This window comes from Octopus sinensis, linkage group LG21, assembly GCF_006345805.1.
Source record: "Octopus sinensis linkage group LG21, ASM634580v1, whole genome shotgun sequence".
NCBI lineage: Eukaryota > Metazoa > Mollusca > Cephalopoda > Octopoda > Octopodidae > Octopus > Octopus sinensis.
The window spans coordinates 18023757-18162282 of NC_043017.1; the positions used below are offsets into that span (position 1 = coordinate 18023757).

Here is a 138526-nt window from a genome sequence, read left to right on the forward strand (position 1 = left end):
AAACAAGATGAGGACAAATATCCATCAAATGTAAATAATCTAAATAAAGCACAATCATTGTTGCAAACTATTCCTGGACTTTCACGTAACATATGTAACTGGAGGCAGCACGCTTTAGGAATCCCAGCACTTCCAAACGACAAGTTGGAAATTCCTGATGCAATTAAGTACTTAGAAAATGGGTCCTTGTTTTTGGTCTTTGACAGTGGCATTGATGACCCAAACAGAATTTTAGTTTTTTCCTCAGAAAAAGGCTTGGATGATCAAGAAAGCTCTAAAACTGGGCCTGTGGTGGGACTTTTAAGGTGTCTCCTAGTTTGTGGTGATAGCTTTTCACGCTACATATCATCATTGGAGGGTCATGTGTGCACAGGTTATTTGCCTTCCTGACGAAAAAAGAAGCCTCATATCATCGTGTTCTGTTTGCTGTGCAGGATTAAAGGGCAAATTGTTGACTTGTGACCTGTTTTATGGACTTTGAAAAAACTCTCCATAATTCATAACATGCACCAAGTATGGAGTCGGGACATCTGTATACTGCAAGTCAACCATCACTAGACGATACCGCAACTTTAATTCCCACCATCCATACTGTGTAAAGAGAGGGATTGCTCTGTGAAATGGATTTGAAGATTTGTCTGATGATGAAATTATCTCTTCTCAGTTTATTCATACATTGGGACTGTAAGGGGACAGTCTTCGTCAGCGAAGAGAAACCCCCACAGTTTCCTGTACAACTCTGGAATATATGCGACTGCGTTTTAAATGACTTGCTAAGATCAAATAATTCAGCAGAAGAGTTCCACAATGCTTTGCGGTCATTGATAACATCCACACATCCAAATTTGTGGAAACTTTGAAATGCGCTTAAGACTGAAGAAGGCTTAAGCCAGATGAAAATTGCACACATTTGACATGGGGACTCGACAATAAAAAAAATGTCCTGTCAAATGAATGATGCTCAACTAAAGAAACTAGCTGAGAATTATCAATCTGAAAACACTCTGCAATTTTTAAGAAATATTGCATGCAATTTGTCATAAAAGAATTTTCTTCAAATATATTAAACTTTTTTCCTAACTTTATTTTTATGTACTTGCCATCATTTTTATCTTAATGTGTGAATAAAATGTGATCTAAAATGTATTCATATTACCAATAGTGAAATTTACTATTTCCTCTTTCTAGTAAAACAACTGCAGAAGTATTGAGCTAAAAGTAAGCCAATATACTTGGCATTTGTCAGTCTGAAGAAAGCCTTCAACAGGGTTGTTCATTCTGTGATTTGGGGAGGACAAATGGCTTGTGAGAGCCATCAAGTCATATACAAAATGCTGTTAGTAAGTGTCAGCAACTAATTTAGTGCACTAGTGCTTTTCCAGATTTTTAATCTTAAGAATATTATTTCTCTTGCTTGCATTTTTCCATGTAATATATATACCTTTTACTTGTTTCAGCCATTAGACTGTGGCTATGCTGGAGCACTGCCTTTGAGAATTTTTTTATCTTTAGTCAAATAATCAATACCAGAACTTTATCTTAAGCCTTGTACCTATTCCTTTGGTCTCTTTTGCTGAACCACTAAGTTATGGGGATGTAAACATACCAACACTATTTGTCAAGCAGTGTTTGGAAGAAACATAGACACACACGACAGGCTTTCTTCAGTTTCCACCTACCAAATCCACTCACAAGGCTCTCGTTGGCCAGAGGCTATAATAAAAAACACTTGCCCAAGGTGTCATGCAATGAAACTGAACCCAGAACCATGTGGTTAGGAAGGAAGTTTCTTACCACACAATCACATCTGCACTTATGTATATATATATATATATATATATATATATATATCTGGTTTTTTCACATGAAATGTTGTATTTGAACAGTAACAATAAAATATTTCAGAAGTGTTAGAGAACTGATTTATTTAATCAAAGTATGATCCATGTTCATTTATGATGTTTACCCAATGTTTTATCTACATCATATATTCCATCTTTAAAAAAAAATTAATCTAGGTTGCTTCTTTTTCAAATTCTCATGCATACAATCAATTTCCTGGAAATACAGTGTTGTGTTACCGTTTGTTTGTTGTTGCAAAAATGAATAATGAATATGTATATATGTATGTGTAAATGTGCATATATATATTTGCATAAGTGTGCATATATTCCTATATGTGTTTATTGTCTGATGTAAATGCTTTCTTGATGCATGATCTCCATAAATGCTATTCTCTCTGCTGGTGTGGTGATGTATTTTACTTCCTGCAGTAATTTGCATTTATGTTTTTCTTGTTGGCTTAAGTCTCTATAGATTTTATTTCTTTGTGTTTATCAATAGCATTCTTTTCAGTCTTTCAGCCTGTCCTCTTGTGAGTTGCAGCCTTCCCATGCTGGCAGTGACTGTGTTAGTGTAAATTCTAGAGGAGACATATAGATCTATTAAGTGAAGTTGTGTCATGATGAGAATTTCTTAGATAACAAAGTAGTGTTTTTCAACACCTAGCTAGCCTGGCTGAGGCTCACATTGTTATGTTTATGTATTTGTTTTGCAAGATTCCTGATGTGAAATTGTATGCTGAAACAGATATCGTCATATTTGGGGATGATCACTTATTTTTTTTTTTTTAGCCACACACACTATATACTCATTCAGTTCAGCTTTGTTATTATTCTTACCTTATTGTCCTTTGTCTGAAATCTTTTGTCACACATGCTGTGACCCCTTCGACATGTCTCCAATTCCACAGGAGTTTTTGTCTGTATCTGTGTCTGCGCACACGAGTGTCTAGTGTTTAGTATGTTGCATCTATGTGTATATGGGTTTGCTTACTATGCTGTGTATACCCATCTAGCATTTTTTATTCATTTATTTACTTATATATCTCTTTTTTTCTTATTCCACCTTAAGTGTGTGTGTATGAGTTTATATATTATACTGTTTGTATCTGTCTCTTTTTTTTCTTTCTTTCTCTCATTCTGTCTTTAATTGTCATGTTGCATAGTGTGGTGGAGGGTATAACTGTTTCATTCATGTTTTCCGTTGAGGCTCGGTCTGTTGATAATATCTTAACATCTTTGTATTTAACCAAGCCTCTATGTTCTAGTTGAGCAAGTTAGTAGAGCACTGATGAGTTTTTCACCTCTTTGAGCTCCCAGTGTCCCCCTATCCACTCCTTAATGCTACATGCTGTCTCCCCGATGTATGTTGTCATGTTTCTGTACTATCCCTCAGTACACCATATGGAGGAATTACAACCGTGTTTCGTGATCTGCTACCACAACAGCTCCTTTATAGGATCCAGTTAGCTCAAGACATCATCAGGAGGAACCACGTCCGGTTTCGGCCCCTACTCTTCTACCGTTTTGACATGGCAAGGCCCCACCTTTCAGAGGTGTCTTCAGCTCTGGTGTTGGGTGCATGTCTTCTTTCTTCTGTTCCCTAGCCTCTTCAATGTATCGTCAGCGAGTGTCAGCCGGTGACTGATTGACTTGTAAAATTTTTCCCTTTAAATACCTGCCATTAGGCTCCAGCAGGCAGCCCCAGCAAGTTGTCACATGACAGTCTCACCTTAACTGGCTAGACTACATTTCCAGGCTAACTGTAGGATTAGAAATGTAGTCTGTAGCATTCGGTGTACTGAGGGACAGTGCACAAACAAGACAACATATATTGGGGAGACAGCATGTAGTATGGGGGGGGGATAAGGGACACTGGAAGGAGCTCAAGGGGGAGAAAATCTCATCAGTGTCTACAAACATGCTCAATTAGAACATAGAAGCTCAGTTAAAAACATAGATGTTAAGATATTATCAACAGACATGATAGTTAGATTACAGGTGCCACACACACAGTTGTAGACAGACCAAGCCTCAACAGAAAACATGAATGGAAGAATAACATCCTGAAATATAACAATATCTGTTTCAACACATGAGTTCACATCAGAAATCTTGCAAAACAAATACATAAATGTATTTATGTATAAAATATAAAAAAATATAACAAATAATATATATAAAATATAAAAATAATTTATTAAAACACTCAACACCTTTACACTTTTCTCTTCATTTTCATTAACTCCAGTATAAAATTGATCCCTTTCTTTTCATTAAATCTTTTTTAGCAAGAGAATAAACTGCTAGCTAATCTCTTTCAACTGATATTTGCTTTTTAGGATAGAGGTTGTATTCTCGTAGGCACTGAAATAATAAGAAACAAATATTTTATGTGTGTGTATATATTTATTTGTAAGGCAGGAAGCTCCACTAATTATTTCACATTTCCAATTTTTGGACCTAGTGAAGGTTGATGTGAGTCAAAGCTGCATATATACCTTGAACCAACATTCACTGCCATCAGAAACCTGACATTCAGAGTAACAATTATTACAGTTTCCAACACAATAAATAGGATAAAACTACCCAATATATATTTTCTCTTTCCTTCTTCATGCAATTCTTCTTACTATGTGTTATGAATTATAATATCCTATCATTAATTCCCTTCTTCAATAGTAAATAATAGATAAAAATATCATCATCATCATCGTTTAACGTCCGCTTTCCATGCTAGCATGGTTCGACTGGGGTCTGGGAAGCCAGGAGGCTGCACCAGGCCCAGTCTGATCTGGCAGTGTTTCTACAGCTGGATGCCCTTCCTAACGCCAACTACTCCGTGAGTGTAGTGGGTGCTTTTTACGTGCTACCGGCACAGTGCCAGGCAAGGCTGGCAATGGCCACAATCGGTTGGTGCTTTTTACATGCCACCAGCACGGAGGCCAATCGGGGCGGCACTGGCAACAGCCACCGGCACTGGTATCACAACTTATAGATATCTTATTTTATATTGGGTACAAAAATGCAGCATAGTGTCAAATGATGTTGATATATGAATACTGTCTTTACTTAAAATAAAACAAGTCTTAATTGTTGAACAGCAGTGATTAATGGATTAGATGGCGAGCAGAAATAAAGTTTGAATAAAAGCCTTCTTTGAACTGGTTTATGACGAATTTTATTCAAACTTCATTCTAAATGGATACCAAAGTGTTCGAGAAGACAACCCAACTGAGGAAGATTATATTTACTGGATGCTACACATCTACATATCAAAAGCAAAAGTTCCAGATGAATTTAAACTAGAGGTACTCTTAGTCCTCTGTGGGGCAAGGACCTCATCGTTAAAGAATCCAAAACCTTTGAGGCAGCAACAGAACACCTGGACTCAAAGTTCATAAAGAAAGGTTCAAACATAATGATGTGCCATAAGCTACGAACTCAAAAGTAAAAGAAAATTAGTGTATAGAAGGAATTATGTCAAACCCCTTTTTATCAGTAGCAATATACATAACAGAATGTAAAATCTCTCCTCTCATGGCTCATATGACAGCAGTTCAACAAATAGCCTCCCAGCATCTCACAAAATCTCTCTTCCATACTCATAATGCTTGTTTCATTAACATGCCTTTTTACTCAGAGAATGAGTACTAAGATCTTTCTCAAAAATTCAGTTCCAGGTAATAGATAAAGTCTACCACATAAGAACAGGAACAGTCTTTCAGACAGGCTTCCACATAGTTTTCTCTTCTAAATTTTTCTGATAATTCTTTGGTCAATCTTAGATTGTATCTTAAAAGACATTTGTCTAAGATGTTGTGCAGTGGAACTGAACCCAAAGCTACAATTTAGCAAAGAAAAAAATACACCAAAGTAAAGTATTTAGCTAAGAAAGAAAAACATAAAGCTAAGAAATACTTCATATAATGGTATTACTTCTTACCTTCCATCACGTAATACCTTGAAACAATTTTTGACACTGAGGTCAACTACTGTTGAACCTTGTCGTGACTCAACAGTACTCCCCAATGTACCACCATCACAGACAATGTCCAATTCAGGCCATAAGTTTTCAAATTCCTAGAAAACAATGAAAACTGTAGTTAGCAGAAAGAAATGTATGATATATATATATATATATATATATACAAATATACATACACACACACACAAATAAATATACATACATACATATATATATATATATACACACACACACAAATAAATATACATATATACACATTTATGACAATCTCTATATATAAAGATGAGAATGTATATGTGTGTGTGTGTCTGTCTGTCTGTCTGAATCCCTAAAACTTGAGAACTACACAACCAATTTCATTCAAATTTTATATATGCCTTACTTAGGGTCCATGTAGTGTCATGGTCAAAAAAATTTTAACTTCTTGCCTAGTGCGAGCCCACAGCAATATCATATCTTCACTATTTCTGTATTACATGTCAAAAATGAAACAATAACATCTCTCTATTGTAATGTCAGATGCTTTCACTTTAATACTGAAACTATTAAAGTGAAACTATTATATAAGAGGGATGAAATGTAAGTAGACATCCATTATGCTAGAAGATCTGCTATGGTCTTACCACTAACAAAGGAATGATAAGACCATAGCGGATCTTCTTCTAGCATACATATATATATTTATATCTATGTGTTTATGTATTTGTAGATATATGCATATATTTATGAATATGGGCATGCACGAGTTTTCTTGCACAAGATAATTACGAAAATAATCTATGGGGAACACAATTTCTTGCAAAAATCCAAGGCTAATGCAAGGGAAATAACAATCAAAATATTCTTATAAGCTGCCTCTTGTAACCTGTGTATTTATTTTCAAACCCCATTCAGTCCAGTGAATCTCGTGTTTTCCTATCTGAAAGGGAGACAAGTACCTACACTTCCATGTGGCATACTTGAACAATTGCAAAGACCTCTTCACATGAAAGCATTGGTAGCTTTAAGACCCCAAAAAAGGAAGAAAGAAAATTAAGATTCATGTATATATAATTAATAGAAAATTTATAAATAAATGGGCAAGGGGCTTCTACTATAGCTTCAGGCCAACCAAAGCCTTGTGAGTGGATTTGGTTGACAGAAATTGAAAGAAGTTCATCATATTTGTATGACTGTGTGTGTGTGACTTTGCATCTGTGTCTGTTCCCCACACCACTTTACAACCAGTGTTGGTGTGTTTAAGACCCTGTAACTTAGCAGCCTGGCAAAAGAGATCAATAGAATAAGTACCAGACTTTTAAAAAAGAGTATTGGGGTCGATTCATTTGATTAAAAAGAAGAAAATTGAAGGTGGTGCCCTAGTATGGTCACAGTCTAATGACTGAAACAATTAAAAAAATAAAAGATAACTATATGTATATATATGAATAAAAAAATGGAGTTAACGCAGGTGTAATCAAATATTTTTACTTTCGACACATGTTTCGAAAATTCCACTGATACTATTCAAAAGAATAAATGGTATAAACAATGCAATCTTCTCCTCAGGAAAGTGAAAAAAACGAAACTCGTCAATAAGACATTTTAGCAAAAAATGATGGATTTGTATAGCGATAGACAGAACGCTATTAATATTGTTTAAAAAAACGTTATATGATATAACGTCATAAGTAGCTAACAGAAACAGTAGGGATATTAATAGTGAATGTTAAATATAAAGGAAATTAAAGTTTAAATTATATATAATGATAGAGACTACTTATATGCACTAAATATATGTTTCTGCCAATGCTTACATCTGTATGCTCGCTGTATAACCGTGTTTACTAGAGTATTTTTCGAAAAAATAATGAAAAATAGCTCAGAATTGCATATATGCACACACACACACACACTGAAAACAGTGTAGAGTTTAATATTTATAATTTCATTGGCAATGGGGGTGACTCCTTCAAATAGTTTGAATAAGCCACTAATCAGTTAAACTTTGAAGTTAATGTCAATGAAATTATAACATATGTATACACACACACACACACACACAAAATAGGTGCTGTATGGGTTAATTAATTATGCGACTTTTCAAAGAATGATTTACAAATATTTTTTCTCTTCATTACAGCTTTTCACCACCCAAAGAGTTTTCTGATTATATTAGAGTGGAATACTTCTCTGAGAATGCACACACATGTACAATATGAAAAATATGTCAAAGAATGTTTGAAACTTTACTTTTATGGACAATGGACTTTGTTGGTCACTTATGTTAGCACTTGTGAGGGCAATGGGTCCATCAACGGTCCGAGCCAAACCTCGTATGAATGAATGATCTGGAATACGTATACCAACATAATCTGTATCAGGATTCAAATACTCGTTCAGTTGTTGGGATCGCTGAAACACTAAGGTGACAGGTCCAGGAAGTAAATCATGTAAAAGTGAAATGGGGACAGTCACATTGCACCATCTGAAACAAAACAAAAAATAATGATAATAATTGTTTCTAATTTAGGCACAAAGCCCAAGCAAATGAACAAGCATGGCCATAGCTCGTGAGCTTAAACTAGATGAAATGAAATGAAATGAAAAAAGCTTTTATGTGGCTGACTGATCTGCTAGAAACACCAGTAAAATATTCCTCAAATAACAACCATTTCCAAAGTAGAAGGATGCATTCAATAATGTAATCCAAGATAGAGTTTGACTAAATAAAAGGCAAGATGCTCAGGGACGGGATGCTTCTCTTCATCATCATCATGATGGGTTGGACGGTTCAACTGGGGTCTGGGAAGCCAGAAGGCTGCACCAGGCCCAGTCTGATCTGGCAGTGTTTCTATAGCTGGATGCCCTTCCTAACGCCAACCACTCCGTGAGTGTAGTGGGTGCTTTTTACGTGCCACTGGCACGGAGGCCAATCGGACAGCGCTGGCTACGGCCACGTTCGGATGGTTCTCTTACGTGCCACCGGCACTGGTATCAGATTACAATTTTGATTTTCACTTGCCTCAACAGGTCTTCACAAGTGGAGTTTTGTGTCCCAAGAAGGAAAGGAATGCATAAGTGGGCTGGCTACATCCAGGTGTAGGCCACAGGATTATGGCCTCACTTGTCCTGCTGGGTCTTCTCACGCACAGCATACTTCCATAGGTCTCGGTCTCTCGTCATTTCCTCGGTGAGACCTAAAGTTTGAAGGTCGTGCTTCACCACCTCGTCCCAGGTTTTCCTGGGTCTACCTCTTCCACAGGTTCCCTCAACCGCTAGGGTGTGGCACTTTTTCATACAACTATCTTCATCCATTCTCGCCACATGACCATACCAGCGCAAACGTCTCTCTTGCACACCACAACTGAGACAAACCAAATGACTGATAAAAAGAATTCTTACTTGGAAATATCTTTGACATCAGCAATGCTAATGGCAATAGGTTTCAATGGATTCCGCTTCTTTATCTTGTATATACTGTCAACAGCATCCTTATTTTGGGCAAGACAAGCAATGCCATAGATAGTGTCAGTGGGAACAGCAATCACACCTCCAGACAGCAATTTCTTGGCAGTAATAGTTATTTGAGGTTTCAGGTCTAGAAATATAAGAAAAAAACTTTGCAACTAAAGGGTTCGAAACTTCTTGAACAAGAATTATAAGCCAGTGAGGAAGCCTCTACACAGATGATAATAATAATAATAATAATAATAATAATAATAATAATAATAATAATTGTGTACAGTGCTCAGGTGTAGTTTCGGCGGATTTCGGAAAGCATGAGGGCCTTAAAGGATGTAGTGTCATGGCAGTCAACAACTGACGCAGGCAGTTTATTCCACGCTTCAGCAACCCTGAGCGTGGACCAAATCAAGTCATTAATTGAGATTAACCCACAATGCACAACCCAAAAATCAGCAGAAAGCCTCGACCTATCAAAATACGTCGTTTGTGGGCACCTGGTAAAGTTTGAGTGCACAAATCGCTATTATCTTTGGGTACCTCATGAGTTGAATGAGAAGAACCTTTTGGATCGCATTTCCATCTGTGATTCGCTTTATAAACGGAATGAAAACGTGCCTTTTTTAAAGCAAATTGTGACAGGTGATGAGAAATGTTCAGAGAAAGTGATCCTGGAGTAAGTGACATGAGCCACCCTTAACCACCCCAAAAGCGGGTCTTCACTCTAAAAAAAATCTTGCTCTGTGTCTGGTGGGATTGGAAAGTAATTCTGTACTATGAGCTTCTCCCAAGTAACCAGACAATTAATTCTGAGAAATACTGCACACAACTGGACGAGTTAAAAGCAGCAATTCAAGAGAAACGTCCAGAATTGGCCAACAGGAAGGGTGTTGTTTTCCAACATGATAATGCAAGACCACACATTTCTTTGGGCACCAGGCAAAAATTGCTGCAGCTCGGCTGGGATGTGTTACCCGACCCTCCATATTCAACAGATATTGCTCCTTCAGATTTCCACTTATTCAGATCTTTGCAGAATAGTCTTAAAGGTAAAAATTTCAATTCCTTGGATGACGTAAAAAATACTTTGATGAATTCTTTGCCATGAAACCCACCTCAATTCTGGGAAGAGGGTATTTTCAAGTTAAAGGAAAGATGGAGACGCATTGCGCAACAAAATGTTTCATATTTGGTTGATTAAAAATGTAATGGCAAGTATTTATTGACCTTTTTCTTTCCTTTAAAAATCGGCACAAACTTCCCGGACAACCCAATATATTTCCAATTACAAAGAAATTTGAACAATAGATATAAGACCCAAGTTTAAAAGAACCAGAGAAAAAGAGGATCTTTTCGGTTTGAACGGCAGTTTTTAACATAATTTCTAGGTAACTAAAAAATTTTAAACTTCGTATACTGGTAGAATGTTTTTATAAAACATCTTTTTCTCTTGGCTTTATTGAGAAAATTCTATAGTTTGTAAGATATTTGGTGACAATTTCATGACACCGCTACAAAAAATTGCCGTTCAAACCGAAAAAGATGTTTTATAAACACATTCTACCAGTATAGGAAGTTTAAAAGTGTTTACTTATGCGGAAATTCTTTTTAAAAAATGCCGTTCAAATCGAAAAGATCCGAATTCTCGCGTGTAAAACACAAATTCGCAAAAATTTTCTTAAAGTTCCAAAAAATAAAGAAGTTACGAGGCGATATGTGAAGTGCTTAAACCAGAATGCCGCCGGTTTTTTTGTTTTTTTTTACACGCTCAAGAAATATAAAAGTTAAACTTACCTTCTATAGTATCCAGCTGTATGATTTTTGCCATCTTGTTCACTGGTTTCAGGACTCTACTAATTTTAAATCCGCTACTAAATAATAAACTACAGATTTTCATGAAGTTGACAACTGCGAAATGTCAAATAGCGAGATGGTTTTGATATTACCCTTGTGGCTTACGCAATAGTTTCATTTTGAAGTAAGCAGGTGCACGTGTTACAGAGCCAGATATAATTTTAATAATTACTTCAGACACACACACAACAGAACTGTGGCAGGTTATATATAACCTCTATAATTAGTTTTGCCGATGTTGATAAAACGGTGAAAATTATTACCGTTCGCTCCCTTAAAATTGGCAGACAAGGCTCCAAAAAAAGAAAACAAGAGATAATAATGTTTACCGCGATGAAAGGGTATTTCCGGAAGATCTTTTCATTGGAGAGAAATATGACGAAATGTCTATCCTCAAAAGTTAATACTTTTTTCTTCTCTTCATCGCATTTTGTAAGTGTAAGAAATGTTTTAAAGTAAGCTGTTAAATAAATCTGCTTTCACTTTGAAAGCATGACTATAGAGAGGGGGAGATTTTGATGCCGGTTTTTGAAATTTATTTTACATAGAATATTTTTTCTTTTTTATAACGTTGATATCTTGAAGTTACTGTAGACCAGTGGTTTTCAACCAGGGTTCCGCCAGTACAGTCCAGGGGTTCTGCAAGAAGTTACAAAACTGCTAAAATCGACAGTAATTTTTAATTCTCCTGTGCAGATATGTGTGCAGAAGACTATTAAATTATTGCACAGGGGTTCCTCGAGCCAGTGGAATGTTTCCTTGGGGTTCCGCTCCAGCCAAAAGGTTGAAAAGCACTGCTGTAGACGATACTCTACAGCAAAGCTGATTATCAGGGATCAAGTTATGGGTGTATAAATGTATGAAAAAATTCGGACTCTGGGTTAAAATTCGAATGAGTGGAAATTTTAGGAGCTATGGGGGGGGAGTTAAAAATTAAAAAAAGAAACTGATATTCTATTATATAGTAACAGTGAAACTGTAACCAAGTCGTAGACATATATGACTAAAGACTTTGATATTTAATAATATAGTATAAAACAATCATCCTTTCTACAATAGGCCAGCATTTTTGAGGGGTAGAGAAAGTTGATTATATTGACTATGTTCAACTGGTACTTATTTTATCGAACTGAAAGAATGAAAGGCGAAGTTCACCTCGGCGAAATTTGAACCCAGAACGGTAAAGACGGACGAAATGCCAGTAAACGTTATTGTTCGGTGTGCCAGCATGCTATCTTCAGAATAATAATAATGAAGTGAAAATGAATATAACTTTATTTTAAAGATTACAATAATTTCATCAAGCTTTTATAAACTTTATCCCAGAGATGACACCAATGTTATCATAAGCCTCGAAAAATCATAACTGGTCACATGTTAGAATGCTAGCTGAAGTATTTTGAATGGAAAGTGTTTTATTTACTTTTTTCGGCGATGTTACGGTATAAGTACCGGTATACTCCCGGAAGTACCAGATACATTTAAAAAAAGTGGGGTTTTTATATATATATATATATATATATATATATATGGGGGGTTAGGGTTTCTGCTAGGGTTAGGGTTTGTGGCGATGCTTCGGTATATGTACACACGTGACTTTGTTTACATTTCTGAAGATAACAGAAACCCTTTTATCCCACCCCTAACACAAACCCTAACCCGAACAGAAACACTAACCCTAATCCTAACCCCCCATATATAAAAAAAAAACACTTTTTTGAAATGTATCCGGTACTTATACTGTAACACCGCCCGCTTTCCTTTATTTTCGGTCGGACAAAATGTGGCTTTACACCGTGTCAGACTGGCATGGCTGTCTCCTCTAGTCTTGTCCTTCGTTATCTCTACTTAAATGATGTTATCTTTCAACCGTTTGTTGTCAACAAATTATACCTTCACCACTTGTCTTCGACGAAAATCCCAACCACATATAAGCTCCCATTATAGAAATGTACCGCCCTACAAACGATGTGTGTCTTCAGTTAAACATAACGAAAGCTCATCACCTCGCAAAAGTAACTTTGAAACTTTCAGAGAAAAACTCGTGCACGGACCCAACTTTGATGACTTCTTATGCAATAATTCAAATGAAACAATTATTAAACAGAACAATATCCCTGCAGAAATAACCAATGACATACCTTATTTACATAAATCTCTATTTAAGGGCCAACGACGTAGAGGTTAGTGTGTTTATATAATTAATTGGGTAAAATTTTGTTGGGCATCCCCACCTGACTTTGTCTCTAACTTCCAGAAAAATGGTTACTTTTTAGAGAAATTTTCGGTAAATATTCATAGTAATTCCCGCACGATTTTCACTAAGAAAAAAAAAAAAACTAGGATTTTTTGCGTAGTATCAACCCCGCTTCAGATGGTGTAGATTCCGATTGTATCGGAATTTGTTGTGAAAAATATTTTTCTTTGGGTGAAAAGAGGAGTTTCGGAAGATTCACACAAGGTGGCCTTGTTTCCTCGTAACTTTAAGAAAAATGGGGATTTTTTCATGAAATTACAAAGTGTGTAAATTACAAATTATATCGGAAATTAGTGCAGAAAGAAAAATAATTGAGTACACACACATACTGATGCATAATTTACCTTCGTGGTATTTTCTAGGTGTATATGATGTGCGCAGGACCACTTTTCATTTTTTTTTTTTCATATTAAATTCCGATATAATCGTGACCTACACGCTGTGAAAGTTATTAATAGAAAATTTCATTAAAAAGTACCCATTTTTCGGAAAGTTACGAGTAAACAAAGCCTGCTCGTGGGAATTGCCGAAAATACATACTTCACTCTCTGAAAAAGAATTTCAGCACATATTTTAATATATCAGAATCTACGCCATTTGAAGCATATTTGTAGAAAAATTCGTTAAAATGTATCCATTTTTCTAGAAGTTAGGAGGCAACAAAGTTGGGGGTGGGGCGCACATGTGTAGGAATGTCTGGTTTGTTCTGATTGAGCTGATGTATCATGCAAAACATTCTGGTCGTGACCGTCCCATGCTTCTATTTCTCTCCAAATATATGTAGGATTACATCTATTTGTTTTTAAAGATGGTAAGATGTAATTTGAAGGATATTTGGCTGCTATTGCTAGCAAGTCAAGCAACTGCATAGGTATCCAGGCAATCTTTCGATAAAAGTAGCAAATTCATAGATAAATCAGTTGACTTATTTTGACATTTGTGCTACTTTTATCGAAAGTTTGCCAAAATGGGGCAGAAATTCATTGATTGGTCAATTACTTTGTTGATGAAAATCTAGTGAGAATTTACAAAAAAAAAGACAAAGACAGGTGTGTAAACAACAAACAAATGTATTAGTTTAACGCTCAGGAACAACTGACAACTCCATGCAAATAGGACTTGTAAATGCACTGGCAGACCCTCTACTCCCCCCAATTACACTCTTTCTGCAGGTACACGGTCAACACTGCTCCTGGTCCACTGCTTGGCACAGTCTCTCAATTTGTCCATTGTGAATCTTCTGTGTCTCCTGTGAGAAATTGGCTGCCATAATCAACACTTCATCACCACCTGTCTCCACCAAGGTTCATCCCACCATCATTCCAGCCTTCATCTTACACTGTCTGTCATCCCCAGATAGCCATCAAATGAGCCATTCACACTACATTAGAGGAGTAATTCCGATCTCGGTGGAATCACTGTTATCCGTAATGCTCTCACCTTCTGTCAACACAAGTTTCTATCAACTTGTGGTGATAGAAACTCCATACATTGTACCCAGTGCAAGCTTTGGACACATAAGAGGTGCAGTAGTATCCCAGGAAGGTTAACAGAGAAAATAGTCTTTGTGTGTGGCAAATGTGCAGGTACCATAAGCACTAAAAATGCACAGACAACAGACTCCCTCAAATGCTTGGGGATATCAGAAGTAGTAGAAAGCTTCTGTTACCTAGGCGATCAACTTAGCAGTGGAGGAGGAAGTTCTGAAAGTGTAGTTGCTAGAATAAGAATGGACTGGGCAAAATTCAGAGTGAAAGACAGATTGTGTGATGCCTGTGTACATACAGCTATGCTACATGGCAGTGAAAGATGGGCTTTGACTGTAGAGGATAATTTAAATGTGTGTACATCTATAGTATATTCCTATGATGTGTTAACTCTGTTAGTTTTGATTTTCTCCTTGTAGTTTATCTTGAAACCTATGGTTGTCAGATGAATGTTAATGATACAGATATTGTCTGGTCAATATTGGAGAAGGAGGATTTTGAAAGAAGTTTTGATATCAAAAATGTAAGTTTAATCTGTTTTTTTTATATTTCTTCTCTTTTTTTAATGGCATCTAAAAATGCTTCCATACATAAATTATTGTCTGCTTAAGCTTCATTCAGACAAATTTCATTAAAAACTCTTGATAGTTATTGAAGATTAAACTGATTGAAATTTTATGTTGATATGAATATTGTAAATATCTATATAATAAAAGCGAAATTGTGTCTGTCTATCTGGGACCCTTGTATCTCAGTCTACATTTGCTCTACATAGACATATTATCCCAGGATTGAAAATCTGCTTTTCATTTGGTTCATTTGGTCACTGTGCATGCAGCTATGTGCTGCCATCTGTTGGCATGCTGCAAAACTAGCCTGGGAATTTTTTGATACCACTTCGTTTGTATTTATATTTATTTCCTGTATCCATTTTTGCCATCAGTGTGATGTAGCATTCCTGATGACCTGTTCTATTCGAGAGGGAGCTGAAACTAAGATATGGAAACGTCTAGAATACTTGAACTTCTTAAAGAAGAAAAGAAAAAGAAACTCTATGAAAATTGGAATTTTGGGTATGTTGCAAAAAAAAAATTTTATCCAGTGTAAGTGAATTTTGAAATTTTGTTGAAAATATTTGATATAATGTGACTATATAAGGTGGAAAGTTTGAATTGTTGCTCAAGCTATTGAACTGTGAGAATAAATTATGAGGGTAATTTGAAAATTATATGCACTCTTGTTTCTGTAATTCATTAAAGCAAAAGCTGGGATTGAACAAATACATACTTTTTCAACCTAGTTTCCTTGCTTTTCTAAAGTTGACTTCTTCCAGTGGTCCAACAAGCTTGCTTATTCCATCAGAGAAAGTTTATGGTTGGTCACGCAGCCATTTATGCACCACTTCCTGTGTTTCTTTGTCCATAGCAAATCAACAACCTTGTAAAGGATGCCTGAGCAGTCCAAAGAGGTGATAGTCAGATGGGGTGAGATCTGGACTGGATGAAGGATGTTTCAGAAACTCAGTTTTCCAATGGTTTCAACAATGTCAGTGGTTGTATGTGGACATGTGTTGTTGTGCAGCCACAACACTTGCTTTGACAATAAACCTCATTGTTTGGTGTGAATTTCTGGTTTGAGTTTGTTGGCCAGCATTTCATTGTAGCCTATACTGGTGACTGTAGACTCCCTTTCCAGATAATGTTCCAGTATAGGCTCTTTTGCACCCCACAAAACGGCTAGCATCACTTTTTCTGCAGAAGTTTAGTCTTGAATTTCTTTTCTGCTGGCTATTCCAGGTGTTTCCACTTCATACTCTCCCTTTTGGAATCTGGCTCAGTGATGGACCCAGGTCTCAACTCCTATAACAATTCTCTCCAAAAAAAAGCTTTGTTTTCATCATTGTAATGGTCAAATTGGTATTGACATATTTCCATGCAATTGTATTCATGCACTTCAGTGATGCTCTTTTGGCACCTGTCTCACACAGACTTATCTGATCGTGGCCGTTGCCAGCCTCGTCTGGTCTCCGTGCCGGTGGCACGTGAAAATCACCATCCAATCGTGGCCAGGTAAAAACAGATCATGAGGGTATAGCTATGTGCATAGTAGCTAGAATAGAAGTAGGTTATGGTGGTATGAATAAGTGATGTAGTCAACAGTAGCTAGAATAGGGTTGTCATGACTTGTGATGACAGCCTGAGTGGTATGGATATGTGATGATAGTGAGTGGTAGCTAAAGTTGGTGTAGGTTATGATGCTAATAGCTAGTAACTACAACAAAAATAGGTCATGGTGGCATACTCTTTTTACTCTTTTACTTGTTTCAGTCATTTGACTGCGGCCATGCTGGAGCACCGCCTTTAGTCGAGCAAATCGACCCCAGGACTTATTCTTTGTAAGCCTAGTACTTATTCTATCGGTCTCTTTTGCCAAACCGCTAAGTTAAACACACTACCATCGGTTGCCAAGCGATGTTAGGGATACAAACACAGACACACACACACACATATATATATATATATATATATATATATATATATATACATATATACAAAGGGCTTCTTTCAGTTTCCGTCTACCAAATTCACTCACAAGGCTTTGGTCGGCCCAAGGCTATAGTAGAAGACACTTGCCCAAGGTGCCAGGCAGTGGGACTGAACCCGGAACCATGTGGTTGGTAAGCAAGCTACTTACCACACAGCCACTCCTGCACCTTGTAAGCATGGTCATGTCATGCTTACAAGTAATAGCTAAATCAGTGTTGTAGACTCTAGAGAAGTAGAGTTTGATATGAGCTTGAATGGTAAGTAAAGTAAAGGCAGTTCTTAACGGTGTGACCTTGTAATAGCAGATGATGGTAGATAAAATAGAAATATGTTGTGATGACATCAGTAAGACGTAAATGGTAAAAACTGTTTACTGGGGAAGGGATTGGTCATAGTGGTTTTGATACAGAAATTTAGTGGATGGTATCATTAATATTAATGTTTGATGATGACATATTGATAATGGTAAGATAATGAGATTTAACTCAGTATTTCAATGCAAGGTTCTATGTCATAGGATGTATGGCAGAGCGGCTGAAAACCAAGATTCTGGAACAAAGCAAGGCTGTTGATATTGTTTGTGGTCCTGATGCATATCGAGATCTCCCTCACCTTTTGGCAGTTTCCTATGAAGGGCAGACTGCAGGTAAGTAAGATTGCTATCAATTATTCTTTGATGGGCTTCTTTCACTTTCCATCTACTAAATCCACTTCTATATCTCTTGTTGGCCTGAGGCTATAGCAGAAGACACTTGCCCCCAATATATGTGCATGGTGATGGAAGGGGTGTGTCTTTTTGTCTTGACATTATGTGATAGTTGTAAACAAATGTCAGTGTCATACAACCAGTATCATTTGATTCTAATCTTCTATGAAAGCTTTTAGGAAATATTACCTTGTTTAGAAACATAAGGGTTGGGGTAGGAAGAGGACATCTGTCTGATGTACTTCAGCAGATTTTGTCAGGCCTATGTAAGCATGGAAAAGTGAACAATGATAATGATACACACACACACACACCAGTATTATCTGGTAAATTACTGCTTGATAAGTGTTTTGTTTCAAAGCTAAACCATACGATAGAATATGTCTGTAGATTTTCAGTGAACACCATATGTATAGATAGATATAAACAGCTTATCAGTATCTTCTTGGGCAGGAAAAAACGATGTCATCCAGATTAGTTCCACACTTGTGTTGGGATCTCATCAGCAACTGCATACCCTATTGGTAGAATCATTGTATTTCAGACAAATTGTCTTCTTGTATATTTGTTCCAGCTCTCTATGGCCTGAGTTTCAACACTGCTGGGGTCAACTTTGTCTTTCATTCTTCTGGAAGTCAATAAAATAAAGCACCCAGTCAAATTCTAGTTCCTTCTCGAGCCATGCCTGGCTCATAAGGGCCGGTTTTCCCGGTTTCTTGGTGTATAGGTCCCCCACCTGGACGGGACGCCGGTCCATCGCAGGTGAGCTGCAAGATGCATGAGGAAAGAATGAGAGAAAGTTGTGGCGAAAGAGTCAGCAGAAGTTTCGCCATTACCTTCTGCCGGAGCTGCGTGGAGCTTAGGTGTTTCGCTCATAAACACACACACTGTCCGGTCTGAGATTCAAACCCACGATCCCTCAACCGTGAGTCCGCTGCTCTAACCACTAGGCCATGTGTCTCCACATCAAATTCTAGGGTTGATTGTAATTTACTATTCTCCCTCCCCCAAATAACATAGGCATTGTGCATATGTTAGAAACTATTGTTAATTATTATGACACTAAACTGACAAAAACCAGGTAGTAATAAACTAAATGTTGAAGTTCATAAAATAAGTATCAGTAACATACTCAAGGACCAATGTATTTCACTGTTATAGCCTCCAGAAATTTGTCACCTTGTGCCAATGCTTGAAATTTAATATGTGGTAATGATTAAAGAAACCAAAATTGATTTTGTAGCATTTGGGAAACTGAAAATTTGATTTAATTTTCTGTTTTATTTTTAGTGAATGTTCTATTGTCTTTGGAAGAAACTTATGCTGATATTATGCCAGTTCATGTTAATAACACCAGTAAATCTGCTTTTGTGTAAGTTTAATGTTTTTATTTAAAGTAATATATCTTCTTTAATTAACAGTGTTCCTTTTGACATCTACAAACTTCACTGTATTACTTCACTGTATTCTGGCATAGAAGACTACCACCACTCTCTTCTTAGACCTTGTCTTTTATTTAGCTGTTTTGATTGTAAGGAGATTATGTAAGAATATTGACCACAGCAGCGGTTTTCAAACATTTTATATTGAACTGGAGATCAAAATTACTGTTGAACTTTGCCAGGATGTGACAGTAAATGGAAGGCATCAAGAACAGAGCGCTGGTGGTTCCCAGGTACAAACAGTCTGGGAGAACCAGTAGCTGTGTCACAAAGAATGGTGCCTTCAGCAGTCGGAAGTGGGAGATAGGCAAACTTGCAACAGGACAACTTGGTAGAAGCTAAATCCAAAGTGTCCAGAGCTGGCTGATCCTGCACAATGGCAGTTAAATCGATTGCAGCAGGAGATGAAAGGGAGCACACAAGAAGACGAGAGAGTGCGTCAGCAGGCATGTACTCTGTTCCAGCTATGTGCCGAATGTCACTTGTGAACTGGGAAATGTAGTCCAGGTGATGAAAAGCATGAGGCGAGTGTATGTCCGATTTAGATGACAGAGCAAACATAAGAGGCTTGTGATCAGTATAAATCACAAAATCTCGGCCCTCAAATTGATGTTGAAAATGCCGAACTGACAGGTAGATCTGTCAGAAACCTGTAATCAATAATGATACTGTGCACCAATTGTGATATAAAATATCCTAAAAATAAACATCTTTGGCAATCGAAAGTTGAGTATCTTGGCCCAGCGATACAACAGTGTCACTGGAAGGAAATGAACTCTTGACTTCTCATCTGGTATCTTGATTTGAAATTATAGAATCATGATGATGTACATTGGCAAATAATGAATAGAAATAGATTGCAAAATGATGAAATTCTGGTTGTCTGCTGTTTTTTTAACTATGTGTATTCACTCTTTGTTGGTAGAGACCATCCCTGGTTTACTCCAATTGTGCAGTTTACTTGTGAGAAAAAAATAGAAGCTTGATGTTTCAAGCACCAGGACCCTTCTGGGGAACTGCTTTTTTCTTTTCTTAGTTTATTTGGTCCTCTCTCTATTCAGAAATTAGCTCTTTTGAATGGAGATATTATTTAAATGATTTTAATAAATCCCATCATTGTTTACAGTTTGAAGGTAATACACATTTGTTATTGACAGGTCAATCATGCGTGGTTGTGATAATATGTGTTCCTATTGCATTGTGCCCTTTACACGGGGACGAGAACGGAGTAGGCCAGTGGATTCTATCCTGGAAGAAATTCGCATCTTATCAGATCAGGTAGGAGCAATTTTTGTTGGGTATAGATACAAATATAACTTATCACACCTTTATTCATAAACATTTTTGTATGAACACTAAAATAGCTTAATACCTAATATTGTGGGTACCTTTTCCTTCTCTGAACACTAATCTCTGCTTGCGAAGACCTGTTGAGGCAAGTGAAATTTGATGACAGGCACAAGCACCATACGAGCGTGATCGCTGCCAGCCTTGCCTTACTGGCACTTGTGCCCCATGCTAGTAGGGTGCTAAGAGCACCATCTGAGCGGGATCGTTGCCAGAGCGGCTAACTGGCTTCCGTGCCGGTGGCATGTAGGAGGCACCATTCGAGCGGGATCATTACCAACATCGTCTTATTGGCACCTGTGCCGTTGACATGTGTAAAAAATTCAAGCGAGGTCGTTGCCAGTACCGCCTGACTGGCCCATGTGTAAAAATTCGAACGAGGTCATTGCCAGTATCGCCTGACTGGTCCCCGTGCTGGTGGCATGTAAAAGCTCCCACTACACTCTCAGAGTGGTTAGCATTAGGAAGGGCATCCAGCTGTAGAAACTCTGCCAGATCCAGACTGGAGCTTGGTGTAGCCATCTGGTTCGCCAGCCCACAGTCAAACCGTCCAACCCATGCTAGTATGGAAAGCGGACATTAAACAACGATGATGATGGTAACCCTTAATAACTGAAGCCCAACCTATATTTATAAACATTCTTGTATACTTGCAAGGTTGCCTGGGTGGGTTGCTGGGTGGCTCATGTGATGCAGCATGCTTTGCCTCAATGACAGCAGTGAGCTTGCGTGAACTTACCCCAAACCAATCCCGTGTCTTACACTGTTTCATGCTAAAAGCCTTCAATGCAGTACTATGGATGGAGTTCCTGAGATAATCCCATCTCAGCTATGACTCTACATCTCAAAGATCTGTGGAAAGGGTATCCTCCATGAACTTGATGAACTCTTTCACTTTTCTGAGTGTCATGTCACAGTTACATTAATTCAAACTCATTTATGTCACACCTGATTTGCATATACATCAGATGAGTCTACTCCAATAAAAAAAGACTGATACTTGAAAAGCTACACTGTCACATTCTGATGATGGCAAGTAATTTGAGGCTTAAAAGGCACGGTTGACCTTTACTTTGAGTGTGTTGGTGAATATAATAATAATATATTTCTTTGCTACCCACAAGGGGCTAAACACAGAGTGGACAAACAAGGACAGACAGACGGATTAAGTCGATTATATCGACCCCAGTGCGTAACTGGTACTTATTTTATCGACCCCGAAAGGATGAAAGGCAAAATCGACCTCGGCGGAATTTGAACCCAGAACGTAATGGCAGACGAAATACGGCTACGCATTTCGCCCGGCGTGCTAACGGTTCTGCCAGCTCGCCATAATAATCATCATCATCATACATTCAGTTTCCATGCTGGCATGGGTTGGATCATTTGATGAGATCTGGCCAGCTGAAGAGCTGCATGTCTGTTTTGGCATGGTTTCTACAGCTGGATGCCCTTCCTAATGCCAACCCCTTTACAGAGTTTATTGGGTGCTTTTATGTGGCACCAGCAACCACGAGCCCACAAGGAATGCTCAGCTGGAGCGGGATGCTGGAGACATGCTTGTGTGCAAGGACAACTACAGTTTTACTTATCTCGATGTGTCTTCTCAAGCACAGCAAACTGCCAGGGGTCACAGTCCTCTGTCATCCTCTCTGTGAGGCCCAACATCTGAAGATCCTGGGTTAAGAACCTCTATCGTCCATCAGAAATATCTCGTTTTTTAATTCCAACTGAATCATCTCATTTTACTTCAATGTTACATTACATTTTCTTATTAGCCTCCTTAAAATTCAGGGATGAAGTTTACTGAGGCTAATATAATGAATTTGAAAAATATCTCAAGGTGGCACCCTAGCATGATCAGAGTTCGATGACTAAAACCAGTAAATTAAGAAAGAATGTATATATAATTTTGTCATTTATGTTACAGGGCATCAAAGAAGTCACACTTTTGGGTCAGAATGTGAATAGTTACCGTGACCTTTCCACATGGCAAAGTGGTGTTGACCTCAACCCCACGCAGATGGCATCAGGCTTTAAAACTGTATATAAATCTAAAAAAGGGGGACTGCGTTTTGCTGACTTATTGGACAAAGTTGCTTCCATAAATCCAGAAATGCGAATCCGTTTTACATCACCTCATCCAAAGGATTTCCCAGATTCAGTAAGAAATGTTTATTTTCAATAGAAAGTTGATTTGGCTGCTATTTCTAATAGGTCAAGTAGTTGTACTTAAAACTACTCTTGTATTGATGCTGGTGCTTCTGAAAGCAGTGGTTATCATTGTTTCATCTATGTGACTAGATTATCCAATGCATCTTTTGCACTGGATACACAAGTAGGATTAATGAAACAAAGTCAGCAATTAAGGGATTTTTTTTAATATCTTTTCTAAATTTTTAACTTAAAAAATTTTTTTTTGCTAAGTGCACAATTAATTCTACTTATTTCATCTTGTGTAGCAAAAAGTTAAAGATACTGAGAACTACCAAGATAGAACATTCCTTTTTAACATGATGACTTTTATATTTAGGTCAAGGTACCTTGTTTTGTCATTTGAACAAAAAACTAGAACACAGAATATTTAACCTCCCAAACATTTTGCTTCTATTTCAATGATTTGATATAATTTTTTTGTGTTTCAAAAGAGAATTGTTATTTGTTATTGTATCAATGCTAATTAAGTTTCTCCTGAATCTAGGTGTTGCAGTTAATCAAAGAAAAGCCCAATATTTGCAAACAGATTCACCTCCCTGCACAAAGTGGTAACAACTTTATCTTGGAACAGATGCGACGTGGATATACAAGAGAAGCTTACCTTGATCTTGTTCATCATGTTCGTCATGTGATTCCAGGTAAAAAGAAAGGCAACATCAGAGATATGTCATTATTCTTAATTTTGTTTTATTGATTTTTTTTTTCATGCTTTGACTTAAAAAATATATTCCATAAGGAAAAGGTATAAAGAGATAAAAAGCTTGCGTGTGGACACAATATAGAAAGCAAGTTCTATCTGTAGTCTTGGGGGGGACTAAAAACGTAACAAATATTTGGCCACATATGGACATGAACCAAAAAGTTTTGTCCTTGAATTCATACATGTAGCAGGGTCTAAGCTGCTTTTCCAGATGAGCCATCTTTCCATATCACATAGACCGCACTTTCCACTGCCGTTGGTGTAGGGCTTACACTTGGCTAAAATCTTCCAATGGATGTTGTAACTGACACCTTTATCTTCTAATGACCATATATGACTGGATAATTTGGTCATTTTCCTTTTATCCCAGTGCCTAAAGCTCTAAATCACTAAAGTTAAACTCTGGTCATGAGAGTGGCCAATGGCTTCGCATCTGCGGAAGACGCAGCTTTGTGGACAGCTCATCAGACTCTATACAAAGACAAATTTAACTATTCACCTCGTGGAGGTGGAGAAACACTATGGTCAATTGGTGAAACGGCTGTCAGAGAAAAACAAAACTGTTAGTGAGGACGAGTTGTCTCCCCTGGGTTATTCATTTCGTCAGTTCTCAAACTGTTAGTGAGGATGGGTTGTTTCCCCTGGGGATTTATTTCGTAAGGGAGACAACCCGTCCTCACATTTTTTTTCCCCTCAATTTCCTTGTCCGCTTGCTCTCTCTCCTCTCTAGCGTTGTATGTTTCTTTTACCCACCTTTCCTATTCCTTATTATTGTTTCTCAGTTTCTCTCCCTCATTTTCTTCTTCCTACTTTGTATTACTCTTTCTTCCTCACACTGTTCTTTCCTCTCTCTCTGTTGTCTATCAAACTTTCTCTGATTTTCTGTAATTCCAGACATAAGCCTGTCCAGTGACTTCATAGCTGGTTTCTGTGGTGAGACAGAGGCAGCTCATCGTGACACCGTCTCCTTGATGGAAGAGGTCTGCTACAACTTTGCCTTCACTTTCCCATACAGTATGAGGCAGGTGAGCTGAAGGGGAACATATCTTTATATTTATTTTCATAGATTCTTGTTGAATATAGTAGTGGAGTAGCAGGTGACAGTAGTGTGTCAGAAGGCTGCCGTGTGATACTTGCTTATGATGTCTCTTTACATTTCATGTTTAACTTTGCCTTTCATCCTTTTGTGATTAATGAAATAAAGTGCCAGTCAAGTAATGTGTATGTATGTGGGGCGGTAATTTGTCCACTCTCCTCAAAATTGCTGACCTTGTACCAGAATTTGAAAGAATTATCATTGTTGTGATACAAGGGATAAACTGGAAGAATCAGTAGAGCCTTTTGTATTTTGTTGGACTCTTTAACATTCTGAGTTCCAAATCCTTGATAATCAACTTTAATTTTGATCATTTGGAGGTCGACACAATAAGTTTCAACTAAAGATTGGTGTTGACGTAAATAACTGTTCCTCTCCATCAAATTTCTGTCTTAATGCTTAATACTAAAAATAATTATCATCATCATCATAGTATATTTATAACTTACAATTTAATCTCTCTAATCTGACACTTGGTCTGTTCTCCCTTACTCCTGCTCCAGAGCGTCGGCTGTGGGGTCACTCTGAAAAGATTTCATCTCAGTCGAAGGAGAGGGGCTTTCTCCGTCCGGGTTGTGGATCCGTGGAATAAGCTGCCGGACAAGATAGGGAAGATGCCAACGACCGCTCAGTTCAAAGTCTCTCTTGACCAGAAATGGCCTGAACTCTTTGCATGAACACCTTCCTGTACATAACTCCATGTCTCCCTACATGGCTTTGCTTTTTGAGCCAAAAATTTACTATGTCTTGAATCATGTTTTTTGTAATTATTTTCTTTTATTTCTTGAATTAAACAGAAAACCCGTGCTCACCATCGACTCATTGATGATGTCCCCAGTGAGATTAAAGCCAGGCGACAGGCTGAACTGGCAGAGACATTTCGCAAAGGAGCTTTAGAACTGAACACACAGCAGATTGGGCAGTTACAAATTGTTCTCATCAGTGGAGTAAGTTCTTTGATTACTACACTTAGCAAGATGCAAAGCCAAGTAGATTGTTATTCTTATGATCTTAAGTCCATGTATGCAATTTCTGGGGCTATTAGTGCATTGAGCAAGGGACCCCATTTGGGGTTGTTCAGTGCACTCAGCTGAAAATGAGCTGCATGCTTGATAGAAACAAACCCAGGCTAAATCCTTATAGTCATACCCTGGGTTTTTTTCAAGTACCTTTACTGTATGCATTTGAACCAAACTCCTACTTTCCTCTCGTCACCCATGATTTTAATACAGATGTTACAGTGGCTAGAATGAGATACAAATGGAAGAAGTTCTGGGAACCAAGTGGCATGCTAATGAAGAGGGGGAGTGAAACTGAAAGGAAATGTGTGTACTGCATGTGTGAGGTGTGCTATGACTCATGGGTGTGAGACCTGAGTAATGGGCGCAAAGCAGTAGAAAAGAACAGAAATAATGGTTCGGTGGATGAGTGAAGTATTGTCAAGAGAGGAAGATAGATTACGAATTGCAGAGGATGACAGGAATAGGGCCAGTGGATGATTGGAGTATTGCTGAGAAGGAAATGAATTATAGAGGATGATAGGAAGAAATAGAGCCACTAAATGATGTTCGAGGAGAGAAGTGGAATGAAAAGGCTAGGTCATGTGTGAGAGGAATGATGGATTTGTACATGAAAGTACATAGAGGAAGATGAAGACTGAGAAAGACAAAGCTAAAGGTGATTGAGTTGGTTAGGAAGCATGTAGAGGATAGAGCAAGACAGATTGGTGAGGAGGGATATAGAGGCCCACAATGCTGATCCCTGATTCAATCTCAATAGTCTGATTAGGTATGGAAAGATTAAACCCAATGCTGTTCCTCATGGCTATGGCATCAATTATCCACTGGTAATGTTTACTGAATTCTTTATCTATCACCCAGACGAGTAAGCGGTCTCAACTGGATCTTGCTGGCCGGAATGATGGCAACACAAAAGTTATTATACCACAGACCAAAATACCAATTTTTGAAGAAGCAGAGCCAACAAGAACAATAGAAGTGGGTGACTACATTGTTGTTCGAGTGAGTAATATTGTTTCCATATCTAAAGATTACTAATGGAGCATGATGGATGGGGGCCGAAATTTCAAACCCGTGACGCTAATTATATTGTTGATAAGCCCTAGCTCTACCTTGATCAAGCCATGTATAATTAAAGGTATTCCATTCATGACTATCATGTTTTTTTTCTGATTTATTGTATTTAGCTCTGCAGTACTTGATGTACAAATCACATTAACATCTTTTGAAAAGCTGGTAATGTGATTTGAAGGAGGTTTGGCTGGCATTTCTAACACTGTAATGGGGCTGCTTTGTTTATACCTCTTACCTAGGGAGATACATTGCAGAGAACAGTCAGCCTAGCTATAAAGCTTGACACAACCAACTAATCGGGATCCTCTTTCAGACCACATAACCTACTAAATTTCCAACCAAATCTCCCTCAAATTACTACCATTTTAACAAGTTTTCATTTAACCTAAATAGCTATGTTTTATATACTTTTTTCATTGTAACATTCTGGTAAGATTATTATTACAAGATAATATAGTCTATTTTGTTTTAGAAGGTTCTATATAAAAGTGTAGTTCACCATTTTTCAACTGAGGGTATGTTTCTGCTCCCTGCTGAAGGACAAATTCAACAGTGGAGGCAGAGAAATCACACTTGATTTTCTTGTTTAGCCCAGAAATTCATATTTTTCTTATGTCATGCAGAATTTACCAGCGGCTTACAACTCTGTTGTTAGTGTTGAAGTTCAATGTAAGAAAAGCAGTGACAATTTTTATTTTCCTTTTTTTCATACTAGCATGAGTTAGACAATCATAATTACTGAGGGATTGCTTTACAACCAGATACCCTTCATGTTACTAATACTTATTTATAATTTGTTGACAAAAGAAATAACATCATTATTTTGTAGCTCAGCAATTTCCAGATACATGCAAGTGTAAATAGACAGACACACACAATCATCATCTATTTCTAGATCTACCTATTCTATAGGTTCCCTTCACAGTTAGAGATCAGCACTTCTTTATGCAGCTGTCCTCATCCACCAAGTCTACAGTGGAGGTGGATATTCTGAGAGTGTAGCTGCTAGAATAAGAATAGGCTGGGCAAAGTTCAGAGAGCTCCTTCCTCTGCTGGTAACAAAGGGCCTTTCAGTCAAAGTGAAAGGTAGACTATGATGCCTGTGTACAAACAGCCATACTGCACAGCAGTGAAACATAGGCTGTGACTGCTGAGATCATGTGTAGGCCTGACAGAAATGAAGCTAGCATGTTCTGTGTGCTTCAGAAGGTCCGGCAAGCCAAGTGAGATTGGCCAATGCCTGTTGAACCAATCTGATGTCAGTGCTGCCTGACTTGTAGCACCTAAAAATCACCATTCAAGTGTGGCTGATGTAATTGCTGCCTGATCAGCACCTAAAAAGCACCCATTACACTATTGGAGTGGTTGGCATTAGAAAGGGCATCCAGCTGTAGAAACCTTGCCAAATCAGATTGGAGCCCGATGCAGCCTCCTGGCTTACCAGTTCTGTCAAACTATCCAACCCATACCAACATGCAATGTGGACGTTAAATGACAATGATAATAGAGATCATCATCATCGTTTAACATCCATCTTCATGACAAAATTATTAGGAATGCAATACCATTTTTCTTTTTGTGCCTTATAATTTAACACACTCACCGGTAAAATTTCCACTCGTCTTGTAACCTTTTCAATAGTCTTGACTCTGTTTTTACTAAATTCCTTCTTCTAAAATCTTGATCATATTGAAAATCTATCATTTTCCCTTCTCTTCCAATAGATAACTGGTGCCTCTTCTCAAGTGCTGAAAGGTGAACCTCTGTACCACACAACTTTGGTAAACTTCAGCAGAAAACAAACCCCCCAAAGAATCCAATATTGCCACAGTTAATTGGTCATTTGCTTGAGTAATAGGAGTGAAATCTACATTTCAACCTCATCAATTTGCAGTCCACTTTCATCAGCTGCAACTATGAAAATATCCAGCTAACAGTCCATGAACAATCAACCTGCAAGAGAACACAACTAAATCTTTCTCAAGTCAACCCTACCATCTTAAAACAAAGCATTTAATTGTATAACTTAGAATACAATTAAAAAAAAAAAGCAGTGAGAAGAAAGATGATACCTGCAAAACCCAAACTGCCTCAGGGAGGACTATAGCCTAGGATTGAACAGTAATGAAAATAATTTATAATAAACAAAACAAAACAAAGCTAAACAAACATCACATTTATAATCACAATATTATTTCTTCTTCTGACGCTTACGTCTTTGTTTATGCTTTTTTTGATGTGTTGGTGGTTTTGGCACATTTTTTGATGCTGCCGTTGTCTGGTTCAGCAAAACACTACGAGCAATAGGTCTGATAATGGTACCCATCTTGGTCTCAATTTTAGGTTTAATCAGTTCTTTTACCACAGTTTGAGGATTCCAGTCTTTACCAATAGGAGCTGCTATGCTCACAGCAAAGTCTTTGGCATTTACATAAGGAAATGGTAATTCTTTTACCTGAAATATATTATATGAATAGCATTAAATTCATCATCATCATCGTTTAACGTCCGTTCTCCATGCTAGCATGGGTTGGACGGTTCAACCGGGGATCTGGGAAGCCAGAAGGCTGCACCAGGCTCCGGTCTTATCTGGCAAAGTTTCTACAGCTGGATGCCCTTCCTAACGCCAACCACTCCGTGAGTGTAGTGGGTGCTTTTTACGTGACACCTGATTGTGCCATTGACAGTTGTTGCAGTGATGATGAGGCAGGTGAAACTTGCGTGTAGACTTTAAGTTAATAGGGAAGCTTCTATATGATTGCTTGACCTACTAGAAATGGTAACCACATATTTTTCAAATCATACAATCTTTAAAAAATTGGAAGTATAATATAGTTCTAGATACACTATGTCTGGGGGGAAAAAACAGAGCCAGGATAGTTTGCTGAGTGGCTAAACAACAAAACTAAGAAACCAAAGTTTTGTTTGAAAACATCTGCCATATTACAAAAGCGATAGATGCCAGAGTTGTGTTGCTGTAACAATAAATTATAGTTGTGGTAATGATGGATATGTAGTATTAAGTATAATGGAACAACAGTAATGGTGGGGAAGATCTTAAGTCAGACAAGAAGGGAAAGTGCCTATGAAAATCTTTCTAACTTTCTTGAAACTGGTGTGGTTGATGTTTAACTCTTTAGTGTTCACATTATTCTGCCAAAATTAATCCTTTTTATCCAAATTGTTTTGAATTAATCATGCATTATCTTGTAGCGATGAGATTTTGATGAGGTAGCTGTTAATTTTTAAAACGATATTGTAGGGTTGGTGTGAGAGACCAGATCCGGCCACTTTGTACATAAAACAGGCAGAATACTTTCGGACAGATATGGCCGGTTTAAATGCTAAAGGGTTAACCTGAACATTTATAAAGACTTTCAGTGGACTGTAGTTCTAGGTAGGCTGGACTACATGAAGTATTTAGTGCAGGGTGAGGAAGGTTAAGCTCAGTAAAGAGTAACAAAAGAAGGGTGTAAGTTTAGGTGGTGTTCAAAAGAACGTGATTATTATGGAAGTAGAAAAAAAAAAAGAGAGGAAAGTATGCATCTGCAGTGTTGGCTTAACTAACAGCTACTGAATTAATGGTGGGGATCTCTTTAACCCTTTCTTTACAAACCCAGCTGAAACCGGCTCTGAGTACAAATGTCTTGTTTTCATAAGTTTTGAATTAAAATCTTCCATTAACCCTTAGTCACAATTTATGTTCCTAACACTAGCTGAATGATAACTAAGCTATTGTACTAAATTCTTTGTTATATTTAAAGTAACTGAAAGAAACACAGAGCATCTCAATAAATACAGTAACGAAAGGGTTAAGGTCAAACAAGCTGCAAGAGAAAACAGCCAGACTTCCCTAATATACAATATTGTCTTTAAAAAGGGAAGAAAGCATTGGACAATGTAGTTCTAGATATACAATATTTGAATAAAAGGTCAAGATGAACAGAGCTGGTCTGCTTGATCAAGGTTGACCCAGCACAACACATCACTAGTTAAATTGTTGTGATGGTAATGTAACAGAGAATGCAAAATGGTCATGTGTTGATGAGGCAATAAATGTTGGATAAAAGATCTGGAAGAGTAACACTTACCTGATATTTACTTATAGCAGTGTCTCTGGTTTCGTCAATGATCACATGTCCAAGAGGATCATCTTTTTGAGGTTCTGGTGGTGGTGGAGTCTTCTTCATACATCTGAGAAAAGAGAAAAACATTACTATATATATATGCCATACAGTGTTACAAACATGTATGTACCAATAAATATCAATAAACACTTGCAAACTGATGTAAATGCTCTACAAACAGCAACTATAAACCTATAGCCTGATATGTGTGTGTGTGTGTGTGTGTGTGCTGTATAAACATTATATATAGGTACAACCCGATAACACATACGTGTGTGTTGTATAAACATACTAGCTCAAAATAACTAATAACAGAAATCCAAACTTACTGTTTTCTCTTCCTCCCGCTGACTTGCAATCCATCTCCAGCCCAGGATCCCCAACCAGGAAGAGTAAGGTCAATGTCCTTGGGCCTATTTCTTTCCTTTACTGCCTTTTTTTCCTCCTTAAACTCTTCAATGACATCATCATTGGCAAATGCCTGGCTTAGCGTCAATTTGTCATCATTGCCATCAGATTCACCAGCCTTGTCCTCTTCCATCTCATCTTCCTCCTCTACCATATTTGTCTGGATAGATGTTGCAATTGGAGTGCTCATATCAAGGATCTGTTTTGGATCAAGACTGATATCACTTGTTGGAACAAGTGGTTCAGCATATTTAGATCTGGGGGCAGTATCTCGCAGCGATTTAGGAATTTCATCCATAGCTTCCTCAACAATCATGTTGTCGTCATTTTGTATTGACTGAGCTGTTGACTTCAACTTCTTTACTGTAATGCGAGTGGCACACATCCATGCATTACTGCCTCTCGCGCTTACACTTTCTGTGTTTTCTGGCAGGCTATCATCACTTTCATTATCACTCCCTCTGCAATCTTCATCATCATCATCATCATTATCTTCTGCAATAACAGGTAGTTTCTTTGTTAGCTCTCGGTTTTTTTTAACCATATCACTTATTCTTTGCTGGGTCTAAAAAAGAGCAATAGAGAAGAAAAATGCATGAGAGATACAAAGACAGAGATAAGAAATGGATGAATAATTATAAATCAAAAATATAAAGGTAACACTACAGAGTGGATAAAGGAGATATATTGGAGTGAGGTAATTACAGAGGCATTAAATTTAGATCAGATTATGAAAGTTACAGAAAGAGCTATAGCTGAACTGATTAGGAAGAGAATTAATTTGGATGAAACATAGTCCACCAACTTCATCTGAAATCCTCCTTCCAAGTACAAAGCTGAAGACTAACCTCAAGATGTATCTTACGCATCATCATCGTTTAACGTCCGTTTTCCATGTTAGCATGGGTTGGATGGTACGACCGGGGTCTGGGAAGCCAGGAGGCTGCACCAGGCCCAGTCTGATCTGGCAGTGTTTCTACACACACACATATATATATATATATATATATTATACACACACACACACACACACACACACACATATATATATATATAAAAGGCGGCAAGCTGGCAGAATTGTTAGCACGCTGGGCAAAATGCTTAGCGGTATTTCGTTTGCTGTTACATTCTGAGTTCAAATTCCGCCAAGGTCAACTTTGCCTTTCATCCTTTCGGGGTCGATAAATTAAGTACCAGTTATGCACTGGGGTCAATGTAATCGACTTAATCCGTTTGTCTGCCCTTGTTTAGCCCCTTGTGGGTAATAAAGAAATATATATATATATATATAAACATATGTATGTACATGGATGATGATGACATACATATATACATTATTATTTTAAAATCCATTTTCCATGCTTGCATGGGTTGGGTGAGATTACATTAGAGCAGAGTTCTCAATGGTTGAATGCCTTATCACTGAACCTCTTTGAAACAAGGTAATAATTTCACAGTTCATCCAACAGCACATAACCTTGACGTGGGTACACAGAAAACTGGAAACAAACAACATCACATGAACAGGCAATTTAATCAAGCAAGATCATGCTTTTGCAGTGGACTGCAAGCAGAGAGTACAGTTTGCATGAACATGTAACTTTACATGTAGTTACTACATGTAAAGAAACAGAAAAAATATAAAATCATTCTCATACACACATATAACAGACTTCTTTCAGTTTCCACCAACCAAATACCCTCTTTTGGTTGGTCTGGAGTCACAATATAAGACACTTGCCTAAAATATCATGCACTGAGACTGAAACTACATGGTTGGAAAGTGAACTTCTTAACCACAAAGCCATGCATGTGGTGTGTCCATGCATACACATATTATGGTTCCGGCTGTCTAGTTGACCACAATTCACACTAGCTAAGATCCAAAGTAAAACAGTTAACTCACATTAGGATCATATTTGGCATACATCATCTGTCTTTTCTGGAATTTACTACCTCCACGATGTTTTAATGAAATCCGTTCCTGAAAATATGGAAAAAAAACAAACAAAATAAACAAAGAGGAAAAATCCTTAGAAAATAACAGAACTGGTGCTGCTGCTTAGCAAAAACAACGCACTGGAAAATACATTACAAGCCATAGATATGCTATGTTTTTGGAAAAGAATACAAGGTAGTTACAGCTGATCATAGTTATGTTCAGTCAAAATTAACCAGGGCTTAACAACAATTGTATACAGTTGAAATTTAGTTGCTATGATTCACCAATGACAGCTGGCTCTCCAACTTACCTTAGCATGAGATTTTTCAACGATCTTCATTTGGTTCAGGAATTTTTCCGGATCATCTGTTGCCAATTCATTAACACGAGATTTTTCCTTCTCAAGCTTGTCTCTTTTCAACACACGTCGATAACTACAAGAGAAATTAAAGATTATATTACAAAATGCAAGAATACTGATCATAACACTGAAACACACACCAGCATATTAATGCTGCTGTAAGTAAAATTGTAGCTACTTTACAAATCTGGGACCTACAGTTACATTTTTCACACCCTGGTTACATCCCTACTTAATAATTGATAACATAGTCCAGCACTGATACCATTATCTACTACATATGTGGGGAAATTCTGTCTGGGTGTGTTTGTTTACGGAGTTGTTAGCTTTAGCTAACTCCTCCTACATTCATCATCATTATCATCGTTTAACGTCTGTTTTCTAAACTAGTATGGGTTGGATGGTTTGACTGTGGTCTGGGAAGCCAGGAGGTTGCACCAGGCTCCAGTCTGATTTGGCAGTAGTTTTACAGCTGGATGCCCTTCCTAACACCAACCATTCTGCGAGTGAATGCAATGAGCATTAACAAGGTCCAGAGACAGTCCTTGAACATGGTAGGTTTGAACCTTGCAGAACCAATTTTCTCCCATGGCCAACTTTATGTGGGACGGTCAAGAGTCAGCAATCCTAATTATTTGTTTATTTATGCCCCACAATGAAAGAACAAAAATGTTATTTATCAAGAAGCTCTGCAAATTTAGTAAGATTCACCAAATCATCAGGTATTTATTATTTAATTGTAATGTTTGTAAGTGTATTGATAATCTACATATTTTATTTTTAAATCTATATACAAATTTATTTGTATGTCTACTGTAAAACTAAATATCAGTGCTTCTACATTCATTGTAAATCTATTTCAACACTAGCACCCCTGAGGGTAATATTCTCTGGGAATGCACAAAAGCCCTTTTCAAAGTTATTTACTTTGAATTATTATATCATATCTGATTAGCCTGTTGTTACGTAACATGCTTCACGATTTTAGTATACATACCTTATTGGTATTTCCTCCTAAGTTCTATATACTGTGGGAACGCATTAAAGCCCTTTTTGGGGCTACTTTATTTGAATTCTTACTATCGGGTAACTAATTTCCTGTTATTACATGACTGACTTCACAATTTGGGTATTCATAATTTATTGGGAATTCCTAAAATCAAAATCCTATGTAAGACAGGTTGGTATTCTCTGTAAATGCACAAAAACCGTCTTAAGGGCTACATACTTTGTATTGTTGTTATTGGATTAGTGAAACAATTATGAGAAATGAAACCAAGGGATAAGCCCCGCTTTTCCGGGAATTACCAGGTATGTCAGCTAGTAAACCACTAAGTGTTTGCTCCACATATATCTTCACCAATGAGGTTAATATTTCTCCTGCAAAAAATAGTTTTTACAAGTTGATGGCTCACCTTCATCTGCTCAACCCCAGTCTTATTCTAACAAACACGTCACTCAATTTCCCCTTCATTCCTTTCCAGTTGACAATCCCTTGATAACACACCTGTTTTTTATTCATTATTTTTGTTTAGCTCTGGATTAGCCTAACAGAACTATGATCAAAACATCCTGACCATGACCATTCCATTTTCAGAGACATCTAGGACCACATTATCTAATGTGTTCTTTGTTTTTTAGGATAGCAGAGTGTGGATCAAGGGAAATCTAGCATCTGTTTTTAGTTAAGTCAAACGACCCCACAGAGAGTTTCTCTCTTTGGTTTTTGACTAAGTTGTTTCACATTTTCTTTTGATAGATCTAACATACCCCACAGTTTAACACCATTCACTCTGTTTCAAGCCCACATTTTCTCTACAGATGTTGAAGTTGAACATCAATCACATAAATCTAGAAGGATCTGCAAATATAAACACTATCTTCCTGCCTCTGACCAACTGATACAAAAACTTTTAAGTCAGTCAACAGATAATTATCATTTGGAAACATACCGCTTGCTTTTAATTTTGTTTTTCCACCGCTGCTTAATTTCTTGGTAACTTAACAAGGCTCTATATTTCATCAACTCACTTCGCCGTATTTGGGCCTGAAAGAGAAAATAATCTCATATTAGGACATGTTCTTATCAATTACATGCTAATTGGAACTTTGCACACCAGTTTTTCATGTAAACAAGTTTAATAGCCCTTTGCTTAACCCTTCTCCATTTCAAAACGAAGGGACAATCTAAGTGGTATCCTCAGTGTAACATAGCCAATGCTGTGGCAGAGAGAAGAATCAATTCCACACAGAAAAGAGAAAAACCAAAATTAATCTTGATGAGATTTGAACTCATAAAAGGAAAAAAAAATAGAAGGCATTCTACCCGACGCTCAAACTTCTCTGCCAATCTACCATCTATTTCACTTAGTGAATTAGGGGATCTAAATGTGTGTGATGTGTGCAAATCTTCCAACCAGTCACAGAAATAGAAGCTCTGTACTCAGTTACAGATTCTGTAAGCAGATGAGAGACAATATTCTCGTTGAATAAGATGATAGTATATTCCAGACAAACTTACCTCACAAAAAAAAAATAAAAGGTTTTATACCTATTTCTTCAACTTAATAAAAAGAGGTAAGAAAAATGCTTTGTTCTTACAAGTATAATGAAATGCCTAAAATTGAAAATAAATTTGTGACCAAAGACTTGCTAGCTGGATAATTTATACAACTGGCAACTATATGGATATTACAAATATCACAAAAACCAAAATGAGACTTTGGTAAGAGGTAAGAGCTAAGCACATCCCACCACACCTGTTTGTTTTTTTTAATTGCTAACAGGATTAACCCTAGTATAGACATCAGTCTATTAGAAGTCCTAAATGATCAGGTAATTATTCTTACAATTAAGGTGAACTAAGGCTATAGTGTACTATTCCAGAAACACTATGATGAGAGAGAAATATCTCCTGCAATAGAAGAACAGTCTATCATAGAAAACACTCCTAAATGACCAAGGAGCTATTCTTATCAACAGTTGGCAATTGCATTGTACAATATATCATACTGCCACAAAGAAAACAATATGAGATAAATTTCTTCCTGGATATGAAATCAGTCTATCACAAGTAATATTTCTTATCGATCAACATCAATGGAAATTGCAGCTGTGATATCAGTGCCGGTGGTACATAAGAGAACCATCTGAACGTGGCCGTTGCCAGCGCCGCCCCGACTGGCCTCGTGCCGGTGGCACATAAAAAGCACCATCAGATTGTGGCCATCGCCAGCCTCACCTGGCCCCCGTGCCGGTGGTACATAAAAAGCACCATCCGATCGAGACCATTTGCCAGCCTCGACTGGCACCTGTGCCGGTGGCACTTAAAAAGCAACCACTACACTCACGGAGTGGTTGGTGTTAGGAAGGTCATCCAGCTGTAGAAACATTGCCAGATCAGACTGGGCCTGGTGCAGCCTTCTGGCTTCCCAGACCCCAGTTGAACCGTCCAACCCATGCTAGCATGGAAAGCGGATGCTAAACGAAGATGATGATGATGTAATACCTAGTCTTACTGACAGCTATCTGGAGAGAATTAAAGTAGAATATAGAGGACCACACAACAGAGAGATTACGTCTCCTTGGATATGAGAGTCTATCTAAGATAGTAATTCCTGATGATCTGCTGCTACCTATTAATAGACAAGCTAAGTGAACAGGGGTTTTAAGAAATTTTGTAATACATCAGCATTTACGGTAATAATAAAAAATCCACATATACACATGGATATATGTATATTTGCATAACTATATACAGAGTGTTTGGGTTAAACTTGACAGTTTGCATAAAAGGAAAAGAAAACAATATCCCATCCAAAAATAAAGGTATTTTAAAAAATCAAAAAATATCAATTAGCTACGGCTGGGAGATAATCTACTATAAGTAACTATCCTCACCTTCCACCATGGTCTCAACACAGCCCCAGAATTTAGCACATGCATTCCTCACTGCGTCCCTAAGAAGACCCTTAAACACCTCTTTGATCTTAGCCACCTGCTCAGCCTTGGTGTTGCATGTAGAGTAGTTCATGTCTTTCTCAACCATGTCCCACAGATATTCATGGGATTACAATTGGGGGAATTAGTAAGTCAGAAATTGGGGTTGAAGTTATAGAAATTCTCCAACAACCACTTCAGACTCTTTGTGGAGGAATGGCAAGGAACCAAATCCTGCTGCCACACAGAAGGCCTTCCAGGAGCAACTTTCTCCAACCAGGATTTGACCAGTCTCCAACAGCTTCATAAAGCTGCATGAATTGAGCCCAAGGCCCAGTTCAAAGATGAGGGATAGCATCCCTGGCTCAACAGGATGCCCCAGCTTGTTCAGGAGCTTCTTTACTTTCGTCAAGTAGTTCTCCTTGCCCCAAAACAAATACCACAAAATATTATCTATTATTGATGACGATGAAGAAGAAGAGGAGGAGGAGCAATCAGAGAGTGCAAACCTCCACCAAGACAACACCAACGTCCTCAACAATTAGCCAGAGATGATTTTTAAAATGAGAATATCTAAAATAAACTCAACTGCTCTCACAAATGAGAATGATAAAAATGGACGCTCTCAAAAATTAAGTAAAAAAAAACAAGAAAAATAATCCAGAATCCTCGTCCAGTACTGGATTAATCCCAAAATCTAATCAGTTTGTGCCAGTCACAAGGCCAAACATCCTTGAAAGTTTCATCCAAATCCATCCAGCAGTTCTTGAGATATCTTGACCATGGACATACATACATACAAACAAACATAACTGAAAACAATACCTCTGCCTTCGCTAAGGTGGAGGTAATAATATTTGATCTGCAGGCACAAGCTCGTAGGCAAAAGTCCACAAAAATACAAATAACTAGAATGACTCTAGAATTTGGCAGGTGATCATTTTATCAAACCAGGCAGATAAAGTTATCAGCAGGATTAAAAACCAGAATATAAACAGACATCATGAAATACCATAAGTCATTTCATCCCATGCTCTGAAAATTCAACCACTAACCAATTTCATTATTAATAGTAATTAAAAAAATATAAGACTTAATAATAACACAAATCATTATATAATTAATAAACAAGATAGTTTTTACCTTCTTGAGATCCATTGCTTTCAAAGCACGTTGTTCAACTTTTGATAGAGGCTGGGTTTCAGTTGGCATGTGTTCATCTCCATGAAGTAGCTTATACACCTCAATCTCAAGAGAATTTTGAGGCTGTGAAGAACATGACAAATGATAAGAATAAAATGATTTATAACACATTGGCACAAGGCTACAAATGAAAATATCTGAGTACAGAATGTAAGCAAAAATCACAGTGAATTTCATGTGATAGTATACTGATTCTACAAGCCAAGTGTGTGTGAGTGCACAAACATGTATGTTTGTGCACACAAACGTTTGCTTACTATTGTGCTTCTCTGAAAATCACTCAGCTACTGCCAAATCCACTGTCAACAGGTCATCCATTGACTTTGCACCTTTAAAGGCATGTGGAATAAGACCTTAGAGTTTGTGACAGGAAGGGCACCTGGCTGTAAGACAAGGCCTTAAAATCCTTAAAAATGTTTCAGCCCGAAGGCCGCAGCCATGCTGGGGCACCACCGCTGAAAATATATTTGTCTAACCCATGCTCGCATGGTAAAATAGAACCATAGGGATGTGTAAACAATCCAACCCAAGAAACTATAAAAGAAACACTAAATGTGGAATAATAATGAAAGCTTAATTTTTGCTGAGTAGGTGATTACAAAAACCTAATTAGATTGGGTTGTCTGGGGAAAGTCATACTGCCTTAGTATCTAACACACTCATCGGTCCAATTTCCACTCCATTATTATTATTTTTTTTTTTTGTCTTTCAAAAATTTACATTGCTTTTGCAACCTTATCAATGGATGTTGATTCAGTCTGTAATTGGAGATGCATTTTACTTTTGCATTTGAGACTCTGTTATATGCGTGTGCATGGGTGCACACCAGTGTACTTGTGTGAGCACATATGTATGTATTCTGCATATTAGTTTTTTTTGTTTGTGTGTGAGTGTGTGTGTCTATTTGTGTGTAGCTCTGCCAAAGACCAACATGGAGACACACTGGGCCAACTTGACTTCCACATTTTACCCAAGCACTTGAAGGCCCCATCACTCAGACAAATACATGAATACATCCTCATAAATAAAACGTACCCCATACTAAATAGGAAAAACACATAGGAGGTAGAGATACCCCAATACCTACAGAATATACATGCATAAGTACATTTGCTAATAGGCAGTTAAGTAGGTAAATAGATATGTAGGTAAACAGATAGATAGGTAGGTAGGTAAGTACTTAGGTAATATGGAGACACACACACACACTCAAAAGGAGACGGAAATACATGACCATATATACACACACACTCCACATATGCACACAAAGACACATCCATATATAACAGACACGCGTACAAAATCACAAACTCATACATACACATGCAAGGAAGCAGAGCTACACACACAAGCATACAAGCACACAAACACATGAATATGCAGAATACATACATACACACACATGCATATACACACACACATATGTACACATGCATATACACATACATATGTGCATATGCATATACACACACACGCACATGTACATATGCATATACACACACACACACACGTACATATGCATATACACACACACACACACACACACGTACATATGCATATACACACACACATATGTAGAATACATACATACACACACACATGCATATACACACACACATATGTACACATGCATATACACATACATATGTGCATATGCATATACACACACACGCACATGTACATATGCATATACACACACACACACGTACATATGCATATACACACACACACACACGTACATATGCATATACACACACACACACGTACATATGCATATACACACACACATACGTACATATGCATATACACACACACACGTACATATGCATATACACACATACATATGCATATACACACATACATATGCATATACACACACATACATATGCATATACACACACATACATATGCATATACACACACATACATATATACACATGCATATACACACATGCATATACACACACATATACACACATGCATATACACACACATATACACACATGCATATACACACACACATACATATATACATATGCATATACACACACACATACATATATACATATGCATATACACACACACATACATATATACATATGCATATACACACACACATACATATGCATATACACACACACATACATATATACATACACAAGCATGCAACAAAATCCCAAACAGACAAAAGGAACACAACTATAATAACCGGCAGTCAACATCTGTTGCAAAAGTAACGAAAATTTTTGGAAGACACAAATAAATCAATACCCTGCTTTTGCTTACACGTACAGGGTAAAAAAATTAAATGAATGGAAATTGAACCGGTGCATGTATTGGATATTAAGACAGTATGACTCCTCCCACAAATTCACTTAAAGACTCTTGCAAATCAGATACAAAAATAAAGCTAATTAGATTAGATTTTACCTTAAAATATTTCTGCATACTGGTTTTATCAAGAACTTCCACTCTTTCGTTTTTCTCTGGAAATTGAAGAACATCCTTCTGCAAGCAGTGATAGAAGACGGAAAAGAAAATAGTACATCATAATAATAGGACAAAGGGCATGTCTACTGCATAAAGAGCAGATGAGAGAGAGAACGAGAGAGAGAGGGAAAGAGTATGTGTGTGAGGCTATGGCCAAATGATTAGTAAGTTGACTTCACAAGAACTGAGATTCAATATAAATGTGCCCATCTATATTATCACACCCACATAAATACAAGTGTGGGGTATACTCAAATGGTTATTAAGTTCACTTCACAGTCATCGGGTCCTAGTTCTCTCCAACTATATGGCATCATTGGCAAGAGTTTTACCATAAATTCAGGTCAACTCAAGCTTTGAGAGTGAAAAGAGATAGAAACTGGGTGGAAACCTATTGGTCAGAGAAATCCTACAATTTAAAGACCCAACTTTATTACTAATTAACTCTATGACTATGTCAGACATGATCAAATAGACTTGTGGTCAAAGACATTCCATCAATGACCACCTTGTCCTTTTTTCATTAAATAGTGTATCTAGGAAGACCATTATGTAATGTCTTACTTTTTTCAAAGTAGTATGGCTGCAGTATATAGCAGAATAAGTCAATATAAAGGCTACCTTGTAGATGGAAATATGTTGAATCTGCCTGAAAATTATGCAAATAGTATATGTGTCTGTGGAATATTCAGCCTCTTACTCCATAGTTCAGTAAGTAGGTGGTTTCTTTGTTGAACCACAAAGACACTCATACATGGAAATCCCATCGGGTGTGTGTAATTCTTTTTTTAAATAAATTGGTCGGAGTAAGAGGAATACTACCCATGACTTTCATGCATGCTTCGAAACAGGTGAGACTGAATTAGCTAATGCCCAGCCCTTAATGGATTCTACAATTTCAATGTGTGCAAGACACGAGATCAGCAATATAACAGAAGGAAATCTGTTAAAAAAATGGTGGTGTAAGTCAGGCATTACATCTTTTCCTACGATACAAATAAAAGCATTCAAGACCTGATGGTGATGGTGGTGTTAAATATCTGCAGCAACAAAAGAGAAATGAGCTGAGCAGAGTCCACTGAATGTGTATAACTAAGTTGTGAAAGTTTGAATGAATGCTTGTGAAATAAAGAACTGGGTTTACCAGAGGTGTCAACTTAAGTAACAAGAAAAGGAGATACTGGTAGACATATAAGTGTACATGGGTGGCTCAAATAACAGAAGTTGACTGCCATAAATAAAGTCTGCCTTGGTCTTCCAAGCTTATGGAGACAGAGCTTATATATATGGGTCTCCAAGGAATTCAGTTAAGTGAGACTTCAAGACTTCCTCCTGAACAGATTTCCAGTCTGTCACAAGGCGAACTCCTAACTGCTACTGGTACATATTTTTAGTTGAGTGGGCTGGAGCAGAGAGAAATGAAATGTCTTGCTCAAGAATACAATGTGCTGCCTGGTCTGAAAATTAACTCCATGAACCCTAACGACCTAACCACAAGGCCACAAACCTTCACTTGACTGCCATAAGGAGAACAAAAATGAAGTGGAGCAATGAATAAAAACAAGAAAATTATGTGTGTGTGTGACTTTATGCAGGAGGAAAAAGATTTCATAACAAAAAGAAAAGAAACTCAAGAGATGAGCACAATGTACTGTCCCAGAACATACCTTACGGTTATCCCAAACTACATTGTCCCACATTGACAGTTCTTCACAAGTTTTAGTGAATGCAGTAGCTCGGTCAATCTGTGAAATGAAAGATTTTAAATTAGTTTATGTAAAAAAGAAAATAAAAAGGATATATTTTATAGTTTGAAATAGAAAAAAATAACTGAACTATTTTAAAACAGTCCGGTAAACACAAGTTATTAACAACATTCATGCACACACACACATAACACGACGGGCACAGGCATAGCTGTGTGGTAAAGAAGATTGCTTCCAAACCATGTGATTTCAGACTTCTACTATAGTTTGAACCAGTCAAAGCCTTTTGAGTGGATTTGGTAGTTGGAAACTGAAAGAAGCCCATTGTATATATATATATATATATATATATATGTGTGTGTGTGTGTGTGTGTCCCTTGTCATGACATCATGTGATGGCTCTAAATAAGTGTCACCATCATACAAGTAGTTCATTTCTAGTCTTCCATGAGGAAATAATGCTTTGTTTGTTAACAGGAAGTATACACAGCCATACAAAATCAGCCTCAACAAACTTATTCAAGCACAGAGAAGTAACTGTCAAAACAATGATGATAGATTTTGACACAGTTTCTACTGATTCTACCCACAAGGCATTGTTCAGCTTGATATAGGCAGATGACACTCGCCCAAAATATCACACAATCAGGCTAAACCCGAGACCATGTGGATGCAAAGCAAACTTCTTAACCACACTGCCACATCTGTGCCTTCTGATTTATTAAGAAAATATAATATTGTCATGGAAATATTGTGTATGTATGGTATGTATCAGCAACCACACCTCCACCTTGCTCATCATTCACTACACATTCACCTCAACTTGAATCTCTAACCCTTTGTTATTTTCCTCTCACACTTTAATGAACATATCCTATTTCTTTACTACCCACAAGGGGCTAAACGTGGAGGGGACAAACAAGGACAGACTGACAGATTAAGTCGATTATATCAACCCCAGTGCATAACTGGTACTTAATTTATCGACCTCAAAAGGATGAAAGGCAAAGTTGACCTTGGCGGAATTTGAACTCAGAACGTAATGGCAGACAAAATACCTATTTCTTTACTACCCACAAGGGGCTAAACACAGAGACAAACAAAGACAGACAGACGGATTAAGTCGATTATATCAACCCCAGTGCGTAACTGGTACTTAATTTATTGACCTCAAAAGGATGAAAGGCAAAGTTGACCTTGGCGGAATTTGAACTCAGAACATAAAGACAGACGAAATACCGCTAAGCATTTCACCTGGCATGCTAATGTTTCTGCCAGTTCACCGCCTTCACTTTAATGAACATATCCACCTGTCCACATTTTCTCTTATACTCACCTTCTTGTATCTTGAAAGTACACTCTGACACCTCCTCACCATCTTTGTTTTCTTTTCACCTTCTCCCACACACCCTAATATAATGTGAAGTAGACATGTATTTCCTCTATAGCAAGGCACCTGTATCTGTCACTGTACCATACTTTAGCCTCTCAATACCTGGTATAAAGTCATTCCCTTCAAAACTACACCTGTACTCTGTCAAAAGGTCCTCGACAACAAGACCACCATTTGTAGCTCAGTGTAAAAAAACACATGGACACATGTAAGTGCATGAACAAACACTCATATCATCATCATTGTTTGATGCCTACTTTTCCATGGTTGCATGAGTCAGACAATATTTGTTGAGGTTTCTTTTCTACAGTCAAAAACCTTTCTGTCACCAATCCTTACATTTTCTCTATGACCAGACATGTTTTTCACAAAAGACTAGAAACAAACATTGTTTGTATGAGGTGATACCTGTTTACAATATTCACATGATGTCATGGCAATGCTACACACACACACGTTGGGCATCTTCAAACCTGGGACAAAAATAGAAGACACGTACCCAAGGCGTCACACAGAAGGACTGGACCTGAGACTACATGGTCAAGAATCGAGCTTCTTAACCATAAAGCCACAGATACATACATACTTTTCTTTCAAACATGTTATATTAAAAACATGTTTTATTTATGAAGAATTTTTATTGTTTTTTAGAATCTTTTACATTTATCCAAGGATCCACATGCCTATATACGTAGATTTACTGTTGCGAAAGCTCAATACAAATTATTACCTTCTCTTTTTCATGTTTAAGTAATGGTTCTCTAATCACATTCCTCTTTCCTTGGATATTCCTCAAAGTTTTCGCTAGCTTTTTCTTACTGGTTTTATCTTTCAAAGACTGTACCAAGTCTTGAATGTGGACTTTGCTAAGGGCTTCACAGAAAATAAACCACAAGAAAAGAAACTCATTAAAACAATGATAAAAATGAGAACACTTTTGATAAGTATTTATCAAAACATTACTGATATTTAATTATAAACAATCAATTTGTTATTATACACTGATATACCGAATACCAGAGGCACCTGAAGAAGGATGGTTGGTACAGGAGCTGAAATAGTGTAGAGGAAGATACTGGTTTGAATATATCAGTAAATAATAATAATTCCTCATCTCAGAAATTCATTAAAAAAAAAAAAATCATTCTTTTACTCATGTATAACAGAAGGAAATCTGTTAAAAAATGGTGGTGTAAGTCAAGCATTACATCTTTTCCTACGATACAAATAAAATCATTCAAGACCCGATGGTGATGGTGGTGTTAAATATCTGCAGCAACAAAAGAGAAATGAGCTGAGCAGAGTCCACTGAATGTGTATAACTAAGTTGTGAAAGTTTGAATGAATGCTTGTGAGATAAATAACTGGGTTTACCAGAGGTATTAACTTAAGTAACAAGAAAAGGAGATACTGGTAGACATATAGTGTACATGGGTGGCTCAAATAACAGAAGTTGACTGCCATAAATAAAGCCTGCCATTGCTATCCCATTAGCCATCTGTCTTTTTGTCTGTCAGTTTATAATACTTTTTTTCATCTCCTTTTCATTTATCTGTCTACTTAACACTATTTTCATCTATCTACCCCTCGCCTTAATCCTTTATTCTTCATATTTTTGTCTGTCTATCAATCTATAAATCTTCTCTCTTGTTTATATGTCTGCTTCTCATTTGTCCACCAGCCTATCTCAGTACCTATTAATCTCTCACTCTCAGCCCCACTTAACACATTTTTAAATCATTCTCTAGCAAACGTCCCTCTGAAATATCAAAATTCCTTTTGCCGTCCCTAACGATACTCAATCTTCTTCCATTTTATGAACTTTATTGGACTGATTTCTTGCCTATGACTATGGGACTTTCTATATTCATTTGACTGGCTAGAAACAGCACAAAACATGCTATCCTAACGAGACGTCTGTGTTGGCTGGGTCATGCCCTCCGTCATCAACCAGGAGAATTCATCTATGAAGCAATTGCCCCAGCTCCCCTTCAGGATAGACGGAAACTGAAAGAAGCCCATCGTATATATATGTATATATGTGTGTGTATGTGTTTGTCCCCCTAGCATTGCTTGACAACCGATGCTGGTGTGTTTACATCCCCGTCACTTAGCGGTTCGGCAAAAGAGACCGATAGAATAAGTACTGGGCTTACAAAGAATAAGTTCCGGGGTCAATTTGCTCGACTAAAGGTGGTGCTCCAGCATGGCTGCAGTCAAATGACTGAAACAAGTAAAAGAGTAAAAAGTATAGGTTTACTTAATGAAGGCTGACCTGGAGCTAAACAATTAAGCCTGCTAAAAATAAAGAGTTAGACTGGGTAAATGCTTTCTAACATTTTAATTCTAAGTCAATTTTGCCTTTTAGTGACTCTTGTCAAGAACTAGTAACCTTACTGGAGAAGGGAGAACAATTCATGAAACAGCTGTTTCTCTTACAAAATAATTTTTAAAAAAAAGTAGGGATCAAAAATGGTTTCAAGGGCCAAAATTAAAGAACCAACATAAAACAAATCGGTCACCTACCATTTGCTGCTCCAAAGTTGAATTCTGAGACATTTTTGCCAACCACAGTCCTCTGGTTGTAGCGAGCCCTGAATGAGAATAATTTACACAAATTGGAAAACTGAATCTATAAAGTTTCTCTTCTATGAAAGATTTGTATTGGTAGAATTGCCAGGTTGGTCCTCATCAAGCAGACCTTTTTGTTATATGGACACTTCTACCTTTCACAAGAGATGATACATATATTTGTACTTTGGTTGGATGACGCTTCCACAAGATTTTGAGCTCTCATAAGGAGGCGAGTGTAAGTTCCATCCAACCGCCTCTCAAGCTTCTTTGATAACGTCCAAGACCAGTCATCAAATGTATCCTTTCTTATTTAAGACAGTAATGTAATTTGACTGTTGTTTCTAGAAGTTAGAATAACCACATAGAAGGTCTTTCAATAAAACAGTTATCTAATTATGCAAAATTAACAGTGTACCACAGGCCAAAGGCTAATACAGATAACAGAGAATATAACACCTAGAATAAATGTTCAATTTTTACAATTCAATTAAATGAATACAGATGATGTTAACAAATCCAAAGATATATTTCAAATTCTTGCTTAAAACTGCTCCCTTCACTTACATGTCATATTCTTTTGTAAAACCATGAACATCACAATTTTCTATTGATACCATGTATAGTAATCATTCTGTGGAGGCGCAATGGCCCAGTGGTTAGGGCAGCGGACTCGCGGTCATAGGATCGCGGTTTCGATTCCCAGACCGGTCGTTGTGAGTGTTTATTGAACGAAAACACCTAAAGCTCCACGAGTCTCCAGCAGGGGATGGTGGTGATCCCTGCTGTACTCTTTCACCACAACTTTCTCTCACTCTTACTTCCTGTTTCTGTTGTACCTGTATTTCAAAGGGCCGGCCTTGTCACTCTCTGCGTCACGCTGAATATCCCCGAGAACTATGTTAAGGGTACACGTGTCTGTGGAGTGCTCAGCCACTTACACGTTAATTTCACGAGCAGGCTGTTCCGTTGATTCGGATCAACCGGAACCCTCGTAGTCGTAACCGACGGAGTGCTTCCAACAAAAAAAGTAATCATTCCATATTTCCCACATTGTTCAGTAACAACTATGTAGTGATTTTAGCCGTTCAAGTTTGTCCTAAAATTAATTCCATTTTGTACAATTATTCTATCATAGCTTGCTTTAGATTTTAATTTTAAATCATGCTTTTTAACTCACCCTAAAATTAATTCTATTTTGTTCTATCACAAATGTATTTAGCTAACACAGCAATGAAACACAAAATCTCTCAAAGGAAATTAATATAAATACTTACTTTTTGTTGTTAAGAGCAAGAACTGAGTCTATGAGTCTTTTCCTTGTTCTGTCATCATCCACACCCTACAAGACAAAAATAAAAGAAAAATGATAAAACTACTGAAAAACCAGAGAATACATTATTTTTCGTTTTTACTGATGGTTTAATTTACCCTCTTCTTTTCGGTGGGTGAGTCCCCAAACATTATAATCTCCATACATTATCGGGGTACTAGTAGCGTACACTGGACCCGGTTTGCGCACATGCGCGTCTGCGCTAGCCTGACGTAGGCAGTCGATCCTACGAGCTGACTGGCGCATGCACAATATATACTTGTATATATCGCATGCACGATATATACAAGTATATATCGTGCATGCACCAGTCAGCTCGTAGGATCGACTGCCTACGTCAGGCTAGCGCGGACGCGCGTGTGCGTAAACCGTGTCCAGTCTACGCTACTAGTACCCATTATCAGATGTGGTAGCTACAAAATATTCAGGCCAGGAAGCACACAGCACTCCAACATTCTAAGAGTATTTTGATATTTTTATAATCATACACAATATTCCACATGAATTACAATAATTTCCTAAACACAATATTCCCACATTCCTATAACAAGAGATGATACAGGTGGTAATTTCCCATATATTTGTACGTATGTCAGTTGGTACCATTTCTGGTAAGAGCTTTGAAATAAAACCTAGAAGTTCCAGACACCCAGCTGAACACTTAACAGACACTGACTTTGCTGACGACATCGCTCTTATCAGTGATTCTCTCCGACTTATCAGCTCCTGTTAACCCTTTCAATACCAACCCGGCTAAAACTGCCTCTGGCTCTGTAGTATAAATGTCTTGTTTTCATAAGTTTTGAATTAAAATCTTCCACCAAACCTTAGTCACAATTTATGTTCCTTACATCAGCTTAACCCTTTTGATACTAACTCTGGCTCTGTAGTACAAATGTCTTGTTTTTATAAGTATTGAATTAAAATCTTCCACCAAACCTTAATCACAATTTATGTTCCTAACACTAGTTTAATGATAACTAAGTTCTTTTACTAATTCTTTGTTATATTTAAAATTAATTGAATGAAACATAGAGCATCTCAAAATAAATACGGTAACGAAAGGGTTAATGATCACTAAGTTATTTTACTAAATTCTTTATTAATTCAAAATTAATTAAAAGAAATACAGAGCATCTCAAAATAAATACGGTAATGAAAGGGTTAAACCATCTAACCCACTCCTGTATGAAAAACAGATATTAAATAATGATCATGATGATGATCTTATGTAATAAGAGACATCAATAATAGAATCAGTATGTAATGTAAAATGGTAAAGCTGGAATACTGTGTCATAACAATGTTGGAATATTGTGGACAGGGAGATGTGCTCTAGAGGAATCTGGAGCTGCAAGGTATGCCTCCCCAACTGGTTGGGCTGATGGCAGTCGAAAATTTTGTGTACTGACTCTAGTCTTGGCTTTAACAGAATTAACGGATCTTTTCCTTCTGAACGGCAGTTTTTAACACAATTTCTAGTTAACTCGACACTTTTAAACTTCGTATACTGGTAGAATGTGTCAAAATAAAACAATTTTTTCCCTTGGCTTTCTAGAGAAAATTGTAATTTGTAAGTTTAACGTAGTTTAATTTTTCGAATTTTAACCAATCCTATCGCCTCTATTGATCTGAAATCATTTGCTGCGTCTAAAACTGAGACAACATCCTGTCACTAACCCTAAGCCAAGAGAAAAAAAATGTTTTATTTTGACATATTCTACCAGTATACGAAGTTTAAAAGTGTTTAGTTAACTAGAAATTGTGTTGAAAACTGCCGTTCAAAAGGAAAAGATCCAAATTAACTTCTCATCTGTGCGATCTAAGTCCCCACCCATTTGTTTCTTTTGCCATATTGACCATGGTAAACAACTGTAATGAAAAACTTGTATTGAATAAACTTACTCACCTGAACATCTTCACTGTCACTTATCTCTGCTTCTTTCAAATCATCCTCGTTAGCTGCTAATAAATCCATGGTGTTCACCTCAATACTGTGTAGCTAAGTACAAAGTCAGTATAAAATCCACACTAAAACTGTATGGTAGGGTCAGCTACAATAATAAACAAAGTTTATTACATATACAAGCTTGCAAGAAAATTCATTTGGTTAATATAGGGCGTAACAAATATCAGAAAATCAAAAAAAAAATGTGTGTAATAGGTGTAAAACAACTTCCTATGAACGAATATGAAAAAAAAAATTCGCGCACGCGAAAGGGGGTGGGGGAGAGGCCTCGGAAAATTCACATCGGGAAGTTCCGAAAGCGTCTGAGGAGCTGACCCGGGCACCAAAACAAAAACAAAATAGTGTAATATGTATAAAACAACTTGCTCTAAACGAATATGACAAAAAAAAATGCGCTCTCGCGAAAGAGGGGTGGGGAGAGGCCTCGGAATATTTATATCGGGAATTTCCGAAAGCGTCTGAACCGGGCACAAAAACAAAAACAAAAACAGCGTAATAGGTGTAAAACAACTTGCTCTAAACGACTATCATGAAAAAAATGCGCGCTCGCGAAAGGGGGGTGGGGGAGAGGCTTCGGAAATTTCACATCTTCAGTCCACGGCCTTTAAACTAAGAAAAAATAGTGTAATTGGTGTAAAACTACTTGTTCTAAACGAGTATCAAGAACACACACTCACACATGAATCATAAACTCCGTATTTCGCAAAAAAAAAAAATAAAGAGAAGAAATTCTGGAAAAAGTGAAGAAATGTTGGATCTCATTCCTTGGTTAAAGCTATTTTAAACATTAAATTTATGCTTTTCTTTGAAATAGTTCAGATATATGCAATTCTTTTCACTTATTAAGATGCATTTATCAGAAAAAAAGAGACAGAAAAAATTATTATTTTGTGTCAATCCTTCCCTAATTATCCTTTATTAATTAGTTTTGGCGTGTATTTTTTTCCCAAATTTATTTTTTCACCTTTACAACACTGTTTAGTAAAGCAATTAATTATCTTTATAATTTGCATATTTGACTTATTAATCAAAATTCTCTAGATGTAATATATACTAAGTAATGCATCCTTCATTTATGTGTTCCGTTCTGTATTATGCATGCGTGACTGTTTGTATGTAAGTGTGTTTAACTGTGCACATGAATGTGAATATTAAAGAACATATTTATTTACTATGATTGTTATTTTCAGAACAAATAAATCTTTTGGCTGTTATGTTATTGATGTTATTATTATTGCTAGTTAAAGGGTGGTGACTTGGCTGAATATTTTGAGTCTTGTAGTATGTAGTTGTGTTAGTCAATATTCTGAGTTCAAATCCAACTCATTTCTTTATCATCATTATCGATGGACCACTCAAAGAGGTATGTATACATTATCATTTTCGTAACATAATTTCTGTAGTATTTCAAGATGTTTCTGACACGTATTTTGATTCACATGGCGGAGATCCAACATTTCTTCACTTTTTCCAGAATTTCTTCTCTTTATTTTTTTTTTTGCGAAATACGGAGTTTATGATTCATGTGTGAGTGTGTGTTCTTGATACTCGTTTAGAACAAGTAGTTTTACACCAATTACACTATTTTTTCTTAGTTTAAAGGCCGTGGACTGAAGATGTGAAATTTCCGAAGCCTCTCCCCCCCCCCCTTTCGCGAGCGCGCATTTTTTTCATGATAGTCGTTTAGAGCAAGTTGTTTTACACCTATTACGCTGTTTTTGTTTTTGTTTTGTGTGCCCGGTTCAGACGCTTTCGGAAATTCCCGATATAAATATTCCGAGGCCTCTCCCCCACCCCTCTTTCGCGAGAGCGCATTTTTTTTGTCATATTCGTTTAGAGCAAGTTGTTTTATACATATTACACTATTTTGTTTTTGTTTTGGTGCCCGGGTCAGCTCCTCAGACGCTTTCGGAACTTCCCGATGTGAATTTTCCGAGGCCTCTCCCCCACCCCCCTTTCGCTGTCGCGCGAATTTTTTTTTTCATATTCGTTCATAGGAAGTTGTTTTACACCTATTACACACATTTTTTTTTTGATTTTCTGATATTTGTACGCCCTATATTAACCATTCATTTTATATATATATATATATATATATATATATATATATATATATAGGGAGAGTTTACGAAAAAAACAAAAAACTAAGACAGGTGGTGTACAAAACAAAGAGATGTATTAGTATAACGCTCAAGAATAGAAAAAGTCTTTTATTTTATAAATATATATATATATAATTAATTAATAAGGGTGAGAGAATTAGATACTAATTTAATAGCATATCTATTCAACACCAAGTTTCTAGTGCTAGAATGAGCCACATAGTGACCATTCTCTTATATGTATTATTATTATATATATATATATATATATATATACACATACATACATATACATTTATATATATTACAGGGATAGCTCAACTTACATAATTTGAGTTACGTCTTTTTTGACTCTGCATTATTTTTTAAAGAAATTAATGGAAAAAATAAACCTAAACTTCAGTTGATTTATCTGACTTATATGAAATTTTTTTAAAAAACACTTAAAAACTACAACTGAAGTGGAAAATCTAATAAAATACACATGGAAATATGTACAAATAATTTATTAGAACAGATAAGAGGTAATAATTTTTTTTAGTATGTACATAATTATATTGTTTATACTTGTACACGATTTTTGGGACTGATAGTTCCAGCATTTCACTGCAATATATATATATATGTATTTATATTGTATAGAGGGCATTATTACACATAAATGCCACACGCTAAGAGGGACATAAGTCATTACTACCAAAATTTAACGAATCATATATATATATATTGCTCGCGTCAAAATCTCTGACCCTTTCAATGAGATACGATATATCCGGCGGAATTGCAAACCATTTCTGCTTATTATACAGTCAAAAACATTTCGTAACTATGAGGACTAGGGTTCGACTCTACTGTACGGTGACTTGGGCAAACTTCTTTCTTCAAACACATATTAAATCCACTTTCATATACGATTATGATAAAACTACTTGTAAAAAAAAATTAAAGCCATTCATAATACTGAAAGCGAGAAATATACACAGACAGGTCGATAAAGAATTATATTGCCTTACAACAACCTCTCACTATGTCAAAGACTACAAGATTCAGTAAATGCTTATATAAAAATAATAAATAATATTAATGTAATATAAAAAAAAGGAAAAATAATCGAAACAAAATCCCTGAACTTGCCTCCGGTCCTGGATGTTTAAGCACTCCACGTGTTTGATGCTTCAGTTTCTGACTGTCGTAAACATTTCCTAATACGTTTTGGATTAAACCAAAGACAAATGTTAGCTTTAATAATGTTATTACTGCTTATCATTCATTTACTTTTCATGTATATGGATATTAATTACTAAATAGGTAATCTATATTAAAGATTGAGCTAATATTATTACGACACAAATCGCGGCATTGTTTCGATTTCCTTTATGATATTTCTTGTAATAACAAGAAAAGAGGGTTCGAATCCCACTGCTGTCTGTATTTTATTGTGTTGTGTTCTTCGTTTACTTCAGTTGGTAAATTTTTACTATTACACCCGTCGGGTGAGATGGGTATAATAGCAGAGGGTTTTCGTATTTATTTACTGAATGTAGAAAATCAGTCCCCGACCTCCGCCTATATATATATTTTAATCAATTTAGGGTAGCAAAAAATTCAATAGAGATTATTTTGCCACCAGCGGTCTAGTGAGAAAGAGGAAATAGTCAGAGACTATGAATAAATTCAACAACAATTGAAGAACGGCTACAATAGGCCGTTCGACCCACTAGAAATAGCAGCCAGGGCTCCAACCGCAAATAGTAGTAATTCCGAAATCTAAGGAAAAATTAAAAAAACATTTACCCTGTCTAAAGAACAGGGTAAATGTTTTTTTTAATTTTTCCTTAGATTTCGGAATTACTACTATTTGCGGTTGGAGCCCTGGCTGCTATTTCTAGTGGGTCGAACGGCCTATTGTAGCCGTTCCTCAATTGTTGTTGAATATATTTATATATATAATAAGAAAATGGAGGAATATATATTGGTTCACCAAAACTTAGGTTAGTCTGGAGGTTTCGATGTAATCTTTGGTTTGTATGTGGGATACCTTGAAGATTAAGTCTAGATTTCCTCCTGTGGGTTGAATTATCGATAGTTATTAAGAGGGTTAAAGAAGGTCGAGTTGCGTCCCCTAGACCGTCTCTGGTTTGTGTTTAATACACAAATTGTCTTGCTATGTGTGCCACATATGATGTAATTAACCGATTTTTTTCTAGTAATAACGTATCCTATTGGAATAAAAAGGGCCTTATAGCTCCTTGGAGCAGACATGATGATCGCTGTGAATTTCAAAAAAAAATCCTGCCAATTTGTTAAAGATATTATCGAAAATATGTCATCTTGAATTTGAACACGATTTCCCAAAATGGCATGATTTTATCGATTTTTTTCTGATGGTAAGGTATTGCATGGAAAACTAACGTCAGAATTAAGTTCCTTAGGGTAACATTAAGCTTCACCATGAGTTTGGTGAAAATCGATTGCAAGTTGCGAAAACTACAGCGGAAAATGTGTTGCATGTGATAAGCTTAGATTCTCGACCCCATGTCGAATTTATCGATTTTTTTTTTTCAGAACTGGGGGAACTTTACAAAATTTTCGCTGCGTTAGTTTTTAATTATGACATTGGGCTATGTATGTGTCAAGTTTCATCAGAATCGGTTGAAAGCCGTGGTCAGGGTGAGGGTACAACCTAGCTAAAACCAAAGTCCTAAAAAGTAGGAAGGCAGGCAAACCACAGATTCCTTCAGGTAGATGGCCCTGCTCAATCTGCAGATAAGGCGTAGGTAAAAACTCTATAAGTGTACCCAGTGTAAGCTATGGATACATAAGAGGTGCAGCAATATCAAAGGAAGGCTAACTGGGAAGATACTTTTTGTATGTGACAGATGCTTTGGAGCAATAAACACTGAAAATGTGCAGAGAACAACTTCTGTCACATTCCAGGGAGAAAAACTAGAAGTAATTGATACCTTCCTTTACCTAAGTACCAAGTCGAGGAGGGTGAACTGAAAGTGTAGCTGCTAGAATAAGAATAGCCTGGGCAAAGTTCAGAGAGCTCTTACCTCTGCTGGTGACAAAGGGCATCTCGCTCAGATTAAAAGGTAGACTGTATGATGCATGTGTATGAACAGCCATGCTACATGGCAGTGAAACATGGGCCGTTACTGCTGAGGACATGCGTAAGCTCGCAAAGAATGAAGCTAATATGCTCCGGTGGATGTGTAATGTCAGTATGCATACACGACAGAGTGTAAGTACCTTGAGAGAAAAGTTGGACTTAAGAAGCATCAGATATGGTGTGCAAGAGAGACAGTACTTGCGTGTATGTGCGCACGCACGCAGCTGTATATGCATGCACTAGCACTATGACTTGGCGTTGCCGCGTCATAGTGCTAGTTTACATATATTTGCCCAACATCAGTGTTTTATCCATACATAAAGCGCACCTGTGTTTAAAAGACCTATAAAGCTATAAGTCCGTAGCTAGCTTTTTTGTTGTTGACACGTATGTGGTTTCAAAATACCTTATTTTTCAACTATGAGATGTATTGTTATCATCATGATTTTATCTTATTCTAATCAACAACAAACACATTTCATCGATATAAAAGTCTTTATTAGATTAAAAATAACATTATCAAAACAAGGAGGTAAAACAAAACAAATAGCGGCTTATACACCGGGAAATACGGAAATTGTAGAAGCAGTGACAAGTTCGCTCGCTGGTTGATTGTTGATAGTGTAGAAGGGAGGGAACGAAGTAGGAATGCACAGTGCTGACTAGAAAGGATAAAGGTGGCATTGTTTTCGCTCGGCATACAAATAGAACAGGTTGGTGGCGTTTAGTTGAGATGACCCGGAAGTTGTTCCTCTTCGATTATTATCGCAAACAACAGTAACGTTCTTCAATCGAATACACGGTGCTGACTGGTTGAAATTACCGAAATACGACAACTTTAACACCAATAATTTTTAAAATACCAAATTTTGTCAGAAACGTTCGGAGTAAACTGTGTTCTGCGTGAGACATTGCACCAATATACGAAGTTTCAAACTGTTTAGTTAAAAAAATCTGTGCGCCAAACTGAACAGATCCCTTTTGTCTACCAAAGGTTGGAAACCACTGGTTTAGAATAAGTACGAGCCTTTAAAAATAGTAATAACGTCAAGGCAGTGCCCAGCTTGGCTGCAGTACGACGACTGAGACAAAGAGAAAAGATAAAAATCTTTATTATAATCATACGATCTTACATAGATTTGGACATAACAAGACAAACAAATACAGAGAATGTTATGAGAGTTCGAATGAGACTTAAGAATTTAGTTATATGACATAAACGAAAACTTGGCTTACTTTTGCCTTTAAACGAATCATTGGCTTACTTTTGCCTTTATAACGAGAACTTTAGTGCGTTTTTTTTTTTTTTAAACATTAGAAAACATAACATATGTTAAAATGAAAAGGGGGAGGAGTGCAGGTTCCGAATTTTGAACCCGGTGGCCTATGAGGCCCAGCAACTAATTTTGGATCTTTTCCTAATTGTTCCTTTCTGACAAAGAGAAAAGATAAACACACACTCATATATATGTATTAATTAATACACATTTAAAAAGACTAACGCCCCAATCTTACCAATTGACCAATGAAATTTCAAATAATTCAACTTCCGCTTTGGTTCCCGAACAATAAGTTACCATTATTCCACTGTGATTCTCAGGAAAGACTAATTTATCTCAAACGATTCCAGTGTTGCTGGTTTTCTTTAAGACAGTGTTCTGTCAGACCAATTCCATTGACAATTAACCATTTATTTTGACGTCCACGTACACTACTTATACACAAACAGTCTACGATATTTCTTAACCAACTCTTGGAAGCTAATAATGGACAGAGACCAAGCTACTTTTCTACCAATTCAAACATCGGCGTTACCCAACTAGAATTATACGAGGTATCTTTTTAATTTAATGTTATTTCCGCTGAAATGTCATTTCTTCGTTCATCAATAATATTTGTTTTTCTTTAATATAACAACCTGCCTTTTATAAACTGCTCGGTTAGGACTTAGGGGTGTTTAGTCTGCTAGAAATAGTAGCCAAAATGACATACCTACAACTTAGTCACCTCAATCGCCCTAGTTTCTTTCCTCGTAACTTTTTCAAAAACTCCTCTAAGGAAATTTTGCGGATGAACGTTTTCCAATGTGTAGATTACGATTATGTTCATGAATTGTTGCTCAATCTGGAAGAAGAAAAAAATAATAGCTAGATTTTCCATCAAATTTAGATGCTGCTAAGTCAACATATTTTGGCATATGCTTATATTTTTAATGCTGCTTTACTACAGTTTCGTGCCCCAGCATATCGTCTTTGTTCCTGCATAAATTTCCCGAAAAATACATATTTTGCTGGCATTGTTTTCGCAAGTGTAGATTATGATAGTAATGATAAGAATTTTGGTAAATTGTGTGTGTGTGTGGGGGGGGGTGATAGGTTTCGGATGGTTTTTTTCCGAGTAATTTTAATTCTTCTTTAAAGTGCATATTTTTAAATGACATTTTGCAGAAATACGTTTTCGAGAATGTAACTTACGTAATGTTGATGCTTCAAGCATATATTTATTATCTCCCTTCACCTGTTTCCAAGCAAGGTGATGTTTTCTCATAGCTTCATAGGTTTTTTTTTTTACAGAAGACTGGAAACAAACAACTTGTAAGACAATGATGCTGATTTAGAACCATCATATTCCCTTTGTAAATCGACAGGGATACACACACACATGCATGCATATATATATATATATATATATATATATATATATATATATACATACATTTATATATATATATAAATGAGAGTCAAGAATTTTGAAGTTATATTTTGTCTAAATTTAAGCTAATTTGTTAGCTCAGTGTTTAAAACCTTTAATCTATTAGCATTCCAGTTGCTACTTCCCATTGTTACATAATACATTTTTTTTATTAGATTATTTAATGGAGTTATAAGTTTTGCATCCTCAATATTTTATACTGTTCCTCTATTGTTTCAGAAGAAAGGATGACATTGGTGTAAAAGAAATTTTTTACTTTGGATGCATCATCAGTACATACAAATGTTTAAAGAAGAAAAGCAGATGCCTTACACAATCGATGTAACCCTGTATGCATAAATTTATGGTGGAACTACAATGAAATGAAATATCTCTTGTGAAGTGAGAGTAAAAGCATTGTCATTTTACTTCACTGTTTGGAAAATTTTGCATTCTGATTAAATTTGGACAAATTTTCAAATGGAATTGTTGCATCTTGTGAAATTGACTAAGTAAATAGTTGATTGACAGAGGTATAACAGTAGAAATATTTGTTTGGAAACAAATGGAAAATTGAACAGGAGTAAAGTGAAATTGAAGAGGTATTATGGCAAACGAAGCTGAATGTAAAACAGAGTTTGAAAGAATTTATCTTCCTGATGAAATACAGGCAACCAGAGGAAAAACAATGTACTACTGTGATATCTGTGATAATTCATTCTCTCAGAAATGTAACTTGACTACTCACAAATGTGTTCCTATCAGAGAAAAACCATATCACTGTGATATTTGTGGTAAATCATTCTCCCAAACCAGTAACTTAACTACTCACATACGCATTCATACAGGAGAGAAACCATTTCACTGCAATGTCTGTAGTGAATCATTCTCTCAAAGAAGTCACCTCACTAAACACAAACGTATTCACACAGGAGAGAAGCCATATCACTGTAATGTCTGTGGCAAATCATTCTCTGGAAGTGGTGATTTAACCACTCACATACGTACACATACAGGGGAAAAGCCTTATCATTGTGATATCTGTGGTAAGTCATTCTCTGGAGGCAGTGATTTAACACGACACAAACGAATACATACTGGGATTAAGCCTTATCACTGTGATGTCTGTGGTAAGTCATTCTTGTCAAATAGCGACTTAACTACTCACAAACGTATTCATACAGGAGAGAAGCCATATCACTGTGATATCTGTGGTGAGTCATTTTCTGGAAGTAGTAACTTAACTAAACACAAACATGTTCATACAGGGGAGAAACCGTATCACTGTGATATCTGTGATAAATCATTCTCTCATAATAATGCTCTGACAACACACAAACGCTTTCATACTGGAGAGAGACCATATCACTGTGATGTCTGTGATAAATCATTCTCTGTAAGTAGTCACCTAACAAAACACAAACGTATTCACACAGGAGAGAAGCCATATCACTGTGATACCTGTGGTAAATCATTCTCTGGAAGTAGTGATTTAACTACTCACAAACGTATTCATACGGGTGAGAAACCATATCACTGCGATATCTGTGGTAAATCATTCTCTAAAAATCATAACTTAACTACACACAAAAGCATTCATACTGGGGAGAAGCCATATCATTGCGATATCTGTGGTAAATCATTTTCTCGCAGAGATAACCTAACTAGACACAAACATATTCATATTGGCAAAAAGCGATATAACTGATGTCTGTGACAAGTACACCTTTCAAAAAAGCAACTATTCATGTATTCATACAGAAAAGCAACCATCAATTTCAAGTCAACTTATATAAAAAAAACTAGTTCATATAGCTGTAAATAGATCCATACAGAAAATATGGTATAACATGGTGATGCTGAACTCTCAACACTATTTTATAAAACTGCAATTACATCCACAACAGTGAAATTTTTAATAAATAGTATGCTGATGTTGTTTAGTCCTATATGATCAAAGGGGATACTCCTCTTACCATTACAGCTCCTAAGGGTTGTCTAAGACCACATCATTTAATTCAACATTAATGGTTTATAGCTGTTATCTCAACACATATTTTTAATCGGTATATCTTTACTACCTCTAAAGAGGTTCATCTTATAATGATTTTAATTTTATAAATTAATTATCTAAAGATTACTGAATTGAAAGAGATATCAAATATAATTAATAAATGATTTTATTAACTACCCCTGTATTTTTTCCTTATTTCTTAAATATATATGTGTGTGTGTGTGTGTGTGTGTGTGTATATATATATATATACATACATACAACTAATGTAGGATCAAATTTTTTTCGAAAAAAAAAAATTTTATCAATGGCCAGCATATCAAAGGTGTATATATATATATATATATATATATCCAATGTAAACAAACAAGTAGAAAGATGAATTTTTATTCAACATGTGGATACTGAACAGTATATATAAAGGATAAAGTCCATTTTTTTCTTCTAAAAGCAGAAAAGTTTGTTGGCAGCCAGCCATGAGGATCGAACTCACATCCCTCCAATATCCAGTTGGAATGCTTAACCATTTAAGTTAAACTGGATATCAGAGGGATGTGAGAATGATCCTCATGGCTGGCTACTGACAAATTTGCTTTGCGAGAAGAAATGTTTTATCGAAGGCGTGTCTTGTTGAATTGCCTGAAATACGGATTAGAAAAACCAGCTGACAACTGCTGACGGGTTGTTTATTTTGATGCTTGTTTGGTTTTCCATTTGTTTCTTTCGTTGTTGCAAAAAAAAGTTCATATTCCCTGCATACATATTTTGTATCTAGGAGACTCAATGGCCCAGTGGTTAGGGCAACGGACTCGCAGTCGTAGGATCGCGGTTTCGATTCCCAGACCGGGCGTTGGGAGTGTTTATTGAGCGAAAACACCTAAAAGCTCCACGAGGCTCCGGCAGGGGATGGTGGTGATCCCTGCTGTACTCTTTCACCACAACTTTCTATCACTCTTTCTTCCTGTTTCTGTTGTACCTGTATTTCAAGGGGCCGGCCTTGTCACTCTCTGTGTCACGCTGAATATCCCCCAAGAACTACGTTAAGGGTGAACGTGTCTGTGGAGTGCTCAGCCACTTACACATTAATTTCACGAGCAGGCTGTTCCGTTGATCGGATCAACTGGAACCCTCGTCGTCGTAATCGACGGAGTGCTTCTCTCCATTTTGTATCTCACATTTTCGTTTCTTTATATTGTTTACGTTCCATGACGTCCTGTGCCCACCTATATATATATTGGCCAGCGGGATGGCGTCATTTGAAGGCTGAAACAATGTGAAGCGCATTGTGACCAGCGATGTGTAGCAACATCTGATAGTCTGTCGGTCACGGTAATATATATATATATATATATTCGTCGTTTAACGGCTGCTTTCCATGCTGGCATGGGTTGAAAGGTTTGACTGAGGACTGGCAAGCCAGAAGGTTGGACCAGGCTTGAATCTGATCTGGCAAGGTTTCTACAGCTGGTTGCCCTTCCTAACACCAACCACTACAAGAGTGCGGTAGGTGCTTGATATGTGCCACTGGCTTCTTTCAGTTTCCATTAATCAAATCCACTCACAAGGCTTCAGTCGGCCTGAGGCTATAGTAGAAGAAACTTGCCCAATGTGCCACGCAGTGGGACTGAACCGGGAACCATGTAGCTTTGAAACCAAAAGAGTTTTACATTGATGGGATTAAAAAGCTTGTAACTAGATGGAAGGAAGTCAGAGATAATCGGGGAAAGTACATTGATGAATAAATTCCAATTAAATATTACATTTGATCACTTGTTTTCTTTATTCAAAATTCGGACAGAACTTAGGGAAGACCTGATCTCTCTCTCTCTCTCTCTCTCTCTCTCTCTCTCTCTCTATATATATATATATATATATATATATATATATATATATATACATGTGAGTGTGCATCTTTTTTAAAAATTGAACTTAGAATCGTAATCTTCGTATTTTTCTACGTATTTCGCAAAAAAAATTTCTGGGAAAAGTGAAAATAAGTGGGGCGGGTTTACTTCAAATTTTTCAAATGCGATTTTTAAAAAAAAATTTTTTTTTTCAGAATCGCATCCTCCGTTACCCAAAACGTGGGATTCCGTAAAAAAAGATCAATATATATATATATATATATATATATATCCATTTTACTGGAAGTTACGAAGGAAAAATCGGATCTTGTGAATTTTCCGAAAGCCCCCTCCACCCTTCAGGGTCGTGAGCGCACATGGTTTTTTTTTTTTTTCATATTCGTTTTCCACGTATTTAACGTCCACCAGGCTGGTTAATGTTCCCCCCCCCCGGGTGACGGATCTTTATATTGACCAAAATAAACGACCTTTGCTTTTCCATTCGGTACTTCACGGAACTCTCGTTTATTTTTTATATATTCCCAAAATTAGTTGTGCTCCTTGGACGTTGCTAGACATCTTGCCACATGACCAAAACTAACCAATGAACATCCAACATTGTTTCCCCCACTCCTTCCATTCATTCCTCAGTAAGCCACGAAGGGAAAGGCTTATGTAATACGATTCCTCTGCTGTTTCCAAGATACTGTTGGTTTCAGTGTTTTGTGAACCAATTCCATACACAACGTACATTAATCCCTTTATCTTGACGTACACCAGCAACAGTTACACACGACAATCTACAACATTCCTTAACTAACACTTGGAAGCCAACAATCGACGAAGACCAAGCTACTATCTGCCAATTCAACATAGTTATTATTATATGAGGTATTTTTTTTTTAATGTTTATTTTATTTAATTCATCCGTCTTTTCTTCGAAAATCGATAGAACAACCTACTTGTTATAGATCTGTTGAATGACGGCTAATCTGGGACTAAATAATGAGCCTCTGCTACAAATAGTAACTAATTTTGGCACTAATTAGATACAGGGGTCTCGGTGCATCTTTGTAAAGAAATTTTGCATTAGCACCAGTTTCTTTGGTAAATTTTTACAATTGCACCCCCACGCTTTTTGCTAACAAAAAAAATGTGGTTTTGGTTAATGTTTACCTTGTAATATTGTAAATATTAACCGGGCTTTTTTTTTTTTTTTGCTCAAATCCTAAGAATGGACCATCTTTCGGCTAAACAAAATCCTTGTTTTGCTTCCACATCATCATTCCATCAAATGTATTTATGGGGCAAAAAATATTGAAAAAACCCATCAAGGCCTGTTAGAGTAACAAGTAAACGAGGATGGAACCAGGTATTTGTAGGATGTGCTAGAAACAACAGCTAAATCTCCCTTAAATCGCATATCTTCTCGTTTGAAAATTTTGAAATTCTGAACTACTGAATTGCAGATTTGGTTTAATTGTTCAGTTTAGTGATATTAAAAAAGTAAATGAAAATTAAGGGGGAGATAATTAGTCAATTAAATATAGTAAGGTACCCTGGCCAATTACAATTTTCGCACAAGGCGGCGAGCTGACAGAACCGTTAGCACGCCGGGCGAAATGCGTAGCCGTATTTCGTCTGCCGTTACGTTCTGAGTTCAAATTCCGCCGAGGTCGACTTTGCCTTTCATCCTTTCGGAGTCGATTAAATAGATACCAGTTACGCACTGGGGTCGATATAATCAACTTGATCTGTTTGTCCTCTCTGTGTTTAGCCCCTTGTGGGTAGTAAAGAAATAGGTATTTCGTCTGCTTTACGTTCTGAGTTCAAATTCCGCTGAGGTCGACTTCGCCTTTCATCGATAAATTAAGTACCAGTTGCGTATTGCGGTTGATCTAATCGACTGGCCCCCACCCCACAAAAGTTTCGGGCCCTCTGTCTAGAGCAGAAATGAATTACAATTTTTGCACGTGTATAAATTTGTAATTAGTCCACGCTGTGCAAACCACTGAAGAATCTTATCTTGTGATTCGGTTAATTGGGTGATATTCCAATTTTCCTCAAAGATTGATTCACAGTTGAGAATTTCAGTTTCAGGAACAATGAATTGCGGTCCCACTAGTCTTCCACCTGCCATTCCAATTAATTCCAAAGTAAATAGGCGCAGGAGTGACTGTATGGTAAGTACACACATATATATATGTATATATATATAAATGAGAGTCAAGAATTTTGAAGTTATATTTTGTCTAAATTTAAGCTAATTTGTTAGCTCAGTGTTTAAAACCTTTAATCTATTAGCATTCCAGTTGCTACTTCCCATTGTTACATAATACATTTTTTTTATTAGATTATTTAATGGAGTTATAAGTTTTGCATCCTCAATATTTTATACTGTTTCTCTATTGTTTCAGAAGAAAGGATGGCATTGGTGTAAGAGAATTTTTTACTTTGGATTCATCATCTGTACACACAAATGTTTAAAGAGGAAAAGCAGATGCCTTACACAATCGATGTAACCCTGTATGCATAAATCTATGGTGGAACTACAATGAAATGAAATATCTCTTGTGAAGTGAGAGTATAACAGTAAAAATATTTGCTTGGAAACAAATGGAAAATTGAACAGTGAAGAGATATTATGGCAAACGAAGTTGAATGTAAAACAGAGTTTGACAGAATTTATCTTCCTGATGAAATACTGGCAACCAGAGAAAAAACAATGTACTACTGTGATATCTGTGATAATTCATTCTCTCAGAAATGTAACTTGACTACTCACAAATGTGTTCCTATCAGAGAAAAACCATATCACTGTGATATTTGTGGTAAATCATTCTCCCAAACCAGTAACTTAACTACTCACAAGCGCATTCATACAGGAGAGAAACCATTTCACTGCAATGTCTGTAGTGAATCATTCTCGCAAAGAAGTCACCTCACTAAACACAAACGTATTCACACAGGAGAGAAGCCATATCACTGTAATGTCTGTGGCAAATCATTCTCTGGAAGTGGTGATTTAACCACTCACATACGTACACATACAGGGGAAAAGCCTTATCATTGTGATATCTGTGGTAAGTCATTCTCTGGAGGCAGTGATTTAACACGACACAAACGAATACATACTGGGATTAAGCCTTATCACTGTGATGTCTGTGGTAAGTCATTCTTGTCAAATAGCGACTTAACTACTCACACACGTATTCATACAGGAGAGAAGCCATATCACTGTGATATCTGTGGTGAGTCATTTTCTGGAAGTAGTAACTTAACTAAACACAAACATGTTCATACAGGGGAGAAACCGTATCACTGTGATATCTGTGATAAATCATTCTCTCATAATAATGGTCTAATAATTCACAGACGTATTCATACAGGAGAGAGACCATATCACTGTGATGTCTGTGGTAAATCATTTTCTGTAAGTAGTCATTTAACAAAACACAAACGTATCCATACGGGTGAGAAACCATATCACTGTGATACCTGTGGTAAATCATTCACTAAAAATCATAACTTAACTACACACAAACATATTCATACTGGAGAGAAGCCATATCATTGCGATATCTGTGGTAAAACATTCTCTCGCAGAGATAACTTAATTAGACACAAACATATTCATATTGGCAAAAAGCGATGTAACTGATGTCTTTGACAAGTACACCTTTCAAAAAAGCAACTATTCATATATTTATTCATACAGAAAAGCAACCATCAATTTCAAGTCAACCTATATAAAAAAAACTAGTTCATATAACTGTAAATAGATCCATATAGGAAATATGGTGTAACATGGTGATACTGAACTCTCAACACTATTTTATAAAACTGAAATTACATCCACAACATTGAAATAATATACACTGTGAAATTTTTAATAAAAGCCTTGTTTCAGAATGGTCTTAACTATTTTATTAAGCATATTTCCAAAAAGTGAAAATGCACTTTATATGAATTTGATGTTGTCGGTAAAATAGCATGTGTGTATGTATATTTATGCATAAGAAAGCCTTCTTGTTTTGACATATACGAATTGTAATGAAATGACATCACCAGTGTTGTTTGTTTGCAACCTTTCTTATGAAAACATGTTAATACTGGGGGAAAATACTATGTAGCTTAGAAACGAAGTTGGTAATAGAAAAAGTATATGGCCATAGAAAATCTGCTTCTACAAACGCCAGAAAGTGAACATTATAACAATGATGCAAAGTGAAATTCTATATTAAAACATTCACCATCTTTCCTATTGCCAACCACTTTCAGAGTGAACTGGGCACATTTTCTAGTAGCATCAACACTAGACAGTTTGAATAATAGGATCTCAGAACTCTATACATTCTCTGCTGACCACTATACAATCTGTATTGGGCAATTTTTTTGTGGTACCTTCACAAGACAGATTATTTTGCTCACTGGCCACTCTTGAGGAAGAGTGACTCAACAGATTTCCATTGTGGTACTAGTACAGGAAGTGGGTAGATTTGGCTTTTGACAGGGTGTCATGCCCTGCTAATGTGGTGGGCACTAAGAAAGTAGGTGTAGATGAATGGCTTGTGAGGGTTGTACAAGCTATGTACAATGATGTAGTAAGTAAAGTGAGTCAGTACTGAGTTCAGTATTGTATTTAGCGTGAAGTTAGGTATTCATCAAGGGTCAATCCTAATCTCTCTTATTCATCAGGTCATGACAGAGGAATTTAAGATTGGCTGTTCATGAGAACTCCTATATGACACTGATCTAGCTGAAAATGTAGAATCAGAGGAGAAATTCTAGATATGGAAGCTAAACCTAGAATTGAGAGGTTTCGAGGTTAACGCGGGAGAGAGTTTAGGACTCCAGTACTATCAAGGAAAGGGCTTTGATTGTCATGCAGAAAAGGAGTGGGTAAAAACAACATATGCTACACCCACTCTCAACTCTGGACCAAGAAAAGATGTAGAATCACTGGCATTAACAGTGAAGGCACTGGAGCATGATGCACTTAGAACCCATGGAAGTAGAATTTCTTACATGCCCAGTTGACTTGCTTGAAATAATGGACAATTTCTGTTCCCTAGGAGGCATAAGTAGCAGAGAGTTGGTTGCTCAAATTATAGTTGCCAGTTTAGAACATCATCATCATCATCGTTTAGCGTCCGCTTTCCATGCTGGCATGGGTTGGACGGTGCAACTGGGGTCTGGGAAGCCACAAGGCTGCACCAGGCCCAGTCTGATCTGGCAATGTTTCTACGGCTGGATGCCCTTCCTAACGCCAACCACTCCGTGAGTGTAGTGGGTGCTTTTTACATGCCACCGGCAAACAGGTTGGAAAAAATTCATGCTGCTGGTTCCTTTGTTAACAACAAATGTTTTCTTCCTTGGAGTGCAGGCAAATTTTATATGCATGTGTTAAAACTACTGTGCTGGATGGTGATGAGACATGGGCCCTGAATGCAGGAGATTTGCAAAGGCTAGAAAGTGAGGAAGCAAGCAAGCTCTTGTATACGTGTAATGTTAGTATGCATATATCACAGAGTACAGATGAACTGAAGAGGAATCAGACTGTACAAGAGAGAAAGGTGTGTTAGTTTGGGTGTGTGATATGTGGTGCTGCAAAAGGCTTAATTTCCATGGCATAACATATCCTGATACGAGGATAAGATTTACAATTTGAAGTTCTTTGTTGCTTTTATGGTTTGGATATTTCTAACTACGACTATCTAATAGGAAGATATGGGATATGTATAAAAGCATTAAAGCTTATGTGAAATACCGAAACGAAAATCAAGTGACAGCTCATAATTTCATAACGAGAACACGAAGAGACAACAAATTCTATCAAAATTAACAGAATTTTCTCATTATATCGCGTCCACACACATCTACTTTTATAACATATATGGACTCTAATCGCGCGGGAGCCCACTTGTCTTCGAGCAAGCTAGCAACCTGGCCGGTCTGCCAGTGTTTATATATGTGTGTGAGGGTGTGTCTGTGTGTGTACCCCCCCCCCCATCGATTGACAATCGATGTTGTTCTATTTGCATGCCCATAACTTACACGTTTGACAAAACACACCGATAGAATAAGTACTAGGCTTACAAAGAATAAATCCAGGGATCGATTTCTTCGACTAAAGGTGGTGCTCCAGAATGACCGCAGTCACTTGTCCGAAACAAGGAAAATAATAATAAAAAAAAACTGTGCCATTTTAATCCTGAACAACACCAGGTATCTCTGCTAGTATAAAATAAACTCGTTCTATGCATTAACTACGTTACATTAATTCTTTCCATCAGGTTATCAGATGTCACTGTCTTCACGTCCGTCCAATTATGGCCCTAAAGGATTTCGGCATCTTAGAAGTATTTAATTAGAAACCACACTAAAAAAGAGAAAAACTAAAACAAAAAAGGATTATACGGAAAAATGGTGTAAAAGATTTAAATTTAATATTCAACGAAGTAATTGTTTATAAACACGCGTTTGCTAGGCAGGGAAGTATTTGTGACAATGAAGCGACAGCAAATAGATCGTACATTTTCTAAATTTCTGCTCATTCATTCGAATGAACAAAAATTTTGGCGATTTTATGGTATAAGTACCGATGTACCGGATACATTAAAAAAAAGTGTTTGTTTTTTTTATATATGGGGGGTTAGGGTTAAGGTTTGTGTTAGAGTTGGGTTATGGGTGGGGAAAAAGGGTTGGTAAAAGGGTTTCTGTTACCTTGAGATAGGTAAACAATGTCACGTGTGTACATATACCGAAGCATCGCCACATACCTTAACCCTAACGCAAACCACACCCCATATCTATATATATAAAACTTCGATTTAGATTCCTAACTCCTCCCACATTTTGCGGTGCAGTTTAACCAAATTATCTTATAGTCGTGATTAATATCGAGCCCGTCTGAGTATTAGCGCGCGTCTACGATGAGTCTACGATTTTAAAAATAATTTAACATCATTTTTTATTCCATTTTAATGCATAATTTTTCGTGTGTCGATGGCGGCGGAGTTGGCGTCCATGCTCAAACACCTGCACCTGTGTTTGCTTCTCCCCCTTCTTCCCTCCCTCGTGAAGCTGTGGGGAAGGCAGTGTAAGGAAATCAACGTCGTAAAGCGTTGTCAAGGAGACCAGCGTTCTTTTAGAACAACGACTTCATGGCTTGAAGACACCAAAGCAGAAATGGCTAAGAAAGCCCGAATTGGCATCTATAAGAGAATTAACTCTCTAAAAATGCTTATATAGTTATTTCCCTTACAAACCCGAGCAACGCCGGGCGATACTGCTAGTATATATATAAAAAAACACTTTTTTGAAATGTATCTGGTACTTTGGGAAGTACACCGGTACTTATACCGTAACATCGCCAACATTTTAAGTTACCTAAATATTTTCGTTTTTTTTTTTTTTATATTCGGTACTTCACGGAACTCTCGTTTATTTTTATATATTTCCCAAAATTAGTTGTGCTCCTTGGACGTAGCTAGACATCTTGCCACATGACCAAAACTAACCAATGAACATCCAACATTGTTTCCCCCCACTCCTTCCATTCATTCCTCAGTAAGCCACGAAGGGAAAGGCTTATGTAATACAATTCCTCTGCTGTTTCCAAGATACTGTTGGTTTCAATGTTTTGTGAACCCAATTCCATACACAACGTACACCAGCAACAGTTACACACGGCAATCTACAACATTCCTTAACTAACACTTGGAAGCCAACAACCGACGAAGACCAAGCTACTATCTGCCAATTCAACATAGTTATTATTATATGAGGTATTTTTTTAAATGTTTATTTTATTTAATTCATCCGTCTTTTCTTCGAAAATCGATAGAACAACCTACTTGTTATAGATCTGTTGAATGACGGCTAATCTGGGACTAAATAACGAGCCCCTGCTACAAATAGTAACTAATTTTGGCACTAAGGGATCTTTTCCTTTTGAACGGCAGTTTTCAACACAATTTCTAGTTAACTTAACTCTTTTAAACTTCGTATACTGGTAGAATGAGTCAAAATAAAACATTTTTTTCTCTTGGCTTTCTTGAGAAAATTGTAATTTGTAAGTTTAATTTTTCAAATTTTAACCAATCCTATGGCTTCTATTGAGCTGAAATCATATGCTGCGTCTAAAACTGAGACAACATCTTGTCACTAACTTTAACCCTCACCCTAAATTTTAGCCTGCAGTCAAATGGCTGAAACAACAGAATAAAAGAACGTCCACTATATTTATGTTGACTTTTGTCCCTTCACTATTTATCTTCCTCTTTTTATTTCCTTTTTTAAATATCCCTAAATTGAACAACGACCCAGATTTGAACTGTTTTTATTTTAAAATCATGACCTTGAAAAAAAGGCGGGTTTGGCGCCCAGCCACCACCACCACCCACTTCCGAAAGCGACCCCCACCCCTTTTTTTTTCATCGGATTTTTATGTTTTTGATGACGAATATGGTCAAAAACACGTTTCCAAAATTTTTAATTTCAAATATTTTATGAAAAACTCCGAAATTGATCAACAACCCCCCCTCCTCACCCCATCCTGCTGCGTGGATTTATATTGAAACAGCAACAGGATCACGGCATGTGAAGCCCTCACTACGAAACTCTGTATGCTAAAAATAACAGCTAAGTGTGTTGAGAAGTTTTGTGTTTGTGTGTGTGTGCGCACAACAATTTCCGAATGAACAGAGAAAGAAGTACACAGAAATCTATTTTACATACCTGTCGTATACGTCGGTTGTTGTTTTTTGCTTTAAAGGTAAATGATTCTGATAGATGCAATTACCTGGGTGTCCATTCGTTAGAGTAATCCCAATAAAATACTACAAATTTAGTCACTGGCTCAGCACCTATGTTTGTGGTCTTCCTTCCAAAATAATAAAAACTTTAACATACTTCCAAAATGGGACGTCATCCATGTGTATCCGCGTGTCTAAGTGTGTGTGTGGGGGGGAGTGGTGTTGGTGTGCAAGAAAAACATCACACATCTGAATTTCTTTTTAAATTGTGATAATGAAATAGGGGGTTTGATCGTCACCACCAAAATTCCCCTTGTGTTTTCTCTCTTTTGCACTATTCAATTAAAAAAGAATATGTTATCAACAAGTTAAAACTTTATCGATCTGTCATTGAACCAGGATTTTAATTTCATTTGACAAACGCTTTGCTATCAATAATATGGAGAATTGCAAACATGGCATATAAAGATAACTTATTTTAATAGAAATTTTACAAGTACATTTCTGTAAATGTTTTTGTTGATTCCCACACACACATACACACCTGCCCGCAGATACACATGGATGAAGTCCCATGCTGGAAGTATTTTATTTATTTCAGTCATTTGACTGGAGCCCTGCCTGTAGTCAAACAAATTGACCCCCAAGACTTATTCTTTGTAAGCCCAGTACTTATTCTATCAACCTTTTTACTGAACTGCTAATTACAGAGACATGAACACACTAACATCGGGTGTCTGGTGATGGCAGGGGTACAAACACACACGCACATATACGACGGGCTTCTTTCAGTTTCTGTCTACCAAATCCACTCACAAGGCCTTGGTTGGCTGGGGGCTATAGTGGAAGATACTTGCCCATGTTGCCATTCAGTGGGACTGAAACCAGAACCATGTGGGTGGGACGCAAGGTTTTTACCACACAGCCACTCCTACATGTTAAAGTTTTAGACACTGGGATGGGGTGGCAAGGTGGGTGTTGATCAGTTTTGGAGTTTTTCATAAAAAATTTGAAATTAGAATGTTTTTTTTTGCCCCATATTCTCAATCTCTATATTTTTCCATGTAGATTGAGAAAAAGAATTTCGGGAAAATGTTAAAAATTTTGCAAACGTGGTTTTTTTGCATGTTCGGAATCTCCGTCATCTAAAACAGGAATCTGGTTAAAAAAAAAAAGAAAGAATATTTTGGTGACCGGGAGCTAAACTAGATCCTGAAAATTAAGAAGGGGAGAAAAACTAGATCATGGGAACTTTCATACAGTCCTCTCCCCACCCCATCGGAAAACACATTCCCCACAAATTTCTTTATAATTGTAATTTATGTTGTTTGAAAGGTGCTTCTGTAAAATTTCACTAAAAGATATCCATTTTCCTGAAAGTTCTGAGGGGAAAGAACAGATTGTGTGAATTTTCTGAGTCCTTCCCACCTTTCAGAAAAAATTTCCTCAGAAATGTCTTTATAATCATAATTTGTGCCATTTGAATGGTATTTCGATAAAATTTCATCAATATATATCCATTTTCCTGAAAGCTATGAGGGGAAAATTGGATCTTGTGAATTTTCTGAAAGCCCTCTCCCCACCACCCTATGTTTGTGCAAATTTTTTCTTTCATATTTGTTTTCTACACAGTTGTTAATACCTAGCAGGCTGGTACTTTTTTGTTTTCGTTAACAGGTCTCAAATTCACAATTCTGTGAAAATTCCCCACCCGAAAAAAAAAAAAAAGTTGAGGTGTTATATATATTGTGTTTGGATCAGAATTCTGCCTATTAGACAATGTGAAAGGGTTATCTTTCAGACAAAGTTTATCGAAACTAAAAGTGTTTGTTCAGTTTCCATAAAGATTTTTTATTTCCTTAAACCACCCCCTTTTTTTTCCAGGTGAATCGCATATGTTTGTGTATTTTTTGTGTATGTATGTATGTGTTCTATGTCCATGTGCATAAACATATATTTACGCAAGTATGCACACATACACACATAAACATAAGTGATTCAGTTGGGTAAAAAATTTAAGACAGACTTTTCCCAAAAGATATCCATGTTGTTAGTGTTATAGCTTCCGTGAACTTATTACTAATGTCATTGAGCTGGCTTAGTATGTAGCAGGGATATGCTGCCTGAATAAAATAAATTGATAGCAACATTTTCCTTTTATCGCAAAATATGCATCTAATTCCATAAAATTATGAAGGTTACTCTGATTGCTATGTATAAAATGCAAAATTAAAAATTTTTTTGTAGATTAGGTAGGCATAATTTTCCCCTGTTTTTCAATCTCAGTATTTAAGCTACACATAGTGCTGGTGGCATGTAACAAACACCATCCGATCGTGGCTGTGCCAGCCTCGCCTGGCTTCCGTGCCGGTAGCACGTAAAAAACACCATCCGAGCGTGGCCGTTCGCTAGCCTCGTCTGGCACCTGTGTCGGTGGCACATAAAAAGCACCCACTACACTCACGGAGTGGTTGGCGTTAGGAAGGGCATCCAGCTGTAGAAACACTGCCAGATAAGACTGGCTTGGTGCAGCCTTCGGGCTTCCCAGACCCCAGTTGAACTGTCCAACCCATGCTAGCATGGAAAGCGGACGTTAAACGATGATGATGATGATGATGATGATAGTACTGCTGTAGTATATGTGCTGCATACATTCCTACAATACCGTTTTCTGTACGTACTATAAAAGCAGAAGTAAATCTGCCTTCAACTCAGTCATGCGCCTGTGTTTCGCTTATTTTTTAATGTTTTACTATATAAAGGCAGCCAACTGAGTAATTACTGATCACATGTGCCTGGTGTGTAGTCATTATTATTTATTGCTATGAAATTTCTGCTATTGAATTTCTCTTGCCTACTCTTTATATCTTCCACTTTTTCTCTCTTTCAGAAAACCAGATTATGTTGGCATAAACATCATTTTCAGAGGATAAAGGACATATAGTAAAAGAATATAAAATCTTTTCTGTTTCTGTTGCAGTTTTCTATTGTTCCGAACTGTATTCTGCTTAAAACTACTACCACACTTGTCTGTTTTCTTTGACGAGTTCCTATTTTCTGAGCATTATTTTCATCTCAGCGGTTTTTTTTTTTGTGAAACTCATATTTTTGGTTGCTGTCCTGTCACTACCTCATTTTGAACTGTGTGTTTTCCTGGATCTTTTCAAACTAAATAGAAGTATGGCCACAGCCAACTCTCACCTTTCAAGTCTGATGGAGAAATTGAAAACTGAGGAGGATGTGGTTTCTTATTTACAAGAAAAGGGTATTATCCCTAAAAGGAAATTATGTGCAAACAAACACTATATGAAGAAAAGGATGCGTGATGGAACGATTTGTTGGCGATGCTCCCACAAAGCATGCGGTGTGCGTATTTCTGTCCGAAGAGGAACATGGTTGGAAGGTAGCACTCTTCCTCTTAAAACTGTAGTGCTTTTCCTTTACGCATGGTCCAAGGAATTGACTTCAATCCGTTTTTGTATTGAAGAACTCGGGATCAACCACGGCACAGCTGTTGATTACAACAGCTACGTTCGTGAAATATGTGCAGAGGACTTGCTCCGCCACCCAGTTCAGATAGGTGGTCCTGGGAAGACTGTTGACTTAGACGAAATAGTCTTCTCAAGAAGTAAACCTAACCGAAGAAGTTTGCTACCTGAGCAGTGGGTGTTTGGAGGAGTGTGTCGCGAGACCAAGGATGTTTTCCTTTACGCGGCATCATGTCTGAATCGCGACACACTAGAGGAATGCATACGTCAGTCGGTTCTTCCAGGAACCACAATTTTCAGCGACATTTGGGAGTCCTATTCTCCCATTCTTAAAATTGATGGTTACGAGTTGCGTTATAGAACAGTGAACCACAGTGTGGAATTTGTTAACTCAGAAGGTGGTATCTACATGAAACTAGTGGAAAACACAGGGATCCCTTTAAAACGACGGAGAAAACAACGTTGTGGGACCGAAAGTTCTACCATTGACTTGTATCTCTGTGAGAGTATGTGGCGCAAGAGATATAAGAATTGTAATTTGTTTGAGAAACTCCTTGAGTGTATTTTAAGCTTTTGTTTTTGAATTTTCTCAATAAAAATGTATTGCTTTTTTTTGTTTGTTTTTTAATTTAATTTTTGACAAAAGAACTTGGCAGGTGTAAAGCCTTTGCACTCTTTCGCATTTTTTCAAAAATTTGTTTGGATTCCTGTTTTTGATATAGGAGATTATGATTTTGCCCAAAAAAAAAACATTTTCAAAATTTATTTCCCCCTTCCCTACCCCAATTAAATTTTTTTTTTTATTCAGTGTAGAAAAATACAGAGATGATACATACACACTGGGTAAAACATGGATTATGTTATTTCTTGCTATTTGCATGCGGAAAACTACAGCTCAACTCCAATTGAAACCAACTTTTTTCTGATTAGCGTATTTAAAAATCTGATCTTCAATATGAACTCAAAATGAACTTTTTTAAGAAATTATGTCATTTAGCTGTTATTTCTAGCATGTCAGGTTTTTCTGCTAATGATTTGATACTTTTATTCCATTGTTTTAGTAGAAATCTACGCGGTGCCCCAGCATGGCCACAGCTCATTAGCTGAAACTGGAAAAATCAAAATCAATCAAAAATGGGTAAAACATGAAGTTGTTAGCTGAAAGCTGGGAAGTGGAGGAGGGGAGGGAAATTGAGTGTTTTTTAAGAAAAATCAAAATTTAATTAAAAAAATTTCTTTTGCCAGTTTGTAATCTCTGTATTTTTCTGTGTGGATTAAAAAATTGAGATGGGGAGGGGGAAATTAATATTTTGAAAATGTGTTTTTTTGGCAGAATCATAATCTCTGAAATCAAAAACAGGAATCCAAAGAAATTTTTGAAAAATAAAAAATAAACAGAAGTGGGTAGAGATGCAAACACTTCTGCTTATTTTTTCTTTTTCAAAAATTTCTTTGGATTCCTGTTTAGGGTAGGGATGCAAACACTTTACTTCTGCCAAAAATTTAATTTGGGATTTTCCCTTTCTAAATTGCTTATATTCCTATTTGAAAATTCTACCCTAACCTTAACTCTACACCCCCAACTCTAAATTTTAATTCTTACCCTAAGCTCCAACCCCAACCTTAGCATATAGTTTGTTTGTTTGGTAATATTTTTCAAAACAATTTTATTCTCAACTTTTTTTCCTTTTTAAATTCTTTACATGCTTGTTTCACCATTTTACATTAAATGTTCATTAAATATTATTAAAACTTCAGAACTTCTTATAATGTATGCCATCATAATGTTTTGCTTTCATTTTATTTAATGAAATTTTATGGTTATAATATTTTTACTTTCATTCTGTGATAGCCTCTCATGCCAAAGATGCCAACCTTCAGATCCTATTTTCTGGTTGGATAAAAATTATCAAACTTTAAACCTATGTAACATTTTTCAAAAAAAAAAATGTTGGAATAGTGAATAAGAGAATCAGATTCAGCATGAAAAATTATATCAATATACCAAATTTGAAAATTTTCTCTTAATTTGAAAATTTCAATAATTGCAACAGCAATAGAAATGACCTGGTATCTATAAATCTATGGTTGAATGCATTCAGAATGAGCTTGAATTAATTTTCAAAGAAATATCCAAAATCTTCAGATTAGAACAAAGACCTCATTGATAGAAATAAAACTGTAGAAATACTTGTTAAGTATGATGTATACATGTTACAGTGAGAAAAGTAATATCAACGAAATTGTGTGAAGAGGCAAAAGCAAAACTGCCTAAAAGGATTGATTTTCCTGAAGACCATCATATTACTGTGATATCTGTAGCAGATCTTTTTATAATAAATATACCTTAATTACTCACAAAGGCAGCCTCGCAGGAGAAAAGCCACACCGCTGATATTTGCGATAAATCCTTCTCTCCTTCCTAGATGTAATTTAACCACTCAAAGACACATTCAAATATGAGAGAAGTCCATGACAGCAGTGTGCATAACATATCTATGTGATATCTATGGCAAATCATTCTCTGGAAACAGACTTGACTAGATACAAATACATTCATTCAGGAGAGAAATCATGTCACTTTGTTATCTGTGGTATATCGTTCTCTAGAAGTAGGAAATTAACTAAACACAGTTAAACAGGCCAGAATATTGGGTACTATTTTCCTGGCACCAGCACTAGTGAGGTTGCCATGTGATATTTGTGGCAAATCATTCTCTAGGAGTTATTTAACAGAACATCAATGCTTTCACACCAGAGAAAAGCTACTTCTATTTGATATCTGCATTAAATTATTCTCTCACAGCTATTCACAAACTGAAACGGATGCAGTGGAATTGTGCTTATCACCAGGATAATGAAGTGCACAGAAAAACCGCTAAGTGAAGGGGACGTAAACACCAGCATCGGTGGTCAAGCAATAGTAGGGGGACAAACACAGACACACATACATATATACGACAGGCTTCTTTCAGTTTCCGTCTACCAAATCCACTCACAAGGCATTGGTCGGCCCGGGGCTATAGCAGAAGACACTTGCCCAAGGTGCCACGCAGTGGGACCGAACCTGGAACCATGTGGTTGGTAAACAAGCTACTTACCACATAGCCACTCCTGCACCTATATTATATAACTTCTTTTTTTTTAATCTTTGTACATATTTCAGTCATTGGTCTGCTGCCATGCTGGAGCACCACCCTGAAGAGTTTCATCAAACAAATTTACACCAGCACTTATTCTGTCAGTGTCTTTTACCTCACTGCTAAGTGATAGGAATGTACATAAACCAACACTGGTCGTCAGGTAGTGGTGGGTGACAACCACATATATATATAGATAATGGGCTTCTTTCTGTTACTGCATATCAAATCCACTGACAAGGCTTTGCTTGGCCCAAGGCTTATTGTAGCGGACACTTCTACTATAGTGGAAGAACTGAAAACCATGGTTGGAAAGCAAACTTCCTACCACACAGATGTAGATAGATATACAGCCAGCATCTGTATATATTTTTGTACACCTGTATATCTATGCACTGACCATGTCCATGACAAAAATCACAGACTACAGCATACATGTGATCACAAAAACACAAATTTCACAACCTGCAAAGTAAACCCAATGATATCATATGGCACATTACCTCATGAAGGTCACTGCTAGCTCTCACTGTGCGCACAACCGTATGCTGCTATCTTGTATATATACTGAGATACGTGGCACCTTGCTGTCCTCAAGAAGACCTGTCCTATATGGCAGAAGTGTTAAGGTTGCTCTCTCTGGTGAGGAGGATTGGCCTACAAGGGTTCTGTGCCAGTGCCACAAGGGTCCTGTAATAGCACTCGTGCAGTATCATGTTAAAAGCACCCAGCGCACACTGTAAACCAAGCCAAATCAGACTGGATACTGGTGCAGCTCTCTGGCTTACCAGCTCCAGCCAAACCATCCAACCTATGCCAGCATGGAAACATTAAAGGATGATATCTCTTTACTCTCTCTCTTTTACTTGTTTCAGTCATTTGACTGTGGCCATGCTGGAGCACCACCTTTTAGTCAAGCAAATCGACCCCAGGACTTATTCTTTGTAAGCCTAGTACTTTTTCTATCGGTCTCTTTTGCCGCTAAGTCACGGGGACGTAAACACAACAGCATCGGTTGTCAAGCGATGTTGGGGGGACAAACACGCACACACATATATATACGACAGGCTTCTTTCAGTTTCCGTCTACCAAATCCACTCGCAAGGCTTTGGTCGGGCCGAGGTTATAGTAGAAGACACCCAAGATGCCACGTAGTGGGAATGAACCCGGAATCATGTGGTTGGTAAGCAAGCTACTTACCACACAGCCACATATCTTTTACCTTTATTTGTTTCAGTCATTTGATTCAATCGCAGTGCTTATGTTTTTAAAACCTGATACTTATTCTATCTGTTTCTTTTGCTGAACCACCAAGTTACAGGGATGTAAACACACCAACACCCATCGTCAAGTGGTGGTGGGAACAAACACAAATGCAAAGACACACAGCTACACAGATGTACAATAGGCTGCTTTTAGTTTCCATCTACTAATTCCACTAACAAAGCTTTGGTAGGCCCAATACTATAACAAATGACGGATCTTTTCGGTTTGACCGGCAATTTTTTTAATAATTTCCACGTAACTAAACACGTTTAAATTTCGTATACTGGTAGAATGTGTTTATAAAACATCTTTTTCTCTTGGCTTTATTGAGAAAATTCTATAGTTTGTAAGATATTTGTTTTTTTCTTCAATTTCAACCAATCAATGACGTCTATTGAGATGAAAACATTATGTGCCGTATGAATATGTCCCTCGTTTAAGAAACAGATTGGGTTTATACCCTTCCCCCCACCCCTAACCCTAAAACAGATTGAAATGCAATAGATCGATACTAGGGTCATAATTATGGGTGACAATTTCATATGACACCGCTAGAAAAAACTGCCGTTCAAACCGAAAAGATCCCAGACGACACTTGCCCAAGGTACCATGCAGTGGGGATGAACCTTAAAACACGTGGTTAGGAAGCAAGCTTTCTACTACACAGCCACACCTGTACGTATACACACATACATATAATGATGTGCTCGGAAAGTAATTGCGTATTTTTTTTGTTTTTGACCACTATGAAATATGTATCAACCAATCAAGTCACAGTTAAGGTCGAATGGGAGGGAAATGCCTAGAAATAGTATATCGTCTCTTCTATCAAAGCTATTTCAGTAATTAATTCCATGGATGAAAAGAAATTTCACAAACAACATATTCGTCATTGTTTACTGTATGAGTTTCGAAGGAATAGTTCCACTACAGAAGCAATGAAAAACATTTGTCAAGTGTATCCGGATGCAGTGAAAGCTCGTACGTGTCGGCTGTGGTTTAAAAGGTTTAAAGATGGTGATTATGACATATCCGACAGGCCTCGCTCTGGAAGACGACCTGCCCTGAATGACGAATTTTTGAATGAGACTATTGAATCAGATCCGCGTCAAAGCACCAGAAATTTAGCGCAAAAATTTAACGTGTCACGTTCAACTGTCCACGAACATCTCAAGCAAATTGGCAAAACATGCAAAGAAGGAATTTGGGTTCCACATGAGCTCACGCTTGAGAACCAAACACAACATTCCATCGCCTGCTGCAAACCCAAGACGGAAAAGGAAGATCTTTAGGATGGTAAGTTCTTCCACATCCTCCATACTCACCCGACTTAGCACCTACAGATTTCCATCGTTCCGATTATTAGAAGATTTTATAAGAGGCAAATCCCATTCAGAAACAGAGTCAATTGAAGACTTCAGATTATTTTTTTCAAGAAAAGAAATAGGATTCTTTGAACGTGGCCTAAAAAAAGTTACACACACACACACACACACACACAACATAACGTGAACTTTCAGAAATGTTTGCCTTTCATTGTGTTGCTATAAATACTGACAATTTTTCATGGTTCTTTCTACCTGCCCACTGTTTTCACTGATCTCTTCAAATGCACATATCTTTTGTCTTTCATCTTCATTGAACTTGTTCTTTGTAAAAACAATAATACGTAATATTTATTTTAGTGTTAATAAAGTGTTTTGTTATTGGAGTTGTTCTCCTTGACTATAGCAAATGTATATTAAATCTATCTATCTTCTATCTACCTATCATCTATCTCTATCTATCTATCTATCTATCTATCATCTATCTATCTATCATCAATCAATCAATCAATCATATATACAAAATATACACACATATAAACAAACAAGGAGTATGTGCGAGATTCCAATGTGCACAAACGTGTTGTATCGAAAGTTATGACATCCGCTTCGTCGCTTTATTCTGAGACTACGAATTCTTGACTAAAGGCTGGAAAGGTTACAAAGTTAAAAATCATTACACCAGGGAACAAAAAAAAAAAAAGATATTTCTCGTCTATCTGATTTCTCTCTACAAGATAATGCTTCCAAACTGAAATTTTCACGTTTTATTTTTGAAAACCCAGGATTAACTGTTACAAATAGGAAGTAAATTACAGATTTGGTAATTGAAGTCCTTTTAATGTTGCTAGTCACACGCCTACATTCATTTTATTTTCACTGGTCTGAATTCAGCGATTTAACAAATATAAACAATTACATGCTTGCTTGAAGTATCCTAATAACCTTTATACGTGTATGTAGTCTATTATTTAATTAGGGGTGGGGCAAAATGAGTAAGTTCTGATTTCTGCTTATTCTTTCCTTTCCTGTTTGAAATCATTACATTGGAAATATTCCGTCGTTATTTTGTACTGTTGCGTCATCTTCAGGAGTAAAAATTGATCAGCATAGTTGTTGAAGTTGAGGAAGCCCAAAACGTAGTCAGGTGGCCTTTTTCAGTAAATTTTGATATTTTCACCGAAAAAACGAAAAAACCCTCGGGTTTTTCCATGTAATCAAGTACCCTGACCTAATATGCTACAAACCACTTACTTTTGTTCGAAAAAAAACTCCCTCTGATTAGAATAGCCGCGCATCACGTCGTTTGATTATTTTAGATAAAAGTACACTGTATCCTGGATTTCTTATTCCTGCTTTAAATCAAAGCTTGCTAATTACTATAGCGACATCTATGTGTTTAGGTGTTTTCGCTCATTAAACACTCACAACGCCCAGTCTGGGAATCGAAACCGTGATCCTACGACCGTGAGTCTGTTCCCCTAACCTCTAATCCATTGCACCTCCACATGTAGATAGCTATGTGCACACACTAAATATGTAGGCTATATACACATATACTTAGACCAATATATGCACAAAATATGTAGAATATATGTACTATATACGCAGACAAGCATCCCCTGTATCTTATACTGTTTCTTTTTTTATTTCAGAAATATCAGATGACATTGGCACACAAAAATATTTTACTTCAGTTCCATCAACAATATTTATCTTTTCAAGACTAAAGGATGATGTTTCAGAGAACAGATATAACCCTACTTACATAAATCCATGATGGAATTTATTGGGAAATGAAATATTTCCTGTGAACTGGGAATAATAGCAAAACTTTTCTGCTTCATTGATTGGAATAAGTTAAGGCAAATTTACAAAAGAGTTTACAACAACTCCAGATATTGACAAAAGTAACCGGTGATGGAAATAAAACAGTAGAAATATTTTGTGGAGACAGATTTAAAAAGCTAAAACTAGAAAAAAATATCTGTATTGTAGGGAAAGAGAAGCAATATTAAGAAAAATGAGTTGTGAGGGGACAGTTGCAAAAGATCTGAAATATATTGATTATTCTGATGAGATGTTGAAAGAGACAGATAAAACATTGTATCAATGTAATACCTCTCAAAAAGGTAGCCTAATCACTCACAAATGTATTCATACTGAAGAGAAACCATATTGTGATATCTGTGGGAAATCATTTTCAGGAGAGAAACCATACCGTTGTGATATTTGTAGCAAATCATTCTCCCAGATTGGTAATTTAACTACTCACAAACGTATTCATACAGGGGAGAAACCATATCACTGTGACATCTGTGGTGACGCATTCTCTCAAAAATGTCATTTGTCCAAACACAAACGCATTCATACAGGAGAGAAACCTTATCACTGTGACATCTGTGATAAATCATTCTCTGACAATAGCGTGTTAACAAGACACACACGTACTCATACAGGAGAGAAACCATATCGGTGTGTTATCTGTGGGAAATCATTTTCTCAAAAATGTCATTTGTCCAGGCACCAATGTATTCATACAGGAGAGAAGCCATATCCCTGTGAAATCTGTGGTAAATCATTCTCTGAAAATACTTTGTTAATAAAACACACACGTATTCATACAGGAGAGAAACCATATCGGTGTGATATATGTGGAAAATGTTTCTCGATAATTGGTAACTTATCTAAACACAAGCATGTTCATACTGTTGAGAGGGCGTATCTTTGTGATATCTGTGGTGACTCATTCTCTCAAATATGTCACTTAACTAAACACAAACTTGTTCACACAAGTGAAAAGCCATATCTTTGTGATACCTGTGGTAAACCATTCTCCCAAAGTAGTGAGTTGTCGAGACACAAACGCATTCACATTGGGAAGAAACCGCATCACTGTGTTATTTGTGGCAAATCATTTTCTGCAAACAGTCACTTGGCTATTCACAACCGTACGCATACTGGGGAGAAGCCATATTGCTGTGATATCTGTGGGAAATCATTCTCTAATGGTAGTAACTTAACAAAACACAAATGCATTCATTCAGGTGAGAGGCCATATCACTGTGATATCTGTGGTAAATCATTCTCTCAAAGAATTCATCTAACTTTACATAAAAGTATTCATACAGGTGAGAAGCCATATTCATGTGATGCCTGTGGTAAATCATTCTCATCGAATGCTAAATTAACTACACACAAATTAATTCATACGGGAAAGAAACCATATTCTTGTGATATTTGTGGTAAATCATTCACTTCAAAGAGTAAAGCAACAGTACACAGACGAATCCATACCGGGGAGAAGCCATATTGCTGTGATATCTGTGGCAAATCCTTCTCTCAGAGTGGTGACTTAACTGCTCACAAAAGCGTCCATCCAGGAAAGAAACCTTATCCCTGTGATATTTGTGGTAAATCATACTTTCAAAATTGTCAATTAACTGTACACAAACGTTCTCATACAGGAGAGAAGCCATATTGCTGTGATATCTGTGGTAAATCCTTCTCTAGAAATACTGCTTTGACTGATCACAAACGTATTCATACAGGAGAGAAGCCATATCGCTGTGATATATGTGGTAAATCATTCTCTCAAAAAAGTCACTTAAGAAGTCACAAACGTATTCATACAGGGGAGAAGCCATATCATTGTGACGTCTGTGATAAATCATTCTGTGTGAGTAGTAACTTAACTATTCACAAACGTATTCATACAGGAGAGAAACCCTATCAGTGTGGCATCTGTGGTGAATCATTCCCAGGAAATTATCATTTAACGAGGCACATGAACATTCATACAGGAGAGAAACCGTATCACTGTGATGTCTGTGATAAATCATTTTTTAAAAGTGGTAACTTAACTGCTCACAAACGTATTCACACTGGTAAGAAGCCATATCGCTGTTATATTTGTGGTAAATCATTTTCTCAAAAACATGGCTTATCTTATCACAAACGTACACATACAGGAGAGAAACCATATCACTGTGATATCTGTGGTAAATCGTTTTCTGGAAGTGGTATCTTAAAGAAGCACAAACATATTCACTGACCTACTACAGTTATGATATTTGCAACATATTATTTTTCTGATCCTAGTCACTCAACTAGATACAGTTATATTCATACATGGAAAAGGCTTTCATCATCATCATCATCATCATTTAGCGTCCGTTTTCCATGCTAGCATGGGTTGGACGGTTCTACTGGGGTCTGTGAAGCCAGAAGGCTTCATCAGGCCCAGTCAAATCTGGCAGTGTTTCTATGGCTGGATGCCCTTCCTAACGCCAACCACTCCGTGAGTGTAGTGGGTGCTTTTTACGTGCCACCCGCACAGGTGCCAGACAGAGCTGGCAAACGGCCACGAACGGATGGTGCTTTTTATGTGCCACTGGCACGAGGGCCAGGCGAGGCTGGCAACGGACACGAACGGATGGTGCTTTTTACGTGCCACCGGCACAAGGCCAGTCGGGGCGGCGCTGGCAACGGCTTTATACATGATAATTTATTCTCTCCAAAAAGCGACTTAAATTCATGCTTGTCTCTCTTTCACGCTTTAGCCTTCAACACATATCAGTACTGGGGCTGGTTTATTTTGACTAAATTTCTCAAGGCAGTGTTGCAGCATGGCTGCAGTCCATTGACTGAATTGAGCAAGAGAGAGAAAATAGAATAGTTTATGCTACTAATGCTATACAAAATATGAAATAAAATTGTTTATCATAATGTGATATTCCTATGATCTCTTATATGAATTATTCAACTAACATGTTTGTTCATTTTCATGTCTATTTTTCCATGCTAACTTAAGTTTTACAAATATATCATTGAGATATTGTTTTACAGATAGCTGGCCTCCTCCTTGTTTTGCAAATCTAATGAATCTCCTGTTCTGCATTTCTTCGAAGATATAAAACCAGCAGATGCTGTACTGACAGTGAAAGTGACATCACTTCTGGCAGCTGAACAGTTTTCAGGGAGCACCGAAATAAACAGAGGCTCACACACTTTCAATATGCATGTTTGTGTGTGTATGTATGGCTAATGTAAACGTGTGTGTGTGTGTGTATTTATAAATATATGTAAAACCATAAAGTCAGGAGGTATAAGTGAATATATATTTATTTAACCATGTAACTTCTATAGGGTTACAGCTGTTTCGCAACCTTCTTCATGTAGTTTTACTATATAGTGAGGGTTGCAAAATGGCTGTAATCCTATGGAAGTCACGTCATTAGATATATATATTCAACTTTCACACCTCATGACTTTATTATGGTTTTACACACTCCTTATGAAATAATTTCAACCACTGAACTTTCTAGATTTTCAGTTACATGGACAATCTCTATTGCACTTCTTTGTAATTGGACTGATAGCTGAGTCTGTAAGAGGAGCTTTCTGTGATAGCCACACAATTCTCTGAGTCCTCATCTTCCATATAAATATATACGTATATGTACATGTTTTTCTTTTTTTTTTCTTTTACTTGTTTCAGTCATTTGACTGCGGCCATGCTGGAGCACCGCCTTTAGTCGAGCAACTCGACCCCGGGACTTATTCTTTGTAAGCCCAGTACTTATTCTATCGGTCTCCTTTGCCAAACCACTAAGTGACGGGGGACATAAACACACCTGCATCGGTTGTCAAGCAATGCTAGGGGGACAAACACAGACACACATATATACGACGGGCTTCTTTCAGTTTCCGTCTACCAAATCCACTCACAAAGCTTTGGTGGGTCCGAGGCTATAGAAGAAGATACTTGCCCAAGGTGCCACGCAGTGGGACTGAACCCGGAACCATGTGGTTGGTAAGCAAGCTACTTACCACACAGCCACTCCTGATATATATCATCATCATTTAATGTCCGTTGTCCATGCTTGCATGAGTTGGATGGATTGATCAGGGCTGGCAAGCTCAGAAATCACTTAAGAAGCCACAAATGTATTCATTCAGGAACCTGAACACAGAACCATGTTGGTAAGCAAGCTACTTATCACCCAGCCACTCCTGTGCCTATGAATAAACTATTTTAATAGAATTTTCGTTACTATTCTGATACCTACGATTTTTTGCTGAATTCTGATTCAACTGGAATTCAAAAGCAGAGATAGACATTCCTCCAAGAAGTCGAAGCAGAATGTGATATGGGACCATAATTAGCTTGAAGTATGACTGATCTTTTAAGTTATACGTGTGTTAAGGGAGATAATCGAGGCATTTCCTTGTAACTGTGGAAGAATGTTTAACATTTATTGTTGGAGTCCATGAAATGCTAAAGTAAGAATAAATACCATAAACATTATTTACATTTGACGGATATTTGTCCTCATCTTGTTTGTTGTTATTTTATTTTAAGGTAATAAGTAGTTTTCTGTTGAAAATTAGTATTCATTTCAATGTTTTCTATAAGCATGAAGACATCTGAAATTATTATTCTTGTGTGTTCCAAATTGTATTATATGACGGCCAGCACTGTAAAACTATGTAGAAGAGTGGAGGCTGGGCTGCCAGCACTATATTTGATGGCATACAAAAAATACACTCGTTTCTTTTCTGAAACAAAATCACCCCTTATCTCATATGCAAAGTTTGATCTCCCTTAAGCTACTCATTTCAATAAGCCAATTTTAATTCAGGTAGATTTTTCTACCTAACCTGACTCCATAACTTTTTATATATAAGGTTCTTTTCAAGCATAATGCCCAGATTGCCGTATTATATGCCTGAATGCACAAATGATCTTTTTCTTTTGTTCTGAATATAACCTGCAGAAATTGGGCGCCAGTAGCCCTCCCCCAGCTGTTTGCATATGTGCTTTGTACATAAATGCTTCTGCATGCACACCCACACTCATACTTAGGTAGATGTGATGTCACCTGTCTCTTATACATCATGCATAACTCTCTCCCTATTGTACAATGTCCAAGTAGTGCAGACGTTTTCAAAAGGTCTGCAATCCAGTAGGCAAAGCAAAAGCTTGCACATGCAATATTCTGTATGTACAAATGGGTGGAGCACTCTGCAATCACACTTGGCAAATGTTACAGTAGTATTGCACAAAGAACTTATCCATGCAAATCAAGTGCTCGCTCTAAAGAAATAAAAGCATTCAGAACCCCAAGATCAAGTTACAGGCTGCCATGTACACTGATTACATGCTTTGGCTCACGTCATCTACTTTAAATAAATGAGACTTGGAAGAACAAGATTTTGCAAAAAATACTGGGTTTGTATGTCTCAGGTTTCATCACTGTTGTCAAATGCCAAGCTGTCTGGCAGGTGATGTATATTGCACAATATGAACACATAAAAAGCAGTGACATAGCTAATAGGGGAGCAAGCAGAATGACCGCTCCTGTTGAGCACATTTTTTCAAAATTAGTACCTTTAATAAAATGTATAATCGAGTTAAAAATAGTTTGATATGTATCATGGCACCTTTTTTTTATATGCCCAATCCCACTAAACTTAAAACCAGGCTAAATCCCTGTATAAAACTATGTATATTTCTATCTATATATACATATAAATCTCTCTCTCTCTATATATATATATATATATATACATATATAAATCATAATCTATCAACATCAATGGAATTTGTAGCTGTGATACCAGTGCCGGTGGCACGTAAGAGAACTATCCGAACGTGGCCATAGCCAGCGCCACCTGACTGGCCTCCGTGCCGGTGGCACGTAAAAACCACCATCCGATTGTGGCTGTTTGCCAACCTCGTCTGGCACGTAAAAAGCACCCACTACACTCATGGAGTGGTTGGCATTAGGAAGGGCATCCAGCTGTAGAAACACTGCCAGATCAGACTGGGCCTGGTGCAGCCTTCTGGCTTCCCAGACCCCAGTTGAACCGTCCAACTCATGCCAGCATGGAAAGCGGACGTTAAACAATGAAGGTGATATATATGTCTAATATAATAAATGTGAAAACTAATTTCTGTGTGTCACACTTTGACCCCCTCTCTCACTGTTCATTGACACTCCTACTATCGCTCATGCTAAGCTAAGAGTAATAATAGTAGGCATAGAGACGGTAGTAGATTGACAGTTGTGATGGTAATGGGGGTGATAGTAATTGTGATAGAGGCAAAGGTGATGGTGATGATGGTAGTGGCTGAAGCAGTCAGGGACAATGGCGATAGTAAGCAATGTGAAAGACAGTAGTGATGGTGGTGGAGGGGAAGGTGGAAAAGTCAAAGGTATTGATGGTGGTGACATCAAAAGTCTGAATAGTGTGTGTATAGCAGATGTGGTGGTGATGGTACTGGTTGAAAACAATCAACAGGAAGAGAGAGAAAGAAAGAGGCTAGACAGAAAAAAAACTGTAATGACCCCTAAATGGGAAGACAAAAAATGTTGTTCATCATGCAGCTTTGCAATAAATTCCAAGTCGAGAAATATATCATTGTTTTGATGAAAATTGTTCATTGCTTGAAAAATATTGGTGAAGTTTAATAAAATTTAATATGTACTCAATGCATGAAATGTCATTTATGGGCCCAAGGCCCAATGAAGAGCTCTCAACAGGAGCTAGTATAGATATACATATAAATTTGTAGGTGCTAATGTCGAGAACAATAGAAAGGAACTCATAGAAAAATCTAGGTTGGGTTTCAAATTTTGGCTAAGAAGCTAGGAAGCTTTTCACTACAAAGGCAAGTGAATTAAAAAAAACGAGGGGAAAATAGTGGGAGGGAGTAACAGTTTGTACACCCCAGTCTGAATGGTGTGTTCAGCCAAGCCTTGTAGACATAATTGCAAAGGCATTGCTGCAAAGAGTGGCCAGTGGCTCTAATGAAATGACCAATGATCAGGTGGAACGATATATGAACATTAGCAAATAACTGTTGGCAAATCCTTGAGATGCCCACTTTTGGCATCAAATTGTAACTAAGGATAAAAAAATAGATCTATTTTCATAATCATAATAACAGAAATCAATAGCTTCATTCTGATCAGGCTTCAGAACCATTTGTCAAACAAAGGTGGTTTGAAGGAGTCATGATGTGTGTTTGGTGGAATTTCGAGATTGTTGTACTTTAAGCTTGTCCCAAAGGGTCAAGCTACGAATGCTAACTATTATGTTCAACAACTGTTGTATGCCTCTGATGCTTTGAAAATCTGCTATCTGGCATTGGTCAACTGAAGATGTGCACTCCTACAACAGGGCATTGCCTGGCACACGCTGCCAGTGTGACCAAGCAGAAATTTGAGGGGCTGGAAATGCTGCCTTACCCTGCCTACAGTCAAGCCCTTGCACCATTAGAGTACCACCTTTTTAAAGCCAGGGATCATTTCCTGCATGGACAGAGGTTCAACAATGTAGATTGCATTGAAGATGAGTGCAGTGAGTTTTTTGCATTTAAACCAGCCAAATGGTATAAACATGGAATTGAATTGGCACAACAATGACAACAGACAATAGAATATGATGGGGGTATGCTTTGATGAATAAACGTTTTTGCATATGTAATTTGTTTGAATTATTAATTAAAGCTTGAAGTACGAAGAACTTAATATCGATGTCTTGTTAGAATACTGAATACTGCAGTACCTGCCTTGACAATTCCTCTCATACAGACACATGGTGCATAAGCGCACAAGCATATATCATAGCAGTCCAAAACCGTTTATTATGGTGGTTGGAACTGCCAAATCACAGGACTTCAGTTGCATATAAAAATTGCCTTTTCATACACGTACTGCTTCTGTTGCTAATAATTTTTTAATAAGCTTGTCAGCTATTTGCAGCATCTGTAACTGAAAAGACATTGTTGTACAATATATTATGGCAGCAAGATTTGGCTGGTGTGCAGTCACCAGATGCCTGCTGCTGAAGTTCAGATAGAAATTACAATCTGGCAATTCTGGAACCCATAATATGCAATTTCCATCTGCTACCATATATGTCTATGTGAGAGGATCTCTCAAGGCAAATACTGCAGCATTCAGCATCCTAACAAAACATCCACATTAAGTTGGATATAAAGATTGCCTTTTGGTACTAATACTGATTCTGCTGTAAATAATTATACAGACATATCATCATCATTTAATGTTCACCTTCCATGCTGGACGGTTTGACAGGAGGTGACCAGGCAGAAGCCTGCACCGGATTTCTATGTTTGTTTGGACAGAGTTTTTATGGATGTATGCTCTTCCTAACACCAACCACCCAGCATCAATTAGACTCACTCAGAATACTGTTGGTCAAGCAGTATATGTGTGAGTGTGTGAGTATATGCATGTACATATATAATATACATGTGTATTATATATATATATATATATATATATATATATATATATGTGACCGCGTGTGTACCGTTGGCAATTTTTTTCCCTCTGTCTTCCCTTCTCTGGATCTTTCCTTCTCCTATGTTTCCGATGAAGAGCTCCGCTCGAAAAGTTAAACTCTCCTTCTTCCTTTCCTTCCTGAGCGTCCAATAATACTATATTCGTTCCACGTCCTCGTGTTGTTGTGTTTTCATGTTTGGATTAACTCTCTCTCTCTCTCTCTCTCTCTCTCTCTCTCTCTCTCTCTCTCTCTATATATATATATATATATATATTATATATATATATATATATATATATATATATATATATATACATGCATGTATATGTATTTATTTATACATATATACGTATATATACCATCATCATTTAATGTCTGTTTTCCATGCTGGCAGGGGTCAGATGCTTTGATAGGAACTGACAAGCCAGAGGCGTGCACCAAGCTCTACTCTCAATTATTACATTTCGGATCTTTTTTGGTTTGAACGGCAGTTTTCAACATAATTTCTAGGTAACTAAAAAAATTTAAACTTCGTATATTGGTAGAATGTGTTTATAAAACATCTTTTTCTCTTGGCTTTATTGAGAAAATTCTATAGTTTGTAAGATATTTGTTGTTTTTTCTTCAATTTCTGCAATTTCAACCAATCGATTACGTCATTTGAAGTAAAAAAAACATTCTGTGCCGTATGAATATGTCCCTCGTTTAAGAAATAGATTGGGTTTATTTACATTTGTGAAGAAGAAAAAATATACTCTTCCCCCCACCTTTCCTAACCCTAAAACAGATTGAAATGCAATAGATCGATACTAGGGTCATAATTATGGGTGACAATTTCATATGACACCGCTAGAAAAAACTGCCGTTCAAACCGAAAAGATCCAACTATACATTGTAATGTATTCAAAAGGTTAGACTTCAGCGATTACAAAAGAGTAATGTGTAATAATGGCATTTATTAATTCATTTTCATGCACTTAAATCTTACGTTTCGTTTCAGTTGTTTTAACCAAGTCTATTTTTGTAATTTCCCCATTCATTCTCAGTGCATTGTCGGTCCCAAGTCCGAATTGTTCAGGTATTCCACTGACTCAGTGAGTCCAATGAATATCTCGTCATCTTCATTGGATGAGTTCAGTTGTTCAGGTAAACGTTTCTATCTACTGTTTATCAATATAGAAGAAATGTAAGAAAATGTCTTCATTTTAAATATCCTCTATATTTTATATTGTTTCTTTATTTCAGAATATCGGATGACATTGGTGTAAAAGAATGTTATTAACTTCAGATCCATGAATATTTATGATCTTCTAAAGACTAAAAGAAGATGTGCAGAGCAAATATCAACCGTGTTTATATAAATCTATGGAAGAATTACTGTGAAATATTTACTTCAAACGAAAATTAACTGCAATATATACAAGTTGATTTTATGTTCAAAGGACTGGCGTCTTCACATATCAACGAACATTGCAGTTGAAGAAAATACAGCAAAAGAATTATTTGTTTGGAATAAAATAGCAGAAAAACATATGTGTCTTGTGATGAGAGAAAAAAATTATGGAAGATGAATTGTGTAAAAAAGTTAAATGTGAAACGCAGTCTGATTTTCCTGATGATAAAAAGAAAGAAAAAACATTATATCACTGTGATATCTGTAACAAGTCATTCACTCACAAATGTAACTTAAATACTCACAAGCGTATTCATACAGGAGTTAAACCATATTGTTGTGATATCTGTGGTAAATCATTCCTTAACAAAGGTCAGCTTACTACTCACAAACGTATTCATACAGGAGAGAAACCATATCATTGTAATATCTGTGGAAAATCATTCTCTATTAGTAGTTACTTAACTAGTCACAAACGCACTCATACAGGTGAGAAGCCATATCAGTGTGATATCTGTGGTAAATCCTTTTCTGATGGTAGTTACTTAACTATACACAAACGAATTCATACAGGAGAGAAACCATATTCCTGTGATATCTGTGGTAAATCATTCTCTCAAACTGGAGGTTTAACTCTACACAAACGTATTCATACTGGAGAGAAACCATATGAATGCAATATTTGTGGTAAATCATTCCCTGAAAGTGGTGACTTAACTAAGCACAAACGTATTCATACAGGAGAGAAACCATATCAATGTGATATTTGTGGTAAATCATTTTCTGCAAGTTGTACATTAACTAATCACAAACTTGTTCACACAGGAGAGAAACCATATCACTGTGATATTTGTGGTAAATCATTCTCTGTAAATAGTAACTTAACTACACACAAACGAATTCATACAGGAGAGAAGCCACATCACTGTGATATCTGTGGTAAATCATTTTCTGAGAGTGGTACCTTAAATATTCACAAACGTATTCATACAAAAGAGAAACCGTACCAGTGTGATATATGTGGTAAATCATTCTCTCAGAATGGGGGCTTAACTAGTCACAAACGCATTCATACAGGACAGAAATCATAATTCTGTAACATCTGTGGGGAAATAAGTCTCTCATGCAGTTATTTTCATTAAACATGTAGGTATTCATACACAACAGTAAATATATGAATGTCATAGTTTGGGTTTTGGTAAACGCAGCATGTTTTGTAGTCAATTTCTATTGTTCAGATTAGATTTGTTGAGCTTTCATTTCATGGTATGTATGTCTGCCAGACTGAAAATGAAACAAAAGCAATCCATAAAAAATATGAAAATTGACTGGGATATCCCAAGTAAGTGCAACAAATATGTATATAAGTAATTTATTAAATGATCTGTTTAATAAGCTGTTGGTATTTCGTTTTTATTTAATGAAAATTTAACCTTTTTAATATAAACACTCTTGTTTTAACACTAATAACAGAGTTGTTAAACTGACTTGGAAAAGCCTACAAAACAGAGATTTAGGGATGTGTTACTTGAAGCTTTTGAAGAAAAAGAGGAGGATATAACAATGTGGAAGACAACTTGAGGTCCATATGGAACAACCTGTTGAGGGCTACTGACAAGATTGTGGATGGTTTAAAGTTCCCCCCTTGGCCTAAGGTAACGTGGTGGTGGAACAATGTAGTTGACAGGGCCATTAGGGTAAAGAAACAGGCATGGAATGACTAGATGTGCAGTGGTAGCAGGGAACTATCAGATTGCCAGAAGGGAAGCTAGGAGACAGGTTTACTTAGCCAGATGGGAAGCAGATAAAAAATTTGCCAATGTTTTGCATCATGAGGACCAAAGACTTGAAGTGTTTCATATTGCAAGATAGCATGTGAGAGAGAAATGTGTCTGCATGGATGATGGCTCACTTGCATATAATGATGCTACAAAGAGAGAGTTAGAGATGACACTATGAAAGGTTGCTGAATGGGAGAGAGTCTACCAAATGTCGACCCAACAGTGGGACCAGCTATCTGAATTGACAGTACCTTGGTAGATAAAGCAATTAAGAGTATGAAGACAGGAAAAGCTTGAGATGTGTATGTAGAAAGATGGTGTTGACAACACTAAGAAGATGATGGTGGTGACGAAGAAAGGGATGCTGTAATACTGTTGGATGGGTGTTGCCGTCTGGCTCACAGGTTGTATATTTGCTGTTGATCCATGGTGAAGTAATCTATGATCAGTGATGTGTTGAAACCTGGGCGTGTTGCTGTTGGATGGGTGTTGTCACTGGAACTGGCTGTGTCATGTGTGGTCAAATTGTGCAAGTGAGCCCTTGCAAAACCAATACAGCTTCTTTTTTGAAGTGGTAAGCTCCCAGACAATCCTGAAAATATTGCATATCTGCAATGGGAGTTGGACGCAATATATAGTTTCATGTAGGAAAATTCCAGGCCCTATGCTACCAGCACACAAAGCCAATATGGACGACTTGTTCTGAAACAACACCCGAGTAGGAAATGGTTCTCAAAAATAACCCCCCAATTGTTTTCCTCCCAAATTTCTATGTCCTCGGAATCTACATAGTACGACGGATATTTGTAGAAAATTTCATTAAAAAATATCCATTTTCTTGAAAGTTAAAACGAGCTGAAGTGGACTTCGTTGAATTTTCCGAAATTCCCCACCCACATTTCCCACCCACATTTCCCACCAAAAGTTTGTATATTCGCAATCTACATGATATAACACATATTCGTAGAAAATGTCATTTAAAAAAAAACCCATTTTTCTGAAAGTTATGACCATCCAACGTCGGTGGTGGGGAGGGAAGTATGTTTTGAATAGATTACAATGTTATCCAAAAAAGAATAGATTTGTTTTATTTAAAAAAAAAATTAAAACTCATAAAAATGTCATTGAAAGTAATTACCTTCACCACGTTACATAAAAATGTTTCTACAAAAATATGACATTAGAATACCGTAATTCATCTAATATTGATGTTAAGGGTTGATTTGTTTTCATTTTCAAACTGTAACGTTATGCAAAAAACGAGGAAAATAATTAAAACAAAGGGAACAAATCATTGTAAGGGACATACATGCTTTGACGCCGTTTTTGGTGAAGAACGATAATAATAAGAACTAAGAATTTTCAAATTTTACATATTTTAGTGGATAAAATATATATATTCTGTTGTGTGATAAACATCTTTAATTTCTAGGACAGATCTAGTTTACAACTGACATTTAAGTGATCCAGTTAATTAGAGATGATTGCTAATTAACTATGAAAAGATAATACTGTAGCTTTCTTTAATATGTCGATGTGAAAAATTTGAATGAAGGTTTGTTGTAAAATATAGAAGTTGTGTTGAAGCTGTCATTGTCCAGTCTAAGTTGTGACTACTTGAATCTATCGTGGCATCTTCGTCAATGGCTCTATATTAATATGTAAGTATTATTGATAGAAACAACGTTTACATTGTACAGGTCGTATGTTTGGATGTGTTCAAAGATGATGGAAAGAAAGTGAAGTAAAGAAGAAATTTTCCTGAAGTAACGATGTTGTCTTAATTCCTATATGGTAGTCTGTCATATGTAATATAGCGAGTTGAGACACTTGCTTGGTTAATATAGGGCGTAACAAATATCAGAAAATCAAAAAAAAAATGTGTGTAATAGGTGTAAAACAACTTCCTATGAACGAATATGAAAAAAAAAATTCGCGCACGCGAAAGGGGGGTGGGGGAGAGGCTTCGGAAATTTCACATCTTCAGTCCACGGCCTTTAAACTAAGAAAAAATAGTGTAATTGGTGTAAAACTACTTGTTCTCAACGAGTATCAAGAACACACACTCACACATGAATCATAAACTCCGTATTTCGCAAAAAAAAAAAAAAAGAGAAGAAATTCTGGAAAAAGTGAAGAAATGTTGGATCTCACTCCTTGGTTAAAGCTATTTTAAACATTAAATTTATGCTTTTCTTTGAAATAGTTCAGATATATGCAATTCTCACTTATTAAGATGCATTTATCAGAAAAAAAGAGACAGAAAAAATTATTATTTTGTGTCAATCCTTCCCTAATTATCCTTTATTAATTAGTTTTGGCGTGTATTTTTTTCCCAAATTTATTTTTTCACCTTTACAACACTGTTTAGTAAAGCAATTAATTATCTTTATAATTTGCATATTTGACTTATTAATCAAAATTCTCTAGATGTAATATATACTAAGTAATGCATCCTTCATTTATGTGTTCCGTTCTGTATTATGCATGCGTGACTGTTTGTATGTAAGTGTGTTTAACTGTGCACATGAATGTGAATATTAAAGAACATATTTATTTACTATGATTGTTATTTTCAGAACAAATAAATCTTTTGGCTGTTATGTTATTGATGTTATTATTATTGCTAGTTAAAGGGTGGTGACTTGGCTGAATATTTTGAGTCTTGTAGTATGTAGTTGTGTTAGTCAATATTCTGAGTTCAAATCCAACTCATTTCTTTATCATCATTATCGATGGACCACTCAAAGAGGTATGTATACATTATCATTTTCGTAACATAATTTCAAGATGTTTCTGACACGTATTTTGATTCACATGGCGGAGATCCAACATTTCTTCACCTTTTCCAGAATTTCTTCTCTTTATTTTTTTTTTTTGCGAAATACGGAGTTTATGATTCATGTGTGAGTGTGTGTTCTTGATACTCGTTGAGAACAAGTAGTTTTACACCAATTACACTATTTTTTCTTAGTTTAAAGGCCGTGGACTGAAGATGTGAAATTTCCGAAGCCTCTCCCCCACCCCCCTTTCGCGAGCGCGCATTTTTTTCATGATAGTCGTTTAGAGCAAGTTGTTTTACACCTATTACGCTGTTTTTGTTTTTGTTTTTGTGCCCGGTTCAGACGCTTTCGGAAATTCCCGATATAAATATTCCGAGGCCTCTCCCCCACCCCTCTTTCGCGAGAGCGCATTTTTTTTTGTCATATTCGTTTAGAGCAAGTTGTTTTACACATATTACACTATTTTTTTTTTGTTTTGGTGCCCGGGTCAGCCCCTCAGACGCTTTCGGAACTTCCCGATGTGAATTTTCCGAGGCCTCTCCCCCACCCCCCTTTCGCGTGCGCGAATTTTTTTTTTCATATTCGTTCATAGGAAGTGTTTTACACCTATTACACACATTTTTTTTTTGATTTTCTGATATTTGTTACGCCCTATATTAACCACTTGCTTTAGCTAACATTGCCTTTTGTTGTCTTAATACTTTCAGTATTTTACTTTCTACACTCCATTTCAATGCTCGTTATTCCTCCATATCTTCAGATCAACGCAAAGAGAAAGTTTGTATTTCTTAATGTCATTTCGGAACATTGTTTAGTCGCCATTTACCTTTATTTCTATACATACTTGACAACTCATGGTGAAATTCTGGTTTCAGCACTCCATGTACTTCCTCGTAGCTTACATATATTTTTAAAATTTACTTGCCCTTGTTTACCCTACCTACCTATCCTCTATGGTAAATTTTTACAAGTTCACCACCATGTTCTTCACTAGAAAAAACCCCAAAGAACTTCGGATTATTCGCGTGGAATCAAGTACCCTGAACTCCTAATATGCCGCAAACTCCTTATTTTGGCTCGGAAAAAGAAGGGGCGGGGTGAGAAACCCCCCTCACAGGAATTATTGGAATTTTTTTTTAATCAATTATACCACAACATACCACAAAAGACTTTTTTATCCAGAAAAAAGATGGAGTGCAGTGGAATACACGGAAATTCACCCCACTTCCCGTATCATTGGAAAATATTTTCTTTTTTTTTTTAGTTGAATGAAATACGGTGACTTCCTAATGTGTCACAAAATACTTTTTTTCTTTTGACCGAGGTGAGGTGATGTGAAACCCTCGTAAATTTCAACCGCTCCTCCCTCATTTCATGGAGAAATTTTTTTTTTTTGCTGTTTGTTAATATATGCACAAAACACTTCTTTTTGTCCAGAAAATAGGGAGTGGTGTGGGGTGGAGTGTAACCCGCGGAAATTTCACCCCCCCCCCATCGGAATCCTTAGTCCATCAGATAAAATGCTTTGCAGCATTTTTGCTCTCTCTTTGCACACCTCATTGAAGTCAGGTTTGTCTTTCACTCTTTTCGGGTTGTTAAAATGAAGTACTACTTGAGTTTATGCCAAAAACCTGAACCAAATAAAAGAAATGTAGTAAAACGTCTACTTTTTATAGAAATATCCTCTATATTTTATATTTGTTCTCCTTTTATTTCAGAACATAGATGATGATGCCATAAAAGAATTATTTGCCTGAGATCCATCAATATTTATCATCTTGTGAGGACAGAAAGACTCAATGAAAAACATTACCAGCAAAAAACACAGATTAATAGCTGAATTTTCTGTCTGGAATGTGTACAAAATGAATTTATATTCTAATTAAAATTGGATTACAAAGGAGTTTGCAGCATCTTCAAATATTAATCAAGATCACAGTTGACAAAACTATAGCAGAAGAAAAAACATCTCCATATTGTGGAGAGCGATAAAGAATGACGGAAAACAAAATGTGTGAAAGCAAAGCCCAATATAAAACACCGAGGCAAAGAGTGAATTTCCCCAATGATATTAAGAAAGAAGAGAGGAAAATATTATATCAGTGTGATATCTGTAAAAAATCATTCTCTTATAAATGTAACTTTACAACTCACAAATGTATTCATAAAGGAGAGAAACCATATCACTGTGATATCTGTGGTAAATCATTCTCTGTAAGTAGTCACTTAACTACTCACAGACGTATTCATACAGGAGAGAAGCCACATCACTGTGATATCTGTGCTAAATCATTCTCTCAAAGTAAGGATTTAACTGTACATAGACGTATTCATACAGGAGAGAAGCCATATGACTGTGATATCTGTGGCAAATCTTTCTCTGTAAGGAGTCAATTAACAACTCACAGACGTATTCACACAGGAGAGAAGCCATATCACTGTGATATCTGTGGTAAATCATTCTCTCAAAGTAATGATTTAACTGTACACAGACGTATTCATACAAAAGAGAAGCCACATCACTGTAACATCTGTGGTAAATCATTCCCTCAGAGTGGGCACTTAACTATGCATAGACGCATTCATACAGGAGAGAAGCCACATCACTGTGATATCTGTGGTAAATCATTCTCTCAGAATGGTGAGTTAACTGTACACAGACGTATTCATACAGGAGATACACCATATCACTGTGATATCTGTGGTAAATCATTCTCTGTAAGTAGTACCTTAACTACTCACAGACGTATTCATACAGGAGAAAAGCCATATCGCTGTGATATCTGTGGTAAATCATACGCTGACAGTAGTCAGTTAACTGTACACAGACGTGTTCATACAGGAGAAAAGCCATTTCAGTGTAATATCTGTGGTAAATTTTTCTCTCAGGGTAGTAACTTAGCTACACATAAACATATCCATAGAGAAGGGAAACCATATCACTGTGTTACATGTGGTAAATCATTTTCCGATAGTAGCCACTTAACAAAGCATAAACGTATTCACACAGGAGAGAAACCATATCAGTGTGATATCTGTGGTAAATCATTCTCTCACAGTAGTCAGTTAACTGTACACAGACGTATTCATACAGGAGAAAAGCCATATCACTGTGTTATCTGTGGTAAATCATTCTCTGCATGTAGTACCTTAACTACTCACAGACGTATTCATACAGGAGAGAGGCCATATCACTGTGATATCTGTGATAAATCATTCTCTCAGAATGGGGAGTTAACTGTACATAGACGTATTCATACAGGAGAGAAACCATATGACTGTGATATCTGTGGTAAATCGTTCTCTATATGCTTTAACTTAATTACACACAAGCGTATTCATACAGGAGAGAAGCCATACCACTGTGATGTCTGTGATAAATCATTCTCTGTCAATAGTGCATTAGGTAAACACAAACGGATTCATACAGGAGAATGACCATACCACTGTGATATCTGTGATAAATCATTCTCTGTCAATAGTGCATTAGGTAAACACAAACGGATTCATACAGGAGAAAGACCATATCAGTGTAATATTTGTGATAAATCATTCTCTGTCAATAGTGCATTAGGTAAACACAAACGGATTCATACAGGAGAAAGACCATATCAGTGTGATATCTGTGATAAATCATTCTCTGTCAATAGTGCATTAGGTAAACACAAACGGATTCATACAGGAGAAAGACCATATCAGTGTAATATTTGTGGTAAATCATTCTCAGGAAGTAGTAATTTGACTACTCACAAACTCATTCACACAGGAGAGAAACCCTATCACTGTGACATCTGTGGTAAATCATTCTGTCAAGCTGGTCAGGTCATGTCTCATAAACGTATCCATACAGGAGAGAAACCATTCCACTGTGACGTGCGGTAATTCATTTGCTGAAAAAAGTCACCTAAAGAGACATATCAGTGTTCATCGTGATTCATCATGATTCTGTATCAAAATTTAGCTTGTAGGGAAATAAAATCCTAATAACTGGTTCAACTGAATGTTTCTTGATCAAATTATTTTTGTCTTTTGCTTGTTAGTCATCATCATCATATAACATCCGTTTTCCATGCTGGCATGGATCGGACAGTTTGACTGAAAACTATTAATCTGGAGAGCTGCACCATGTTCCAATCTGATTTGGCAGCATTTCTACTGCTGGATGCCCTTCCTGACATCAACCACTCCAAGAGTGTAGTGGGTGTGTTTTATGTGCTACTGGCATGGGTTCCCTTGACCTGACATGACATCAGCCACAACTACGATCTGACTTGTCTACACAGCAAAACGATCTTCTTAATTACACAGACATGCCTGCGATGCTACTTAAATTATTTCATTGTTTTGAAATTTTATACGGCTAAATATTTTGTCCCTATTGTCCACTCATCAGCATCGTCGTTTTAACATCAACTTTTCCATACTTTTCTATGGGTCAGATGGACATCATTGAGGAAGATTATCTACAGCTTGAGGCTCTCCCTATGCCCAACCCACCCTCTCCTCAAGCAAGGTAACCTTTTCCCTTCATTAGTGGCATTTTGTTTGTCTCTACGTTCTGAGTTCAAATTCTGCTGAGGTTAACTTTGCCTTTTATTATTTCGGGGTCAATAGAATAAGATGCAGTTGAGCAGTGGGCTGGGGCTGGAGGGATGTCAATGGTATTGACTGAAAATGAAACAAAAGCAATCCATAAAAAATATGAAAATTGACTGGGATATCCTAAGTAAGAGCAACAAATATGTAAATAAATAATCTATTAAATAATCTGTTCGATAACCCGTTGGTATTTCGTTTTTATCTAATGAGAAATTTAATTTTTAATAAAAACGTTTTAACACTAATAACAGAGTTGTTAAACTGACTTGGAAAAGCCTACAAATAAATATATATAATACATGATGTGTATTTTTATGTAGGTGTGGTTATCTTGTCAGAAGCTTTCTTCCCAACCACATGGTTATTGGTTCAGTCCCATTGCATGACACCTTTGTCAAGTGTCTTCTACCAGAGCTTTGGGCTGTCAAAAGCCTCTTCAGTGGATTTGGTCGAAGAAAACTGAAAGAAGTTCATTGTGTGTGTATATATATATATATATATGTCTGTGTGTATGTCTTTTTTTCCACCATCACTACTTGACAACTGGTGTTGGTGTGTTTACATCCCCATAACTTAGCAGTTTGGCAAAAGAGATCATTACAGTAAGTACCAGGCTTTAAAAAAAAAAATCCTTATTTTGATTCATTCAATTAAAGTTCTTCAAAGCAGTGCCCCAGCATGGCCACAGTCTAAAGAGTGAAACAAGTAAAAGATGGAGGATAAAAGATTGTTAACAATAATTGCTGTTGGTTACTTTGTTGACCAACAGGTTTAAAACCCCTTCGCCAGTGTGATCCAAGCACTGGAAGAAGTGTGTGGAGCATGAGGACTATATTGAAAACTAAACCTCATTTGGGCAGCCAATGAAATTTTCAGCCGACCCTGATAGGTCCATTTCATGAGATTTAATAAATGACTTTTTAAGTATTTATTTCATTTTTATATTTAGTTTGCAAGATTCTTCATGTGAATTCGCTTGTTGAAACGTGTGTTTGGAGGATCATAATGTCAATAATAATAAACATATGCACTGCTTCACAGACAGAGCCACAAGTTTCCTCTTAAAATTAATGATATTGGAGAAAAGTTGTCAAGTTTATATGATACGAATAAAGGGATGCTGTCAGTAAGGTGAGGGTTGGCAACAAGTACAGTGAAGAATTCTGGGTAGAGGTAGGGGTCCACCAAGGTTCAGTCCTCAGCCCCCTCCTATTTATCATAGTCCTCCGGGCAATAACAGAGGAGTTCGAGACAGGATGACCCTGGGAGCTCTTCTATGCTGACGACCTTGCTGAGTCACTATCAGAACTAGAGAAGTTTCAAGTGTGGAAACAAGGATTAGAATCAAAGGGCCTTAGAGTCAACCTAGCTAAAACCAAAGTTCTAAGTAGGAAGGCAGGCAAACCACAAATCCCTTCAGGTAGAAACTCTATAAGATGTACCCAGTGTAAGCTATGGACACATAAGAGGTGAAGCAATATCAAGGGAAGGCTAACCGGGAAGATAGTTTTTGTATGTGGCAGATGCTCAGGAGAAATAAACACTGAAAATCTGCAGAGAACAACTTCCATCATTTTCCGAGGAGAAAAACTAGAAGTAGTTGATAGCTTCCATTACCTAGGTGACCAAGTCAGTAGCGGAGGAGGGTGCTCTGAAAGTGTAGCTGCTAGAATAAGAATAGCCTGGGCAAAGTTCAGGGAGCTCTTACCTCTGCTGTACGAACAGCCATGCTACATGGCAGTGAAACATGGCCATGACTACTGAGGACATGCATAAGCTCGCAAGGAATGAAGCCCTATGCTCTGATGGATGTGTAATGTCAGTGTGCATACTCGACAGAGTGTTAGTACCTTGAGAGAAAAGTTGGACTTAAGAAGCATTAGATGTGGTATGCAAGAGAGACGATTGTGCTGGTATGGCCATGTGGCGAAAATGGATATGGATAGCTGTATGGAAAAGTCCCACACCCTAACAGTTGAGGGAACCTGTGGAAGAGGTAGACCCAGGAAGACCTGGGATGAGTTCGTGAAGCATGACCTTCGAACACAGCCTCACTGAGGCAATGACTAGTGACTGGGACCTTTGGAAATATGCTGTGCTTGAGAAGACTCAGCACGCTCAAGTGAGACCATAACCTTGTGGCCTCTGCCAGGGCTGTAACCAGACAACTTATGCATACCTTTCCTTCATTGGTCACTAACCTTTGCTTGTGAAGACCTGTTGAGGCAAGTGAAATCGAGATTGAAATCAAATTCGATGACTGGCTAGTGGAGCGCTAAGAGTACCATACGAGTGTGATCATTGCCAGAGCAACAAGCTGGCCTCCGTGCCGGTGGCACATAAAAAATACCATTCGAGGGTGATCGTTACCTGCATTGCCTTACTGGCACTTGTGGCTGGTGGTATGTCAAAAAACATTTGAGCAAGGTCATTGCCAGTTCCGCTGGGCTGGCTCCTGTGCAGGTGGCACATAAAAAGCACCTTTTGAGCGTGGCTGTTACCAGTACTGCTTGACTAGCCTTCTTGCCGGTGGCACATAAAAGCACCCACTACACTCTTGAAGTGGTTGGCATTAGGAAGGGCATCCAGCTGTAGAAACTCTGCCAGATCAGATTGGAGCCTGGTGCAGCCATCTGGTTCACCAGACCTCAGTCAAATCGGACGTTAAACGATGATGATCCATCATGGCTGACCTAGTCATTTATTTTATTTTATTGACCTAACACCAAGAAAGATGACGGGATCTTTTCACTTTGACCGGCAGATTTTAAAAATAATTTCTTTGTAACTAAACACTTTTAAATTTCGTATACGGGTAGAATGTGTCACATAAAACATCTTTTTCTCTTGGTATTCTTGAGAAAATTCTGTAGTTTGTAAGCTATTTCTTGTTTAATTTCATCCTATTTCAGATGTTAAATGATGATGATGATGACCAAAAAGCAAAAGAAAACAAAATAATTTGATCAAGAAACATTGTTATACGATTTATTAGATTTTATTTGCATACAAGCTGAATTTTGATACAGAATCATGATGAATCACGATGAACACTGATATGTCTCTTTAGATGACATTTCTCAGCAAATGAATTACCACAGACACCACAGTGGAATAGTTTCTCTCCTGTATGGATGCATTTATGAGACGTGACCTGACCAGCTTGACTGAACGATTTACCACAGATGTCACAGTGATAGGGTTTCTCTCCTGTGTGAATGAGTTTGTGAGTAGTCAAATTACTACTTCCTGAGAATGATTTACCACAAATATTACACTGATATGGTCTTTCTCCTGTATGAGTCCGTTTGTGTTTACCTAATGCACTATTGACAGAGAATGATTTATCACAGACATCACAGTGGTATGGCTTCTCTCCTGTATGAACACGTTTATGTCTAGTTAAGTTAAAGCATATAGAGAACGATTTACCACAAATATCACAGACATATCGTTTCTCTTTTGCATGAATACTTCTGTGTACAGTTAACTCATCATTTCGACAGAAGGATTTACCACAGATATCACAGTGATGTGGCTTCTCTCCTGTATGAATAAGTTTGTGAGTTGTAAAGTTACATTTATAAGAGAATGATTTTTTACAGATGTCACACTGATATAATATATTCCCCTTCTCTTTCTTAATATCATTGTGGAAATTCATTCTTTGCTACTGTGTATTATATTGGGCTTTGTTTTCACACATTTCATTTTCCATCATTCTTTATCTCTCTCCATAATATAGATGCCTTTTTTTCTTCTGCTATATTTCCATCAACTGTGATCGTAATAAATATTCAAAGATGCTGCAAACTCCTTTGTAATCCAATTTTAATTAGAATATAAAATCATTTTCTACACATTCCAAACAGAAAGACAGAAAATTCAGCTATTAATCTCTATTTTTTGCTGGTAATCTTTTCCATCGAGTCTTTCTGTCCTCACAAGATGATAAATATTGATGGATCTCAGGCAAATAATTCTTTTACAGCATCATCATCTATATTCTGAAATAAAAGGAGAACAAATATAAAATATAGAGGATATTTCTATAAAAAGTAGACATTTTACTACATTTCTTATATCTTCTTGTTTCAGATTTTTGGTTTAAACTCAAGTAGTACTTCCCTTTATCAACCCAAAAAGGGTGAAAGACAAACCCAACCTCAATGAGGTGTGCAAAGAGAGAGAAAAAATGCTGCTAAGCATTATATGAGTCGATTATATTGACACCAGTACTTAGCTGGTACTTAATTTTATTGATCCCAAAAGGATGAAAAGTTTAAGCAAACCTTATAACACTTCATAACTTTTTCTGTTTTGGGAAATTTTCAGAAAACCTTTGTGAATTTGTGTTCTACACACAGGAATTCATGTGATTATGGAAAAAAAAAGGTTGATTTTAATTCAACCTTTTTAAATATTGGAAATCCTTTGAAATCCAAATTCGCAATGTTAAAAATATTCACACATATGCACAGCCTATTATGGATTCTGAATCAATGTACACTATGTAATCAATCATAACTTTTGTTGGTATTTTCAGAATTATTTTGTCAATTTGTGTTCTACACACTGGACCTTGTATAATTATGGGAAATAAATTTTTCAATTAAAATTTTTCCATTCTTCTTCCCACCCAATAATCCTCAAATTCAACTTAATCCATATCAAACACAGATGTTGTTTCTCTCTAGAATACTTACATGTTAATATAGAGCCAATGACGAAGATGTCGTGATAGATTCAAGTAGTCACAACTCAGACTGGGCAATGACAGCTTCAATATTTTACAACAAACCTTCGTTTAGGTTTTTCACATCGATATAATAAAGAAAGCTGTAGTATTATCTCTTCATATTTAATTAGCAATCATCTCTAATTAACTGGATCACCTAAATGTCTGTTATAAACTAAGGATCGGCTAAATTAGATCTGTCCTAGAAATTAAAGATGTTTATCAAACAATAGAATAATTTAGCTCGTCTTAACAATTCTCTCTCCGCTTTCAACATAAGTCTTTATATATATTCTGGTTTCCTTGAATTATTCTTTTATCTTCTAAAAGATGTAAATGCGAGCATTTCTGGTCCGTATTACTAAAAACGGTGTCCAAACATATATATACCTCAAAATGACATGTTCCATATACTTCGGTGTGTTTTTTTTCTTCTCGTTTTAGAATAAGTTTAGAAAGTGAAAATGAAAATAAATCAACCCTTAAGATCAATATTAGATTAATGATGAAATTACGATGTCATTTTTGTGTAAAAATATTACTATGTAAAGTGGTGAAGATAATTACTTTCAATTATATTTTTATGAGTTCATATTTTGAAATAAAAGGAATCAGGGATCTAATGCAGTTTTGCACCTCTGATGGAAAAATGCATTTTTTGATAATATTTTTCGGATACGTTTAAATGTCGGAGATTACGAATATGCAAAAAAAAAAATTAGATTCACCCCACTCCTACCAGCGAATTAAAAATTTTGAATTCGTTTACTTTCAAGAGAACGTCGCGAAATGACGAACATATGCAAATCGAAATTAAATATAGACAAAAACATTAAAGTAAAAAGAATTTGCGCTTTACTTGTGTTTGCCTTAAATAATCGTAAAACATTTTCATCCATTTATTTCTTTGTCTGTCTATTTATCCGTATCTGTTTATATCTATCTATCTGTCTGTCTGTCTATAAACATAACTTTATGCTTACTCACCGAATAAGAAAAATCAGAAATGTGTTTTTGTGTGACTGGGTGTGAGATCCGCCGGAGAGGCGGGGCGAAATTTGAAAAATCTAAAATTAGGGAGAATGGGAGGATCTTTTCAGTCTGGCGGCCAGATTTTAATAATGAAATTATTGTATACAGTGCTCAGGTGCACTTTGAAAATTCGGATGCTAGTAGAATGTATCACATAGAACAGGGTTTACTCTTAACGTTTTTGACAAAATTTTGTATTTTAGAAGCCTATGATCAAGACCTTTCCCATCCGTAACCGTTCCAAAGACAATGGGCGATCTTTCTTACTTTGGAGGAAATAAAAACAAGAACCAATGTAACAATACAAGAAAAAAAAATGTCCTCAAATAGTCTTAAAAAAACGACGATGGCCGCTAAGATATATTTTAGGATATTTTTTGTTTATCAACATTTATTAACATAATAGTATAATTTTATTAAATATTCTTTCTACACTTGGCAAAACATGTAAAGTTTTGTGGGGAGCAAGAGAGTCGATTACCTTGACCCAAGTGCTCAACTCCTACTTATTTTATCGATCCCAGAAGGATGAAAGGTAAAGTCGACCATGGTGGTATTTGAACTCTTAGAGGCGGACGAGATGTTGCTAAGCGTCTCCTAGCTGTGTTGGGAATAAGTTTGCTTCCCAATCATGTAGTTTATAAGTTTAATCCCACTGGAATCACTTTGGACAAGTGTCTTCTATAGCCCTAGGCCAACTGAAGCCTTATCCATGGATTTGGGAGAAAGAAATTGAAAGAGCTCAGTTCTCAGTCTCCTCTTCCTGTTCAGCATCCATTATCATCCTCCAGGCCATTACAGAGGAATTTAAGACCGGCTACCCCTAGGAACTACTATATGCTGATCATTTCACTCTCATGACAGAATCTCTAACAGAATTGGGTAAGAAATTCCCAGTGTAGAATCAAAACCAGCAATCACAGAGCCTTAAAGTTAACTTAGCAAAGACCAAAGTTCTAGTAAGCAAGAAAATAGACAATACTCTACCACCTTCAGGTAAATGGCCTTGCTTGATATGTAGGAAAGGTGTAGGCAGAAATTCCATGCAGTGCAAGCTATGGACCTACAAGCAGTGCAGTGGAATCACAGAATGGTTAACAGAGAAAGGAATGTTTGTGTGTGGAAGATGCACAGGAGACATGGGTAACTGACTATAATCAAATGCTCTGGAAGCTCTCTAGAGGTTGTAGAGAATTTCCGTTTCTTAGATGACCTACTCAGCAGTGGAGGAGGGTGTTCCAAAAGTGTAATTGCTAGAATAAAATGGGAAAAAAATTCAGAGAGCTTTAACCTCTGTTGGCAACCAAAGGTCTCTCTCTCTCTGAATGAAAGGAAGATTCTATGATGTTGTGTACAAAAAGCAATGATAGTGAGGTGTGGGCCCTAAATGTAGAGGACATGCAAAGATTAGAAAGGAACAAAGCTAGTATAGTCATTGCGTGGGCAATGTTAGGGCGCATGCATAACAAAGTGCTAGTGTATTAAGGGAAAAGTTAGACTTAAGAGGAGTTAGATGTAGTGTACAGGAGAGAAGACTGAGCTGGTTCAGTCATGTGATGTGTATGGATGAGGACGGCTGCATAAAGATGTACTGACCACTTAAAGTGGACGAAACTCATGGCAGAGTGAGACCTAGGAAGACATAGAATGAAGTAGAAACCAGTGGTAGAAACCTTACCAAATCAGATTGGAACATGGTGCAGCTCCCCAGCTTACTAGTTTTCAGTCAAACCGTCCGACCCATGCCAGCATAGAAAAACAGATGTTAAATGATGATGATGATGATGACCAAGAAGCAAAAGAAAAAAAAAAATTTGATCAAGAAACATTGTTATATGAGTTATTAAATTTTATTTCCCTACAAGCTGAATTTTCATACAGAATCATTATGAATCATGATGAACACTGATATGTCTCTTTGGATGACTTTTTTCAGCAAATGAATTACCACACATGTCACAGTGGAATAGTTTCTCTCATGTATGGATACGTTTATGAGACGTGACCTGACCAGCTTGACAGAATGATTTACCACAGATATCACAGTGATAGGGTTTCTCTCCTGTGTGAGTGAGTTTGTGAGTACTCAAATTACTACTTCCTGAGAATGATTTACCACAAATATTACACTGATATGGTCTTTCTCCTGTATGAATCCGTTTGTGTCTACCTAATGCACTATTGACAGAGAATGATTTATCACAGACATCACAGTGGTATGGTCTTTCTCCTGTATGAATCCGTTTGTGTTTACCTAATGCACTATTGACAGAGAATGATTTATCACAGACATCACAGTGGTATTACCCATCACCAGTAAGAATATATGTATGTCTAATTAAGTAACTACACATAGAGAATGATTTACCAAATATATTAATCATACGGTTTCTTTCCTGTATGAATACGTCTGTGAGTAGTTAGGTTTTCTTTTTGAGAGAAAGAAATTTTATGGATATCATAGTTGTATGGCTTCACTCTTGTATAAATAAGTTTGTGAGTAGTTGAGTTACTACTTCCAGACAATGATTTACCAGAGGTATCACAGTGAGCTGGCAGAAACGCTAGCATGCTGGGCGAAATGCTTAGCGGTATTTCGTCTGCTATTAGGTTGTGAGTTCAAATTCTGCCAAGGTCGACTTTGCCTTTCATCCTTTCGGGGGTCGATAAATTAAGTACCAGTTATGCACTGGGGTCAATGTAATTGACTTAATACCTATGTCTGTCCTTGTTTGTCCCCTCTATGCTTAGCCCCTTGTGGGTAGTAAAGAAATAGGTATCACAGTGATATGGCTTTTAACCTGTATGAATACTTTGGTGGTTAAATGACTTAACTAACCATCATAGAATGATTTACCACATATCACGCATGATATGGTTTCTCTCCTGTGTGAATACGTTTATGCTTCATTAAGTGGCTACTATCAGAAAATGATTTACCACATGTAACACAGTCATATGGTTTCTCTCCTGTATGAATACGTCTGTGTACAGTTAAAGTAGCATTCTGAGAGAATGATGTACCACAAATATTACACTGAAATGGCTTCTCTCCTGTATGAATACGCTTATGTCTAGTTAGGAGATTTTTTAGATAGAATGATTTACCACAGATATCACAATCATATGGTTTCTCTCCAGTATGAACATGTCTGTGAGTAGTTAAGTCACTTTTTTGAGAGAATGATCTACCACAGATATCACAGTGATATGGCGTATCTCCTGTATGAATACGTCTGTGTATAGTTAAATGAGAATTCGTAGAGAATGATTTACCACAGATATCACAGTGATATGGTTTCTCTCCTGTATGAAGACGCCTGTGAGAAGCTAAGTTAAAACTTGGAGAGAATGATTTACCACAGATATCACAGTCATATGGTTTCTCTCCTGTATGAATATATCTGTGTGTAGTTAAGTGACTCTTTTGAGAGAATGATTTACCACAGATATCACAGTGATATGGCGTATCTCCTGTATGAATACGTCTGTGAACAGTTAATTGACAACTTACAGAGAATGATTTACCACAGATATCACAGTGATATGGCTTCTCTCCTGTATGAATACGTTTGTGTACAGTTAGATCAGCATTCGTAGAGAATGATTTACCACAGATATCACAGTGATGTGGCTTCTCTCCTGCATGAATACGTTTGTGAATTGCTAAGTAACCGTTTCGAGAGAATGATTTACCACAGATATCGCAGTGATATGGCTTCTCTCCTGAATGAATACGTCTGTGAGTAGCTAAGTTACCACTGATAGAGAATGATTTACCACAGATATCACAGTGATGTGGCTGCTCTCCTGTATGAATACGTCTGTGACCTACTAAGGTACTGCATTTAGAGAATGATTTACCACAGATATCACAGACATACCGTTTCTCTTCTACATGAATACGTCTGTGTACAGTTAACTCATCATTTCGACAGAAGGATTTACCACAGATATCACAGTGATGTGGCTTCTCTATTGTATGAATAAGTTTGTGAGTTGTAAAGTTACATTTATAAGAGAATGATTTTTTACAGATATCACACTGATATAATATATTCCCATTCTCTTTCTTAATATCATTGGGGAAATTCATTCTTTGCCACTGTGTATTACATTGATTTTTTTCACACATTTCATTTTCCATCATTCTTTATCTTTCTCCACAATATAGATGCCTTTTTTTCTTCTGCTATATTTCCATCAACTGTGATCGTAATAAATATTCAAAGATGCTGCAAACTCCTTTGTAATCCAATTTTAATTAGAATATAAAATCATCTTCTACACATTCCAAACAGAAGAGACAGAAAATTCAGCTATTAATCTCTATTTTTTTGCTGGTAATGTTTTCCATCGAGTCTTTCTTTCCTCACAAGATGATAAATATTGATGGATATGAGGCAAATAATTCTTTTATGGCATCATCATCTATATTCTGAAATAAAACGAGAAGAAATATAAAATATAGAGGATATTTCTATAAAAAGTAGACATTTTACTACATTTCTTATATCTTCTTTTGTTTCAGATTTTTGGTATAAACTCAAGTAGCACTTCCCTTTATCAACCCAAAAAGGGTGAAAATTGTAAAAAAATATATAGGTTATGAGGAGTTACACAGGGTGCTGAAACCAGAATTTCACCATGAGTTGTCAAGTATGTATAGAAATAAAAGTAAATGGTGACTAAACAATGTTCCGAAATGACATTAAGAAATACAAACTTTCTCTTTGCGTTGATCTGAAGATATGGAGGAATAACGAGCATTGAAATGGAGTGTAGAAAGGAAATTACTGAAAGTATTAAGACAACAAAAGGCAATGTTAGCTAAAGCAAGTTTTTTAACTCACTATATTATATAGGACTACCATATAGGAATTAAAACAATATCGTTACTTTAGGGTAATTTCTTCTTTACTTCAATTTCTTTCCATTGTCTTTAAACACATCAAAACAAAAGAATGTAGTAGAAAGAGGACACGACCTATACAATGTAGATGTTGTTTCTATCAATAATACTTACATATTAATACAGAGCCAATGACGAAGATGTCACCATAAATTCAAGTTTTACAACAAACATTCGTTTAGATTTTTCACATCGATATAATAAAGAAAGCTGTAGTATTATCTCTTCATATTTAATTAGCAATCATCTCTAATTAACTGGATCACCTAAATGTCTGTTATAAACTAATGATCGCCTAAATTAGATCTGTCCTAGAAATTAAAGATGTTTATCAAACAATAGAATAATTTAGCTCGTCTTAACAATTCTTTCTCCGCTTTCAACATAAGTCTTGAAATATATTCTGGTTTCCTTGAATTATTCTTTTATCTTCTAAAAGATGTAAATGCGAGCATTTCTGGTCCGTATTACTAAAAACGGTGTCAAAACATCTATATACCTCACAATGACATGTTCCATATACTTCGGTGGGTTTTTTTTTCTCGTTTTAGAATAAGTTTAGAAAGTGAAAATGAAAATAAATCAACCCTTAAGATCAATATTAGATTAATGATGAAATTACGATGTCATTTTTGTGTAAAAATATTACTATGTAAAGTGGTGAAGATAATTACTTTCAATTATATTTTTATGAGTTCATGTTTTGAAATAAAAGGAATCAGAGATCTAATGCAGTTTTGCACCTCTCATGGAAAAATGCATTTTTCGGATACGTTTTATATGTCGGAGATAACGAATATGCAAAAAAAAAATTAGATTTACCCCACTCCTACCATCGAATTAAAAATTTTGATTTTGTTTACTTTCAAGAGAATGTCGCGAAATGACGAACATATGCAAATCGAAATTAAATATAGACAAAAACATTAAAGTGAAAAGAATTTGCGCTTTACTTGTGTTTGCCTTAAATAATCGTAAAACATTTTCATCCATTTATTTCTTTGTCTGTCTATTTATCCGTATCTGTTTATATCTATCTATCTGTCTGTCTGTCTATAAACATAACTTTATGCTTACTCACCGAATAAGAAAAATCAGAAATGTCTGTTTTTGTGTGAGACTGTGTGAGAGGTCCGTCGGAGAGGCGAGGCGAAATTTGAAAAATCTAAAATTTGGGAGAATGGGAGGATCATTTCAATCTGGCGGCCAAAATTTTCAATTAATTTTAAAAAAATAATAATGAAATTATTGTATACAGTGCTCAGGTGCACTTTGAAAATTCGGTTGCTGGTAGAATGTATCACATAGAACAGGGTTTATTCTTAACGTTTTTGACAACATTTTGTATTTTAGAAGTTGTTTCGTGTTAAAGTTGTCGTATTTGGGTAATTTTAACCAATCAGTGACGTGTATTCAGCTGAAGAAAATTACTCCTGCTGTTTGTGAACAATAACTTCCGGGTCCTTTAATAAAACTCTTCTTTAATAACCAGAGATGATTTTATAGCAAGATAAGTTTGCTGTATCAGGGTTGATTTGAGGCTAAATAACAACAAAATTATTACTGAGACAGACCAACGACAGAGCCTCTATGTGGTTGAATGACCTACTAGAAAATGTAGCCAAACTTTTTTATGTGCAGAATAGAAAAACCTCCGACACATTCAACCAGCATCCGAAGTTTCAAACTGTTTAGTTATTTTTAAAAATCTGTGACTTAGATTGAAAAGATCCGTAAAACTACTTTCGTACAACACTGGATATTAGCCATTATATGAACCTAGTTCCCATAACATCTATTTATTTAATACGAAAATCTGAATAGATTGAGCTAGTCAAAGGAATGCCATTATTTGGAATATAGATACTTGCTATCTTTTATTCTTTCAACTTTTCTTTAACTTTAGCTGCTTCATCAAACAGTGAAGAATAGCTCTGATTGTAATGGCTATGTGAAAAAAGGTGTTCCAGCCATGGCTATTTTGTCTTATTCTTTTCTAGAAGTAATGAATTCCTAAGCGAACATTATAAACTAATTTAAACTTGCATTCTTCTTATTTTTGAAGACGGAAATTTCATTTTTCTTTTTGTCAGGAAGAGTTGGTTGCTCTTTCTAGCGACCCGGAAGTTGTTATTCGCAAACAACAACAATAATTTTCTTCAGCTGAATACACGCCATTTATTTGTTAAAATTACCCAAATATTTTGGTAATTTCCCCATTCATCCCAGTGCATTGTCGGTCCCAAGTCCGAATTGTTCAGGTATTCCACTGACTCAGAGAGTCCAATGAATGTCTTGTCATCTTCATTGGATGAGTTCAGTTGTTCAGGTAAACGTTTCTATCTACTGTTTATCAATATAGAAGAAATGTAGTTGGATGTCTTCATATTAAGTTTCCTCTATATTTTACATCGTTTCTTTTTATTTCAGAATATCAAATGACATTGGGATACGAGAATGTTATTAACTTCAGATCCATCAGTATTTATTATGTTTTAACGACTCAATGTCATTTAGAACAGACGTCAACCTTGGTTACATAAGTATATCTATGGAAGAATTACTTTGATATAATTGCTCCGAACGAAAATTAATCGCCGTATACACAAGCTGATTTTATATTCTAATTGAACTTGGATTAGAAAGAATTTTGCGGCATCTTCGATTATAAAACAAATATTGTTTGAAGGAAATACAGCGGAAGAAATATTTCTTGGGAATGAAAAATAGAAAAATAGGAGAAATGAAAAAAGAAAAATAGGAGAAAAATATCAGCATTTTGTGGTGAGAGAAGAAACATTATGGAAGGTCAATTGTGTAAAAATGAAGTTAAATGTGAAACGTGGTCTGAAAGTATTGATTTTCCTAATGATAAAAAGAAAGAAAAAACATTATATCACTGTGATACCTGTAACAAGTCATACACTCACAAATGTAGCTTATATACTCATAAACGTATCCACACAGGAGTTAAACCATATCATTGTGATATCTGTGGTAAATCATTCCTTATCAAAGGTCAGCTTACTACTCACAAACGCATTCATACAGGAGAGAAACCATTTCCCTGTGATATTTGTGGTAAATCATTTTCTGAAAGTGGTCACTTAACTAGTCACAAACGAACTCATACAGGTGAGAGGCCATTTCAGTGTGACATCTGTGGTAAATCCTTTTCTGATCGTAGTTATTTAACTATACACAAACGAATTCATACAGGAGAGAAACCATATTCCTGTGATATCTGTAGTAGATCCTTCTTTGGAAGTAGTGAATTAACTAATCACAAGCGTGTTCACACAGGTGAGAAACCACATCGCTGTGACATCTGTGGTAAATCATTCTCTGAAAGTAGTGACTTAACTAAACACAAACGTATTCATACAGGAGAGAAACCATATCAATGTGATATTTGTGGTAAGTCATTTTCTGCAAGGTGCACATTAACTAACCACAAAATTGTTCACACTGGAGAGAAATCGTATCACTGTGATGTTTGTGGTAAATCTTTCTCTTTAAGTTTTAATTTAACTAATCACATCCGTATTCATACAGGAGAGAAGCCACATCATTGTGATATCTGTGGTAAGTCATTCTCTCGAAGTGCTACCTTGAATACTCACAAAAATATTCATACAGGAGAGAAACCACACCAATGCGATATTTGTGGTAAATTCTTCTCTCAAAAATGTAATCTAAGCACTCACAGAAATATTCATACAGGAGAGAAACCATAATAACATCTGTGGTAAATCATTCTGTGATACAAGTTACTTAACTAGACACAAATGTGTTCATACAGAAGAGAGACCATAGAACTATGAACTCTGAAGTAAATCAATCGCTCAAAAGAGTATAAAATATTTAAATAGATATTGTGTTTTGAAAAAAATAAAATCTCAGTACATGGGAAATTTTAACTTTGTTTTCGTTTTCAATAAATATAACACTTAAATACAACCATATATATATATTATATATATATATATATATATGTACGACAGGCACCTTGCCAACCCCCTTTGCTTGTGAAGATGTTGGGCAAGCGAAATCGAAATCGAATTGAACAGCCAGGATCCCTGGTCTGGTGGTACGTAAAAAGCACTATCCAACTCGTGGCCGATGCCAGCACCGCCTCGACTGGCTTCCGTGCCGGTGGCACATAAAATACACCAATCTGACCGTGGCCGTTGCCAGCCCCGCCTGGCACTGTGCAGGTGGCACGTAAAAAGCACCACTACATCACGGAGTGGTTGGCGTTAGGAAGGGCATCCAGCTGTAGAAACATTGCCAAATTAGACTGGAGCCTGTGCAGCCTTCTGGCTTCCCAGAAACCCGGTCGAACCGTCCAACCCATGCTAGCATGGAGAACGGACGTTAAACGACGATGATGATATATAATATATAGATATATAATATATATATATATAATATATATAATTCGAGACAAAACCACTATTTAAAACCAAACAGGAAAGACTTAATCAATACATAAAATTTATTTAATTTATATTAAAATTTTATGTATTGATTAAGTCTTTCCTTGTTTGGTTTTAAAATAGTGGTTTTGTCTCGAATTATATTATATAATATTTTACTATAAAATTGGATTTAACCCTAAATCTGATTTTTCCCTGTAATTTTGGATTCATTCCCTAATATTTATTATATATATATATATATATATATATATATATATATATATACAAAAATTTTTAATTTTGGACATGGGGTTTCCTAAGGTTTTGTGTCCACAAAGCCAATGATTTGTCGATAGCTGGTCATAAATTTTGGATCTTTTCGGTTTCAACGGCAGTTTTCAACATAATTTCTAGGTAACTAAAAAAATTAAACTTCGTATACTGGTAGAATGTGTTTATAAAACATCTTTTTCTCTTGGCTTTATTGAGAAAATTCTATAGTTTGTAAGGTGTTTGTTGTTTTTTTTCTTCAATTTCTGCAATTTCAACCAATCACGGACGTCTATTGAGGTAAAAAAAAGCATTGACGTAAAAAAACAAACTGATTGAGTTTATTTACATTTGTGAAGAAAAAAAAGATACCCTTACCCCATCCCCAACTCTAACCCAAAAACAGATTGAAATGCAATAGATCGATACTAGGGTGACAATTTCATATGACACCGCCAGAAAAAACTGCCGTTCAAACCGAAAAGATCCTAAATTTTCTACGTCAAGGATGTGAGGAAACGCTTGCAAGTCAAGACTTAAGTCTTAACATATATGCATCATCGGAATTTCGTCATTAATCTAATATTGATGTTAAGGGTTGATATATTTTCCTTTTCAAACTCTAAAATTATTCTAAAAACAAGGGGGGGGGGGGAAGCATATGGAACATGTCATTGTGAGGTATATAGATGTTTTGACACCGTTTTTAATGATGCGGAGAATAATACGGAACTGGAATGCTCAGATTTACATCTTTTAGAAGATAAAAAAATATATAAGGGAAACCAGAATATATATAAAGACTTATGTTGAAAGCAGGGAGAGAATTAATTGTTAAGACTAGCTAAATTATTCTATTGTTTGATAAACATCTTTAATTTCGAGGACAGATCTTGTTTTCAACTGACATTTAAGTGATCCAGTTAATTAGAGATGATTGCTAATTAACTATGAAAAGATAATACTGTAGCTTTCTTTAATATGTCGATGTGAAAAATTTGAATGAAGGTTTGTTGTAAAATATAGAAGTTGTGTTGAAGCTGTCATCGTCCAGTCTGAGTTGTGACTATTTGAATCTATCGTGGCATCTTCGTCAATGGCTCTATATTAATATGTAAGTATTATTAACAGAAACAACATCTACATTGTACAGGTCGTTTGTTTGGATGTGTTCAAAGATGATGGAAAGAAAGTGAAGTAAAGAAGAAATTTTCCTGAAGTAACGATGTTGTCTTAATTCCGATATGGTAGTCCTATATAATATAGTGAGTTAAAAAACTTGCTTTAATTACATTGCCTTTTGTTGTTTTAATACTTTTAGTTTTCCTTTCCACACCCCATTTCAGTTATCTTTATTCCGCCATACCTTCAGATCAACGCAAAGAGATAGTTTGTATTTCTTAATGTCATTTCGGAACATGTTTAGTCGCCATTTACCTTTATTTCTATACATACTTGACAACTCATGGTGAAATTCTTGTTTCAGCACTCCATGTAACTCCTCGTAGCTTACATATTTTCGTGAATTTGTGTTCTACATACGGGAATTCGGCAAAAGCAATTTTTAGAACATTTTTCGTCTCCATCCCCATAAATCCTAAAATTCCACTCTTTCTCGAATTAAATATAAAATCATAGTTTCAAAATACAGATAGTTCGATTCCTAAATTTGTTTCTGATTATAAGTTCAAAATAATTTTCAGACGAAAATGTGTGTGATTTAAGAGACATTTAGCTGTTGCTCTCGGCATATCCCAAGTCCACAGGGTACCTTCCTCGCTTTCTGTCACTCTGACATGTATTGATGTTTTTCAATACTTTGTCCCCATAAAAATATACAGTGGAATGATGATGCGCCCAAGGGAGGGTTTATCGCTGGGGGTTCAAGCAAAACAAAAACAAAAAACGTTTTGTAATTTAAATCCTTACACCCCTACCCTCCCATGCACCAAGCAGGTGTGTCTGTATTGTGTCAGAAAAAAAAAAACTTACTAACAGAAAAGTATGCTATTATTATAAATTCTCATTTACTTATAGGTGCAGACATGGCTGTGTAGTAAGAAGCTTGCTTTCTAACCACATAGTTCCAGGTTCAGTCCCACTGCATGACACCTTAGGCAAGTGTCTTCTACTATGGCCTCAGGCCCTGCAAAGCCTTGTGAGTGGATTTGGTAGATGGAAACTGAAAGAAGCCCAAAGTGTATACATGTACATGTTTGTGTGTCTGTGTTTAATTCCCTCCCACCCCGCCATCACTGTACAACCGATGTTACTATGTTTATGTCCCTGTAACTTAGCAGTTCAGCAAAAGAAAACGATGGAATAAGTACTAGGCTTACAAAGAACAAGTCTTGGTACCACTTTGTTCGACTAAAGGCGGTGCTCCAGCATGGTTGCAATCAAACAACTGAAATAAGTAAGAGAATGTGCCTTCTTTTAAATCCCTATGGATAAATCTCAGCAGATACTTCACACTCCCCAATACCTGTGTGATTGATATGCATTAGATCGAATTTGAGTATCCACAAGGATTATTGGGTGATAGGAGGGATGGGAAAATTTTAATAAAATACATTTTTGCACAGTTGTACAAGGTCTAATGTGTAGAACACAAATTGACAAAATAATTCCGAAAATACCAACAAAAGTTATGATTGATTACATAGTGTACATTGATCCAGAATCCATAATATGCCGTGCATATGTGTCAATATTTTTAACATTGCGAATTTGGATTTCAAAGGATTTCCAATATTTAAAAAGGTTGAATTAAAATAAACCTTTTTTCCATAATCACATGAACTCCTGTGTGTACAAAACAAATTCACAAAGGTTTTCTGAAAATTCCAAGAAACAGAAAATGTTATGAAGGGTTACAAGGGGTGCTTAAACCTTTCATCCTTTTGAGATCAATAAAAATAAGTACCAGCTAAGTACTGGGGTCAATATAATCAGCTCTCCCCATCCCCAGATTTTCAGGCCTTGTGCCTATATTAGAAAGGATTTTTCATTATTCTTAGGTGGGGAGTAGTCAAAATCCTTAGTCCATGCTTAGCAGCATTTTTTCTCACTCTTTACACATCTCATTGAGGTCAGGTTTGTCTTTCACCCTTTTTGGGTTGATTAAGGGAAGTGCTACCAGAGATTATGCCAAAAATTCGTCACAAATAAAAATAATGTAACAAAATGTCTACTTTTTATAGAAATATCCTCTATATTTTATATTTGTTCTCCTTTTATTTCAGAATATAGATGATGATGCCATAAAAGAATTATTTGCCTAAGATCCATCAATATTTATCATCATGTAAAGAAAGAAGGACTCTACAGAAAATATTACCATCAAAAAATGGAAATTAATAGCAGAATTTCCTGTCTTTTCTGTTTGAAATGTGTAGAAAATGATTTTATATTCTAATTGAAATTGGATTACAAGGGAGTTTGCAGCATCTTCAAATATTTATCAAGATTACAGTTGAGGGAAATATAGCAGAAGAAAAAAAAAGCATCTATATTGTGGAGAAAGATAAAGAATGATGGAAAATGAAATGTGTGAAAAAAAAGCCCAACGTAATACACAGTGGCAAAGAATAAATTTCCCCAACTATATTAAGAAAGAAAAAAGGAAAATATTATATCAGTGTGATATCTGTAAAAAGTCATTCTCTCATAAAAGTAACTTAACAACTCACAGACGTATTCATACAGGAGAGAAACCATATCACTGTGATATCTGTGGTAAATCATTCTCTGTAAGTAGTCACTTAACTACTCACAGACGTATTCATACAGGAGAGAAGCCGTATGACTGTGATATCTGTGGTAAATTATTCTCTGATGGTAGTCACTTAGCTACACATAAACGTATCCATAGAGGAGAGAAACCATATCACTGTGATATCTGTGGTAAATCATTTTCTGATAGTAGCCACTTCACGAAACATAAACGTATTCACACAGGAGAGAAACCATATCAGTGTGATATCTGTGGTAAATCATTTTATGATGGAAGTCACTTAACTAAACACAAACGTATTCATACAGGTGAAAAACCATATCACTGTGATATTTGTGGTAAATCATTCTCTGGAAGTAGTGACTTAACTACTCACAAACTTATTCATACGAGAGAGAAACCATACAACTGTGATATCTGTAAAATTTCTTTCTCTCAAAAAGGTAACCTAACTACTCACAAACGTGTTCATACAGGAGAGAAGCCGTATCACTGTGATGTCTGTGGTAAATCATTCTCTCAGCTTGGTGACTTGAACACTCACAAACATATTCATACAGGAGAGAGGCCATATCACTGTGACATCTGTGGTAAATCATTCTCTCAGAATGGTGAGTTAACTGTACACAGACGTATTCATACAGGAGAGAAACCATATGACTGTGATATCTGTGGTAAATCGTTCTCTATATGCAGTAACTTAACTAGACATAAACGTATTCATACAGGGGAGAAGCCATACCACTGTGATATCTGTGATAAATCATTCTCTGTCAATAGTGCATTAGGTAAACACAAACGGACTCATACAGGAGAAAGGCCATATCAGTGTAATATTTGTGGTAAATCATTCTCAGGCAGTAGTAATTTGACTACTCACAAACTCATTCACACAGGAGAGAAACCCTATCACTGTGACATCTGTGGTAAATCGTTCTGTCAAGCTGGTCAGGTCACGTCTCATAAACGTATCCATACAGGAGAGAAACCATTCCACTGTGACATGTGTGGTAATTCATTTGCTGAGAAAAGTCATCTAAAGAGACATATCAGTGTTCATCATGATTCATCATGATTCTGTATCAAAATTCAGCTTGTAGGGAAATAAAATCCTAATAACTGGTTCAACTGAATGTTTCTTGATCAAATTATTTTTTTCTTTTGCTTGTTAGTCATCATCATCATATAACATCCGTTTTCCATGCTGGCATGGATTGGACAGTTTGACTGAAAACTAGCAAGTCAGGGAGCTGCACCAGGTTCTGATCTGATTTGGCAAGGTTTCTATGGTGGGATGCCCTTCCTAACACCAACCACTCCAAGAATGTAGTGGGGGGGCTTTTTAGGTGCTATTGGCATCAGCCATGACTATGCTCTTATCTAGCTTGACAGGTATACACAGAATTGTATATCGCCAAGGTTCTTGGTCATCTGTCACTGCCTCCATGAAGCCCAACACTCGATTGGTGCTTTTTATGTGCCAGTCAGACAGCACTGGCATCGGCCACAACCACTTGGCTTGACAGGTCTTCACAAGCACAGCATGTCACCCAACATTGATGTAATTAGTAATTTTATAAACTTAAATCCTTAAAAATGTTTTAGCCTGAAGGCCGCGGCCATGCTGGGGCACCACTGCTGAATGAGCTACACTAATATGTGAATCCACCTCTGATACGTGGCACTTGGTCAACAAGGGTGTTTGATGCCGCTGCCCGCATCTGTGTCTCCTGTCGTGAGGTAGGTTCATCTGGGACCCCCGACAAGAAGAGATCCAGTTTAGTTTTAAAGAAACCCACATCCACACCATGCAAGTCTCTCAGGCATTTAGGGAGGATGTTAAAGAGCTGTGGTCCTCTGAAACATTGATTTTTTTTTCCCTCATGTGTTAATTTACTTATCATTTCACATAATGTGTACTCATATGAGTTATTATCAGTATATTAGGTTGTCACACATGAAATGTATTTGAAAGGTAATAATAAAATGTTTCAGAAGCATTAGAGAACTAATTTATATAATCAAAGTATGATCTATGTTCATTTATGACATTTACCCAACGTTTCTCTAAGTCATATATTCCATCTTTAAAAAAAATTTCATCTTTTGCTGTGATAAACTGTCTGAATGCTTCCTTTCTCTGTTAACGATTCTGTGATTCCACTGCACTGCTTGTGGGTCCATAGCTTGCACTGCATGGAATTTCTGCCTACACCTTTCCTACATATCAAGCAAGGCCATTTACCTGAAGGTGGTAGAGTCTTGTCTATTTTCTTGCTTACTAGAACTTTGGTCTTTGCTAAGTTAACTTTAAGGCTTCTTGATTTCTGGTTTTGATTCTACACTGGGAATTTCTTTCCCCAATTCTGTTAGAGATTCTGCCATGAGAGTGAAATGATCAGCATATAGTAGTTCCTAGCGGTAGCCGGTCTTAAATTCCTCTGTAATGGCCTGGAGAATGATAGTGACACTGAATAGGAAGAGGAGAATGAGAATTGAGCTCTGGTGAAGATGAGTTTCTTTCAGTTTCTTTCTCCCAAATCCATGGATAAGGCTTCAGTTGGCCTAGCGCTATAGAAGAAGACACTTGCCCAAAGCACTGCCAGTGGGATTGAACCTAAAAACCACATGATTGGGAAGCAAACTTCTTCACTACATAACTAGGAGATGCTTAGCAACTAAGAGTTCTAAGGTCCGCCTCTACGAGTTCAAATACCACCAAGGTCGACTTTACCTTTCATCTGGTTATTGTTTATATCGGACATTACGATTATAAAGAGATTTGTGGGGAAAATCTTTTCCAAGGGGGTGAGGAGAAGACTTCGGAAAATTCACAAGATCCGAGCTTTTCTCTCGTAACTTTTAGGAAAATGGGGTTTTTCTCAATGAAATTTTATAGAAATATCTTTCCAACAGCATACATTACGATTATAAAGAAATTTGTGGGGAAAACCTTCTCCAAGAGAGTGGGGAGAGGACTTCGGGTCAAGATGTGAACATACCCCTTTCATCCTTCTGGGATCGATAAAATAAGTAGAAAGATTATTTAATAAAATTATACAATTACATTAATAAATGTTGATAAAAAATATCATAAATATATCTTCGCAGCCATCGTTGTTTTTTTAAGAATATTTGAGGACGTTCGTTTTTTGTATTGTTACATTGGTTTTTGTTTTTATTTCTTCCAAAGTATGAAGGATCGCCCATTGTCTTTGGAATGGTTACAGGTGGCAATAGTCTTGATCATAGGCTTGCTCGTTCAGCGCTAACCTATGGCTAAATACCACCAGCAACAATCTAAAGAGACATGTCTATACATTGGTGCATTCACCTCTCAGACTCAGTTCACTCATAACTTACTGAAAAATGCATATTTTTTAATGAAATTTCACAGCAGCAGAATTTCGATGGTTTATAGTACGGTTATGTCGGTAAAAATTTAGGGAAAAAGGAAATGGAGAAGTTTCGAAAAATGCCTCAGGTTCGTTACCATGAGCTTCCTTAACTTCTAATATTGTTCATTCGTTCATAGGTTTTAAATGTCTATAAGCATTTACACTACGTAAACTACACCTGCAAAAATATATTTCTGCAAGATATTATATAAAAAGTTTTATTTTAAAGAGAGTTGTGAAGAACTATGGTCAGAAGTGGGGTGAGAACGAGCCAAAATGTTTTCAAAAAGGCTCTTTTTAAAAAAAACTTTTATCAACATAATCGTAATTTACACCCTCGAAAAGATTTGTTCGAGAAAAAAAAAAAAAACTGTCGATTAAAAAAATTCCGTATTTTTCAAGAAGTTACGAGATAATAAAATCAAGATGAGAGGCGCCTATCTGCAAGTATTCCCAATCTGGGTTGGTTAACCGTTTACCTGTCCTGTTACCATATCTGATATACAGGACATATTTCTCAGGCGTACATGTATCATTTATTATACGCATTCCTCAATTTTTCTTTTTAATTACCAGAGTAAGTTGGAACTTTGAAAAGGAAAGCTTTATATTACTCAGAAACGTATGAGACAAGAGCCAAGAAAATGTCTGACAACCAGTTTAGACTTAGGAACAAACTCGAGAAAATGTTTTGAACTGACAAAGGGTGAGTTTTGGCTTGTAAATATTGGGGGAAAAACCCCTTAACTTTAGGGAGAAGTCAGTTGTTTAGTTTATTTTGTCCAACCAACAATACCTATTTCTTTATTACCCACAAGGGGCTAAACACAGAGGGGACAAACAAGGACAGACATAGGTATTAAGTCGATTACATCGACCCAGTGCGTAACTGGTGCTTAATTTATCGACCCCAACCAACAATACCGTAACAATGTTGACCATGGCAGAATTTCACCGCGAAATGTAATGAACTAGAAGAAACACTTTGAGGGAAAAGAATGATCCAAAATGAAAAAGAAAATTAAATGCTATGAACTTAATTCGTAATCTATAGTCCCGAAAATATATCTCTGAAAAATTTCTTTAGAAATTCGCATCTTTCAGAGAATTATGAAGAAACAAAAAACGGAGTAGCATGGCTTAATCTATGGTTATAACCAGCCTGGGTAGGTTTATGAAATTGGGGTGAATTTAGGCTTCTGATGTTGGCACAAAACCTGAAATCTTATGGGGAAGGAGTTAATCATTTATTTTATTTTATTGACCTAACACCAAGAAAGATGACGTTGACTACAACTGGATTAGAATTCAGTCTCCAGAGACAAAACGAGTACTGATAAGCAGGATGTTCTCGAATAATCGAACAAAATCCCACCCCTAACAACGGAAAGCGGAAGTTTATTGTACAGCTTCCGGCGTGTATAAAATATGGCGTCCTTGACAACACGAAAGTGGTAGCAGTGAGAGAAGTTGCTACAGAAGAAGAAATAAAAATAAAGTGACATAGACACACTAGTGTGTGTGTGTGTGTGTAGATATATATATATATAAAGAGGAGTGTGTAGGGGTGTTGAGGATGAGTTCACCATTGTCTAGTTTGAAACGATACAGCAAGTTGCCTTTACCTGGACACATGAGGTAAAATAACAACAAATCCGACAAATTATATTTACATACACAGACACATATATATAACGTACATGCATATGTGTGTGTATACATATGTATATGTGTGTGTGTATATATATGTATGTATATAAATATATATGTGTGTGTATGTATATATATATGTATATCATCATCATCATCATCCATCCGTACAACCCGTGCTAGCACGGAAAACGGACGTTAAACGATGATGATGATGATATGTGTGTGTATATATATATATAGGTATGTGTGTGTGTATTTAATCGTACACACACACACACATATTTCATGCTAAATTTGTTTCAGTCAATGAATTGCGGTCATGATGAGGAAACGCCTTGAAAGGTTTTATTTTAGATAAACAAATTGACCTTTGTAATTATTTTGTTGAAATCTGGTATTTATTTATCAGCCCCTATGCTGTACCATTAAGTTATGGGAACGTAAACAAACCAACACCCATTGACAAACAGTTGAGGCACGTCTACAAATACAGACATATATATATGTATGTATATATATATATATATATATTGCGATGGACTGGCATCCCGTCCAGCTGGTGGTGGTGGGGGAAACACATATGCCACAGAAACCGGGAAATCAGGCCCATGAGCCTAGCTATGCTTGAAAAGGGCAAATATATATATATATACATATATCTATACACACAGACACACACACATATATATATGATAGACTTTTACTCAGTTTCCGTTTACCATTTTCACTGACAAGGCTTTGGTTGATCTGGGGCTATTGTAAAAGAGTCTTGCCCAAGATGCTACTCAGTAGAACTGAACCCAAGATAGCATGGTTACAAAGCAAGCATCTTAACCTCACAGCTATGCCAGTGCCTTAATATATATAACCTCTTTTAACATTTGACACCTTGTCAAGATCTGATGCGTCCAATAGCTTCAAGCTTTAGTGTCTTTGGCTGAATTTCTAAGGTTGGATACCCTTTCTCACACCAGCTGCCCTTAATATGAATGTGCATGTGGGTGTATATATGTTGTATGTATAGCATATATATATATACAGCATCTCTTCAAAGCTGGGTGAAGAGCCTCCCTACACTGCATATCTTTTTAGTTACCTGAAAACTGCTGTAAGTAACCCTTCACACTTCTCTATAGCCCTGAGTACCTTTTAGCTTCCCTACAACCTGACCAGTGTGACCCCTACCTCATCCATATATATATATATATATATATATATATATATATATATATATATATATATATATATATCATCATCATCATCATCATCGTTTAATGTCTGCTTTCCATGCTAGCATGGGTTGGACAATTTGACTGAGGACTGGTAATATATATATATGTATTTATGTATATATTCCCTTCATGCATATACAGTTTTTCCCTTATGCATAAACGTATGCTTAGGTATATCTCTGGTAGGTAGAAGTTAACTTTATTTGTATATTTGTGTAGCGATACAAGAAAGATATTAACTGTGAAATACATTATATAATGATAAGGATGTCATTGATTTTCTTCATTAACATGTGGTGGGCACTTTTGTACTTGTTTCTTTTCTATTCTAATCCACTATGTCCCTATCCTAGTAAACAGTGGATCATCTTCTGGGGTAAAGGGGATAAGTATAAAAGTAATTTATTTCAAACAAGTTTCAGAGTGAAACCAACTCCATATTTTCTTAACCCTCTTGTTACCATATTTTTGATGAAATGCACCGATTTTGCTTCTCTTAATTTTGAAAATAATGAAGAATTTAGTGAAATAACTTTCTCGTTATTAAACTGGCGTTTAACATGAAATTTTGATGGAAGGTTTCAATTTAGATCACTTTAATTAAGGGAGTGTCTGTCATAGAGCCAAGCTCTGGTACCAAGTTTTATCATAGAACCAGTGATAGTCTAAGATGGTTTAGTATGAAAAGAGTGAAAATATTAACTATTACATATATATGTTATAAAAATCTGTCACACATTCATTGGTAAGAGTTAAACACTCTAAAGGCAACATTTAACAAAAACTAAATCACATTTGCTGAATCTGAGAAGCAATTTAGGAAAGGAAAGAAATATAATAATACACAAGTCATTATTATTTATCTTCTCTACCCACTCCTGGGAGGGTCATGGGGATATAGTCCTCAGTCATCTCCATAGGCTCCTATCAGAAGCAACTGTCATTTGATTTTCTCACTGAATTCCCAAATGCAACTAAGACAGTGTAACAAAATTTTTATTTTTCTTCTTCTTTGTCTTGGGCCATTGAGTGTTATTTCCTATTTGCTTCTAATTACAACTATTCCCTTCAAACTTTGGTTTTGTGACCTGGAGGTCAATGTTTTGCAACTGACCTATATTCCATTACATTTCAGACAGATTCTGCACTGTCTTGCTGAAGCAGAAATATCATTATACCTCAGATTTGCTTGTCACTTGCTTGACCTTAACCACTTGAGCATGTTCCTTAGTGCCCAAAATGTGTATATTTATAAGTTTGGTGCTCAAAATGTGTCTATCTATAAGCTTTGCAAAGGAACACTCTAGCAGCTTTTATAAAGGTACATCATGCAATGACTTGATGCTGTTTAATCTATAAGTCAGCCAGTCACATGAAAAAGCTGTTGCTTAGCCATGTTTTTAACTTGGCAATTAGTTGATTTGGTTTCAAATTTTGCTACAGACCCATTATAGAATGTAATCCAAGAAACATAATGCTCCACAAAAGAGACTGGATAGTCATAGATGATATGTCTTTAATTATAGTTCCGCTCAAGCAGAACTGATTAATAGCAACCTTACTAAATGACCATTTATAGCACTGACTGGGTTGGGAAATTCTGCTTAGCGGTATTTCATCTGTTTTTTTTACTCAATTTTTGAGAGCGGTTGGGTTCATTTTTAGTATTCGCATTTGTGAGAATTTCATACATTCTCATTTTAATGGTCATCTCTGGCTAATCGTTAAGAGGACATTGGTGTTGCCTTGGCAGAGGTTTGCACTGTCTGAGTGCTCTTGTTTATATAGTTATTTACTTATTTATATATTTTATTTTCAGGAAGGTCAACCTACCCATAATTCCTGATGAAGAAAAAGGTAAGACACGAACAGCATATCGTCTTCCAGCTATCAAATAATGTTGCAGATAATCATTATTGTCGGCATGGTCACCGTCACCATCACCATTATCATCATCACCATTGTCATCATCACTATCGTCATCATCATTACTATTGTTCTCATCATTATCACTCAAGTACACCTTGCACTCCCATCAGATAGACCCTTCCTCTTCCTGTATCATGTTCTGTCAATGTTGTTCCAATGCCTCAGTTAATTAACCATATCAATGTCTTTGTAACTCTAGTATTGTAATGTAAGGAGAGTAGTAATAGTAGTAGTAGTAGTAGTGGAGGTGGTGGTGGCATTGACAACAGTAGTGATAGTAGTAGTAGTAGCAGCAGCAGGAGAGTGTTGTTGGTGGTGGTTATTGTTTAGCTCAAAGGCAACCCTACCAATCAAACCTGTGATAACAGACATTTCAACCATGACCATCCCATCATTTATTCAGATATAATAATGGTGTCCATGAAGGTAGTGGTGGTGGTGGTGGTGGCAGTGGTTGATGTAGTGTGATGTTGGTCTAGTTTAGAAACCTTATCCCATGTTGTAAGATAATATCTATTCTCTAATGTCACCCTCTCTCTTGTGCTAATTAATCAGTTTCATTAAAGCCAAACGCCCTAATGTAACCTGCCCTCACTCAGAGGATGTCTCACTAAACGAGTTTTATATTTCATTTCTACTTACCAGCAGACCTTTATGTATGGCCCAGTGGCTTGTATGTGAGTTTGTATAATAATAATAATAATAATAATAATAATAATAATAATTGTGTACAGTGCTCAGGTGCACTACAACTCATCTAAAGTGTATATATAATCAGGTGTAGTTTCGGCGGATTTCGGAAAGCATGAGGGCCTTATGTGTGTATGTGTGTATATATCTTCTATTTTGTTTTCGAACCCTCTTCTTACTATATTACTTTAGAAATGGAGAGAGTTTGGTTCACATAGCTTTTGAGGAAAAATTGTATCTAGAGGGTGTGTAAAAACAAGTAAAAAATGTACAGAATGGAATAGATTGTCTCAAGAAATAGAAATTGGAAATGATTAAAAGGAATCCATGCCCTTTTTTTACTTTTATTTTATTCCTTTTTATTCCTAAACTCTATATCCATTACTTTACTCATGACTAACTTTTAACTTACTAACAGCACCTCTTCATGTGGTGTGAGTGGAGGCGTAATGGCCCAGTGGTTAGAGCAGCAGACTCGCAGTCTTAGGATTGCAGTTTCGATTCCCAGACCGGGTGTTGTGAGTGTTTATTGAGCGAATAAACCTAAAGTCCCACAAGGCTCCGGCAGGGAGTGGTGGCGAACCCTGCTCTACTCTTTCACCACCACTTTCTCTCACTCTTCCTTCCTGTTTCTCTTGCACCTGTATTTCAAAGGGCCAACCTTGTCACACTCTGTGTCACACTGGATCTCTCCCGAGAACTATGTTAAGAGTACATGTGTCTGTAGTAGTGATAGTACTGTGGAGTGCTCAGCCACTTGCACGTTAATTTCACGTGCAAGCTGTTCTGTTGATCAGATCAACTGGAAGCCTTGTTGTCACAACTGACAGAGTGCCACATGGTCTGTACCACTTTCACAAGCCATTCGTCTATCTGTAACTTCCTCAGAGACCACCGTGTCAACAGAACAAGACACTCTGTTGAAGGCTTTCTCTAGATATTTCTCTGCTGCAATCAGCCACCGATGGCAGCAGCCATTTATCCTGTTTGGTATTTATCAACCATAGGCAGTGACCACAGCTTTATCCAACCCTACCTGGTGCATATCTTTTTTAAGTACCCAGTTCTATCTGAATCATCATCATCATCATCATCATCATCATCATCATCATCGTTTAGCGTCCGTTTTCCATGCTAGCATGGGTTGGACGGTTCTACTGGGGTCTGTGAAGCCAGGAGGCTTCATCAGGCCTAGTCAAATCTGGCAGTGTTTCTACGGCTGGATGCCCTTCCTAACGCCAACCACTCCGTGAGTGTAGTGGGTGCTTTTTTACGTGCCACCCGCACAGGTGCCAGACAGAGCTGGCAAACGGCCACGAACGGATGGTGCTTTTTATGTGCCACCGGCACGAGGGCCAGGCGAGGCTGGCAACGGACACGAAACGGGGCGGTGCTGGCAACGGTCGCGAAACGGAAGGTTCTCTTACATGCCACCGGCACTGGTAACACATCTGCAATTTCCATTATCATCATTATCTATATATTTATGTCATTGTGTTTTTATGCTTTGTTTTCAGAGACCAATAACTTGATTGATGACGTTACTGCAGACATGTTAAAGTCTCTGTTAGACAAGGAGTCACGTCGTTCCTTACCCAATGTGAACTTTCCATCCACCTCTACTGGCAGCCCTCTTTGTTCAGGTATTCACTCAGATCTACAATGGTTCTGCTTTTGTTTGCATTATTCCTGTGTTGTTGTTGCTCCTGCTACTGCTGTTCCACCTTATATCAAGACACTATCTATGGAAGACTACGTCCTCTAATGTGTCATTCACTGTTTTTGTTTAACCACAGGTCACCCTGATCCAGCAAACTGCTGATCAGCGAATTTCCACCTATGACCATTCTATCTTTTATCGAGACATAGTGTATCTAGGACTCTATTATCTAAGTGTCCTTCCATATTGTTGTTGATGTTTATGGACCAATGATGAATGATATTTCAAGTGTGACCATCCTGTCTTTTATTCAGGTATGGTGTATCTAGGACTACATCATCTAATGTCCTTCCTTGTTGTTTAGCCCCGGGTCAGCCCTGACCCCAATAATGTAGTTCTAGATGCACCATGTCTGAATTAAAGACAGGATGGTCACAACTGAAACATCTTTGATCATAGCCCTGGCCTATGGACCTATGTTCAAAGATGTTTCAAGTGTAACCATCCCGTCTTTTATTAATCAGGCACGGTGCATCTAAGACTACATCATTTAATGTCCTTTCTTGTAGTTAGCCCCAGGTCAGCCTTGACTCTCATATACTTTCTCTCTCTTTCTCTCTCTCTCTCTCTCTCTCTCCTGTGGATGCTCAGAGAAGGAGCTGTTGTCTCTTATGGCAAGTCGTTTATCAACTGCAGAAGCGAGGCTGAAGTTACAGAGAGAAGAACTCATGTCAAAGGTACGTAAATTTTCATTGGTGGTGGTCATGGTGTTGATGGGATGGTAGTAGTGAGGATGGTCAGAGTATTGGTCAGTGGTGTTGATAGTGGTGGTGGTGGTGAGAGTATTGGTGGAGTGTCGACAACAGTAGGAGTGGTGATGGTGATGGTGAGGGTTGTGTATCTCAGTGATGATACTGCCTGTGGTGGTGGTGGTCATAGAATGTTGGTGAAGCATTTAGGCAATGATAGGCATAGTGTAGTGGTGGTGGTGGTGGTGGTAGCTACATTATATGCTGGAGCGCCACCTTTAGTAGAGCAAATCGACCCCAGGACTTATTCTTTGTAAGCCTAGTACTTATTCTATTGGTCTGTTTTGCTGAACAAATAAGTTATGGGGACGTAAACACACCAGCATCGGTTGTCAGGCGATGGTGAGGGGACAAACACAGACACACAAATACACACACACACACATGTACTCTGGGCTTCTTTCAGTTTCCATCTACCAAATCCACTCACAAGGCTTTGGTTGGCCTGAGGCTATAGTAGAAAACTCTTGCCCAAGGTGCCACACAGTGGGATTGAACCTGGAATCATGTGGTTGCTTAAGCAAGCTACTTACCACACAATAACATCATCATCTGCTTTCCATGCTGGCATGGGTTGGATGGTTTGACTGACGTCTGGAAAGCCAGGAGACTGCACAAGGCTCCAATCTGATCTGGCAAGGTTTCTACAGCTTGATTCCCTTCCTATCGCCAACCACTCCAAGAGTGTAGTGGGTGCTTTTTATGAGCCACCAGCATGGGGGGCTGTCAGGCGGCATTGGCAAAGACTACGCTTGAATGTTGCTTTTTATGTGGCTCCGCCATGGGACCAGTCAGGTGACACTGGCATCAACCATGCTTATATGGTGCTTTTTATGTGTCCTGGCATGGGTGCCAGTTAGATGGTACTGGCATTGAGCACAACAGTTATTTCACTTGACTCAACAGGTTTTTTCAGCACAGCATATTGCCCAATGATTGAAAGGTACTCTTGACCCTTTAGCATTCAGATTATTCTGTCAAATATAATATTTATTTATCATATTGTTTTAAGCTAATCATGTCATTATTTTGTAGCTTTAAGATTTTGATGATGTTATCACCTGTTTTTAGATTGACATTATAGGCTGATGTGAGATACCAAATGCGGGCAGTTTTAACAGAAAACAGGTAGATTATTTGGGCCGGTTTAAACACTAAAGGGTTAAATGGGCCAGTTATGCGACACTGGCCATAATTCTTTTTCTTTTTTGCTCGTTTCTTTTTATTGTTTAATTAATTCTTTCATTATTCTTTGATTGCAACTCAGGAGAAAAGAATCCTGTATTTGGAGCGGAAGGTTCACCAATTGGAGAAACAATGCAGTAAGTTGTAGTTGTTGTAGTAGTAGAGGTGGTTGTTGCAGCAGTTGTAATTTGTGTTGCTGTTGTTGCGGTTGTTTTATTTACTAATCTCGTTTATATAGTATTGTTGTTGCTTGTCTTGTTGTTATGCACACTGTTGTCATAGTTTTGTATGGTATTTGTGTTGTGTGTATATTTATATTTCTTTACTACCCACAAGGGGCTAAACATAGAGGGGACAAACAAGGACAGACAAACAGATTAAGTCGATTACATCGATCCCAGTGCGTAACTGGTACTTTATTAATCGACCCCGAAAGGATGAAAGGCAAAGTCGACCTCGACGGAATTTGAACTCAGAACGTAATGGCAGACGAAATACGGCTACGCATTTCGCCTGGCGTGCTAACGTTTCTGCCAGCTCACCGCCATATACCTATTTCTTTATTACCCACAAGGGGCTAAACACAGAGGGGACAAACAAGGACAGACATAGGTATTAAGTCGATTACATCGACCCCAGTGCGTAACTGGTACTTAATTTATCGACCCCGAAAGGATGAAAGGCAAAGTCGACCTCGACGGAATTTGAACTGAGAACGTAATGGCAGATGAAATACGGCTACGCATTTCGCCCGGCGTGCTAACATTTCTGCCAGCTCGCCGCCTTTGTGTATATATTATTTGGGTTGTCTTTGTTGCTGTTGTTAATGAACCTCCCCAGATCTAACTAAATTTTATTTAAAAAAAAACAAAACAACCCTGCCATGATTTGTGTGTCTACTTTAAAACATCAGAGCTTCAACAGCTGAAACACTCGGATGTTTCAGCTGTTTCCATGAGACATGAAGACAGTTTTGCAGATCACATATAATCTTCAGATGACATTTCTACTGAACAAAAAACCTCCATCAGAAGAGAATGTGACCCAGAATTACACATGTTCCATCCCATATAGCTGGTGACAGTGAAATATATAGGTGAAACCAGCTGTAGCTTAAAAGCAATCTTAGTTGAGCACAATGGTTGGTAGCATCCTTTCTGTCTCGGGAGACAATGGAGTTGCGCACAAAGTAGTCTAGTCCGGCTTTTATATTTCATGTCCTGATACATTTTCTGCTGTGGCTGTGTAGTCCTATCCTGGACAAACATTCCCTCTGGCAGGTACCGCAAATGTAGCGAAGACTGTTCCTGGCTGGTTGTAGTGCCATAGTCTCTTGTTGACGTCTCTTCCTTTCTTTCCATTTCTCCTCTCTCTCTCTGTCACTCCTTTGTATTCCCCCTTTTACGGTACGTCGCCATTCTCCACGGTAGCCGGCAACTGCCTCCCAACCGCTAATATTGATGTGAGCACAATAAAGCTGCACAAACTGGGGAGCAATAAAATTCAGGCACAGCTGATCACTGATGGAAGGAAAAGGGAAGTGATTGACTTTTGTAGAATATAGTGAAAAACAACGATGAAAGATCGAACCAATAACTGAATATTAGAGGAATCGGATGCTGGATGCAAGAGAAAAGACTGCACTAGTATGGACAACCTTTACTTCCGGTGAACCTATATAAATAATCACCTCGTGTGCTTCTCTTTCATTCACCCTTTCTTGACCACACAGCGAAGATCATAGCAAGCAAGCTAAGAATTCTCATTTCATTTCTTCCGACTCTTGTACTACACACATACATTTGCCGCTAACCCTTAAATGTTCGAATCTATTCACTAATTCTGCTTGTTCTTAAAATATAACCCTTTAATTTGTTTAACCCCTCGGTACCAAGTTAATTTGTTCGTTACTCTGTTCATTTCTTCAAACCCCGATTGTTTTAAGTCTACTGTCCCCAATCAAAATCTTCGCAGCACGCCATTCGTTCGCGGTTCGCCCGCCCTCCCACCCCCACCACCCATACCGGAGAACACTCTGTTTACACCATCCTCACCGGATATCCCCTCTACCACCGCCACCACTACGTGTGTCTGTTCCTCCTACCCCTCCTCCTCAATATACTTTCTCACTATGTATTTTACCCCTGCCTCTCTCCCCCTGGACAGAAGCAGCTAGCGCTGCAGCTCATCAAACGTCCCACTTAACCTGTTATCTTATGTTCCTCCTGTTTTGAAATGTGTCACTGCCTCAACCGGCTATCTCCTTCCAGCCCCCTCCCCCACTCGTGATATCCTACGTTTTACTTCCTACTTTTCATTCTGTCTAGAACCTGCCACCAACCCTACCTGTCATCGTTTCTCTTTACCCCAAACCTTCCCCACTGGTGCTCCCCTATATTACATGCACCCCCCCCCCCACTCTCTCTCCCTCTCTCCTCTCTGCCGGAACCCTCCCCCCTGCCGCAATGCAACGAAAAAAAGGCAATAACCGATCGTGGCCGATGCCAGACCCCTCTGGCACCTGTGCAGGTGGCACGTAAAAAGCACCCACTACACTCGCGGAGTGGTTGGCGTTAGGAAGGGCATCAAGCTGTAGAAACACTGCCAGATCAGACTGGAGCCTGGGGCAGTCCCTGCTCCCCAGACCCCGGTCAAACCGTCCAACCCGTGCTAGCGCGGAAAACGGACGTTTAAACGATGATGATGATGATGATGATGATGAGCTTTTTAAACCCACTGTTCTACATGTTATCATTTATAGCTCTATCTACTTTGAGTCCCACTGTTAAAATGATCTATTTCTTATCTTTTGTACTAAAAAACAAGAAATGAAAAATTCTTATGATCAACATATATATATATATGTGTGTGTGTGTATATATATATATATATATATATATATATATATATATATATATATATATAGATATATATATACATATATATATATATGTTCACACATGCATATATGTATGTGCATGTATGTATGTATATGTATATATGTTTAGATCCTATTTACTATTTTAACACAGATGAATCTCCAGATGAAGTCGTGGCCAGCCTGACACACCAATGTGACAGTTTTCAAAACCAAATCAGAGAAATGGAGGTCAGTGTTTGACTCTACCGGTCTGCCTTGTCCACTTTGTCCATCATGTGTGTGGCTACCACCACAACCTAGGAGTGTACAATATTTAGATTAGATAGTGGAGAGAATGAAACATGTCCAGAGTGTCACCGCACTCAACTACAATTCATCCCTGCTCCTGTGTAAGGAGTCCAGAGACATGGCTGTAGTATTTGAGTGATTATTTGCACCCTATTGTCCTTGGGTACCTTTAGTAGAACCCACTCTGTTGTCACCTATTTAACATTACTGACTGGTCCTTGGTTACCTTTAGTAGAGCCCACTCTGTTGTCATCCTAAAAAAAAAATATGATAATATAAATCTTTTAGATGCCAACCCACCTGAAGCAACTTCCTGTTTAAAAGTGTGCTAAATCAAAAATAGTCATCAAAATTTTTATATCCATATTCCAAACACGAGTTTGATAATGACAGTTATTTCACAAAATTTTTCACTATTTCCAAAATTAATTTAAACAAAGGTAGTGTATTTCAACAGAAATATGGTGTTCTAAACTTACCAGCAAATAACATGGTGACCAGTTGTTAATGTTGACTCTCCATTTAAGGACCTTGTTCTCATGTAAACAGGTCCCAAATTACTATCTTTATAAAGATCTAATTATGGTTTCAATAGACTCAGTGACTTCATCAATGGGGGATCTGTTACTACCTTCAGAGGGATCTGTTACTTTGTCAACAGGGGTGAGAATATGGCCTCACTATCGAGTCAGATCACTGCTTCAACTGTCTCACCAGGGCTTGGATTACAGCCTCAATAAGGTCATATTCATCAATAGAATGTCAGTTTTTACATCCATGGGGGTCAGATTACTACCTTGACAGGGGTCTGTTAATGTCTCTCTAGGGCTATCTTCAGTAGGGGCTGGGTTACTTTGTCAATAGAATGTCACTTATTGTCTTCATAGGAGTCAGATTACTTCAGTAGGAATTTGTTAGTGTCTCACTAATGGTCTGTTGTGGCCACAATAGGGACCTAGGTAATATTTTGCCCAGCCTATTCTGTAATTGTATCAATTTTCACCAGGATTTCCTCTATGACTATGGCCTGATATGGGTTGGAGAAGCAAGAGGTAGACGAAAGAGATCACTAAGAAGGAAAAGTAGCACAGGTACTTATGACCCGTGTTTGTGGAGCCCAGGTATGAACTCATATTTACTCCTTCTAATATATATTTATGTGTGTGAGTGTGTGTGTGTTTGTGTATTAATGAGGTGGTATCAAAAAGTTCCAGGACTCGTTATGTTTAATTAAAAGTAACTTATTTACCTAAGTATTAACATCATCTTCTTTGAAATAGTAACCTTGCTCAGCAATGCACCAGTCCAAGCATTCTTGCCATGTTTGGAATCCGGCCTGAAAGTCATTTTCTGTAAGTGAGTTGAGGATCTTCTGTGATTTGCTCTGGATTTTGACAACAGTGTTTAAACGGCAACCTTTGAGTTGTGTTTTCGTCTTGGGGAAGAGATAGAAGACCGCAGGTGCTAAACCTGGCAAATAGGGCAGGTGCAGAAGTGATGCCATGTTGTTTTTGGTGAGAAACTTACAAGTGAGGAGAGTTCAGTGGCAAGATGCAATGTTGTTGTGAAGAATCCAATTTTTGGCACCCTGCAGATCTGGTTGTTTTCACTGAATGTAGACCATGTAAATAATTCTTTCTTCTAGAGGCACAAGGCCTGAAATTGTAAGGGAAGGTGGGGCGGGTAGTTAATTAGATTGACCCCAGTGTATGACTGGTACTTTATTTCTATCGACTCTGAAAGGATGAAAGACAAAATCAATTTTGGCAGTAATTGAACTCAAAGAATGTGCAAATAATTACCGGAATTATTGTTTGTTTCTGTAGAGGAGTCCATTCCAGAGCCATCATTGAAAGTAGATTATGATGTCATCATTGAGAACATTAAAGAATTGAACTTATTGGCAGGAGAAGGAGTTGCTAATGTGGAATCAACAAAGGATGGTGCCAGACTGAAGGTAAGTAATATTCCTTGTTAACAACTTCTCTTCATTATCAGACAGACAGTCTTACCATTATAGTAAACTGAGGAATCAGAGGAAGTTTACAGGATTTTGCATCAGCAGTAATTAATAATTCATAGGAGAGCTCATAGGGCTACTTGTTACATAGATTTTCTTCTTTCCTTTTTGCTATTTAATCAGGGAAGGAAGGGTCACACCCATGATCTTGTAGTTTTTAGGGCCCCTATGACTGGTAGAAGGAAGGGAGAAAGCCAATCTGTGATCAGCAGGGCTGGCCTGAATACTTGCAGGTGCCATGTGGAGAGTGACAAATTAACTCTAGCACCCATGTAGCTGCAATCAAAATGCTGCAATTAATAGTGGGTGCTATTTCCGAAGAGTCTCTCAATCCCAACAATCCACTGACCTGAATCTTTGCACTATAACAGTACACCTAACACCTGTATGGTATTGCCATCTGTATTCGTAGATGGTACCACCACCATCTACGAGGAGGTGCTGAAAAGTTCCTTGCTTTAAGAATATTGCCAAAGACCTAGTTGGCGGCCCAGCCTTCCAAGGTCTTTTACATGGTGTAGAAGGACCACTGCAATAAGTGTGTGAATCTGAGAGAGGAATATGTTAGATAAAACCATAATTGATCCTCCTGCAT

At 36.9% G+C, this 138526-nt stretch overlaps 9 protein-coding genes, 1 long non-coding RNA gene and 1 pseudogene across 17 annotated transcripts in view; 7 read left to right on the plus strand and 4 right to left on the minus strand.

The window, feature by feature from the left end:
* LOC115222908 (mitochondrial tRNA methylthiotransferase CDK5RAP1) overlaps positions 1-29105 on the plus strand; it is a 63499-nt gene extending 34394 nt beyond the window's left edge. The window contains exons 1-13 of one of the 5 annotated variants that reach the window (XR_005003282.1): positions 12886-13310; positions 15291-15394; positions 15815-15944; positions 17935-18063; positions 19414-19495; positions 20723-20843; positions 22843-23076; positions 23614-23767; positions 24724-24854; positions 25723-25872; positions 26806-26946; positions 27494-27687; positions 28743-29105. Coding sequence is in view for 3 of the 5 variants with exons in the window: in XM_036511779.1 (XP_036367672.1) it covers positions 12980-13310; positions 15291-15394; positions 15815-15944; positions 17935-18063; positions 19414-19495; positions 20723-20843; positions 22843-23076; positions 23614-23767; positions 24724-24854; positions 25723-25872; positions 26806-26946; positions 28743-28851; positions 28904-28905 (1818 nt within the window). In the remaining 2 variants the exon portion in view is untranslated. Of the gene's footprint in view, positions 1-12885; positions 13311-15290; positions 15395-15814; positions 15945-17934; positions 18064-19413; positions 19496-20722; positions 20844-22842; positions 23077-23613; positions 23768-24723; positions 24855-25722; positions 25873-26805; positions 26947-27493; positions 27688-28742 lie in introns of those variants that run through there. The other 4 variants (XR_005003281.1, XM_036511779.1, XM_036511778.1 and 1 more) reach the window with 4 other exon arrangements.
* On the minus strand, positions 4071-11302 carry LOC115222939 (yrdC domain-containing protein, mitochondrial). The gene is made up of 5 exons (XM_029793340.2): positions 11068-11302; positions 9214-9409; positions 8062-8296; positions 5788-5924; positions 4071-4208 (listed from the first exon to the last, which is right to left on the minus strand). Exons 1-5 carry the CDS (start codon positions 11168-11170, stop codon positions 4148-4150), a joined length of 732 nt encoding a protein of 243 aa, XP_029649200.1. The 5' UTR covers positions 11171-11302; the 3' UTR covers positions 4071-4147.
* A 69-nt stretch (positions 29106-29174) lies between the features above and the next one.
* Positions 29175-53766, minus strand: LOC115222906 (U3 small nucleolar RNA-associated protein 14 homolog A). Its single transcript, XM_029793293.2, has 14 exons — positions 53697-53766; positions 50401-50545; positions 48436-48500; positions 47114-47181; positions 45318-45460; positions 43156-43233; positions 41429-41506; positions 38939-39061; positions 35809-35903; positions 33806-33929; positions 33460-33537; positions 31475-32118; positions 31110-31212; positions 29175-29473 (listed from the first exon to the last, which is right to left on the minus strand). The coding sequence occupies exons 2-14, from the start codon at positions 50467-50469 to the stop codon at positions 29210-29212; spliced, it is 1932 nt and encodes a 643-aa protein (XP_029649153.1). The 5' UTR covers positions 50470-50545; positions 53697-53766; the 3' UTR covers positions 29175-29209.
* A 3354-nt stretch (positions 53767-57120) lies between these two features.
* Positions 57121-73895, plus strand: LOC115222963 (zinc finger protein 271-like). The gene is made up of 4 exons (XM_029793371.2): positions 57121-57508; positions 58606-59885; positions 65109-65600; positions 73873-73895. Exons 2-4 carry the CDS (start codon positions 58973-58975, stop codon positions 73893-73895), a joined length of 1428 nt encoding a protein of 475 aa, XP_029649231.2. The 5' UTR covers positions 57121-57508; positions 58606-58972.
* Positions 62808-75083, plus strand: LOC115222964. 2 transcript variants are annotated; one of them, XM_036511782.1, is made up of 2 exons: positions 62808-63114; positions 73873-75083. In XM_036511782.1, exon 2 carries the CDS (start codon positions 74163-74165, stop codon positions 75051-75053), a length of 891 nt encoding a protein of 296 aa, XP_036367675.1. In that variant the 5' UTR covers positions 62808-63114; positions 73873-74162; the 3' UTR covers positions 75054-75083. The 2 variants fall into 2 exon arrangements, with proteins under 2 accessions (XP_036367675.1, XP_029649232.1); XM_029793372.2 differs by lacking the exon at positions 62808-63114 and adding an exon at positions 69733-70013.
* Positions 75084-79730: 4647 nt separating this feature from the next.
* On the plus strand, positions 79731-80168 carry LOC115222781 (histone-lysine N-methyltransferase SETMAR-like). Its single transcript, XM_029793080.1, has one exon. It carries the CDS (start codon positions 79731-79733, stop codon positions 80166-80168), a length of 438 nt encoding a protein of 145 aa, XP_029648940.1.
* A 1815-nt stretch (positions 80169-81983) lies between these two features.
* LOC118767363 (zinc finger protein 43-like) lies at positions 81984-93572 on the plus strand. Its single transcript, XM_036511781.1, has 3 exons — positions 81984-83376; positions 83881-83920; positions 92740-93572. The coding sequence occupies exons 1-3, from the start codon at positions 82225-82227 to the stop codon at positions 93003-93005; spliced, it is 1458 nt and encodes a 485-aa protein (XP_036367674.1). The 5' UTR covers positions 81984-82224; the 3' UTR covers positions 93006-93572.
* Positions 82692-94701, minus strand: LOC118767364. The gene is made up of 3 exons (XR_005003283.1): positions 94615-94701; positions 88180-88184; positions 82692-82702 (listed from the first exon to the last, which is right to left on the minus strand). It is a non-coding gene; the product is annotated as an uncharacterized LOC118767364 (long non-coding RNA).
* Positions 91307-121319, plus strand: LOC115222784 (annotated as a pseudogene).
* On the minus strand, positions 104068-112878 carry LOC115222844 (zinc finger protein 239-like). 3 transcript variants are annotated; one of them, XM_036511785.1, is made up of 2 exons: positions 109260-109514; positions 104068-104471 (listed from the first exon to the last, which is right to left on the minus strand). In XM_036511785.1, the coding sequence occupies exons 1-2, from the start codon at positions 109416-109418 to the stop codon at positions 104109-104111; spliced, it is 522 nt and encodes a 173-aa protein (XP_036367678.1). In that variant the 5' UTR covers positions 109419-109514; the 3' UTR covers positions 104068-104108. The 3 variants fall into 3 exon arrangements, with proteins under 3 accessions (XP_036367678.1, XP_036367677.1, XP_029649045.1); XM_036511784.1 differs by lacking the exon at positions 109260-109514 and adding an exon at positions 112841-112878 and having other exon boundaries at positions 104071-105084; XM_029793185.2 differs by lacking the exon at positions 109260-109514 and adding an exon at positions 105784-106205 and having other exon boundaries at positions 104071-105084.
* Positions 121320-125025: 3706 nt separating the features above from the next.
* LOC115222843 (UBX domain-containing protein 11-like) overlaps positions 125026-138526 on the plus strand; it is a 42842-nt gene continuing 29341 nt past the window's right edge. Inside the window, exons 1-8 of the mRNA XM_029793184.2 lie at positions 125026-125222; positions 128289-128326; positions 130606-130731; positions 131400-131485; positions 132825-132879; positions 135775-135851; positions 136918-137032; positions 137738-137868. Of these exons, the coding sequence (XP_029649044.1) occupies positions 125161-125222; positions 128289-128326; positions 130606-130731; positions 131400-131485; positions 132825-132879; positions 135775-135851; positions 136918-137032; positions 137738-137868 (690 nt within the window). The 5' untranslated portion in view covers positions 125026-125160. The remainder of the gene's footprint in view (positions 125223-128288; positions 128327-130605; positions 130732-131399; positions 131486-132824; positions 132880-135774; positions 135852-136917; positions 137033-137737; positions 137869-138526) is intronic.

Bases quoted from the DNA above. Each gene is read 5' to 3' on its own strand.
- LOC115222939 (XM_029793340.2), bottom strand. From the start codon at position 11,170: ATGAAAATCTGTAGTTTATTATTTAGTAGCGGATTTAAAATTAGTAGA. The intron at 9,410-11,067 runs GTAAGTTTAACT...TTATATTTCTAG, and splicing joins ACAGCTGGATACTATAGAAG to ACCTGAAACCTCAAATAACT. The intron at 4,209-5,787 runs GTAAGAAGTAAT...TTATTATTTCAG, and splicing joins AAGGTATTACGTGATGGAAG to TGCCTACGAGAATACAACCT.
- LOC115222906 (XM_029793293.2), bottom strand. From the start codon at position 50,469: ATGGATTTATTAGCAGCTAACGAGGATGATTTGAAAGAAGCAGAGATA. The intron at 41,507-43,155 runs GTATGTTCTGGG...CACTGCTTGCAG, and splicing joins TAGTTTGGGATAACCGTAAG to AAGGATGTTCTTCAATTTCC. The intron at 31,213-31,474 runs GTAAGTTTGGAT...CTCTTTTCTCAG, and splicing joins AGCGGGAGGAAGAGAAAACA to ATGTATGAAGAAGACTCCAC.
- LOC115222963 (XM_029793371.2), top strand. From the start codon at position 58,973: ATGGCAAACGAAGCTGAATGTAAAACAGAGTTTGAAAGAATTTATCTT. The intron at 59,886-65,108 runs GTGAGAAACCAT...GCATTCATACAG, and splicing joins TCACAAACGTATTCATACGG to GAGAGAAACCATTTCACTGC. The intron at 65,601-73,872 runs GTATTCATACAG...TCTCTCTTTCAG, and splicing joins TGGTCTAATAATTCACAGAC to AAAACCAGATTATGTTGGCA.
- LOC115222964 (XM_036511782.1), top strand. From the start codon at position 74,163: ATGGCCACAGCCAACTCTCACCTTTCAAGTCTGATGGAGAAATTGAAA.
- LOC115222781 (XM_029793080.1), top strand. From the start codon at position 79,731: ATGGATGAAAAGAAATTTCACAAACAACATATTCGTCATTGTTTACTG.
- LOC118767363 (XM_036511781.1), top strand. From the start codon at position 82,225: ATGAGTTGTGAGGGGACAGTTGCAAAAGATCTGAAATATATTGATTAT. The intron at 83,377-83,880 runs TCGAATGCTAAA...AAATCATTCTGT, and splicing joins CCTGTGGTAAATCATTCTCA to GTGAGTAGTAACTTAACTAT. The intron at 83,921-92,739 runs GAGAGAAACCCT...TTGTTCACACAG, and splicing joins TCACAAACGTATTCATACAG to GAGAGAAACCATATCACTGT.
- LOC115222844 (XM_036511784.1), bottom strand. From the start codon at position 104,741: ATGAATTTCCACAATGATATTAAGAAAGAGAAGGGGAATATATTATAT.